At 46.5% G+C, this 141,985-nt stretch overlaps 6 protein-coding genes across 6 annotated transcripts in view; 4 read left to right on the plus strand and 2 right to left on the minus strand.

Moving 5' to 3' along the window:
* The first annotated feature begins 11,817 nt into the window (after positions 1-11,817).
* EDA (ectodysplasin A) lies at positions 11,818-65,376 on the plus strand. Its single transcript, XM_060270586.2, has 9 exons — positions 11,818-11,973; positions 12,140-12,817; positions 42,235-42,340; positions 55,984-56,010; positions 58,276-58,437; positions 59,950-59,984; positions 60,796-60,847; positions 61,547-61,677; positions 64,044-65,376. Exons 1-9 carry the CDS (start codon positions 11,818-11,820, stop codon positions 64,293-64,295), a joined length of 1,599 nt encoding a protein of 532 aa, XP_060126569.2. The 3' UTR covers positions 64,296-65,376.
* Positions 65,377-66,525: 1,149 nt separating this feature from the next.
* LOC118084262 (transforming growth factor beta activator LRRC32-like) lies at positions 66,526-73,778 on the minus strand. Its single transcript, XM_088664703.1, has 2 exons — positions 73,648-73,778; positions 66,526-71,816 (listed from the first exon to the last, which is right to left on the minus strand). The coding sequence occupies exons 1-2, from the start codon at positions 73,750-73,752 to the stop codon at positions 69,912-69,914; spliced, it is 2,010 nt and encodes a 669-aa protein (XP_088520829.1). The 5' UTR covers positions 73,753-73,778; the 3' UTR covers positions 66,526-69,911.
* Positions 73,779-75,733: 1,955 nt separating this feature from the next.
* Positions 75,734-78,834, plus strand: LOC118084260 (protein Wnt-11b-like). Its single transcript, XM_035113637.2, has 5 exons — positions 75,734-75,804; positions 76,519-76,748; positions 77,518-77,795; positions 77,979-78,271; positions 78,607-78,834. The coding sequence occupies exons 1-5, from the start codon at positions 75,734-75,736 to the stop codon at positions 78,779-78,781; spliced, it is 1,047 nt and encodes a 348-aa protein (XP_034969528.2). The 3' UTR covers positions 78,782-78,834.
* Positions 78,835-82,175: 3,341 nt separating this feature from the next.
* Positions 82,176-90,354, plus strand: IGBP1 (immunoglobulin binding protein 1). The gene is made up of 6 exons (XM_035114041.3): positions 82,176-82,631; positions 83,718-84,038; positions 84,540-84,735; positions 85,833-85,912; positions 88,967-89,079; positions 89,855-90,354. The coding sequence occupies exons 1-6, from the start codon at positions 82,432-82,434 to the stop codon at positions 90,007-90,009; spliced, it is 1,065 nt and encodes a 354-aa protein (XP_034969932.1). The 5' UTR covers positions 82,176-82,431; the 3' UTR covers positions 90,010-90,354.
* A 12,907-nt stretch (positions 90,355-103,261) lies between these two features.
* ARR3 (arrestin 3) lies at positions 103,262-116,475 on the plus strand. The gene is made up of 14 exons (XM_035112206.2): positions 103,262-103,278; positions 104,446-104,476; positions 105,073-105,133; positions 105,498-105,542; positions 106,395-106,594; positions 109,505-109,564; positions 109,880-109,947; positions 110,998-111,133; positions 112,444-112,528; positions 112,658-112,730; positions 113,660-113,797; positions 114,749-114,832; positions 116,082-116,105; positions 116,415-116,475. Exons 1-14 carry the CDS (start codon positions 103,262-103,264, stop codon positions 116,473-116,475), a joined length of 1,083 nt encoding a protein of 360 aa, XP_034968097.2.
* Positions 116,476-128,065: 11,590 nt separating this feature from the next.
* Positions 128,066-141,985, minus strand: part of LOC118084258 (G2/mitotic-specific cyclin-B3) — a 30,545-nt gene continuing 16,625 nt past the window's right edge. The window contains exons 2-13 of the mRNA XM_060270305.2: positions 141,084-141,318; positions 140,847-140,949; positions 140,043-140,126; positions 139,571-139,641; positions 138,147-138,255; positions 134,769-134,861; positions 134,309-134,401; positions 133,390-133,527; positions 132,793-132,948; positions 129,295-129,444; positions 128,962-129,092; positions 128,066-128,395 (exon numbers count right to left, since the gene is read on the minus strand). Coding sequence (XP_060126288.2) covers positions 128,326-128,395; positions 128,962-129,092; positions 129,295-129,444; positions 132,793-132,948; positions 133,390-133,527; positions 134,309-134,401; positions 134,769-134,861; positions 138,147-138,255; positions 139,571-139,641; positions 140,043-140,126; positions 140,847-140,949; positions 141,084-141,318 — 1,433 coding nt within the window. The 3' untranslated portion in view covers positions 128,066-128,325. The remainder of the gene's footprint in view (positions 128,396-128,961; positions 129,093-129,294; positions 129,445-132,792; positions 132,949-133,389; positions 133,528-134,308; positions 134,402-134,768; positions 134,862-138,146; positions 138,256-139,570; positions 139,642-140,042; positions 140,127-140,846; positions 140,950-141,083; positions 141,319-141,985) is intronic.

Consider the following 141,985-nt stretch of genomic DNA (forward strand, 5'->3'; position numbering starts at 1 on the left):
AGCCTCCTTTCCAGTAAAGCTTTTTTTCAACCCCCCCTAATCAAGGAAAAGTGATGACATTATATTGCACTGACTCACCCTGGCAAGGAAGAGCTTGGGAAGGGAATCTTGTTTGCTTTCACAATACGTTAGCGCCACAGAACTGATTTGATTAAAGCCGAAATGTCAAGTTTGTGTCCATGAATAAAAGCAATGAGATCCAAGAGGGTTGTTTTCTTTTGCAAAACGTTCCCAGAGCATTCCTGCCTGGGGCCTGCTTCAGAAGAGTGGCATGCTGGATGGGACCAACTTGAGCCATTTGTCCTTGAAACTGTCATATGGCTTGGAGGCACACATTGCAAAAAACACTGATGAGCCCTGATCCTATCAGAAAGGGCAAATGGTTATCTACAATGAGACTTCCATGATGGCACTTTAAAATTTTCTTTCAGTTTCACTGAAACCTCCTTTTGAATAGTGGTTGGATGACCAGCTGTCAGGGATTCTTTACCTGTGTTCCTGCATTGATCCTTGGGGTCATTTCCAACCCTACAGTTCTATTATTCATTCCCCAAGCTTTCACCAGGAGGATGGATATACCGTATCTAATCTGATACTTTTGAGAACAACTGCTATGGGGTTTTGTAATGTTTTAGCAGTTTATAAATATTCCAAATAACCGATTTCGAAACCGGAACTTGCTTCCAAGGAATGTGCCTTGGATCCTGCAATCGACTTGCAAGCCTAGGCACAGTTCCTTGGAAGGTAGTTGCAGATAAATAAACAGGAACTGCCTGGTAAATCAGGGTTTGTGGTGTCAGCCAGATTCAGCTTTAAGTAAATGATATTGTATTCTCATTCATTCATCCTTTTTCCTTCAGGCTGTTTTTCCTTCTCACTCTTTCACATTTGACCACTGCCAGGGCCTATCTTAGGGGCCCCTGCTGATTTCCAGCTGTGCTGGTCCACTTACAGAGGCTGGCAAGACTGAGCATTTGCTAGTGCTCCAGATCAATCAAAGGGGCCCTGCTCTGTTGTCCTCACAGTACTAGCATCTCCACATCACATAGATCATGTGATATGCAGAATCTTCACTTTGCACCCAGCTGCTTCATACTGTGGTTCTGTTCTGCCTTGGTCAGGCTGCACCTGGAGCTCTGCATCCAGGATACAATAGGACCTTAATAGACTGAAGAATTGGGCCAAAACTAGCCAGAGGAATTTCAATAGGGTCAAATGTCAGTTCTGCATAGGCAGGAACAAATTAGATGCACAACTCTGGGGTGGGGGATACCTGGCTTGACAGCAGGACATGTGAAAACGGATCTAGGAGGTCTTAGTAGACCACAAGTTTATCATGAGTCAACAGTGTGATGCAGCAGCAAAAACAGCTGATGCAATTCTAGGCTCCATCAAGAGAAGTGGAATGTCCAGCTAAGGGAAAGTCATAGTATCACTCTTATTCTGCATTGGTCAGACCACACCGGGACAGGGAATCCAGCGTCCAGTTCTGGGCACCTCAATTGAAGGAGGATATTGACAAGCTGGAAAGTGGGCAGAGGAGAAAAATCAGGATGGTGAAGGATCTGGAAACCAAGCCTTGTGTGAAACAGTTGAGGAAGTTGGTGATGCTCAGCCTGAAGATGAGGAGACTGAGAGGTGACATGACATGAGAGTAATCTTCAAATATCTAAAGGACTGTCACATGGAAGATAGAACAAAGTTGTATTTTGCTGCTCCAGCAGGGACAATCCAAACCAATGGATTCAAATGACAAGGAATGAGATGCCAACTGAACATTAGGAAGAATTTTCTGATATGGTAGTAAGACCTGTTCAACCGTGCAATGGGCTCTATCTGTAGTGGTGGACTCACCTTCGTTTTTAGGTGGTCATCTGTCAGGGATTCTTTAGCTGTGATTCCTGCACTGCAGGGGTTTGGACTAGATGACCCTTGGGGATCCCTTCCAACTCTACAGTTCTATGATCACAGGCTTGGAAGGGATCCAGGCATATCAACCAAACTGAGGCCCTCAAACTCATCACAATATTCTTAAACTGAGCCAGAAGAGACATAACTCAACCAGACCATTGCCCAGGTCAGGGGTCTGCAACCTGCGGCTTGGGAGCCGCATGTGGCTCTTTTACACCTTTGCTGCGGCTCCGGAGCAGATACGAGGGGAGGAGGTGTCCGAGCCATGCGCCGCCTGAGCCATGCGGCGGCGCCCGCCACGCCTGCCAGACACTCGCGCGGTGCCCACCGCCACCGGAGCACACAGCTGCGGTGGCGCGCTGTGCGCCTGCGCCCCACACGGTGCCCGCCGGAGTCCACAACTCCGCTGTGCGCGTGCGCTGTGCAAAAAGGACGCAAGGTGACGTTAGCAGCCCGGGGAGCGTGGTCGGCCCCCTCCCTGCATCAGCCCCTCCCCGCCGCATTTCTGCAGCCAATAGGCTCACGGGGGGCGGGGGCGGAGTTATTTATTTTTTTAAACGGGCGCGCTTCTTCCCGCCCAGCAGCAGAAAAGGCTTGCGGGCTCGGAGCGCGTGTTTGCTGCTGCTGCTCCTGCCTGCGGCCTGCCTGTGGCCTCCTGCCGGCCTGGTCAGGAGATTGAGGTAGATGTATTAATCAATGGGTTGATTCAATATGAGGAAATTTTATAAGTTCACTTGATGGGAGCAACACACATGAAACCATACAGGTGTCCTAATAAGGGAGTCAGAGTTTTGCCCATTCCCAGTAATCAAGGCAGCCCAAACTCATAAGGCAGTGGTTGCTGGTGCCCATTCCCAGTCATAGCTGCCAAGTTTTCCCTTTTCTCACGAGGAAGCCTATTCAGCATAAGGGAATTTCCCTTAAAAAAGGGGAGAAGTTGGCAGCTATGTTCCCAGTAATCAAGGCAGCCCAAACTCAAAGTTATTTTTATAATGACGAGGATGACATTGGGCCCTCATTATTAATTATTATTTACATCAGGCACTGATTATGATTTATGGTACACTGGGGCCCTGATTAATTTTCTATGGCATTTTGGGGCATTGATTATTGGGCATAGCAAATTTTGCTATGGGGCCCTCTGATTTCTAATTACGTCCCTGTTTTGTGGCTCCCAGTTTATTTATTTTTCTTCGGAAACGGGTCCAAGTGGCTCTTTTTGTCTTAAAGGTTGCAGACCCCTGGCCCAGGTAATAAACCTCATGCTTGAAAGGCCAGTGGAAGAAAGATGGGTTTTCAGGGCCTTCCAAAAAGCCTTTATCACTGGAAGACTGGCATAGGTCCAATGGAGAAGAATGTGGTATTTATTCATTATCCACAGTGAGATCTGAAAATGAAATGATATGTTTACTGCCTGTAGGGTATTGCTTTTTGAAACCACACTGGTGCTCTTTAAAGGTGAAGGAAGCCCTCTGCCACATGGTAGTGACATCTCAAAGTCCTGAGTGGTTCATGGCCCTCAACCTGAATTAGCTCCTGAATTGGAGGATTGCTCTTTTTGCAGGGGGTTGAACTAGATGACCCTTGAGGTCCCTTCTAACCCTACAATTCTGTGATTCTATTGTTATTTCACAGCACAAATACATTATCTGAGGGGCCCTGTTTAATGCTCCCTCACCAGTATAGGTAAAGTGCACAAGGGCACATATCATTTGTTGTGGCAATGTAAATTGATTTAAGGTTTCGGGGATTAAATTTTGTCAGAAATGACAAACATTACTAAAGAACCCTTTTTGTTGCCCAAGATTAAAGTTACTGAATATTTTTGATGATACCAGTAAATATATATGATGAAAAGAACTGGTCTTATATAATCCTGGCGACTCAAATAGTTATTGCAACAATATGGAAAACAGCTCAAAATGTTACACTGGATGGTATCACTCACTCTGGAACAGAGCTATAATGGAGGAAATTTGCACATATTTTGAGATTTCAAAAAGGACTAGAACCTCCAGATGTTTTTAATATGATTTGGTATTCCCTTATTACAACGGAACCATCATTTTCAAGACAAACCTAATCACAATCCTGGCAAATCTGGAACTAAATTTGATAGATAATGCTGATGTTCTTTACTCAGACTTTGTTATTTTAACCCCTGTGCAACTGTACTCATTCTATGTGTCTCTTTCATAGGTTTTTCATCTTTTGATTTTCATCTGTTGTTAGAACTGTTTCCTCTGTTTTACATACAGTACCTTGTAAAATGAATTTAAAACAACAACAAAAACTTTACAAAAACAAATCTACAAGGGCATAACGAAGGACTGTGGGATCCCCAGGAGATGCCTTTGATGATGTCCCTTTATAGCTTTACAGAGGGCAGTAAATTCCAAACAATTCCACAAGACATTTGGCAATATTTCATTGGTCCTCAGACAGGTGCTGCTTTCTTTTCAATTGCTGTTTTATTGTAAAGGTAAAATAAGAGGGGTTTTTTATGTTTTAAAAGCAGAAGTGGGGGACATACTTAAAATAAATAAAGGCTGGGTTCCTAGACTTGTGAATATTTATGGTACCATAAGAACAGAGGGAGAGGCCTGCAGCAACAGGATCAGACCAAAGGCCTTTTTAAGAACAATGGCCCATCTAGTCCAGCATCCTTGAGATCAGTAGCAGGAAACTAACAGAACACCTGCATTTACTCAGCCCCAGATTCCAGGATACCTCTCCCAGCAGTTTCATGCACGTGTTGAAAAGATTGGGAGACCAATAAAACCGTGCAGTAACAGCCAAACGAATTGGCTGTCCATACACAACAAATTCCTGCACTGCAGAGGTTTGGACCAGTTGACCTTTGGCAGTCCCTTCCAACTCCACAGGTCTATGATTCTACTTTTCACAGCCTGGACACTGTATTGCTGTTGATGCAACCTAGAACCACATTTGTCTTTTTAGCGTTGCTGATTCATGTTTTGCTCGCAATCTAGTAACCCCCCTAGAATCTTCTTTTTAAACAAAAAACAAAAAAACAACCACATACCACTGGCTCAATTACTAGTTTTCTGTGAGGTGCTCTCAAATGCATACTTCCCCATAGCATTTTGCATGCTTTTTTGGGGGGGGGGCGGAATTGGCAGGCCTTGTTAGGAAGGGTTTGCAGAGTTTGACTTTTCATAGAGGAGTGATTTAATTCTGAACTGACTTTTTATTATTTTTTTATTTGCCCAAAAGCAAGGGTTAGAAAGCCTGTGGGTTTCCATTGCAACATCTGGGCTATTTATGTAACTGGGGGCTTGGGGCGCAGAAGCAGCTACCAGACAGGATGCCTCCAGGCTGCCTAACCCCAGGAACATGTGTCAATACAAGTCACAGGTGGGGCAAGTCAAAACAGGTGTACGAGACTGAGTAAGGGCAGGGTGTGAGCAAAGGAGGGGCAAGCAGAATGGGATCTATTGGAAGCATTTTATTCTACTCCTGTGCTCTTAAAAAAAAAGGAGGCAATGACACTAGATCTAGAAGGTTCTGAGCTGATTCAAAAATTAAAAGGGAAGGTGGATGCATGGAATAGCTGAATGCTAAATAGCTTGCAATCCTATACATATTTACCCACAGACTCAAATCAAATCAAATCAAAGTTTATTGCTTTAGCCATATAGCCATAGCACATATAAAAGATCAAACAGGCAACTGTCACACAACAACATAGAATACAACAAATACAACTATAACATTAAATATAAAATCCAGGTGAGTGCGACTGGTAAGGTAAAAGACAAAGCAAGGCGTGTCGACTGTGAGTATAACAGGGGTTTACATAGGACTAGGGCTGGGCAAGTTAGGTGGCCCTGAGTTTCAGGGCCTGTAAAATGTAGATGGCCACATCTCGTGAAACCAAGGGGTTGGCGTCCACCAATAGGTACTTCATGCGATTGATGTCCCGTGTGATGGTCGTCGGGATTAAAGAGAGAAGCCTGGATCTAACTGAGGCATATAAAGGACAGTAAAAAAAAAAAGTGTATATGGTCCTCAATCTTTCTCTCATTGCATGGGCAGAGTCTATGGTTTAATGGTGTGTTGGAAAAAACACCATGTGGGGATTACGTGGAATCGAGCTAGTGTGAAGGTCCTTCTTAACGTGGGGTTTGTCAATTCGCTCAGATAGTGGGCCAGGGATCTAACTGCCTTCACGTGGGGAAGCCACGTGGAGAGTTTGGCCGCTTTAGATTGTGCTAGATCGAAAGCTTCATCCCTAGCTAGGATCCAACTGCGGATTTTTTCACAAAATTTCTTGAGTCCTCTCATCATGTTGTTAAGTCCCCACTTTGTTAGCGAGAGGACTGCCATGTCATCGGCATACAGTAAGATGGGAATTTTTGCTTGTTGCAAAGACGGGGCAGGTTGATTAAGGGCTTTTATAGCTGTTTTTATAACATTTATGTAGAAATTAAAGAGGAAGGGTGCCAGAAGGCAGCCTTGTTTGACGCCCCTGGCAAGGGGAAAGGGACGGGAGAGAGCTCCCTGGGGGCCAAATTTCACTCTGGCAGATATATCCGAGTGGATTTCTATTAACAGCCTTAGGAGCCTTTTGTTGATGTTGGTTGCACTGAGCTTCTGCCAGAGTCTAGATCTATTGATGGAGTCAAAGGCAGAGGACAGATCGACAAAGGCTACATATATCTTGGAGTTGAACTTGATTTGATATTTGTCAATCAGAGATTGAAGGCCTAGGCAGTGGCCTGAGGTGTTATGGCCTTTCCGAAAACCCGCTTGTTTTGGGTGGAATAGACTAATTTCATCAGCCCAGTTGGTCAACTTCTCAAGGAGAAGTCTAGTATAGATCTTATAGGTTATATCCAATAGGCTTATGGGTCTGTAATTGGAAGGGTCTTGGGGATCTCCTTTTTTATAGATTGGAATGATTATACTCTGCTTCCAGTTTGCCGGTAACATGAGGGATGAGTTTATTGCAGTAAAAATAGGGGCCAATGTGGTTGCCCACCAATCTTGGTTAGTTAGAAAGACTTCGGGGGACATCATGTCTTCCCTGGGTGATTTACCACCCTTTAACAGGCCAACCAGCTGGCTACATTTCTCTGGGGAGACCAGGTCCCACGATGGAAGGGCGGAACTGCTGTCTACCAGGAGGGATGTAGGAGTGTTAGAAAGAGAATCGGAATATAGGTTGGATGAGACTTACCAAATGAGACTTACCAAGTGGCTAGTAGCCATTGAAGCCTTTCCTCCTCCATTAATTTGTTGAATCTTCATTCAAGTTAGTGGCCATCACTGCCTTCTGCAGCAGCAATTTCCATAGCTGTACTATGCACTATGGGGGAACAAGTGAATCACAAGAACTGGTATTAATAAAAAAAGACATATAATCTATCATATAAATTTTTTTAAAAAAAATCTTGAAGCAAGAAAAAAACACCACAATTGTTTCCCACCTTGTTTTGCTATTTATTAACTTTTTCATTTACACTTCCTACTTTTAAAACAAAATAAGAGCACTTTCCCTTCCTGCAGTTTCCAGCAATTGGTATTAAGCAGCATTGCTGCCTTGCAAAACCACATGCAACATAAATGTTAAAACATCTGAACAAACATGCTAATAAGCAACCAAAGATTTAAAACAGGGCCACAAAAAGATGAAGTGAAGAAGGAATAAAGAAGGCTAGAGGAATAAATAAGTCCCCATGTAAAAACCAGAAGAGAAGCGTGAAGGGTGGTTCTTAGGGAACAGAATTCCACAACTGCGGAGCCATTCCTTGAAAGGCCCTGTTCCCCCCCAGCCTGATTGGCCTCAGTGGTGGGCCAGAGAACAGATTTTCCAGGGGCCTATACAGGTTTACAGGGTTGTCGGTAGTCCCAATCCAAGTGTCAATAACAACACATTAAGTTGAGCCCAGACAAGAACAGATAACCAGTTTAACTGATGCAGAGCCAGTGTGGTATATATCAAAGCACCTACCACAGCCCACTGCATTCAGGCAGCTGAATGTTGCAGCAGCTGAAATTTCTGGTCTGCCTTTAAAGGCAACCTGATATAGACGGACATAGTATTGATAGAATCATATAGTATTGATAGAATCATGGATGTGTAGTACAGGAAGGATCATCTAGTCCAGCCCCTTGCAATGTAAGAATCGCAGCTCAAGAATCCTTGACAGATGACCATTTGACCTCTACTTTAAAACCTCCAGTGAAGAAGAGCCCACCACCTTCCAAGGGGGGCTGTTCCACAGTCAAACAGCTCTTACCAACAGAAAGTTCTTCCTAATGCTTCATTGGAATCTCCTTGTCATTTGAATCCATTGGTTTGCATTCTCCCCTTCCAGGAGAGAACAAGCTCGCTCCATCTTCCATGCGACACCCCTTTAGATATTTGAAGATGGCTATCCTATCACCTCTCAGTCTCCTCCTTTCCAGGCTAAACATACCCTGAACATGATAGTAAATGAGTGCAGGTCTGCTTTCTCCCTTTTGGGTTGCAGTTGGGAAAGCTGTCACAGCTACTAAATTCATGATAATGTTAATCACAGGTGGACCCCCCCCCCAAGGGTGGATCTGATGTGTTAGGTTGCAAATCTCTATGTAAGTTAAGAGTTCTGGCCAAACAACAGGTCTTCACCCTAATACATTTTAGAACACCTTTAGGGTGTCTCTTTAAGGCTTCCATTTCTTTAAGACCTCCCTGAGTATAGCAGAAAACGAGAGGAAGACCTGTGTGTACTGGTGACAACTCAGCCCAAGGACCCAGATGACCTCTCTCAGCAGATTCATGCAGACATTGAAAAGCATGGGAGGCCAATGGAACTCCAAGGCAACTGCCAAACATATTGGTTGTCCATACATCAAAATTCCTGCATTTCAGGTGGTTGGACTAGATGGCCCTTGGTGTTCTCTTCCAACCCTACAAATCTATGAAACCTTTGGCTGCAGGTGCCCAGTGTAATTCCAATGAAGACCTTGTTTGGGTTGGTGTTGGCACCAGTCTGATTCAGGGGTCTCTGCAGAACAGATCTCAATTTCCAGGATATATAACATTCCCTGCATTTTTGAAGGTGGGGGGAGGTTTAGGTGTGTGGGTTATTTGTTAAATGATCCAGATTTTCTTCAAGTGGTTGGGAAGGTGATGGACTTTCATTTACTGGAGCTTTTAAGCAGAGGTTGGGTCTCCATCCACCAGGGATTCTTTAGCCACAATTCCTGCATTGCAGGGGATAGAACTAGATGACTATTTGGGTCCCTTCCAACACCACAATTATTTGGTTCTATTCTTCTGCAGTATTCTTCCTTTCCACCTACAGCTGTTTGCCTCAGTGCAGCACTTTCTTGTCAAAGCCTTTCCACTTTGATTATGCGACATCCTTAGCCTGGAACCAGGCAGAAGGGCCTTCCCCAAAAGGCCCAAGTCTGAGCTCCTCCAGATTAGAAATCTAAGCACTGGTGGCCAGCAAGAAACAGAACTAGCCAAGCTGTCGGGACAAGCCAGCAATTGGCAGTGGATGAATTGTGACAATCTCCATCAGAGATGCCTTCAAAGAACATAGAGAGACTATCTTAAACTGATTTTCTTGTTGAAGAAGCCAGCAGCGTCCCGCTCAGAGATGCAAGAGAATGCAAGAAGTGGAATCATGTGGCAAGCAGGCGGCTGGAATTTCAGGCGTATGACTCAACAGGTGTTGACGTGGAGTTTCTTGGCTTCGGAGAAGGACAGAGCTGCAATCCCTCAAATGTGGGAGTTGGCAAGCCCAGCTGTGGCAGGTGCCAAATTGCATTTTAATTAGGTGCTGAAAGTCGGCTGAGTAATTGTAATATTTACGAAACCTTCTTCCCTCGAGTTTTTTTTTTTTTTGCTTCAAAACCCTGTACCGAATTTGACTCTGGGATTATGTTGGAGGTGAATCCTCTCATTCTCCTACCACGTGCATGGATGTGCATTTGAATGAGTGATCAGATTTTTTTGTTATCTGGATCATGACAGTCTTAGTGCTCTTCTGAGGCTACACTACTATCAAAGAAAAGAGAGAGAGGGAAAAGGAAAATTCCATACTAGTAATCATTAGGAAAGGGATTGAAAATAAAGTATCATAAAGCCACTATATAAACATATGGTGTGACTGTGTTTGGAATTCTGTGGACAATACTGGTCCTGTGGTATGTCGGGAGGTAGAAACTGCCTCCCACGTTTTATTACGCTGCCGTTTCTACAGTGACATATGCCGGGTTTTCATTTCCCCTGTTATGCAAAATTTTACAAATGAATCCGAATCCCAATGCCTAAAACTCCTTGTAGAAGATAAGATCCCTGAGATTACAATAAATTTTGTGCGACTGCCATAAAACTCAGGGAACAAGCGGTGTCACCACAAGGATTAAGGCCCCCAACGGCAATTTTAGGCTATATTTTAGTGACCCAGTTTTAATTTACATATTCTAAATGCTGTAATATATACACGTGTACCATCCCTGTTGTGTAAATTTTAATGCTATATCATTGAGTTTTATGATTTTTGATTCTGTATGTGAGCTGGTCTGTGACCGTAAATAAAATTGAAATAAAATTGACAGTACTGGTCATCTCACCTCAAAAAGCACATTATAGGGTTGGAAATGATTCAGAAAAGGGCAGCTACAATGATCCAGGGGGTAGAATAGCTCCCCTATGAATAAAGGCTGCAGCATTTGGGACTTTTTAGTTTGGAGAAAAAGCAAGTAATAGATGATATGATAGAAGTGTGGCATAGAGAAGGCAGAGACAGAATCCGCCAATCTCATAACAGAAGAACTTATGGGCATCCCATGAAGTTGTATGTTGGGAGATTCTGGGCACAAACTTCATGCAGTGCAAAGTTAACCTATGGAACTCCCTACCACAGGAGGCAGTGATGGCCACCAACTTAGATGACTTTAACAGAGGATGAGAAAAGTTCGTGGAAGAGGAGAAAGCTATCAATGGCTGCTCCCCACAATTGCTATTGTTACAAAAGTCCGTGGTGTTCTAGGGTCTGTGATCCTTTGGAGAATTGAGACACAGTGGTGGGGTGACTGTTGTCGGTGTAAGAAATATATTGTATTCACCTATTTACACCTTCAATCTGCAGGGAGGGAGTCCAGATCTTACCATATGGTCGTTCAGGAGGGGTTTGTCCCCCCACAGCAATGAAGCTATGGAGCCCAAGGCATCTCTCCTAGTCAGTTCTACAGTCAAGCTGCCCAAAGTTTGATCCCAGTCTCTCTTCCTCCTTCTCTTTCCCAGAACCCTTTGCTTCCAGACCCCCTTTTCCTGTCACCTCAAAGACAGTTACCCTGGCAACCTTCCAAACCCCTATCTCTGTTCACACCTCAGGGCAAGGGAGTAAGGACAATTCTCCAGCATTGCTAATGGCCCTCAAAGGCCCTCTATTGTTTCTTAATGGCCCTAGCTTGGCCAAGTCATTTTGCATAGGCTAGCCCAGGAATTCCTCTGCTGTTTGCATTTCTTCCTCCACATCCCAAATCATCAAAATCCTACCATTTATTATTTTAAACCCAAATTTATAACGCTATGTTTTGCCTACATGGTCAGATGCAACAATGCTCTGAATCCCAATTGCTGGAAACTGCACAAGGAGGAGAAAGTCCTCACGTGCTCGAATTGTACTTGCTGGTTTTCCATAAAGGGCACTGGGAGGACAAGGATGCTGGGCTAGCCGGTCCCCTTTGGCCTGATCCAGCAGGCTCTACTTATGTTCCTAAGCCGGAAAAACGGGAGAGGCTGCACCTCCCCGCTCTTATTCTGCCCGAGGAGATGATTCTATTCTGCTCTCCCATTGTTGGAAGAGTTCGTCTGTCTCACTCTGAAGAGGGCATCGGATCAGAGGAGTCGACTTGCCCCTTAACGTAAAGGAGGAGGGGATGAGCCCCAAGGAGGCGCTGCCGTCTCTCAAAAGGCGCCTGGTTTCACCCCAGCACCGCAACTTCCCCGCACGCCAGGCAGCGAGAGGTGCGGGAGCGAAGGGGGTCGCGGGCCCCCGCATGATGCTGGCGCAGGCAAACTCCGGCTCGGGGGCGGTCTGGCGGCAGCCCTCCAACCGCTGAGGGGGCGGCCCTTGAGGCTGAGCAGCCGCCTCGTAAGGAGGTTTCACTAAGGCTCAGTACGCGAAGGCAGCTGCAGGCAAGGGCTGGAGGAGTCCTCTCGCCTGGAAACCCGGAGCGCCGCTGCTGCCAGCCCGTGTAGGCAGCAGTAGGCAGGGCCATCTGGCTGCAGCGCCCCCAGCAGACTGCCCGCTCAGAAGGCTCCGGCGAAGGGGAGCCCAGCGGGAGCTGCGGCCCCTGGGCCCCTCACAAAGCGGCCCCTCGGGTCCCCCTCCGGCGCAGAGGAGGTTCCACCCACAGGCTCCGCCCCCGCCCCCGCCTCCGGAGCCCGGACGCCCCGAGCGGCCGTCGAGGGAGGCGGAGACAGCCGCGCTCAGCCCCGGCCGGCCGCTCAGCCAGGCACCCAGCCACGGAGGAGCAGGAGGGCCGCAGCCGGAATGGGCAGGCCGCAGTAGCGCCCCCAGGGGCCGGCGCCATGGGCTCGGAGCCGCAAGCCGGAGGAGGAGGAGGCCGAGGTGGCGTCGGGAGCGGCTGCGGCTCCTGCGGCGGGGCCCGGAGGGGCGTGGGGCGGGCGCTGTCGGGCTTCTTCGCGCTCTCGCTGGCGCTGCACCTCCTCACGCTCGGCTGCTATCTTGAGCTGCGCTCCGAGCTTCGCCGCCGGGAGGCGGAGGCCGCCTGGCCGCCAAGACAGAGCAGTGCAGCGCGGACCGCAGACTACGAGGACGGGGCGGCGGCGGGGGCTGCGGGCGAGGTCTCCGGTCCCGGCCGGCCCAAGCAGCGCTTCGCCCAAGAGTCCGGCAGGCAGCGGCAGCAGCAGCAGGTGGGTCCGGCGGTTGGTTGGTGGGGCGCAGGTGGCGCTGGAGGGGCTGCACGAGGCCCCTGCGGCGCTCTCTCGCCCGCTGCACAGGGGCTGCCGGACTCCAGCTCCCAGCGTCCCTGGTCTCTCGCCGCCACGGCGGGGACTGACGGGAGTTGGAGTCCGAGGGCGGGAGGGTCGCAGGTCCAGAGCTCAAGAGGGATGGGGAAGTGGGAGGCCCCTGGTTGGCCCCAACAACCCTCAGGGGGATCGTGGTTTGGCAGCCCGCCTTGTGGTGGCGGCGATGGCGGGGCGGCGGCTTCCTAGAGCAGGCAGTGACTTTTGTGGAGTTGCAGGGAGCCCCTCAGGATCATCTAGTCTAGCACCCTTGCAATGCAGGACTCACAACTAAAAGATCCCGGACGGACGCTGTCCGATCTCTGTTTAAAAGCCTCCAGTGAAGGAGGAGACAATGCCACCTTCTCCCAAGGAGAGCGCTCCTTTACTGAGTTTTGCACATAAGCAAGTGCGAGTCTGTGATTCATTGCGTTGAGATTACAAGAAAGGAAATTCCTACTAAACACTACTTTCTGACAAAGGAGCCAACTCCTAGGGGCCAGGGTCAATGTGCTCCCCCCCATAAAATATTTGAGGGATCTAGAACTCTCCCCCCAAGCTGTAGGGCATGGTCGTTCAAATGATGTGATTGATTATGTGGGACTGGGCTTACCTGTCCCCCATATTTTATTCAAATTGGCACCCCTGCCATCTGATGATAACAGCCATCAATAATGGAACAGAGGCTCCCTCTGAAGAAGATGGCAGACTCTTTTGCTGGAGGTTTTTAAGGAGAGGTCAGATGGTCATAGGACATAGGTCATGGATGCTTCAGTTGAGATTCCTGCAATGTAGGGGATTGGACTAGATGACCCTTTTGGTCACTTCCAACTCTACAGTTCTATGGTTCTACAAGTAATTGTGAAACCCATGTGAATGAACTATTATGGTGTTGGTGGTGGTGTGGTATTCTCTCCACACCACCCCCAATAATTATACCAATATGAGACAATGCAATTTTTGGTTTCCAGTTGCAAAACACCACCAACTTCCAGGCTTTGCTAATTAATTGTGTGCTTGGCAAAGACTGGCCATAAAATAGATGCCTATTTTCAGCTTTTGAGCAGGATCCTGCTCTGTATGCCCAAATGAACTGACTGGGTCATTTTCTTTCTTCTGTACTCCATGAACTTTTCATTGTTGTTCTTTAACAAATGCCTTAAGTCTGCCCAAATGTGATCAGTAACTTTGGGTTCCAGGTAAAGACCAAATGAATAATTATGGGCAGCTGCTGTTCTTTCAGGCTGTTGCTCTGATTACTTCTGATCTGGAGAAGTTGTTGCATTTCAAGACAAGCAGCCCCATCTAACACTTATTTTTAAAAGGATTATTGTTCTTGTGCTGGAATCCTGCTTGTGGATTTCCCATTGAGGCATCTGTTTGGACACTGTGAAAACAGGATGCTGGACCGGATGGGTCCCCTTTGGCCTCATCCAGGAGGGCTCTGCTAATGCTTTTATGGAAACTTCAGGCTCACAGGCTGTCTATTTAGATCCCTAGGTTCTTATGGGCATTTTTGCCACTGTGAGAACAGGATGCTGGACTAGATGGGCCACTGGCCTGATCAAACAGCCAGATTCTTCTAATGTTCTTATATTAACTATCTAATCTCTCCCGCCCCCTGCCCCCCATTTAAAGTAACATGTTTCAGCCTAGATCTGAAGGGGGCTCCTTTGTTTGTTGTAATAAAACAAATCAAGCTGTAGGTATGATTTGATCCTTAAAAAGAGCTACCCATCTTTTTAAAAATGGGTGAACGAATTTACCACTATGGTCAGCAGAGTTGTATGCAGTCATTTGGCGGTATCTTCAACCTTTTCAAAACCAGGACCCACTTTTAGTCCAAACATGCATTTGGGGATCAATTTCTGGACCTTGTTTTTACTCTATGTCTGCAAGGTGGTAGGGCTCCTGTTGCAAACCACCTTGCATCAGGCCATAAACTGCTAATGTCTCCTAACCTCCCAGCTGAAGACTGATGCTTTGTAACAAACATTTTCAACCTTTTGAGTTCATGGCTCCCTTGACCAACTGCATTCTTTCTGCGGCTCCCCTGTGGGGCTCAGAAGCCCAGTTATGTCACCCCTTGCCTGCAGAGCTGGCAGTCTCTCACCCTTTTTCGAATACCCTCCCTTGTGGAGTGTTCCCTCAGCCTCCTCTCCTCTTCCCCTCTCCTTGTGAGTCCTCAGAGCAGCCACTGCTGCCGCCCCTGATCTCTGACCTGCCCCAAAGAGAGGTCTCCTGGTGACCCCCAGGGGCCTGGGAAGAGGATGCCTCCAGCCTTAGCAGCCCAACAGAGACTGGCCAAAGGTGAACATGATGCCTGCACCTCACCTTGGGTGCCACCGGGCCTGCATGGCATAAGGTCTCCCCTTGCCTGTAGAGCGGGCAGCCCCATACCCTTTAAAACACCCTCCCTTGTGGAGCATTCCCTCAGTATCCTCTCCTCTCTCATTGGGAGTCCTCTGGGCAGCAGCACCCCCCAAAAAAGATGTGCATCCTCATGTCACCCCATAGGGGCCTGGAAAGAGGATGCCCCCAGACTTAGCTGCCTGACAGAGACTGGCCAAAGGTGAACCTCACATACATGGTGGAAGGACTCACCTTCAGTGCAGGGCACTCAGCTCTGAGGCAGGCATTGCACACAGCCAGCACAAGAAAAGCCAGTGCGCTGCTTGCTTGCCTGCCTGCCCGGCCTCCCACTTGTCCGCCCATTCCCAACAGCCAGGTCTGACAGACTGGTTGGCTGGGCTCCCTCACCCACTTGCTTGCTTACTCCGAGGCAGCCTCAACTCCTGGCAGCCAGCACTCCCAGAGGCACCATTCACCTGTGGAGCTTATAGCCAGGGCTGCTGCAGCAAACAGCCACACAAGCCTTTGGGAGGCAGAGGTGCAAGAGGGCATCAGAGGAGGGAGGGGAGAAAAGAGGGACAGAGGCCAATATTGCCCGCGGCACCCCTGACCATCATTCAAGGAACCCCAGGGTGCTATGACACACTGGTTGAAAACCACTGCTCTGAAATATCAAGAAGCTGTGTTTTTTAATGGCATGATTTATTTGTTGCATTTATATCCTCACTTTTTTTCCAAGGGGCTCAAAGTAGCAAACATGGTTCTCCACCATCTCATTTAATCTCCACAACAACTTTGTGAGGTAGGTTATGTTGAGTCAGTGACTGGGCACCCCAAGGTTACTCCCAGTGAGCTTCATGGTTATGTGCAGATCTGAACTCTAGTCTTTTCCCAGGTTCTTGTCCAACACTCTAACCACCATGCCACACTAGCTCTAACCCAGTGGTTCCCAACTTTTTTTGACCATGCCCCACGTAAGCATCACTAAAATCCTGGTGTCTCCCCCCCCCCTGTGACATATAATTCTTATTATTCAAAAAATGAACTGCTATTCACGTGGAGGAAGCCTTAATGGTCATTCACCTTGCCCCACTTAAAAATCAAATTGCCCCCCTGTGGGGTGTTTTGGGAACCACAGTTCTTTCCCCTTGTTCATAATTTGACGTAAGCACAGCAATTTCTATAGAAGCTGAAATGACAAGGAGTCTCATGGCAAGGCTGACTGGCCCTTGACAAATTGTCTTGGGCCTGGCCTGATCCATGAAATACCAGTAAGTTTGCATTCTGCATATCATTCTGCAAGTAGACAATGGATATATAAGCACTGCTTTATTTTGGAAACTGAAGCTCCCTGTGTCTGTGTTCCCCTGGCTCCAACTCATAATCCATTATCTTACTTTATTTTATTTATTTGCATTTACATGCCACCTTTTTTCTCTAAGGAGTTCAAGGTAGTAAGCATTATTCTCCCCTCCCCATCCAGTCTTCAAAACAACCCTGTGAGGTAGGTTAGGCTCAACTATGAAGGCTACTAGGTAAGCTTGGGGGTAGTCACTGCCTCTCAGCCTAACCTACCTCACAGCCAGTGTTTGAAATTCGCCAAGCGCATTTTGCACCTGGCTTTCAACCATTTGTGACCACCTGGGTGCCAGGATAGCGCCTGACATCTTCACCCTCTGGGAATCATTGGATCTTGACTGTTTTCACACACTAATACCCCATCCTGTAGAACACTTATCAGTTATATTTCATCTGCACAATCAGAATGAATTTCTGGAACCAAACGGCTTTTTCTGTGCAGCCTGAACAGGAGCAGTCACCATTAAGAAAAAGAGTCTGGAATAGGCCATAGTATATATGTGGACTATCCCTGGTTCAAGAGACTTTTCTTGTTTAAGTTTTCAAAGCTCTTCACCTAGCTCTTCTGAACTAGCCAGATATTTAAATGAGAATCACAGTCATTATTTGAAAAATAAGACCTTAGAGCTGTCATGCCGTCAAATGGCAACTAGACATTCTGTTTGGGGGACTGAAACCTTGGTTTAACGGGCCATTTGGTGTCTAGCTTCTATATCTGAGTTTCTAACACCTCTCACCACATGGTTGTTAAGGTGATCAAATGAGGAGGAAGAGAGGACCCTGGATGCCACCTTGAGTTCTTTGTAGAGGAAAACATAGGATAGAAATGCAAATAAATAAATAAATAAACGCCAAGCAAATTTCAAGCTAATAAGAGCTTGTGGGTTTATCATGCAGGGATATAATGTTCTTAAGCACCTTCATAAGCAAAAGGATAAAACCCATCCAATTTGCCACTTAAGAGCTTCCCCTGGTGCTTTCCTCTGTTTGCTTATAGTATATGGACCATTGCCAAGTTTTGTAAGAAATACCCACAGGCTAAGTTGCATATATCATGTCTATTAAAACTGACAGTAAATCTGTAAACAGTTCTTCCAGAGCACCTCTTGCATCTTTTCAGAGAGCAGAGCGCCCTGCGCATCTTTTCAGAATTAGTACACTACCTATTTGTAAAAAGCTCTAAGCAGTTTATGCAAAGCATACATTAAAATAATCAATTAAAAAAGAAGTTAAAAGGAAGTAGTCCTAAAAAAATCAAAATGTGAATAAAACCAGCAGTTTAAAATATACATTATTTTAAAAATTATATCAACATGCATGTCTGCTTTACATAACTGGGTGTGTCAGGAGTGGCTCAGGACTTCATGTCTGCCATGGCAACCATGGGTCTGTCCCAAATAATTTCTGACCCGGTCCATGCTGCAGGGCACAGTCTGGATTTGGTTTTCTGTCCTGGATTGGCTGATGGTGATCTTAAGAGTGGAGGAACTTTCTATAGTTCCATCGTCATGGTCAGATCACTACCTGGTGGGCTGTAGACTAACTGGAACTCAGAACCTCTGCAGTGGTTGGGGACCAACCACGATGGAGTTTCCTACGTATTTCCTTGGCAGGCATTTTTTTTTTTTTGAAGTAGGGTTGCCATATTTTGACAATCAAAAAAAGAGGACACATTTGCCTTATGACCATGTGCTCTGGCACACACCACAGCGCCCTGTTGTGCCAGAAGCAGTTTAGTCATGCTGGCCACATGACCTGGAAAGCTGTCTGTGGACACACACCGGCTCCCTTGGCCTAAAGTGAGATCAGCGCCGCACCCCTTGGTTGCCTTTACCTTTACCTTTTACTGGGGAATTAGCTCTCAACATTAATAATCCCTGCCAGGCCAACCAGCCTGCAAAACAAGCACCGCCTCAGTGCAGTGGTTAAGAATCACTAATATACCGGTCGCCCACTCAGTTCAGTGGCAACCATTAATATGTTAAGTCTGCCTGTAAAAAAATAATGTGCAGGCAGGTTTTAATCAGTTCCCAGAAATAGAAGAAGCATTACAAACAAATTACATGACAAATATTTTTAAAGCCGAATGCTCATTAAGGGGGATGTGCACATTAAATGCACCTTAAAATTGTAAACATTTTGCTCATAAAACTCAGCTCAACCATTATTCCAATGTGATCGAGACCTCTTACCCCTCTGGCTAGCAGGTAGCAAAAGAAATACATAAGTGTGTGCTTGTGGGGTGAGGGGTAGGGGGCTGGCAAACAGAAGAGAAGGGCAGAGGGGGCAGCAGCCACAAGCTGACATTGGTGGGACACAGTTTCCGATCCCTATGTTTACAGGCGGTTGTCAAGTTGCAAATGCAGGTGGGGGGGAAGCAGGGGCGTGCCTACCACTAAGCCACTGCGCAAGGAGAGAGGCACTTGAGGCGAACAGAGCCAAGGAGACCCGGAGCCACTGCAGGAGAGGGCGAGTGGTGGACTTGTCTCACATGCCACATTTAGCTGGGTTAGGCGGGGTGGGGGGAGAGAAGAAGTGATGGGTTTTTAAAAGAAAGGAAAGCAAAATTTGGCAAGAGTCTGATTAAAACAAACGCACATTTGCACTGAGGCCTAGAGCCTCTTCTGAAACGCACCACCTCCGTCCCCCCTCACTGCACGGCGGCAGGCATTTGGGGCCTTAACTTTCCGCCTATTTGCACACACCATGCTCTCCTCAGGCCCCCCCGCTGTCACCCAGCCGCCTTCCATTCTCGCCCCGCCCTGCCCCCCCCCATATGACAAATAAACATTAGACAGTTTTAACCAACAATAGCCAACCTACATTTTAAATCCTCTTCGGCCGATTTGAAAGGTATAGCTTTGGTTTGGTACACACACCCTGCCACACACTCCAAATATGCTGGGCTTTCCTGCCGACTTTCGACTGGGGTTACATCTAAGCCTCCCCACCTTAGTCTTCCAGCCAACCACCACACCATTTAAAAAGCGAGACTATTTGGGGAAAGGAAGCAGCGTGGGGAAATCACTGATTAAACGTTCACGATCCGATCAATGTTTAACTGCAGGGGTGCTTTTCGTGACCGTGTGCCGCATTAGGTGCAGCGAGGTTAGTATAAGACTTCCTCACTTCAGTTCTGCAGGAAAAGCCCAATTTCCTGAGCACACCCATGGGAAAGTGGGGGCATGCGGCGGTGGCACCCTCCCCTCCCTTCTTCTTTTCTTTTCCTTCAATAAAGGTAGTTCCACCCATGCCCAGAGCAGGCGTCTTTCCCAGCAAGCAAGGCCTTGGATGTCTCACCCCATCCCACCATGCTTGCTTGCTTGCTCTCTGTCGTTGTTGCTGCTGCTGCTTGCAAGCCACTGCCTCGGCTGCCAGAGTTCCCCCTGCAACTTCAGCACCTGCCTATGATAAAGCTGCAGAGCTCTCCAAAGCAGCAGAAGCACCGCCACTGGACGCTGCACGCCCCTTCTTCGTCCCAGAGCAGCTGCTGTCAGCGGCCTCATGGAGAGCATAGAACAGATGTTCTTGGGCAGCAGGAAAAAAATCTGGGCATTTTGCATTATTTTAAAAATCCACCTGGGCAGAAATTTTAAACCTTGAAAAAAGGACGTATCCGGGGAAAATCTGGACATATGCTGACCCTATTTCAAGCTCTGGTAGACCTTTGGGATGGAGAAATGACCTGGGTGGCAACCAGGCCCATGGTTCTCTAGGGACCTGGTGATCATGCAGTATGTGAGATGGGGACTAGAGTGATTTTGGCGGGAACTCTGAATGAGTCCCAACAAACACAGGCGATTTGAAGGTCTATTTTGTATGGCGTTGTGGCAGCAAAGAGATCTTTTTCTCTGCCATCAGCGAGGAGCCATCCACTAAAACTGTTTTGGATGGTCAGGGGTATTTTATACTCTGTCCCACAGGAGAAGAATTTAGACTTGGCTCTGTTCTGACTTGGATGCTGGAGTAGATATGCATGTAACCTTGGCCCCTGCTTGTCCAGTGTTAATAGATACGTTTCGATTGTGGATGTGGGCAGGATCCTGGAAGTGTGAGAGCAAACACATCTGTGTCAGCACCTTGCCTTTCCTGGCTCATCAAAAGCGGGTGAGGGGAGTGGTCACAGCCTCCTTACAACTAGGCAAGGTTGCAGTGTTCCTAAAGGAGGCAGCTATAAGACCTCTATTGAAAAAGCCCTCCCTGAATCACACTGCATTGTATAAATATTGACCAGTCTCCAATATTCCACTTCTGGGCAACTTACTGGAGCATATCATCTCGGCTCCGGGGGTTTCTGGAGGAGATGGATTATCTAGATCCATTTCAATTGGGTTCAGACCTGGTTGTGGGACAGAGATGGCTTTGGTCATTGTGAGAACTGGACATGGGAGGTGTCCCTGTTGCTTCTTCTGGAGCTCTTGGTAACTTTCAATAACAACCATGGTATCCTGCTGGGCCACCTTTCTGGGATGGGACTTGGAAGCACTGTAAATTGTATGAAATCATCATCATCATCATCTGGCTTGGTGGCAAATCACAGCCAGTCAGGCCTCTGTTGACAGTATCAGTCTACAACATTCCAGGCAAAGTGGAAGGGAATAATTCCCGGCTTCATAGGCTCCAGTAGCTGGACCGCTGCATCCAAGCTCTCCTGATCCAGGTGTGGTTGCCACTGTCTTGCCAGCCACCACAGGTGAAAAGCACTCATCCAGTGATGGGACAGGAGGAGTATATAACATAAGATGTGCCTGCTGGATCAGGCCAATGGACCGTCTACATCAGGCATCCCCAAACTGCAGCTCTCCAGATGTTTTGGCCTACAACTCCCATGATCCCTAGCTAACAGGACTAGTGGTCAGGGATGATGGGAATTGTAGTCCAAAACATCTGGAGGGCCGAAGTTTGGGGGTGGCTGGTCTACATCATCCTGTTCTCACAGTGGCCAACCAGATGCCTCAGATGGAAACCCACAGGCAGGATTTGAGCAAAAGAGCAGCACTTTCCCCTACTGGGTTCTCTGCAACTGGTATTCAGAAGCACTGCTACCTCCAACTGTAAAAGCTGGTAGCAATGGATAGCCCTCCATGAATTTGTCTTATTTCTCTTTTAAAGCCATCTTGGTTGGCTGCCATCACTGCCTCCTTTGATTGTGAGTTCCATAGTTCTTAGAATCATAGAAGAGTTGGAGTGGCCCTGAGGGTTGTCTAGTCCAACCCTCTGCAATGCAGAAATCTCTACTAGATCATATGTGGCAGGTGGCCATCCAACCTATACTTAAAAACCTTCAAGGAGGGAGAGTCATCTTCCGAATTTGTTCCACAGTTCTTAACATCAGAAAGCTCTTCCTGACGTTTAGTCAGAATCTCCTTTCTTGTAACTGGAAGCCATTGTTTCAGGTCCTACCTTCTGGAGCAGGAGAAAACAAGCTTGCTCCATCTTCGATTTGAAAGATTTTTAGGTATAATATCTCCTCTCACAGTCCCCTTTATCCAGGCTAAGCATTCCCAAATCCCTCCACTGTTGCTCCTAAGGTTTGAAAAAGAAGAATATGTAATATGGTCATAGGCAGGCATAAAGTAAAAGCACCTACATACATCATAAGTAAAAAGGTAAAGGGACCCCTGACCGTTAGGTCTAGTCATGGACGACTCTGGGGTTGCGGCGCTCATCTCGCTTTACTGGCCGAGGGAGCCTGTGTACAGCTTCTGGATCATGTGGCCAGCATGACTAAGCCGCTTCTGGTGAACCAGAGCAGCGCATGGAAACGCCGTTTAACTTCCCACTGGAGCAGCACCTATTTATCTACATGCACTTTGATGTGCTTTCGAACTGCTAGGTTGGGAGGAGCAGGGACCCAGCAACGGGAGCTCACCCATTGCAGGGATTCAAACCGCTAACCTTCTGATCGGCAAGCCCTATGGTTTAGACCACAGCACCACCTGCGTCCCTATACATATATGAGTAGAGCATGCTAAATAGGCAATAGGGCAACTATAGAAGTAAAGGGTACACATACTCATTCTCTCAGTTACGACAGATCAGCATAAGATAAAAACAGGCTTTGTTTCCTTTATCATTTTGGTTACCCTAGTCTCCACACATCATAAAGACGATGTTGAACAACAACGGGCCCAGGACAGAACCCTGCAACACCCTACTTGGGACTTTTTTCCAGGATGAGGAATCATTAGTAAGCATGCTTTGGGTTTGGTCAGTTAACCAGTTACAAATCCACCTAACAGTTACCAGCTTCTCTGCAAGAATGTCATGGGGAACTTTGTCAAAAGCTGTACTGAAATCAAGATACACTGTGTCCACAGCCTTGCCTGAAGTCTCTGGAGTTTCTAGTCCTTGTCAAAATATCAAATTACCGTATATGTAATTTTCTCCACTAGAGTTTATTTCAGAGTGAGTGGTACCAAGCTGACCAAGCATCCAGCGTAAGGTTTTGCATTTTTTTCCATTGAGTTGCAATGACTACTGGTACTTGTGCTCTCAAGATCAAATATACAACCAATTCGTTTGACATAAAACACATTCAGTAGCATTACTTTTGGACAAGAAACAAGGGTTTCTTTAGTATTATTTATCATTTCTGTCAAAATTAAATCTCCTCCAAATCTTACACCTACTTACATTCCCACCATAAATGATAATCACAGGGAATAAAGGTAAAGGTAAAGGGACCCCTGACCATTAGGTCTAGTCGTGACCGACTCTGGGGGTGCGGCACTCATCTTGCTCTATTGGCCGAGGGAGCCAGCGTACAGCTTCTAGGTCATGTGGCCAGCATGACTAAGCCGCTTCTGGCGAACCAGAGCAGCACACGGAAACGCCGTTTACCTTCCTGCCAGAGCGGAACTATTTATCTACTTGCACTTTGACGTGCTTTCGAACTGCTAGGTTGGCAGGAGCTGGGACCGAGCAATGGGAGCTCACCCCGTAGCGGGAATTCGAACCACCGATCGCCAAGCCCTAAGCTCTATGGTTTATTCGTAGTTTATTAATTATGGAAAATGTGCTTGAGATTTCCAAAACTTTCTAAGAATTGGATGATCTAGACCTGGGCTACGGTCCCTCTGCATCAGTTTTCCCTGGACCTTTGCTTTGACAGCCCCTCGAGACATAACCCAAAGGACACAATAGTGACCTGCCTTGCAAGATTGGTGCAGTCCTAGTTTGTGTGCAAAATGCAACACAATTCTTCCAACAGAAAGTGCTGTAGAGGTGACACATACTGAGTTACTAAACATAAAAGTTATTCTGATTTTTGGCAAACTCTCCTGCCTTTGGGCTTCATGGATCTAATCCAGGAGATGAATTATGGAATCAACAGTGTCTCCAACTCAAGGGGCTTTGCTGAGAGCTTGCCAGCTATTACTATTTCCAAGGAGAGTCTAAACTATTCTTTCAGAAAAAAATATCTGAGCTAAACCTGTCAAACACCAGTGCATGTTTTTCCATAACAAGTGACTCAAGGAGCCTTGTCTCAGCCCCATTACAAAAGAGTATTTATCTGGTGCCGATGGCAACTTGCTCGAAACTAACATAATGCTCATACAGGCATAGGATTGTAGGGTTTGTTGGAAAGGACCCACAAGGTTCATCTAGTCCAACCCCCTGCAATGCAGGAATCACAGCCAAAGATTCACTGACAGGTAGTCATCCAACCTATGTTTAAAAACTTCCAATGAATCATAGAAGTGTAGGGCTAGAAGGGGCCTCAAGGGCCACTCTGTCATGCAGGAATTGCAAACCAAACTTTTAGCGAGGAACATTTGTGCAGGACTTGACAGAATAGGATCCTCTCCCCATTCAGTAGATCTGGGTCACATCTCAATTCTAGGGTCTTGCTGCCTCTGTCCTGTGGTCCATTCAGGTTATGGGAAGGAGATGGGCTTGGCAACCCCGATGGATGACCTAACACCACAAACTAGATGGAGGGGAAAGTGTGTTTCTGATGATTATGATGAACCTCTTTCTGTATTCCTTCATTATATTACTAATTGGCTGTCATGAGCCAGAGTCAAGAGTAGGTCAGTAATAAAATACCCGGTGTCATTGAAGTTAACTCTTTAATACAAATAAATAAGTGCAGGCCTAGTGATCGCAGCACCTCTTCCCAGTAGGTCTTGCCCCGATGAGGCAGTTGTGAGGACTAAAGGTCCCAACCTTCTCACGATGTTTAAGGCTCGTCCCCCAGCAACCCAAGGCTTTGTCTTCTTGCCTCTGTTGCTCCACTCTCTTCATTTCTCTGCGTGTTCTGGGAGAACAGCAGGGAGGGGAGCAGGTTGCAGCAGGAGGGAGAGACTCCCTTCTTCAGCAGCCTGCCTCATCTCTGGCTCCTGGCTCCCTTTCTCTCCTTCCTCTGCCTCTAGACTGCTCTCTGCCACAGCCTCTTCCTGCTCACTAAACTCTGTTACCTCTTCAGGTTCCGACACCTTCTCCTCCCAGTCTACCCCCTCTTTTCCCTCTCAGCCTCCCACCAGGTCAGAGGGCACCATACACCACTGATTAGAGGATTGCATGCTAATTCTATCCAGGAGCCCATCCTTACAGTTGCCTGCTGTAGTCCCATCTGCTTACTCCAGCAACTGTCTCCTGTACAATATAATTCCCACCTTCTTCCCTTGCAGCAAGACGGCTCCTTGCTCCTCTCTGGTCCAGCTTGTGCTTTTAAAGGGGCCAGTGTACCTGCCAGATCGCCTTATACCATATAGGCCCACTCAACCGCTTCAGCCAGCAGCAACGACACTGTTACAGATGCCACATAATACCCATTCCGCATTTGTAAGGACTCAGTCATTTAGTGTGGCAGCATCCGCACTTTGGAGCTTCCTGCCTTTGACATCAAGCAGGGAGCCTTCATTCTATTCTTTTTGGTGCCTGCTAAAAACATGATTCTATGAAAAATCATTACCTGTGAGTCCTGCATTGCAATGGGTTGGGCTAGATGAACCTCTGGGGGTCTCTTCCAGCCCTACAATTCTATGAATGTTCTGGAGAACTGAACGCTACTTGCCAGCCACACCTATCAGCCTTTGCAATCTGGCTGCTTGCATCAACCGAGAGGCGAAACCTCAGCTGTAATTTGAAGCAGCGTTCCAATGGGGCTCATTATGAGTGGCAGGCACGGTGCAAAGTTTGCTGAGCTCAGGCCCTTTTGAGGTTTAGGCTGCAAAAAACTCCAGTGAAACCACAAGAAAGGCCGAGGGTGCATAATTGAGCAGGTGGAACAAATTTGTTAAATCTGTTATTATGGGGGGGGGGGAGACAGCAACTTGCTTTCAAGCAGTAAATCAATCCGTGGCTCGTTGTTCCTTCAGTTGCAGGAGGACTGCAAGGAGTCTAAAAATATCAACAAATGGCAAGCAAAAATCCCTAAAGAACTGCTTCAAATTAGCGCCCCAAGGTTGCCAGGGCTGGTGACGCGGCACAGTTCAAAGCGTATTGAGACATCTCTCACGACACAGATGTTTATGGTGAGAGTCGATGTGCAGAATTAGCTTGGGCTTCAGATAAATGAAATGTAACTGTAGCTCATGGGCCCAGCCAGGAGTCATAGGTCTCATTTATATTGTATCTGCACCAGAAATTGATAACGTGTTCTGTAACTGTTTCATTACCATAAGCGCTTAGTTAAACTATGGAACTTTCTCCTGCCAGGAGGCAGTGATGGCCACAAACCTAGATGGCTTTAAAAGAGGACCGGACAAATTTATGGAGGGCTAGGCCAGGCACCCCCAAACTTCGGCCCTCCAGATGTTTTGGACTACAATTCCCATCATCCCTGACCACTGGTCCTGTTAACTAGGGATCATGGGAGTTGTAGGCCAAAACATCTGGAGGGCCGCAGTTTGGGGATGCCTGGGCTAGGCTATTGATGGCTATTAGCCATGGTGGCTTTGCTCCTCCTTCATGGTCAGAAGCAGCAATGCTTCTGTATACCACTTGCTGGAAACTGCAGGAGGAGAGAGTTGCTCTTGTCCTTGAATGCTGCTTGTGGGTTTTCCCTAATAGGCATCTGGTCAGTCACTGTGAGAAGAGGATACTGGATTGCATGGTTCCCCATACCTAATCCTGCAGGCTGTTCTTATGATCTTATGAAATACTTGCTATCCTGCTAGAAGAATGCCCTGCGTTATGTTAGTGACCACTGTACAATTTCTGTTCTCATCCTGAAGCAAAGTTCTTAACCCGAGGTACTATTTCTGGGTTAGCAGAGTCTGTAACCTGAAGCGTCTGTAACCTGAAGCGTCTGTAACCCGAGGTACCACTGTAAATAATAAAGTAATCATTATCATCATCATTATCATCATCATCAAGATCAAGATCAAGACGTTTAGCAACAACAGGCCCAGGACAGAACCTTAAAGCACCCCACTTGCCGTCCTTTTTTTCCAGGATGATAAGGAACCAGCTTCTCATGGGAACTTTTATCAAAAGCCTTACTGAAATCAAGATACACTATGTCCACAGCATTCTCCTGATCACCAACGCTATCAAAACAGGGAAACATGTCTGGCATGACTTACTTTTGGGAAACCCATGCTGTGTCTTATTAATCACACCATCCTTTTCTAAGAGCTCACAGACCAACTGCTTAATTACCTGTTCTAGGGCCTTTTCTGAAATCAATGTCAACCTCACCAGTCGGCAGTTACCTGGGTCTTCTTTCCCCCTCTTTCTGAAGATGGAGGCAACATTTTCCTGCCTCCAGTCTGCAGGGACGTCATCTATTCTCCGTGAATTATCAAAAATTACAGACAGAGGCTCTGATATTATATCCGCAAACTCCTTTAGTACCCTTGGGTGCAACTCATCAGGGCCTGGAGATTTGAATTCATTTAGGTCAGGGTTCCCCAAACTAAGGCCCGGGGGCCGGATGCGGCCCAATCACCTTCTAAATCCGGCCCGTGGATGGTCCGGGAATCAGCATGTTTTTACATGAGTAGAATGTGTTCTTTTATTTAAAATGCATCTCTGGGTTATTTGTGGAGCCTGCCTGGTGTTTTTACATGAGTAGAATGTGTCCTTTTATTTAAAATGCATCTCTGGGTTATTTGTGGGGCATAAGAATTCATTCATTATTTTTTTCAATATATAGTCCGGCCCCCCACAAGGTCTGGACTGGCCCCCTGCTGAAAAAGTTTGCTGACCCCTGATTTAGGTGTTTCCTTATCACCTCTTTCCCTATCTTTGGCTACAGCTCCCTCCTTACATCATTTATTCTTTTATCACTAGGTTGGGTACTGCTTTCCTTTTGGGTGAAAACAGAAGCAAAGTAGGGGTTGAGCAGTTCCACCTTCTCTGTGTCATCCAATAGCATTTCTCTTTCTTCTCCATGCACAGGAGGAGCTGTTACTTGCTTGTTCTTCCTCTTGCCTTGAACGTTGCCAAATAACCTCTCTTGTAAGAAGCCTGAGCTCATTCTGAGCTTTAGCCCGCCTAATATTCACCCTACAACTTTTGGCTCCTTGTGTATACTCCTTTGTGATTTCCACTTTCTTACATTTCTTATACATGCCCTTCTTAAATCTCAGCTCATCTTTAAGCTCTTTATGCAGCTATACTGGTTTCTTTAGATGCCTCCCACTTTTCTTGTTGAAATTGCCTGCATTTGGGCATTCAGTATTTCAGCTTTAAGAAACTACCATCCATCTTGAACTCTCCTTCACTGGCACTTTTTAAACAGGGGTAGGAATGTACGTATGTCATGCATTCTTAAGCTGTGATATCTGCATTGCAAGGGGTTGGACTAGATGATCCTTGGTGCCCCTTCCAGCACTACAATCCTATGATTCTATTCTATGAGGTGTTTACAACGGCTATAGAGTGTGAAACGTTGGGCTTCTTTTCTGGAAGGGGGAATAAAATGTATTTTGGACATCTCATCTTAGCTGGGTTACTTGAGCATCCCAGAGGCAAAATATTAGAAGCTGTTGCTTAAATGAATTCCATTCACATCAACTTGTTCTTTGGCTGTGAAGTTGCTTTTCTTTTTGGTTTGCTGTTTTTCATCTCTGAATCTTTTTCTTCTTCTTCATTCCTCTAATCCCTTAAATTGTTTATCTAAGATTTTTCTCAGATTTGCAAATACCATCCTCTTTAGTAAGCGGTACAAGGAATGGCTAATGTAGATAATATCATGTTTCTGGCTTCACGGTCTTCCTATGATGGAAAGCCTAGAAACTAAAAAATAAAAGTTGTGGAGCCTGCTCCGGTCTCATGTTTGCTAGAATCCCTGGGAGGAGCGGAATGAGGTTGTTGTGGACTGCAGATTCTGTTTGCTCTGTCCAACAGGCCACTTCAATCCTCATTAGGAAAGGAATTGAAAATAAAGCTGCCAGTATCATAATGCCCCATTATACAAATCTATGGTACAACTGCACTTGAAATATACTGTGGGCAGTTCTGATCGCCTCAGCTCCAAAAGCATATTGGGAAAGGTTCAGAAAAAGACACCCACCTTTCTCACCTTTTCTCAAAACTAAAAAGTCCTGTACGATGCAACCACAGGGGCGTTGTTCCATTGAAAAACACCCCTATGAAGAAAGGTTGCACCCTATAGGACTTTTTAGTTTTGAGAAAAGGTGAGAAAGAGGCAATGTGATATATTAGCAGGGAGAAAGTGGATAGAGGAAAGTTTTTCTCCCTCTCTTGAAAGATAATCAGGGGTGCTGCAGACAATACTGGCCTCTTTCCCTCTTTCCTTCCTTCTCTCCCTCCTTTGCCTCCCAAAGACTTGTGCAGCTGTTTGCCTCAGGTTCACCTTTGACCATCTTCATCAGGCTGCTAAGTCTGGGGGCATCCTTTTTCCAGGCCCCTGCAAGGCGACATGAGGCACCTCTCTTTGGGGTGGGGTGGGTTGCTGCCCAGAGCACTCCGAATGAGAGAGGAGGCGATGCTGAGGGGGACACTCCAGAAGGGAGGGTAAAGTAGTACCTTGTTTTGAGACCGGGATCCGTTCCAGAGCCCCAAACGCTTGGCAAAAGTGACACTCGACAAAGTGCCGTTCTGCGCACACACACGGAGTGGTTTGTGCTTCTGCACATGCGCGATTTAACACTTCTGCGCATGTGCGAGCGGCAAACCCAGAAGTAACCTGTTTGGTACTTCCGGGTTTGCTGCGGATGTTCACCGAAATGGACGCTCCATGGTGCGGACGTTTGCGGAGGTATTACTGTATTTGAAAAGGGGTGGGGGCTGCCCACTCTCCAGATATGCTGTGACATAACTGGGCTTCTGAGCCCCACAGGGGAACCATAGAAAGAATGTAGTTGGACAAGGGAGCTATGGACTCAAAAAAGTTGAAAACCTCTGGTTTAGACAAATCCACTGAGAAAGAGGATTATCAATGGCTTCTAGCCACAATGGTTATGCTCTACCCAGAAAATGCTCATTGATGGTTCCTCAGCATCCTGGAAAAAAGAAACAAGTGGAGTACTGTCCTGCGCCTGCCATTGTTCAACATAATTATAAACAACTTGGATGTAGAAATTGAGGAGATGCTCATCAAATTTGCAGATAACCCCAAACTAAGAGGGGTAGCTAATGCCTCAGAAAACAGAATAGGGATTCAATATGACTTTAACAAATTGGAGAACTGGGTCCCAACTAACAAAATGAATTTCAATAGGGACAAATGTCAGGTTCTACACTTAGTCAGGAAAAGCCAGCTGCACAAAGATAAGTTGGGGGACACCTGACTTGCCAGTAGTACATGATAAAAAGGATCTGGGTTCTTAGTAGACCACAAACTTAACATGAGGCAACAGTGTGATGCAGCAGAAAACGTGAATGCTATTCTAGGCTGCATCAGAAGTAATAGGCTGCATCAAGGGAAGTAAAAGTCCCGCTCTATTCTGGAGTCCTGTGTCCAGTTTTGGACGCTAAAGTTTAAGAATGGTGTTGACAAGCTGAAGTGTATACAGAAGAGGGCAACCAAGATGATCAAGGGTCTGAAAATCAATCCTTATGAGGAACAGTTGAGGGTTAGCCTGGGAAAGAGGAATCTGGGAGGAGATATGATACCCATATTCAAATGTGTAAAGGGCTTTCACATGCAAGATGGAGCAGCTTTTTTTCTCTCTCTTGCTCCGGATTTTAGGACCCAAACCAATGGCTTAAAGTTACAAGAAAAAATATCCCGACTAAACATCAGAAAGAATTTTCTGATTTGTTATGAGCTGCTCAACAGTGGAACGGACTCTCCACCATTGGAGGTTTTTAAGCTGAGGTTGGAAAGCCATCTGTCATAGATGCTTTAGCTGTGATTCCTGCGTTGCAGGGGGTTGACTAGATGGCCCTCTGTCTCCCTTCCAATTCTACGATTCTATGATTCTACCCCCACAGTCTGAGGCAGCATTGCTTCTGCATGCCTGTGGCTGGAAGGCACCAGAGGGTAAAGTTCTCTTGTGCTGGGATCCTGCTCGCAAGCTTCCCATTGGGGCAGGACACGGGGACTAGATGGGCCATTGGCCTGATGTAGTAGGGCTCTTCTGATGTGCTTATGGAATCTCCAAGTCCAGCAGCAGCCTATTTCATTTCCTAGTCTCTTAGGGTTATTTGGCCACTGTGTGAACAGGATGCTGGACTTGATGAAATATTGGCCTCATCCAGCCGGGTCCTTCTTACTTTCTTATGTTCTCTGTCTTGGTTTGTTAAGAGAAAAAGCTCCTGCAAGCAACCAGAGAATCACTCCTCAGATAAGCTGCTCCACATCTTTATTTTGGGTTTTCTTGGGCCATAGGATTTCAAAAGGGAATTGTTTTATAGCCCCACAACTGAACTCAATTGCGGAGTCAGAGACCTTTAATGGGATTTTCCTTTTATCACTAGCAAAGTTTTTACGGGAAATTAATTTTTCTCCAGCGACTTATTATGCAGAGTTGCTCTTTAATGCAGACAGCTGTCACCCAGCTGTGAGCCATCTGGAGTGCAGAGTGAGGAAACATCTGGATGCTTTAAGTCTGTTCGATGCTGTAGTGCTTAACTGACTCATACTCCGTGTCTTATGGCACAAAAGCTTGTCCAACACTCTGCTTGCTGGTCTGACACGAAGGAAGTAGAGCTTTTAACATAGAATCATGGAATTGTAGAGTTGGAACAATCTCCCAAGGGCCATCTAATCTAATCACCTGCTAGGCAGGAATCACAGTCACAGAATCACAGATTTACCATTCAATTATAGACCTGGAAGGTCTATAATGGGTCATCCAGTCCAACCCCCTGCAATGCCAGAGCTCAGTGGACTAGCTTTAGGGAAGGAACGTTAATGGCAGCTTGCAAAGTGAGGAGTGGGGACCCTCCCCTTGCATCAGTTGAAGAGAACTGAAGCTTAATTGAGTTCTCCATATGTAGTTGATTGAAACTGGGGTCTGTGTTTGGGTTTCAGTTACAGAGTTTTCCAGGTCCAACTTGGATGGCATTAGAAAAGGAGGTTAGATACATTCATGGTCAATAAGGCTATCCATGACTGCTTCTCATGCTTATCACAGAATCATAGAATCTTAGAGTTGGAAAGGGACAGCAAGGGTCATCTACACCAGGGGTGGCCAACTCCGAAGTGACTGCAATCTACTCACAGAGTTAAAAACTGGCAGTGATCTACCCCCCCCTTTTGGGTTTCAGGTCAAAGTTTTTGGGCTTTTTTTAGGAACCAAAGCCCTGTTTTTTGGATTTCAGGCAAAAACGTTGTTGAGCTCTTTTTTAGGGAGAAGGAAAGCCCCATTTTGGGGGAGTGCAGGAGAAAATGTTGAGCTTTTTTTAGGCGAGCCAAAGTTGTTGAGCTTCTATGGGAGGATCTACCAGTGATCTACCACAGACGTCCAGTGATCTACCGGTAGATCATGATCTACCTGTTGGACGTGCCTGATCTACACCAACTACCTGCAATGCAGGACTCACAGCTGAGGAGTGGCCATTGAACCTCTGCTTTAAAACCTCTAATGAAGGAGAATCCATTATATTCTACCAGAGACAATACTCTGAATATCAGATGCTGGCAATTGCAGACAGGGAAAGTCAATGTGGCTCTCAGCTCTTGCTTGGGGGCTTCCCTTTGTGACACCAAGCTGGGCACTATAAGAACAGGATGCTGAACTTAGGCACGCCTCTGGTCTGCTGCAACTTGCTTGTTTATTACATTTTTAAAAACATTTTTTTCATTCAAGGAACTCAGAAGTGGTGGATATGGTTCTCCAACTCCCCCTATTATCCTCACAAAACACTAAGATGGATTTGGTGGGGGGAATTGATTGCCCCATGGTCACTAACCACTACACACTGGTTTGTTTCCTCCCTTCTCATTTAAACACTGCTTTCAGTTTTCCCACAATAGTCTGGTTCATCTCTGTGAAAACAGAATGCTGGACTAGATTGACCATTGTTGGCCTAAACCAGTGATGGCGAACCTATGACACGCGTGTCAGACGTGACACACAGAGCCCTCACTGCTGGCACGCACCCCATCGGCCCATTCGTGTTGTTGTTGTTGTTGGTTTTTTAACCCTTTCTGTGCTGTTTTTTCTGGCGCTTTGGCAGACAATTGGGTGTAACAGCGTTTTGTTTTTTAACCCGTTCTGTGCTGGGTTTTTTGGCACTTTGGCAGACTATGTCGGTGCTGCGTGTTAGTTCCAGCGAAGGTATTATTCGTCATTTATTTCTGTTCTCTTCCCCCCCCCAAAGCGCAGCAGCTTTGGGGCACCCCCCCAAAAGCAAAGCAACTTTTGCACCCCCCAAAAAAACCCTCCAAAACTTTGGTCAGCAGCTCCCCCCAAAAAGCTCAACAACTCTGGGCACTTTGTGATAAATAAGGGGTTTTTTTGTTTGGTTTGGTTAAATAATTAGTTTTCGGTTTATTAAATACAGTTATATATTACAATTATACATTTTTGTTATTTAAACTATAAATATTGCGAAATTATGGTTGTTTTTTTTCTTGAAGTGACACACAACCCGAGTTATGCTCGGTTTTTTGGCAAATTTTGACACACCAAGCTCAAAAGGTTGCCCATCACTGGCCTAAACCAACAGACAGGTTCTTCCTATGGAACCTCCAAGGTCCAGAAGCAGTTTTAGATCTGGGAGCTGCTGGGGGACCCTGAGGGCAACCAGACCTTTTCAAATGGGGCCTTGAGTCAATCATTGGTCCCCACTCATAAGCCTTGTTTTTGCTGTTCCAGACACTAGCAGGCTGAGACTCCGTGCCACAACAGGGTGAATTCGATGAGAGATCTGAAGCAAGTTCAGACTTGGCATTTGGGACTGGATCTGGATTGCAGCCCTTAGATTTGCTGGAAAGAGTATTAGACGTAGCCGCGGGCAAATGGGCTTAACAAACAACACTCCTGTATCCCGAGCGAAGAGCTCAACTAAACATTGAGGTTCACGCATTTAATATCATAAGAAGAGTCCTCTTGGATCAGGCCAATGACCCACCTAGTCCAGCAGCATCATCTCTCAGTGGCCTAAGAATTGTGACAGACTGCCCCTGCACTTGCAGGTTTCATACAAACACAGGAAGACCCTGGTTGCTGGATCAGGCTAATGGTTCATCCAGTTCAGCATCCTGTTCTCTCAGTGGACAACCAGAGGTCCGTCATGGGGAACCCACAAGCAGGACCTGAGCATGAGCAGCACTCTCCTGTGGTTTCCAGCAATGGGGATTCAGAAACATTGCTGCCTCTGGCCATGGAAGCAAAGCGGACCTATCATGGCTAGAAGTCATTTATAGCCCTGTCCTCTTCCATGAATTTGTCTAATCCTCTTCTAAAGCCGTCTTGGTTTGTGGCCATTACTGCCTCTTGTGGGAATGAGTTCCACAGATTTACTTAGAAGGACTTCCTTTCATCTGCCCTGAAAATATCAACATTCAGCTTCATTGAAATGTCCACAAGTTCTGGTGTTATCTCTTCCCTTTTTCCATCCACTTTAAAGGGTGGGCTAAGTCTAACAAGTTTATAAAATTATGCATCGTATGGAGAAAGTTGATGGAGAAAAGTTCAGTTGGCCACTGTGAGAACAGGATGCTGGGCTAGATGGGACATTGGTCTGATGCAACAGGCTCTTTGTATATTCTTACATTCCATGTTAGCAAGTTATTATCTTCAGGTCTCAAAAACTTTTGCTTGTTAGGCTAACAGAAAAGAATGGTGATTTTTTTAAAAAAAAAGTAACAGGACTATGTGTGCTCTGGTCCATGGGGTCACAAAGAGTCAGACGCGACTAAACAACAACAACAGGACTATTGAGTCAAGAATGTCATTGGCCACCAGCCTGCCCAGCCAGCCTGCCTTTGGGGTAGGCTGGCTGGTTGGAGAAGCAAGTGGAGAATGAGAAGGACTCCCCAGTTAGAGCTTGGATCAAATGGAGCTTGAAACGTTGATCCTAAGTAGGCATGCCAATTTCTGTAGGAAGGAATCCCCAAGGTTCATGAAGCCCAACATCCTGCAATGCAGGAATCACAGCCTAAGAATTCCTGACAGGTGGCCATCCAACCTCTGTTTAAAAACCTCCAATGAATAGTATAATCATAGAGTTGGAGGTGACCCAAAGGGTTATCTACTCCCAACTCACTGCAGACGGTTTGGACTGGAGGCCCAGTCTAGTGGGGGAGGGGTGCTTGGTGGGAGTAATGTTCTACTGAGCTGACATCAGGGCTGGCTTGGGATCAGTTTGCTAGCCTTTTGCTTCCTAGGTTAGTATGGCTCTTCCTCCTTAATGCTCATATTGTTTGCATTGTTCCTGGAAACCAGGCTGGATGAGGAACGTTTGAGGAAGTTGGGGATATTCAGCCTGGAGAAGAGGAGATGATCAAGAGGGGATATGAGAGCCAACTTCAAATATATGAAGGGCTGTGATTCTATGATTCTATGAATTATTAAAGTTGAAGTAGCTTTGTGGTTGAGCCCCCCCCCCCCCCCGGTGTTCCTGAGTTGTTGGCATTTGTCTGTCTCCAGAGACAATGGAGTGCACTGCTGGGGGTAAAGCCAAACTGCTGCAGAGTGTGCATGCAAAATTAAGACCTCTCTGTGAAAACCTTCCTTCTGGCAATGAAACAGGGGGGTTTGGCAGCCGCCATATATTTCATCTGCATCTGAAAGCAGTCGCTGATATAGATCAACAGAGCCCTGTTTTCTGCCAAGGCACAGGAAGTGTTATCTGTGTCAAGGAAGTTTACCCACTGAGATCGGTAAAGGAAAAAAAGAGTGGGATAGATAACAAGTTCTTTTAAAAAAAGATTAATTGAATGAATCACTGGGTTTGTTGAGCACCCTGCCTAAGAGAAAAGGTGAGCAGGAGGCAACATGATAGAGTTCACAAAATGATCCATGGCCTGGAGAAGAATGAGAGAGAACAATTCCCCCCCCTCAATAACACTAGAATTCATGGACATCCCATGAAGATGAATGTTGGAAGATTCAGGACAGACAAAAGCAAGGACTTCTTGACCCAGTGCATATTTAAAATGTGGAACTCCTTCCCTCAGGAGGCAGTGATGGCCACCAACTTGGATGGTTTTAAAAGAGGATTTGACAAATTCATGGAGGAGAGGGCTGTTGATGGCTACTAGCCACAATGGCTATGCTCTGCCTCCACTGTCAGAGGCAGTAGTGCTTTTGAATAGAATTTTCTGGAAACCATAGGAGGGGAGAGTGCTCTTCTCCTTGGGTCCTACTCACTGGTTTCCCTTTGGGGCATGTGGTTGGCCACTTTGAGAACAGGATACTAGAGCAGATAGGCCATTGTTTTGTGTTCTTGAGAGATCTTAAAGAATTGACATGTGACTGGACATCTCCAGAAGGTTCTGCCTGAGGTCTGGGCAGACAAGAGTCCCATATCTGTAAGTGTGCAGAGGACCACTTGGACAATAAAAGTAAGCACATCAAAAAAAAAAAAAACCATCCTGTCACTCTCCTGTCAGGTTTATCCTGGTGACCAGAAAGTGAACTTCTAAAAATGTCAGAAGAGCCATTCCAGATCCAGCAAAGGGCCAACCTACACCAGTCTCCTCTTCCCATAGTGGCCAACCAGTTGCCCCAACAGGAACCCCTGCTAGCAGGATCTGAACACAAGATCCCTCTCCCCTCCTCTGGTTTCCAGCAACTGGCATTCAGAAGCATTGCATCTTCTGACTGTTGAGGCAGAACATACCCATTGTGGCTAGTAGCCATCAATAGCTCTCTCCTTTATAAAAAAAAATTCCTTCAGTAGCACCTTAAAGACCAACTAAGTTTTTATTTTGGTATGAGCTTTCGTGTGCATGTACACTTCTTCAGATACACTTGAAACAGAAGAGTCAGACCCTTATAAGTGTATCTCAGTAGCATGCACACGAAAGCTCATACCAAAATAAAAACTTAGTTGGTCTTTAAGGTGCTACTGAAGGAATTTTTTTATTTTGCTTCGACTCAGACCAACACGGCTCCCTACCTGTAACTAGAACTCTCTCCTTTTTGAATCTGATCCTGTTTTAAACCCATCCAAGTTGGTGGCCTTTGCGTCCCTCCGAATTCTACGATTCTATTATTCATTAGAGGTTTTTAAACAGCTTAGGTGGCCACCTATCAGGGATGCTTTTGCTGCAATTCCTGCATTGCAGGGGGTTAGACTAGATGGCCCTTGGGGGTCACTTCCAACTCTACAGTTCTATGATTCTATGTCTTAATCTCTGTGTTTGGCACAGCTGTACCCTGCACTGAAGGCAGCAGCCTGAACAAACAAGCTACTCCTAGATGAGCCCCGTTCATGTTCAGGCAAACGCCATTCTTCCCTCCTCTGTTTTTACAACACATATTATAATATATATTTGGAGCAGTGATGTGATCTGGCAGCATAAATTCAGTTGATGCCTTAATTACCACCTCTGAAGGATGTAATCTGCGTTTTTTAATGCGCTACAAGGAACGGCTGTGTTTGGGAAGAAAAGGTGTTGTTAAGTCGGTTGTTGTCAACAGCCTCAGGAGTGATTTGGCTAACCGCCGCACCACGGGCAGAAGCTTAATGGACACAATCCACTGCCCTTGGGCATGTTTATGTTGCCTCCTGTTGGATGGTGGCAAAGCCCCCCCCTCCCCCCGGTCCAATGTAGTGGGAAATGAATTGATATTATACATGGATAGATAGCTTCAGAAGGCAGTAAAAAGAAAGCATTAAAACTATGTTCGAGGGCGGTCAATATTGTAAAAAAGAGAAAGCCTAGAACAGCTTTAGCAATCAGTCCTGCCAGGCAAAGAGCTCATAAATGAACTCTGATTCCCACTGCTGTTAAGGGCGGAGCTCCCTGCCTGGTGATATGGATACCTGGCATCAAGCCCGTGCAAAGTTTGTCTGAGTCCTGGAGCGAGCTGCCCCTCCCACCCCCTGCACGGGCCTGCCTGGCATCTAAAGAAAGATGTATGTGTACATGTGTGCTTGATTTTTTACAAAGGTTCCTCTTCAACCACATGAATTCTAGGCTGCAACAACAGAAGTCGAGTGTCTCATCAAGGGAAGTCATAATATCGCTCTATTCTACCTTGGTTAGGCTCCACTTGGGAGTCCTGGTCCAGTTCTGGGGACTCCAGTATAAGAAGGATATTGACAAGCTGGAAGGTGGGCAGAGGAAGACAAGAGGATGGATCTGGAAACCAAGGCCTTGTGAACAATGGTTGAGGGTGTTGTTGTTGCTAACATTTGTATTCCGCCCTTTATCTGTAGATCTCAGGGTGGTTCACAACATACAATTACAATATAAAAATCCCACTAAAAATAGGAACAACAAAACCAATAATCCCCGTTCCCATGATACATTTAAAAGGGCATTGTATGTCAATCAGCTAAAGGCCTGGTTGAAGAGGAACCTGGCGCTTAAAGATGTATAACGAAGGCGCCAGCCAAACCTCCCCAGGGAGAGCATTTCACAAACAGGGAGCCACTGCAGAAAAGGCCCACTTTCACGTTACCTCTTGTGAAGGAGGCACACAAAGGAGGGCCTCAGAGGATGATCTCGGTGTGCTGCTCAGCTAAGAAAACAAAGTCCAGAGTTTGGCCTGTGACATGCTTTTGAGCCTGTGACATGTTGGGACAGCCCCATGGGCGTCTTGCCAGCCACGAAGTCCTGAGCCACCCCAGAGCCAGTCAACTTGGCATGGATGCTGAAGTGCCCCAGAACCAGAAGTCTGGAAGTCCTCAACACTGCCTTTGGGACCAGCTCTCAGTTAAGGCAGGGAGACTTCTGGGCAGCAAGTTGGGCAGTAAAGCACCCCTAATTCCAATCGCCCAATGCCAGGAACACACATTCTAGATCCACCCCCACCCCCCATGGGACAGAGAGCCTGAAGAGAGAGGGAATTTCTACAGCAATTCTCCTCCCCGACCCTCGTCTGCCCTGATGCTACACTGAGTGCCCAGGTGAGCACAACTGGGTGAGACCGACTTCACCCTGCTCACCTACCCAGGCCTCAGTGACAGGCCTCCTCCACAATGAAATCAAGGATGAGGGAGGTCTTACTCCGAGCCAACCTGGCATTCAGCAACAGCAGCCTGAGAGGTGCTCTGAGAGGGCCCCAAGAGGACTGGAATTTTATGTTTAGGGGAAGGACCAGCATCTGCACTGCATGCAGAAGGTCCCAGGTTCAATCCCTGCTAGCAGCATCTCCTGGTAGGGCTGGGATAGAGAACCTTGCTTGAAACCCTGGAGAGGAGCTGCTGCCAGTCATTGTAAACACTCAGTTAGATGGGCCTATGGTCTTGACTTGGGACCAGGCAGCCTTCTGTGTTCCTAATAGCTTTATACCAGGCACCCCCAAACTTCGGCCCTCCAGATGTTTTGGACTACAATCCCCATCATCCCTGACCACTGGTCCTGTTAGCTAGGGATCATGGGAGTTGTAGGCCAAAACATCTGGAGGGCCGCAGTTTGGGGATGCCTGCTTTATACCTTGTGCTGCAGTTTTGTTTTGTTTGTTATGGGGGTGGGTTAAAAAAATCTGCCAGGTGTTTTATTCCATAAGAGTTCTCCATGGAGCTGATCTGCGTTTGGGTAACCTCAGGCTATGTTTTCCAAAGAGTCCCTGTTTTGTTTGTCCACCATCTCATAATATTAACAGATCAGGTGTTCCATAGAGGACTGTTGCTTGTCACTGCAGGTCTGTTCCTTTTGTTCTTTTCTGGTAACAAAGACTTGACTTGCTTGCTAGTAGGTGTGAGTCAGCCTTTATGTTACTCCCCTCCGCACCCTGAATTGAAAAAGTCCCTAAAATTTGCTAGTTGCTGGACATCTGGGACTCTGGTTGGCTACTGTGAGAAGAGGTTATGGGACTGGCTGGACCAATGGCCTCATCCAGGAGGCTGTTCTAATGTTATTCTGCTCTTGTACTCAGATACTGCTTGAGTGTTTCCCACTGGGGCATCTCGCTGCAGAGCAGATGCCACAATTTCAGGGGCAGGGAGGTTTGCTACTGAGGGGCTCCCCTGGGGTGCATCAACTGTACCCCACCTTGTGTCTCCTGGGAAGAGATCTAGGTTCTCTTCTTGCAAATCTTCCAAGAGTCCAGTGAAAGTGTTGCCCCTGGCAACTTCTTCATTCCACTGGGATGGTGGAGTTGTGATTGCTGCCCATTGCAAACAGCTACCACACCACTTACTCGTCAACGTTTTCTGGGTTTAATTGCTTCCTTGTGCATGATTCCTACCCTGTCCTCTGCCACAATAATAATGCTGCAACAACCATCCAATCTGTTCCCTGTTATGTAAAGTGAAAGACAAATTCTGGATCATGGTGACCTTGAAAGCCGCTATTCTTTTGTTACTTATTACAGCATAAGGTTGCACATTACCATTGAACTTCTGATTCAAAATGTTTTTAAAAAATACATTCTACCCCGTAAACCTGGCTTATATGTATTTTTGTGGGAAGTTAGCTTAATCATAGTTACTATTGACCAAGTTTTCTCAATCCATTCAGATACAGTAGGAAATACACTTCTTTTTCAATTTTTTAGCTATTATAATTATAATCTCTTCAGCAGTTTTGAGGATAAACACTGTTTCTTGGTCATTCTCTGGAATAACATATTTTAGATAACAAAGCAGAAATATTTTAGGTTACATGGGTATACAATATCCTAACATATTAGAGGTGTTAGCCTGAACAGATTTCTAGAATATTGACTTTCTTTTAGAGACAAGCTATTTCTCCACCTGTAAAGTCCCTTGGGTATTGCAACTCAAGGCAGGTGTAGGATGAGAAGTAAAATCTGGGGTGTAGTGACCTCCCTTAGGGGATCCCACATTCCTCGGCATTGAGGTATCCTCGCCTTTTTGAAACTTTATACCGGCCTCAGCACCTGGGTAATGAGTTTACAGCCTACAATGTGCTAAATTGTAATCTGTGCTGTTGCAAAGAATGTGTCTGCCAAAGAATCCAGAGTGCTCTGATATATATATGATTATGGGATGCTCATCAGATTTGCAGGTGTCATCAAATTCATGGAGGAGAGGGGTGTCAAGGGCTAGTAGCCACAACAGCTATGCTCTGCCTCCACAGTCTGAGGCAGCAATGCTTCTCGGTGCCAGGTACTGGAAAATGCACAAGGGGAGAGGGCTCTTGTGCTCAAATCCTGCTTGCTGGCTTCCTATAGGCATCTGGTTGTGAGACCAGGGACTAGACTACATGGGGCAACTTTGGCCTGATTCAGCAGGGTCATGTTCTTAAAAGAGCATAAGCAACATCCAGAGGCCCACAGGTTCCCTACATTCTCTGACAATGCAGAATACCCTCAAGCCTGTCTTTGGATGGACACATCCATCTTTTGTATTTTGATTAGCAAACTAGTTAAAGATGTTATAATTTTTGTATTTTGTATTTTGATTAGCAAACTAGTTAAAGATGTATTAATTTCAATATGGGTAAATATCAGGTTCTCCACTTAGGCAGGAATAACCAGACACACACATATAGGATTGAGGGTGCCTGGCTTGACAATGTGAAAAGGATCTTGGGGGGGGGGGTCTTAGGAAACACCAAGCTTAATGTGAGCCAACAGTGTGATGCAGCAGCAAAAATGCTATTATGTAATTCTAGACTGAATCAGCAGAAATTGAGTGTCCAGATAAAGGGAAATGATAGTATTGCTCTATTTAGCCTTGGACAGAGTCTATCCGGCACCCCAGTTTATGGTGGATATTGATAAGCTGGAAGGTGGGCAGAGGAGGGTGACCAAGAGCCTGGAACGGGAGAGAGAGATGGCCACCAACTAGATAGCTTTAGAAGAGGATTAGACATATACACCAAGAAGAAGGCTATTTAGGGCTGCTACAACAATGACTATGCCTCCACAGTGAGGCAGCCAAAATTCTGAATACCACTTGCTAGAAAGAGCTGGAGGGGAGAATACTTTTGTGCTTGAATCCTGCTTATGGATTTCCCTTGGAGCATCAGAACTACCCCTGTGAGGACAGGTTACAGGACCTGTTGGCCCATTGGCCTCATCCAGCATGTCTCTTCTTACATTCATATAAAGATGGCCATACGCAGTGTTAACTGTGTGGTATTGTCCCTTTTGCCAGCTGCTTTTTTATGTGTGTTTCAGCCCCAAAGGTGGAACTTATGACCCCTTGTTTTCCAGGTGGCATTGCTGAAGTTCTTCTCTCCAGAAGAAAGGCCTTTTTTCGGGGAAGGAAGCCGCCGTGTCCGGAGGAATAAGCGGAGCAAGAACAGCGAAGGATCAGAGGGTGAGAGAGAATCTTTACCTTTTCTGTTCTAATGTTGCATTTCAACACACTTCATAGCCAGCAGTCAGGCATTGCAGGGGGTTGGGTTCCCTCACAACTCTATGATTCTTCTGAGCTACTATACAAAGAAATAGGAGCCGCGGCTCTTCTCTCTTTTGCTATACAGGGAGATGCCCTATGATCATGTGCTCCATCCCACCTGCCTTTGACCCAGCCAAACACCTCTCTCTGAAAGCTGCTTCTCAGGGAAGGACGCAGGAGCCCTTAGGGCACAGTTTCTCAGGGATTGTTGCCTTTCAGAATTCACAGCATTCATCTTATTGTGGGCTTCAGCTTAAACTCTTAAGAGTTATCAGGACACATAAAAGAAGATCCTTCTTCACACAGTGCATTGTTAAACTATGGAACTCACTCCCACAGGAAGCTACCGGTATGATGGCCACCAATTAGATGGCTTTCAGGTGGCGGTCTCTCCTTTGTTGGAGGTTCTGGCAAGAAACTCATGACAGCTCTGTGAGATCCTCCCAGATTCCACCAAGCAAGGTGGAGAGCTTCTAAGCTCTTTCCACGCCTGGAGAACCCTTTGCAAAAAGAGCTCCTAAGCTTTCTGCGCGCTTAATTTGTGCTATTTCAACTGGCTGTCCATCAAACATGTAAAGTTGAAATCATGCAAACTAAAAGGCGCTCAAGTTGCAAGCAACCTGCAGCTCATAGTTCATAGGCAGGGTAAAGCATGCTTAACGGGATCCTTCTTTTCGGCTTGCGTTAAAGGCTGCACCACAACTATCTATCGCGCACGGTTCTGCCTTCCCCTGCAGGCGTTGAGGTGGGAATCCAAACAGAGCTGTGTCTGTTACGCAGCTGACAGATATTGCCACAGTTCTAACATATGCAGACTCATGTGTTTCAACAAAATACCCAGAGGGCTCTTGGCTAGAATTAAGAGTTTATTTTTATATACCACAGCACTCTTTTTTTTAAAAAAAACCCAACAACAACTCAATGCCACGCTATTAAAATTCAACAATCCAAGCTGCAGTTCAACAGCTGTGTTTCTGTTCCATTTTCTAGCTCTTAATGCAGAACACTCAAGAACATAAGAATAGTCTGCCGTATCAGGCCAGTGGCTCATCTAGTCCAGCAACCTGTTCTCACAGTAGCCAGCCAGATTCCCGTTGTGGGAAACCAGCAAGCAGAATTCAAGCCCAGTAGCACTTTCTCTGCTCCTGTGGTTTCCATAAGAACATAGCTAGTAGCACTCTCCTCAATGAATTTGTCTAATCCTCTTTTCAAGCCATCCAATTTAGTGCCATCACTTCCTCCTGCAGGAGGATGTTCCATAGTTTAACTAAAGAAGTCCTTCATTTTTATCTGCCCTGAATCTCCCAACATTCAGTTTCATTGGATGTCCACAAGTTCTAGTGTTACGAGAGAGGGGGAAGCTAGATGGATATGGGAAGATCTCTCCCTGCAGATATATTCTAAGAAGGGAAAGCAATCTGCATCAAAAGGGACAGATTTAGCGTCTTCCCCAGACTACCCTTATCTGTGTCTGGTCAAGCCTTCTGACGAAGTGATGTTCCAGATGTTATCAGAACGTGCTTCACATGGTAAAGCACCATGAGATTTCCAATAAAGGGCAATAACTAACCTGGTGTCCACTAGTAACACTGAGACTAGATTTCTATTTGTGATGGAGGGGTTGGCATCATTCTCTAAAGAGAGAAGAGCCAAAAAAGGGCAGAATTAGTACTGTTATAGGCACCACATAGCCCATCCCACATTTGTTTAGTGTGCCAGCACCTATACACTTTGGAACTCCCTGCCTATTGACATCAGGCAGGTACATTCACTGTTTTCTTTTTGGTGCCTGCTAAAAACATTCTTGTTTACACAAGCCTGTCCAGATGTTTATGAAGTTGGGGTGTATTCTAATCTTGTTTTTAGCAGGGAAAGAGAAATGCTATTGGGTGACAGAGAAGGTGGAAATGTTCTGCCCCCCTACTTTGCCTTTGTGTTCACCCAAACGAAAGCAGTGCCCAACCAGGTGATAACGGAGTAAATGATGTAAGGAGAAACAACAGTGACCTTACTGTGAGTGTCTGCTATAGAGGGAGTGGATGGGCCATTGACCTGATCCATCGGGCTCTACTTAGGTTTTCACATTCTTTGTCCAGAGGCTATCCCAGAGTGTTTCATAGGTGCGGTTTTGAAATTTGTTAAAGACAGTGCTGTTTCAAAGGGCTAAGCCCTTTCAAAGTTTCAAAGGGCTAATCTTGATTCAAAAGGGGTGCCCAGTCATCTCCAGACATAGATGGTAATCTGCGCCAAGGGACTGAGCCAAGCAGAGCAACAATTCTCTGCAAGATACCGTGGAAGAATGAACACGTAATTAAGGAAGAAAATATGTGACATTAATTCGACATTGCAGGGAAAACAGATTTATAGGAAGGGAAGATTTTTCTTCACGTCTCAGACTTTAAAAAAAAGACTTCTGGCTACTTCTAGCATAGTTGAACACTGGCTGGGATGACTAATCCTTCTGTCAGCAGGTTTTTTGCTTCATATTTTGTTTGTGGCTCACAGGTGAAGAGAGAGAGCTGGAGAAATAAACCTCTATCCTTGCAAGCTGCAACCTGCTGCAAAAGGGCAGGAGATTTTCAGTATTTGCAGTTGTGCTGAGAGTCAGTAGAGCAATGCCTGGTGCTGGAACTGAGGTGCAGGAATGGTTCCCTGGGACAATCCCAGTAGGGTTGGCAGCATGGCCAGTGGACAGTATCATAATGCTATTATACAAATCTATGGTGTGACTGCATTTGGAATATACCGTCGTCCGTACTGTTCACTGAACCTCAAAAGGGAGACTGTAGAGTTGGAAAAGAAAAGGGCAGATCAAATGAGCAGGGGGGTGGAATGATTCCCCCATGAAGAAAGTTTGCAGCATTTGGGAATTTTTAGTTAAGAAAAGAGGATCGGACAAATTCATGAAGGAGGAGAGAGATATTGATGGCTACTAACCACTATGACTGCTTTGCCTTAAAGGCCAGAGGCAACAATGCTTCTGAATACCAGTTGCTGGAAACCACAGGAGGGGTTAGGGCTGTTGTGCTCAATCCTGCTTGCTGGCTTCTCACAGGCATCTGACTGGCTACTGTGAGAATAGGATGCTATATTAGATGGGCCATTAACCCAATCCAGCAGATTCTTCTTATCTTCTTATAGGAGTTGTCGTTCAGCAATGTCCAGAGTTCCCCACACTGACCTCAGACACTTCCATCTTTTGCGTTTTGATTAGCAAACTGGTTTCAATAGTAAATATCAGGTTCTCCACTTAGGCAGAAATAACCAGATGCACACATATAGGATGGGAGACACCTGGCTTGACAACATCTGAAGGCCCTGATCCACTAGGCGCTGAGGTGGATTGCACCCTGCGCCTTGCAGAGTCAGGCCCAGGCTGCCACTGGGGCCAGCACTAGCGGCAGCAACAAGCAGGTCTAGCTCTCCCATTGCCACCCTACCACCGCACTTACCTGACCTGGAGGTTCTGGATCATGAGCTCTACCAGTCAAAACAGGAGCCTCAGTAATCACCCTCTCCTGCTGGAAACAAACCAGGACTGCTCCAAGAAAATACACATAGCAGAAAGGAGTGCTAGGCCCTGGTGGGCCATCCCCTTACCCACTTGTGATTGGCCAAATGGGTAGCCAGCCAATCAGGATTTTTTAAAAATGACACACACACACACACACACCTCACTTCCCTCTGTGGCGCCTTAGCCTCAAACTGTGGCCTCCCATTTGTGCAATTTTCACCTGTGCCGCCCCCTCCGGAATACCTTGGGTTCTTCCAGGGGCCATATGGCCCTCGGTTGGGAAACACTGGGATAGACTACCCTAGAGTTCCTTCCAACTCAACAATTCTATGAATCTATAGTCTTCATTCACACCACTCCTTATTCACTGCAGGGTCTTGTGAACTTGTGTTATTTCCTGAGCAAATCTAAGAAGCGCTTGATCTGCAGAATATGAAAACATAAGGACAAGAGCATAAGCTGGACCAGGCCAATAGTCCATGTAGTCCAGCATCCTGTCCTCACCAAATGCCCCAAAAGGAAACCTGAAAGCAGGATCCAAGCACAGCAACAACTCTCTCCTCTTGTGGTTTCCAGCAACTGCGGTTCAGAAGCATTGCATGCAATGGGTTTTTCATCTTCTAAGAACACTGACACATATCTCCTGGTCTATATTCCTCTGTGCCACTCCTTTGTGATCCTCAAGACTGTGAAGTTTTTTCATATTTTACTGGTGGATGAATGAAGATCAGCTTCGTGTTCAGCCTTCTGATTTTGCAGCTCCTTTTTCCGTTATGAGCCTGATCTTGATGTCTTAACTCCCCAGCCCTGAGCTCAAGCGGTTGCAATTGCACAATTGCCTTCCTCCTGCCAAGACACTTTTGCTGACAAGTTTGGGCTGAATTGGACAAGTATTTGAGTAATTTTGTAATTAGTTGCATGTCTGAGGTTTTCCTAACCTTTTTTATTTTTTAAGTTGACATTTCTTCATTTTTTTGGAGAACCGATGAGGTTGTCTGAGTCGATATGCATTAAAGGATGAGGCTGACTCTTTTCAACAAATCTCAGCTGCTTGTCCAAAATTTGGGCCTTCTGCTGTCCTGCTTGCACCTTGTACAGGCTTATTTTTAAAAAATTCATTTCATAAAAACTTTACACCTCTTAATTGTAAAACAACCTCATGGTAGTTTACAAAAAAAAAATCCAGGAAAGGAGTTACAAAACTTTAAAATATACAAAAGTTAAAATATTAAAACAGATCAAAACTCACATCAATTTTCAAAGCATCTGGGCAGGCTTAACGAAACAAGAATGTTTTTCGTAGGCACCAAAAAGGGAACAGCGAAGGCACCTACTTGATATCAGTAGGTAGGGAATGCCAATGCGTAAGTGCTGCAACACTAAATGATTTGAGTTCTTGCAAATTTGGAACAGGGATTTTGTGGCACCTGTAACAGTGCTTCTTCCGCTGATTGAAATGGTTGTGTGGGTATTTATCCATTAGGTCCAATCGTGACCGACTTTGGGGTTGCGGCGCTCATCTCGCTCTATTGGCTGAGGGAGCCGGCGTACAGCTTCCAGGTCATGTGGCCAACATGACTAAGCCGCTTCTGGCGAACCAGAGCAGCACACGGAAACGCCATTTACCTTCCCACCAGAGCGGTACCTATTTATCTACTTGCACTTTGACGTGCTTTCGAACTGCTAGGTTGGCAGGAGCAGGGACCAAGCAACCAGGGAGCTCAACCCGTCGCAGGGATTCGAACTTCCGACCTTCTGATTGGCAAGCCCTGGGCTCTGTGGTTTATCCCACAGCGCCACCTGTGTCCGTGGGTATTTATAGGGTAAGGCAAAATCTCACAGGTAAACAGGTCCCAGCCTGGAGAGCACCACCTGTTTGGTGCCACAGCTTGGCTTTTTACTGAAACTGTTTGTGCAAATCTTGGGGGAGAGTTTATCTTCTAAAATTCATTTTCATTATTGTTATTCATAGAATTGTAGAGTTGGAAGGGACCCCCAGGGTTCATGTAGTCCAGCGGCATACAACGCAGGAATAGCAGCGGAAGAATCCCAGTTAACACTAAGCTAGATGGACCCCGAATAAAGAGTGGGTTGAATTCTACATAAAGCAACTTCCCATCTTCCTTGTGGCTCTTCCCACTGAATTCTATAGCCTCTCCTTATTGTGAGTGGCGCAGTAAGACAAAATATGCTCAGAGTTTGACCCTGAGTTTGCTTCTTTAGTTCATTTATGTGCCCCCACCCTGCCCCATATATATAGTTACATGTCTCCTTGATCTCCGAGCTGTGAGAGACTCCAGGGGTTCCAGCAATTGCCCAGGTTGAGTTTCGTTGGGGCGAAGGTCAGAGACAGTGGTGTCTTTAAGATATGTGGTTTTATCTGCACATATAGGCAACCTGACCATATATCGAAAGGGCTCACACTTCCTTCTCCAGTAAACATGATCCCACACCCAACACCAGTGTTGCAGCTACCACAGTTTCCCAAGTGATAGGAGACACAGGGCCGGGGTTCCCAGGCTTACCCGGGTTTGGTTTATTTGTAAGTAAGGTCAGTGGAGACTTCAGGACACTGTATACGTTTTTATTTACACATATATCCAAGGTGATCATAGGATGGCAGGGCCAAAAGACTGCAAAGGTATTATTCTCTCCATCTTGCATTATCAGCTGTTTCCCCCCCTCTCCTCTCCGCCCTGGGAATGTTTCCAAGAGAGACGAGGCCTTCATGAGCTGGAGGCTACAGTTAATTCTCTGAAGTATGAGAAGAGGTTTGACTTATGTCTTCTGTGCCACAGGTTCTCTTATTACACAACACACACAAAAGAAAACCTATCTGTGGGACACACATTATCAGCTGTCTCGTTCTGCTGCTCCTGAATTAGAATTGTAGAGAGTTGGAAGGGGCTCCAAGGGTCATCTACATCCTACATTGGAGGTTTTTGAGCAGCGGTTGGATGGCCATCTGTAGGAGATTCTTTACTTCTGATTCCTGCATGGGGGTGGGGCTAGATGGCCCTTGGGGTGCCTCCAGACCTTACAGTTCTATGATTCTATGACTTCCTGGAACCAGAGGAGTCTCTTCTCAGTTTTTTTGTCTGTTAGGGAGTTGAGGAAAAAAAGCTGGCCTTACCCCACTCTAAAGGGAGTGTGATCATAATGCTTGGCCACCTTCCTAAGGAAACCCAGGCAAATGATTTTAACATTGCAACGAATTTGCTCCCAGCTAAGAAGGGTGCCAATTCTTACAATAAAGTCATAGAATGAAGGGAAAGGGGGCAGAATCTGAGTTTGGAATTAGAAACTTAAATTTTTCTTCTTTTTTTAATTGCTCTGATCATATAACGAACTTGGTTCTTGGTGAGGGTGTGGCCCATTGAAGAACATAAGAGTCTGGTTGCTGGATTAGGCCAGTGGCTCATCTAGTCCAGAAACCTGTTGTCATAATGACTGACTAGATGCTCTCATAGGAAAACCTCAAGCAGGATTTGAACACAAAAGCAGCCTTCTCCCCTCCTGGGGATTTCAGCAACTGGTATTCTGGAGCATTGGCTCGCAGCTAATAATCATTCATAACCCTCTCCTCCTCCAAGAATATGTGCACGCCCCATTTAAAGCCATCCCAAGTGGATGACCATCACTGACTCCTAAGGGAATGAGTTCCACAGTTTAACCCTGCAGTGCGTGAAGAAGGACTTTCTTTTCTCTGTCCTGAATCTGCCTCTCCTTCCATTTGTTCCCCTTTTCTGTTAAGGGCTTTAAAATAATATCCCAGGACATTAATGTAGCCCGTGAAATATGATTTCATTATTTGGGATGCTATGAAATTGGCTTCCAATGGGTAGTGGGCCTTCCTTTGGAAAGTATTCAATTTCATCAAACTCTGGCAGGATTTTTCTGCTCTGCTCTCTCTCATCATGGTGCATTCCTGATTGTAGGTCACCTAGAATCTATTCACCTCTTCACAATCCCCCCTCAAAGGCTCACTCTGTAATTCTTAGTTTCTAGTTCTATGAAGCATTGTGGGGAGTTGGACTGGGTGACCCTTGGGGGTCCTCCAATTCTATGATTCTGTGTAGGATGGTGCAGGGTTCCCTTTGCATTGATCTTGAAACCCTTCATCAAGTAACTGGTGGGATGCTCACATGTAGCTAGCAGCACCCTTTGAAATGGGCCCCTGCTTGGGCTGACTAAGTCAGTTGCTCCTCTATTACAGGTTGAAGTGCCCCAGTCTGGAAGGAGATTTAAGTGGGATTCCTGCATTTCAGGGGGTTGGGCTGGATGGCCTTTGGGGAGCTCTTCTAACTCTACAATTCTGTGATTCTTTAGCTATGGTTCCTACATTGCAGGGGGTTGGACTAGATGACTTATGTTCCACAATTCCACAATTCTATGGATTTCCACACGCTCTCGCGGGCATCCGAGGTTGTCACAGGCATGCTCCCTGCATCTTCTGGGGTGTAAAAAATGTGTTTGTGGGAAGAATCTCCTGCCCCGTCCAAGAGTTTCCCTCAACCGCACTTGGCACAGATGCACATCTTGTAATAGACGTTTCTCTCCCCCCCCCCATATGGTTCTCATTCTTCCTCAGCTTGCCTTTGAAGCGAATTGGCTCCGTCCGTTTCAGATGCATTTGCCTCACAGTTATTTCTACTTTCCTTCTGTTTATAATTCTTGCGGTGTGATGTGATCTATGCACATAAACACACACATATATAATTTCATAACACTGACAGGCTGAACGGACAGGTTTGCAGCACTCTGTTTCCATGTCGGGTTATTGGGTTGGGGAAATCCCTGCCGTCTTCGAGTTCATAAGAACATCCGGAGAACACCCTACACAGGATCAGGCCCAAAGTCGAACCTGTTTGGACCAATTCATGGTGATGGGCATCCAATGAAGCTGAATGTTGGAGGAGTCAGCGATGGCCACCAACTTCAATGGCTTTAAAAGACGACTGGACAAATTCATATAGGAGGAGAGGACTATTGATAGCTATTAGCCATGAAGACTGTGCTCTTGTCTCCAGTGCTTCTGAATCACATTTGCTGGAAATCACAGGAGGGGAAGAGTTGTTCTTGTGCTTGAATCCTGCTTGCAGGTTTCCTGTAATGGGCATCTGGTTGGCCACTGTGAGAACAGGATGCTAGACTAGATAGGTGCCCATTCGCATGGACATTGACTGTGAAAACAGAAACTTTATGCCAGGGGCAGTCTAGCTCAATGCCAGGACTGGTTCAGCTGCATGTCAGCACCGAGACTCAAGAGACAAGCAGTAAAGTTGATTCTTCATTCAAGGAAACAGAATACAAACAGAGAAACATACGGCGAGACTGGCCCATGTAAAGCAGTTGCCAGAACTGACAATCCGGTCCTCCCTCTTTCCTCTAAAGTCTCCTCCACGTCCAACTGTTTTCCCTGCAGTCTTAAATTCCACCAGGGAGCGCCCTCCCCAGCAACCTCATTGTTCTGCTATATGTAAAGGTCCTTAGCTACAACAGCAGTGTTTGAAATTTGCCAGGCGCATTTTGCACCAAGTGAAGATGCCTGTGTGCTAGGATGGCACCTGACCGTCTCCACCATCTGGAGATGCATGCCTGGGAATCCTTGGGTTTGACTGTTTTCACACACTAGCAACACATACTCATAGCTGCCAAGTTTTCCCTTTTCTCGCGAGGAAGCCTATTCAGCATAATGGAAAATCCCTTAAAAAAAGGGATAACTTGGCAGCTATGCATACTGTAGAAGTATATCCTTTATATTTTACCTGCGCAGTCCGAATGAATTTCAAGAACCAAAAAGTCGTATTGAAAAATATGATTTTTGAGCCGTCTGGCTCTAGAATGGCAACAAGGCATTCTGTTTTTGGTGACTGTAACCCTGGTTAAAGGAGCCATTTGACACCTAGCTTATATATCTGAGTTTCTAGCACTGAACAAGTGGTTTGGGGAGTTGAATACAATAGAACCAGTAGGCTCATATGAATCTGTTGCAACCTCAACTCCCACCTCCCCTTTAGCTGCCAGTTCTACAACTGTAGTGTTTTCTTCCTCTCTCTCATGCAAGCCTGTTGCTTGTTCAACATCCAACCATTCTGCCCCGACTTCATCCTCTGACCTGTCTTCTGTGTCCCACCACCACTCTGAGCCCTCTTCTTCTGAGACTTCCCTAAGGAATTCTCCAGCTGGAGCCTCCCACCATTCCTTATGGTCCTGCCAATTCTTGATACTCCTTTCACCAGATGGTGGGGCACACAACTGGAGAGTGCATTTGTCCTCAGTGGGATTTACATTTGGAGCATCTTATCGGCCAGTGTGAGAACTAGACATGCCCCCTTTTGCTTGATCCAGCAGTTCTTCTTCTTACGTTCTTATGCAATCAGGTGGTATAATTGGAGGCTGATACAAATTGCTGAAATGTTGCCTGGAGGAGCCTGAAGAAGGGAAGACAGAGAGGAGATATATTATCCACCTTCAAATATATGAAGGACTATCACAGAGAAGATGGAACAAACAAGCTTGTTTTCTACTGTTCTGGAGGGTTTGGACTTAAAGCAATGGATTCAAATGGCAAGAACTAAACATTAGGAAGAACCTCCTGATAGTAAGAGCCGTTTATCAGTGGAATGGACTCCCTCAGAAGGTTTGTGGGCTCTCCTTCCTTGGAGGTTTTTAAACAGGTCAGATGGCTGTCTGTCAGGCATTCTTGAGTGTGATTCCTGCATGGCAAGTGATTAGACCAGGGGGCCCTGTTAATCCCTTCAAACCCTGCAATTCTGTGATTCCTGTATTGCATGGGATTGGGCTAGATGACCCTTGGGGTCTCTTCAAGCAATGCAATTCTATGTTTCTATAATATCTTGCCCAATGGATCGTCACAGTGGATTTTCCTTATGCATGGCCATCCAGACCTACCAGTGCCAGCTTGTTCATGTGAATGAGGGGTCCACCAGAAGAGAAACTCCTTTCTATGTGGGACACATCCCCCTGTTGACATGAGGACCTGCATTGGGAATTCACTGACCATGATATTGGTGTTGGGGTGGGTGAGCAGGGTACCTTAAAGAACTCTTGCACCCAAATTTGACTGCTTTTATTCTTGTGGACTCAGCCCTACCATCAATTTCCTATGAGGCTGAACATCTTTGGCCATGCCACAGCAAAACATGTGAGAGGAAATAGCCTGTGGGTCTTTGAAGAGGGGTGCCCTTCCTTCACTAGTTAGGAAAACAAAGCTTGTGGACCAAAAAAGGGGGTTGTGGTTTTTGTGGTTTTGTCCCCCAGAATCTCCATCTGAAAGGTTTTTGCTGAGTGCTAGACCAGAAAACAGCAGTGAAAGATAAAGGGCTGATATCTGTGTCTTAATGTGGCCTTTGAAATATGAGGAAGTGCCTAAAAGCAGAATATTGTACAGCTGGCTGAATTACATACATACATACATACATACATACATACATACATACATACATACATACATTTCTATGCCATATTTCCACTGTTCAAACCATGCTCAAGGCAACTTACAAAATGAAAAAATACATATGTTGCTGCCATCCATCTGTTTCAGGAGACAATGGAGTGTGGCTCCAGCGGTGAAGTCAAATCGCTGTGTTAGCAGTACCCAAGTAACCTCCCTGGGGCACAAGCCTGGGCAGTGTGTATGGAGGTCCCAAGCTGTCCTTCTGGCTGCACTGATGTGGTCCAAAGGAAAGCAGAAGAATATGTCTGCCACCAACTCGGCTGCAGGAGTTGCCTGAAGGAGGCTAACAAGGCAACACCCAACTGCCTTAGGGACTCCACACTGGATTTGTGTAGGGTTTACTCCTTAGCATTTTATTCCTCCAAAGAAGGCAGCAAAGATTTAGGATTGGAGTTTTCCTTCTCCTAGATGGGCTCCCTTCCCAGGTTGACGAGCCCCATCTGGCCCTCACTTCCCTTTACAGCACATGCAGAAGCACCCTTCTTGACCTTTGGACCTCATTGGTCTCATCCGCTCAATCCTCCAGAGCCTGTCTTCACACACAGGGGAAATCCCTAACTTAGTGAGGGTTTGAGACCCATCGGCTACCCTCACCTGGTTTAGCTAGCCAGTTGGAGCTGTTTCCCAGTGTGTGGCCACTGTCATATGCTGATAGCTTCTAGGAGCCACAGGTGAGAGCTGAGTGCAGGGTGGAGCCCCAAGGTGGACAAACTATCCCAGAAGGAGCATGTCGTGTCCTCCACCAGTGGTATGACCCCTCCCTAACACACCATAGCAAAAGTAGTCATAAACAATAAATAGAACATTTAAAAATACACAACAAACTGTACAATGTCTACATGAATCACAAGATCTAAAATAATGATACAAAAAGAAAGAAAGAAACCAGCAACAAGCCCCCCTGCTGCCGCCCAAAACAGAACCTTCTAAACAACACCCCAGCCCAAGATTCTGTTTAGCAGCCTCAGCTTTTGTAGCTGGAGTGAGTCAAAGCTCCATCCTCCCTGGCCAGGTGGAAAAGGCCTGCAAAAAAGGGAGTGGGTCTCCCAGGACTCATAGCCAATATGGTCTTGGGGAACTGCCAGTTCTGTGGAATCATATGATTGTAAAGGGACACCGAGGGTCATCTACTCCGACCCTTTGCAATGCAGGAATCCCAACTAAAAAATAAAGCCCTGGCAGATGGCCATCCAACCTCTGCTGAAAACCTTCAAGGAAGGAGAGTCCACCACATTCTGAGGGAATTTTCACTGTCAAAACGGCTCTTATCACCAGAAAGTCCTTCCTAACGTTTAGCAGGAATCTGCTTTCATAGAATCATAGAGTTTTAATGAACCCCAGTGGTCATCTAGTCCAATCTAAATGAGAAGCAATATGCCAGGTTTTTGCCCAGCGGCTTATTTACAATAGGAAGAGCTTCTCCCCCCGGCGTCGGGTGTCTGGAAAGATCGGAAAACTATCCTTCTCATTTTGCAAAGGAGGTCAGAGGGGCTCCTTTAATGCCAGGTAATTAAAGCCACCTTTCCCTGGAAGGCGATGTCAAACCGTTTCACAAGACGCTTCACTAAAAGCTTCATTTACTAGAATGACTTTTGGCAAAGAGGAAACCAGAGCTGGCTCTTAACTGATGGGGGTGGGGAGAGATGGGGATGGTGCCCCCTTTCTCTTTCACACAACAGAAGGCATCAGCCACCCTCAGAGGTCTTTTTTTGCCTTGAAAACCCGGAACCTTCCTGAGTGTGATCCTTAAAAGATGATACACAAAGTATGACCACAGGATAGATAGATAGATGTCTGCATGCATGCACCAAAATCTCATCATTCATACCTACTTGGGCTGGAGAAGAGACTGAGAGGTGACGTGACAGCAATCTTCAAATACCTGAAGGGCTGTCACAGGGACAATGTTGCAACAGTAGTTGAAAATTAAGAGATGAAAAGCAAAACTATAGAACTGGGTCCAGTTGCACGTGGGTGAAAATAACAAAGTGCAAGTTAGGAATATCAGTGTTGCCTGATTATTCCAGATTTGCCAGGCTGGTGAGGAGGCTTATCTTCAAAACTATGCTTCCACTGGGTACATAATAAAGTAATGCCAAATCCTATAAAAAGCATCTTGAGGTTCTCTAGCCCTTGTCGAAATCTCAAGTTATGTGTCATTTTCTCAATTCTAGGTCTGTTCCAGAGTGAGTGGTACCAAGTGCCCAGTGTAAGATTTGGGGCTGTCTTCCATTGAGTTCCAATGAGCTGCTAAGATGATTTATAAGACCAGTTCTTTTGACAGTACATCTACATTGGTATCATCAAAAGGAATTACAGTAGTCACATTAATAGCATTCTAGGATTCATTACCGGTTTTTAAGGCAGGGTTTGATGGCCATCTGTCAGGGACTTTTCGGCTGTGATTCCCGCATTGTAGGGATTGGACTTGATGACCTTTGGGGATCCCTTCCAACTCCAGCATTCTGTCATTCTGTCTCCCCATGGTTCCTTTAGGTGGGCATTGATGTCAGTAGATGTGACACGTAATTTCAAGTTACTAAAATATCTCTCCTTGTTCTTTTGCAGGTGCAAGCCCAACGAAAAAGAAAAAAGGTAAACAGAAATTCAGACCTCTTCTGTCCCGTGTCAATGCTTTGGGCCAGTCATGGCCTCTCAGGCTAACCTACCTTACAGGGTTGTTGTAGGGATTAAATGAGGACTAGGAGCTAGGAGACCAGGGTCTGAATCCCCAACTCAGCTTTGAAGCTCCATGGGTGACCTTAATGCAATAAATAGATGCAGAAAGACAGCGATCATAGCCTATGATTGATCCAGCAGGAAGAAAAAGCTGCTAAAATCCTAGAATTGGAGGCTTGGAAGGAACCCCCAAGGGTCACAATGCAGGAATCAGAGCTGTTGATTCCTGGTGGATGTGTTTAGCTCCTTTGCAGGCTGAAACCCCTCTGCCTTGACCTTAACCCTAACTACAGCTGCCTCTAAGCTTTACCCTCCATGCTCACCTGACCCCAGGAAACCTGGAGAGAAATAAGCAGGGCAAAACTGGGCCCCCTCTCCCTTGAGGTCAAGCCCAGAGGCATAGAAAGGTCTTGGCCAAGCCACTGCTTCCACCTTCTCTCCCTCTCCCTCTCCCTCTCCCAGAAGAGGTAGGCTAGTGAGCAGAACATCCTGACAGACTAGCATGGCTTGAGGTAAAAATGACTTCACAGGCCAAGTTGTATCTCCTGGTGGGGCAAGATTGGCCCTCACACTGGATTTTCCCATGCCAAATGAAGAATTGTAGGAACACAAATGTTGAAACCTTTCAAACTCATGCTAGGCCCAACCAAGAGCTCTGTTGCTATTTCCGCCTCTCTTCAAAGGGTTTTTTAAAAAACAACAACAAAGGCCTCCGTGGTATTCTTGTGGAGAAGCTGGTAAATTGTAGGCTGGACGAAGTAACTGTTAGGTGGATTTGTAGCTGGTTGGCTAATGGAACCCAAAGAGGGCTCACTAATGGTTCCCCATCATCCTGGGGGAAAAGGGCAAGTGGGGTGCCGCAGGATTCTGTCCCGGGCCAGTTGTTGTTATTCAACATCTTTATAAATAACTTGGATGAAAGTATTTAGGAGATGCTCACCCAATTTGCAGGTGACACCAAACTGGAAGAGCTAGCTAATGCCACAGTAGAGCTTAACAGATGGGACAACTGGGCCCAAACCAACAAAATGAATTTCAGTAGGGACAAATGTCAGGTTGTACACTTAGGCAGGAATAACCAGCTGCTCAAATATAAGATAGGGGACATCTGGTTTGCCAGTTGTACATATGAAAAGGATCTAGAGGTCTTTGTGGACCACAAGCTTATCATGAGTCAACAGTGTGATGCAGCAGCAAAAAAAAAAACCTAATGTTATTCTCGGCTGCATCAGCAGAAGTGTAGTGTCCAGATCAAAGACCCAAAGCAATGGATTCCAGTTACAGGAAATGAGATTATGACTATAAACATTAGGAAGAACTTCCTGACAGTAAGAGCTGTTCAGCAGTAGAATAAACTCCCACAAGAGGTAGTGGACTCTCCTTCATTGGAGGTTTTGAAGCAGAAGTTGGATGACCATCTGTCATGTATGATCTAGATGCGACTCCTGCATTGCAAGGGGTTGGACTAGATGACCCTCAGGGTCTTTCCAACTCTACAATTCTATGATTCTAAGATTCAAAGATTTTAAGAGCTGTGTGGAAAAATTTAGAGGTAGCTGATCATACTGCTTACTGCAATAAACTGATGGATATTGCCCTGCTGGATAAACTTAACTATGGTAATAAGCTGAGAGTCTTCAGAGGCCAAAGAAAACAGACGATTTTGTACCTTTTTTCTCAGTCTTCATCTTATTTGTAAGCAAGGAGGAACATAGCAAAAGAATCTGCTTGGCCCACAAATGAATATGGCTGAAACAGTGGCGCAGGGCATTTGAATTCTTGAATTCCTTTCCCTTAGCAAGATAGTGTCCATGTTTTGTAACGGTGCCTTGTTCAACCATTATGTCTAAGCTGTAAATAGTTCCAATCACTACATTCCATGCATTCATGTACTTGTGGTTTATTTATTTTGGTTTTATTTTATGTCTATTTTTATTCGGCAGTGCTCTATAATTGTATGTGGACTATGTATATTGTCATTAGATGCTGCTTGATTACATAGTGTTTTGCAAAATCTCATATAACTTTTTTAAAAAAAAAATGGAAACAAAGAAAAAAAAACCTGTGTTGACCAGAATCTGCGGCAGGGGAGAGTAGTGGCCAATCAGTTCCAGTTTGTGTGTTGGAAGAAAAGTAGGTGCCCTGTTCAGAAGCGAAAATTAACACACACTATTTCCGCAGGCAAAAAACATGGCCCCCCAGGACCGCCTGGCCCACATGGGCCTCCTGGCCCCCCCGGAATCCCTGGGATCCCTGGGATTCCTGGCACCGCCGTGATGGGACCTCCCGGCCCTCCAGGACCTCCTGGCCCCCAAGGCCCCCCTGGCCTGCAAGGCCCCACTGGTAAGTGCTGTTTCAGCAAAGGGCAATGTAAGAGCAAAACAGGCCTGTGGAGCCAGGGCAGGAATGACCCCATCCTTCCATACATCAGCTGATACCACAAATGGGAGGAGATGGCCTCACAGGCAAAACTGGACCTTCTGGTGGGTCGATATTGGGCATTTGGGCAAAGGGGAAATGCTAGTCATGGTGGTTCAAATGCTGAAGGTGTGTGTGTGTTACATGGTGTGTGCATTTCATAGCATTGTAGAACTGGGACCACCAAGGGTCAGCTGTCCAATCCAACCCCCAGCAATGCAGGAATCACAGCTCAAGAATTCCTGGCAAATGGCCACCTAAATTCTGTAGAAAAACCTCCAATGAGTCATTGAAGACTTTGAAGGGGAGCCCCGGGGACTGCATTTCATCTGACCCATCTCCTGCAATTATTAAGTTTGCTGATGACACCACCATAATGGGTCTAATTACAGGTGGAGACGAATCTGCGTACAGGGGGGAGGTTCAAAAGGTACTCATGTGGTGCTCACAGAACAATCTGCACCTAAACATTGGCAAGACAAAGGAGATGGTGTTGGACTTTCGGAGGAAGAGAGGGGAGGAAGGGAGGGGGGGTGGGCTGTGTGGAGAGAGTCTCTTCCTTTATATACTTGGGAGTCCATCTTAGTGAAGACCTAACTTGGAAGGTCAATACAGCCCAGGTGGTTAGGAAGGCCCAACAGAGACTTAATTTCCTTAGGGTCTTGCAGAAGAACAAGGTTGGACAGCAACTGATGATTTCCTTCTATCGGTCCACGATAGAAAGTGTTCTCGCATACTGCATTACGGTGTGGTATGCTGCTTTGACAGCCATAGATAGAGAGTCCCTGCGGAGGGTGGTGAATGGGCTGTCCCCTGAGTCCGCTAGATATTATCGCGGGAGACCGTAAGCCGCACCAACGGGTTAAAGAACAGTTTTTACCCACAGGCCATAAGGCTGCTGAATGGAAGACAGCAACATTGCAGCTGACGTTCGGGGTTGGTGGTCGTGCAACAGCATCTAGGACTGAGAGATTGGGGATGGGTGTTTGGGGCTTATTTAATCTCACTGTAAACAAGCGGTACAGTGACAATAAAGTATTTCTATTCTATTTCTATTTTCTATTTCTATCCCTGGTAATATAATTAATATATAATATAATATAATATAATATAATATAATATAATATAATATAATATAATATAATATAATATAATATAATATAATATACAGTGGTACCTCTGGTTAAGAACTTGATTCATTCCGGAGGTCCGTTCTTAACCTGAAACCGTTCTTAACCTGAGGTACCACTTTAGCTAATGGGCCTCCTGCTGCTGCCGCCGTGCCACCACCACACAATTTCTGTTCTCATCCTGAAGTAAAGTTCTTAACCTGAGGTACTATTTCTGGGTTAGCAGAGTCTGTAACCTGAAGTGTTTGTAACCCGAAGCACCACTGTAATATAATAATTTGATATTAATACACATTCTGTTTTGCAGGTGCCGTGGATAAAGCAGGACCTAGAGATATACAGGTGAGATATCTATCCTGAGGGAAGGACGACAATGAATCCTCATCCAGAAAAACTCTCTCACTTCTTAACATGAAAGCTAGCCTTTACTGAACAAAAAAGCCCTTCTTAGTTAAGCACAGGAGGCAATGATGGCCATCAACCTTGATAGCTGTAAAAGAGGATCAGACAAATTAGCAGAGGGGAGAGAGTTATTGATGGACACTAGCCATGATGGCTGTGTTCTCTCTCCACAGTTGGAGGTAGCAGTACTTCTGAATGCTAGTTATTGAAAACCACAGGAGGGGAGGGGGCTTTTATGCTTGAATTCTGTTTGCTGATTTCCTTTAGGCCACCTTGTTGGCCACTATGAGAACAGGATGCTGGACTAGGTGGGCTGGGAGCCTGATCCAGCTAGGCTCATCCAATTCTCCTATGGAACTTCCAAGTCCAGAGGCAGTCTATCTTAATTCCTAGGCTCTTAAGGGTATTTGGCTGCTGCAAGAACAGCATACTGGACTAGGTAGGGCCCCACTGGTCTGAACCAGCAGCCTCTCCTGAAGGGTACAAGCACACAGACTCTTCCTATAACTAAAAATTGTTGAAGAGCAACTATGGTGATATTCTTTGCCTATCTGAATCCCAAAGAACCTTTCCCTTGGTCATCCAGAACATCTAATATAATCCTAGAATTGCAGAGATGGAAGGGACCCAAAGAGTCATATAGTCCAACCTTCTCAAGTGCAGGAATCACAAGTAATGCAGGGATTTTTGGCACAGCAGCTTTATGTGTGCCTAGCAGAGTAATTTCAAGTGGTTTTCTTTTAATTTACAGCCAGCTGTTGTTCACCTTCAAGGGCAGGGATCAGCAATTCAAGTCAAGAATGGTAAGAATCCTGAGGAACTCGACTTTGGAAACTGCACCCCTTCTTCCTTCTATGGTTCCATATCTTCTAACAAGGTGGGTGTGGGGAGAAAAGGCCCATCCCACGTGGCCATAGAATCCTAGTATTGTAGAGTTGGAAGGGATCCCAGGGGTCATCTAGTCTCACCCCCTGCAAGGCAGGCATCGCAGCTGGAAAATCCCTTAACGTCATGTGAATTATGGAATCGTAGGGTTGGAAGGAACCACCAAGGGTCATCCTGTCCAACCCACTGCAAACGTAGGTATCCCAGCTAGAGAATCTCTGGACAGGTCGTTAACCACCCTCTGCTTAAAAGCCCCAATGAATCAGAATTGTAGAGTTAGACGGGACCCACAGGGTCATCTAGTCAACTCTCGGCAAGTTCAGGAGTCACACTCAAGAAAACTTGACAGATGACCATCCAACCTATTTAAAAGCCTCCAGCGAAGCATAGAATTGTGATGTTGGAAGGGGCCCCGAGGGTCTTCCAGTCCGACCCCCTGCATTGCATCTAAAGAATTCCTAACAGGTGGCCATCTGACCCCTGGTTAAAAGCCCCTTCCTTCAAAGCCCCCATCCGCTTGCCTGCCAAGCGGCTGTTGCCTGTGTTCACGTTGCTCTGGTGTTTTGTCTCTCCTCATCCCAACGGGTACTGAGTGACTGCCATTTTCTCATACTGAGATCTTTCAGGGGGAGTCCTCAACGACTGGTCCCGCCTCGCCCTGAACCCCCGTGTCTTCAAGCTGCATGCCCGTAGCGGGGAGCTGGAGGTGCTGGTGGACGGCACCTACTTCGTCTATAGTCAGGTAGAAGTGAGTACGGTCTGAGTATGGTACCTCTGAAATGCAAACCGCCTGGGTCATCCGGGGCGGGGGGCGGCTTTCGAGCAAGCAGAATGTGTCTTTCTTACTTACTTTTTAAATCTATTTCTATTCTACCTTTCCTCCAGGGATGTCAAGGTGGCATGCATATATTTCCCCATTTTATCCTCACAACAACCCTGCAAAGGTAGGTCGGGCTGAGAGTGACTGGCACCCAAGGTCGTACCCAGTGAACTTAATAGGCAAGTGGGGGATGTGAACCCTTGTCTCTCCTGGGTCCTAGTGCACTTTACTCATGCAGCCAAAGGAGCTCACTCAGTGGTGACGGGGCCAGTCGCAGCCTTACCTACCCCTCTCAGGGTTGTTGTGGGGAATTAAATGAAGAATACACCATGTGCGCCACTTTGATCTCCTTAGAGAAAAAGATGGGATATAAATTTGATAGATAAATAAATGTTAACATCCTTTTTAAAAAAAATTAAAAAAATAATACTTTGTTGGCTTGTTAACAAAAAAAAGGTGCAAACGTAACAAAAATAATTAAAACAAGAATGGAACATTTTAAAGCATCACAGCCTGGAAGGACAGAAGTATCCAGCACAGCTCTGAAGGGATAGTAAAGTATCACTCATGCAAAGATCCAATTTACAAGTAATAAAGCTTTCTAAAACATAAACAGTATTCTCCATCTCTAAGTTCCATCACTAGTACGAATAAAGGCTCAATGTAGTCTTGGACGAACCAGACATTTCCATAGACACTACGCCGTATGTTAGCTGTTGTTTCCTCATTACAGGGGGTGAATTAGATGACCCTTGAGCATACAGTTCTTTTAATGGTCATTCAAGCTCTGCCCTTTAGATGCTTTTAGATTATGATATACTTTTCAAAATGGTTTTTGGCCAATTAACCAAATCATTTTCCTCCCAGTCTGGGACATTTTGCTTCCATGCTGCTATCCCGCTGGGAAAGGCGTTCTGTTCCTATTCCCAAATAGGGTGGCAGAGAGGGAACACTGTGACAGAAGAAGGTGCTTTGTTTTCAATCCAGATGCTTGCGTACAAAGACAGGTGTCATAGCATTGTAGGGTTGGAAGGAACCCCCAGAAGACATTTAGTCCAACCCCTTGCAGTGCAGGAATCACCAATGGCAATCCAACCTTTGTTTAAAAACCTCCCATGAGGGAGAGTCCAGCACCTTCCAAGGTCATTTATTCCACTCTCGAACAGCTCTTACCCCCAGAAAGTTCTTCATAAGGTTTTGTCATTTGACTCCATTGGTTTGGGTCTTCTCCTCTGGAACAGCAGGAAAAAAGCTGGCTTCACCTTCCAGGGGACAGCACATCAGATGTTGGAAGACTGCTATCAGGCATTACCCTCCAACATCTGCTAGGTTCTGTCTGTCATGTTCTTGCATCCTTCCTAGAGTTTTAAAATACAGGTAGTTGCTTCCCTTCTGCAAGCGGAAGTCAGATCAGTCCCTCTTGATTTTTCTGAAAGGGGAGAGGTAGTGATGCTTGCTGAAGCATTTTTTTAAAAAATGGCTGACTTTCTAAACGTTTTCGTGCTTTATCGAAACGGTGCAAGACTCCCAGCTATTCTTGCTCCTCTTGGCACGATGTAGGGCAATACAAAGGAAATGATCAAGAGGGTGGAGCAACTCCCTTGTGAGGAAAAGTTGCAGTGTTTGCGGCTTATTAGTTTGGAGAAACGGTGAGTAAGAGGCAACCATTATAGGAATTTATAAATGATGCCTGACATGAAGAAAGTGCAGGGAGAAATACTTTCCTCCCTCTCTCGGAACACTGGAAACTCATGGACATCCAATGAATCTGAATGTTGGAAGGTTTAGAACAGGTTTTTAAAAGTACTTTTTGGCACAGTTTAAGCTGTGACATTCACACGCACAGGAGGCAGTTGAAGGCCACCAACTTGGCTTTAAGAGGATTAGGCAAATTAATGGAAGAGTGGAGGACTCTTGATGCCTATAAGCCACAATTGCTGGGCTATGCTGTTGCAGTGCTTCTGAACACCAGTTGCTGGAAACCACAGAAGGGGGAGAGTATTGCTCTTGTGCTCTTGCCCTGCATCCCACAAGGAACTGTTCAGCCTCTATGAAAACATAATATTGGGCTAGATGAGCCATGGGCCTGATTCAGCAGACTTTTCTTATGTTCTTATGAAATACTCTAGGGCTCCTCATTTGTTTGAACAAGGAATGTGCTGATTGAAGGTCACTTTGGCATTTCAGTTGCCCTTAGAAACAGAGGTAGAATTGTAGAGTTGGAAGGCACACCAAGGGTCATCTAGCCTGGCCCCCTTGCCTTCTTAAAATAATGCCCTTTCCCCCCTGTCTAGGTATATTATATCAACTTCACGGACTTCGCCAGCTACGAGGTGGTGGTGGACGAGAGGCCCTTCCTGCAGTGTACGCGGAGCCTCGAGACGGGCAAGACCAACTTCAACACCTGCTACACAGCCGGGGTTTGCCTCCTGAAAGCCCGGCAGAAAATCGCCGTGAAGATGGTCCACGCAGACATCTCCATCAACATGAGCAAGCACACAACCTTCTTTGGGGCCATACGGCTGGGAGATGCTCCAGCATCCTAGAGGGGACTTGGACAGGGAGAACGGACAAGAGATATTTATTCACAGGAAGGAAGGGCATAAAAAGGGGGTCCCCTCTGGGTTTTGCATTAGGGAAAAGGAGATCCCCTAGCATACACCAGGGGAAACTGAGGCTGAGGCGGGATCATATCAATCAGTTCTCTTTGGCAAGCAAACATTGGATCATAGAATGAGACTCCTGGATATAGGGGCATGTGATCCATGGCTCGTCTGTGCCAATTGTTGTGGAATATTCGGGCGCCCTGTGCCCAGTAACCTGCCCCTAAGTTAGTTCACTGCCCCCCCCCTGAGTTGAGTTTAAGAGGAAATGCAGACCTTTGCAGGCTAAGCAGGCAGACTTGTGTCAGCATCACCAACCCTAAGCTGAGGGAACAAACAGAGAAGCCAGTACTTCAATAGGAGGTTGTTGAACCCCTTTTCATGTTCAGATGTGGTCAGATATTGATCAGGCTTCAATTGGTAAGGATCCCACAAAAAAATTGGTTCTTGAGGACATTGCACATGGGTTTGATGCTTACCTTTTACCCAATTTGTGGGGAAATATTTTTAATTCTAACTCTGGTTCTTAAAAGATGTCGCTCACTCAATCCACCAATATCAAGGACCTCCACCACCCCAGCAAGTGACATTATGCCTCCAGATGTGGAGGTGCAACATAACCACAGTTGTTAGTAGCTGTTGATAGCCCTCTCCTGCTCTACAAATTTGTCCAATCCTCTTGTAATGCCATCAAAGTTGTTGGCCATCACTGCCTCCTGCAGGAGGGAATTCCATAGATTAACTGAAAAATTGTTCCTCCCCTGCAAACTCCTTGGGTTTTGACCATGCTGGTAGGGTGGTGGTTCAGCTCCGCACTGCAGCTTAGGGTGGCCAAAAGGGTCCACAGGCACAGGGCAAACAGCCAGGTGGGATTGGTGGGGGCCTGAAGCTGCTCTCTGGGTCAGCACAATGTTCTCAACTATATGGTCTGTATATAGAATATACATAATGTACATAGACAGGGATGTAAGTTTACATGATTTGTTGATATTTTCCATTGCAAATAAAACTTTTTCCAACCTGATTTTGGATGCTGTGTTTGGAATGGTCAGGGCTTCAGTCGGAGTGTGGGGAAATTGTAGAAACGTAGAGTTGGAAAGTATCTCATCCAGCCCACTACAATGCGGGAACCATTAGATTGTAGCAGTGGAAGCAACAGGTGACCATCCAATCTCGGTTTAAAAACCTCCATCCTAAGGTTTAGTCTCCTTTGTTGTCACTTGAAGCCATTGGTTTATCTTCCATGTCACAGCCCTTTAGATGTTTGAACTCCTGGCAAGTCAAGAACCGCAGTTCAATAATCTTTGACAGGTGGCCATCCATCATCTGTTGACAAACCTCCAGTGAGTCAAGGATCAGAATTGTAGGGTTGGATGTAACCCCCCCAAATTCATTTAGTCTAACCCCCCCCCCCCTGCGATGCAGGAATCCCAGCTAGAGAATCTGCCCATCACTTGTATGGAGTTAATGCTTCTATAATCCTAAAACCTTGAAACAGAAGGCAGACCAGTGGGATCCATGCTGTCTTGCTTTCACTGATCCCACAGAGAAATAGAGTTGAAAGGGCCCATCCCCAAGATTCATATAGTCCAACACCCTGCAATGCAGGAACCACAGCTGAAGAATCCCTGACAGATGGCTATCTGAACTATCTTTAAAAGCAGTTTTGAATCCATTGGCTTGGAGCCCACCCTCCGGAGCTGCGGTGTAGATATCCTCCTTTCCAAGCATGACATAAACCTGTATCCCTTCCATGCACCACCATAGTGTAAGACTCTTAATCTATGGTACGATTTGCAAATTTGTCTGTGGCGACAGAATTTTCCTCGCAGGCTTTCTGGGTCTCATCAGTCCATCTTCACACCATTATTTCCATTCCTCTTCATGAAATGAGTTTCAGAAAGCACCAGACCCTTCATGACAACTCCTACAAATAATTTTATCCTTAAATGCCTGGTGGAAGAAGCCTTTTTCAAGGTAAAACTTTTCAGACAGCTCATCAGAACTGGATTTGGAAGGGAGCCCCAAGGAACACTTAGTCTGCAATGCAGAAATTGCAACAAAAGCCATCCCTTTATTGTTATTATTATTATTTATTTTCTATACTGCTTTATTATTTTAAGCAAAATAATCTCATAGTGGTTTGAAAGCTACATTCAAACATCCAATAAAATATTGCAAAATAAAACATCACAGAAAAAGATAAAATATACATTCAAAACTAAGAGGAAAATATAATCTTAGGTTAAAGGTTTCAAAATAGGACATAACACAGGAAGGTCAAGTATAGAATGCACATTTAACACAGCAAAATTAACAAAATAATCAAACATTTCAAAATAAAACCTTTCTAAAGGGGGTCAAATGTACAATATGTATTTAGAAGCATAATTAGCAGGAGAATATTGTCTTACCGGTAGACATGGAACATATCTGCTGTTGTTGCTTCAGCTGCCAATTACAATTATTATTGTTGTTGTTTAGTCGTTTAGTCGTGTCCGACTCTTCGTGACCCCATGGACCATAGCACGCCAGGCACTCCTGTCTTGCACTGCCTCCCGCAGTTTGGTCAAACTCATGTTCGTAGCTTCGAGAACACTGTCCAACCATCTTGTCCTCTGACGTCCCCTTCTCCTAGTGCCCTCAATCTTTCCCAACATCAGGGTCTTTTCCAAGGATTCTTCTCTTCTCATGAGGTGGCCAAAGTATTGGAGCCTCAGCTTCACGATCTGTCCTTCCAGGGAGCACTCAGGGCTGATTTCCTTAAGAATGGATAGGTTTGATCTTCTTGCAGTCCACGGGACTCTCAACAGTCTCCTCCAGCACCATAATTCAAAAGCATCAATTCTTCGGCGATCAGCCTTCTTTATGGTCCAGCTCTCACTTCCATACATCACTACTGGGAAAATTATTATTAGATTTATTTATTATCTTGCCTTTCCCCCCGACTGGGACTCAAGGTGGCAGAGAGAAAATGGCACAGTTAAAATACAGAAAACTAAAAACACCTAAAAGATAATAAAAAGTAATTCAACTCAGAAGGGGTGCAGCTTCCACCACACCACAACCTTCAGCTCTAGAAGAACATCTTTGGACTTCTGCAGCCAGATCTTCCACCAGTGGCTATCTGCATTCTAGGATGGCACAACTGTTGACTGCATTTGTATCCCAGCTTTTCCCTCCCAAGAATCCTTTGTTCTCTCCCTCCTCACTGAGAGCCAGGGTGGTGTAACGGTTAAAGAGTGTTGGACCAAATTTGACCTTGAAGAGACCAGGGTTTGAATCCCCACTCAGCCATAAAGCTCACCAGCTGACCTTTGGGATCAGTCACTGACTCTGCCTAATCTACTTGACAGGGTTGTTGTGTGGATTAAATGAGAAGTAGGGCCTTGGGATGCTGGGGTTCAAGTCCTTGCTCAGCCATGAAACTTACTGGGAGACTGGGGGTCAGTTAATGCATCTCAACCTAACCTTCCTCACAGCATGTAAGCCAGCTTGAGCTCCTTTTAATATTATGCTGAGAGGCAGTGACTGGCCCTCAAGGACCTCAGGGGGCTTGGATCATTTAGATGGGAGCCCACTGTATGTTCTTGAGGTCGGGAGGCGGTTGGGACTGGCCCAGACCATCCCATTGGACCACCCACAGTTTTGTTAGCCAAAGGCTACCAGTGTGGCTCCAGAGAGGAAACAATGGTTTGCTCAATCTGGGTGGGCTGGGGGATGTCAAAGGCCTAAAGAGCACGAGAAGAGCCTTGCTTGATCATGTCAATGGCCCATCCGAGTCCAGCATCCTGTTCTCACAGGGACCAAATGTCCCAGAGAGACTAGGCCGCCGAGACCACATAACACCGGTCTTGAAAGATCTACATTGGCTCCCAGTACATTTCCGAGCACAGTTCAAAGTGTTGGTGCTGACCTTTAAAGCCCTAAATGGCCTCGGTCCAGTATACCTGAAGGAGCGTCTCCACCCCCATCGTTCTGCCCGGACACTGAGGTCCAGTGCCAAGGGCCTGGTTCCCTCATTGCGAGAAGCCAAGTTGCAGGGAACCAGGCAGAGGGCCTTCTTGGTAGTGGCGCCCGCCCTGTGGTATGCCCTCCCATCAGATGTCAAAGAGAAAAACAGCTACCAGATTTTTAGAAGACATCTGAAGGCAGCCCTGTTTAGGGAGGCTTTTAATGTTTAATATATTATTTTATTTCATTTTCTGTTGAAAGCCGCCCAGAGTGGCTGGGGAAACCCAGCCAGATGGGTGGGGTATAAATAATATATTATTGTTGTTGTTGTTGTTGTTATTATTATTAAATGGGAAACCCGCAAGCAGGCCCTGAGCACAAGAGCACACACCACCTGCAGTTTCCAGAAACTGGTATTCAGAAGCATGAATACCTTCAACTGTGGAGGCAGAACACAGCCATCATGGTTAGTAGCCATCAAAAACGGTGTCCTCCTCCATGAATGTGTCCAATCCTGTTTAAAAGCCGTCCAAGTTGGTGGCTCTCACTACCTCCTATGGGAGGGATTTCCCTAGATTTGATAAGAAGTGCTTTATTTTACCTGCCTTCGATCTTCCTACAGTTAGCTCCTCCCAGGGAGTAAGTGTACATTTCTTTACTTGCCTCAAAACAGAATAAAATGGGGGCGGCGGCGTGACTTGGGCCAAGGCCTGACTGGGTGGCCACCTGGCCTCCTCCCTTGCTGCTGCTGCTACCTTGGGTCCAGGGGTGGGCAAAGATGGGATGCCAAGTCCAGGAAGAACCGCCCCTCCCCACCCCTGCCTTGAAATCCTTTCTAAACAGGGCTCCATTGGACTTCCCTGAGCATTGTTCCCTTTCCCCCTTCTTTACTGGAGCACCCAGGATTCTGCTTCTCTTTGCAGTGCAGGAAACACCCTCTGAGAACCTGCACTACAACTTCCTCTCTAGTTCCTATCTAGAAGCTACATAAACAATGCTATAAATAGAGGCATCCAGCAGCCTTTCCCTGGAGCTGCGGGAGTAGAGGAAAGATTTGGGATCCCCACCGCCATGTGTGTGTTTGTGTTCATTCTCACCATGCCAACAACAGAACTGCAAACTCGGGGATGTTTGCAGAAGGCTATTGCTGGTGGATAATGCATAAAATAAAGAGTTGTAAGGAACCCACAAGAGTCATTTTCAGTCTAATCCCCTGTAATGCAGGAGTTGCAGATAAGGAGAGGGAGGAGATTGTCCCAATGTACAGCACTTTACACTTACTGGTACCTGCCTCAATTCAGATTGGCCTTTTCCCTCCTTTTATTCCCCCTTATCAGAAACCTTCTCTACCTCACAGCTCATTTCCTCTCACCCAGGTATTTTACAGCTGAAATGTATCACCCTTGGCTACTTTGAAATTATGGCCTATGAGTATATCTGATATCATGTAAATGTTTTCAGAAGCATGAAGTATTTTTAATTGTTTTGCTGCTTGCAAAGAGGTAAAGTTGGCTGTGTAATAAACAGCAACTGCTCACTCCAGAGGGAAAAGCAGAGGCAGAAATCCTACAGGCCATTTACAAGGGCAGGATGGATATTTAAAGATTATAAAATTGTAGAGTTGGCTTCCTTGCTTGGAGATGGAGCAGGCTCCACTTTGTTTCTTAGGGAGCCCAGACAGAGTGGCATGCAGGTCTTAGCCCTTTTCAGGAACCAGCCCACACTGGTGCAGAGGAGGACCACAATGCAAACTAAAAATGCAGTTACAGCCAGATAGACCTTGTGCGCATTGCGAGGGCAAAGCTGCCCAGCCTGTTCACCACTGATTTGAGTTGTGAAGCTTTCATCCCCATTGCGGTAATAACACAGCGTCTCGCCCAAGTCCAGCACAGAAGTGCCCAGGATTTGCAGCCACTTTCGCTCACAACAGCTGAAGGGGTTTCCGGCCACAGACAAAGCCCGGAGGCTTCTTCTTAGCCGCTTTGCTGCAGCTTCTTCTATGCTCTCCAGCTGGTTTCCTTGGATGTCCAGCTTCTCCAGCGGGGAGCAAAGCAAGCTGGGAGGGATGGCGCTCAGGTCATTCCCTGACATGTCCAGCATGCTCAGGGACACCAGGCAAGGGAAATCCAGGCTGGTGGTCTTCATTCGGTTCCCTCTTAAAGAGAGCTCCTGCAAAGATGCTTCCAGACCCTCCAAAGCATAACTGGGCAGGACCAGGCCCTGGTTCTCTGACAGATCCAGGGAGGCCAAGGGCGTTTGGTGGAACAGGCATCTGTGCACCAGCCCAAGGTTGTTCCCACGTAAGCTGAGGTGCCTGAGCTGTGGAAGGCAGTGGAAAGTAGTGCAGTCCTCTGTTTTGACATGGAGACACTCTCCCTTGGAGGAGTTCCATGCTCGACAGAGCTGGATGCGGTTGAGGCCAAGGTCCATCACCTCCAGGTCAGGAAACAGGTCGAAAAAATGTGGGGGCAAGTGGTGGATGGAGTTCCCTTGGAGGTCCAGCATGCGTACAGACAGTGAGGTTTGTTTTTGCCATGCCCTGCCGGCAATGGGTCCTGGTGAACTGTGATTCGTGGGCAGCTCCACAGCAATGTCAGTAAGGCAATTCCTTGCCAGGCTTAGAGTCCGGAGGGAAGCCAAGCCACGAAGAAGCGCAACTGGGAAGGATCCCAGGCGGTTGCTGCTGAGATTCAGGTCCATCAGTTTTGCAAACCTCCGAGAGACATTCTGAGGTGTGACGTTCTGGCTCTCATTAGCCCCTGTGGTGATGGCGTTGTGGGAGAGGTTGAGGTACCGAAGCCGGTTCCTTCTGGGGAGCAGCGGGAGGGCATTCAGCCGGTTGTGGCTCAGGTCCAAGGCATGGAGGCGGCAGGGGGCCTCTTCTCCTGCCCCATCGAAGGACTCCAGTGCATTGTAGCTAAGGTTCAGGACCCGCAGCTGGGCTAGGCCGAAGCCTGTGATGCAGCGGAGGGAATTCATGGACAAGTCGAGGACCTCCAGGGCGCTGAGCTGGGACAAGGCCCCTTCCTCGATCTCAACAAGGGAGTTGCGCCTCAAGTGAAGTTCCCTCAGCTGGGGCACCCCCTGAAAGATGCCGTTTGCCAGACAGGTCAAGTGGTTCCCTGACAGGTCTAGCCACTCCAGAGCTGGGAGGTGGTGGAGGTATGAGGCCACCATCTGGTTGGCTAAGCCGTTGGCTGAGACATCAAGGGCTGCCAAGCTCACCAGTGACAGGAAGGCGTTTCCATTGGAGACATGGTCTCGGTGGAGTTGGTTCCCAGCCAGAATCAGGGAACGAAGGCGGTTGAGGTGCCCCAGGGCTCCCCCAGACAGTGAGTGCAGGCGGTTGTATGACAGGTCCAGCTGCTCCAGCTGTTCCAGAGCAGATGTGTCGTGGTCTGTCAGGTTTGAGATGGCATTGTGGGAGAGGTCAATCTGCTTGATTTCATAGCTGAGTCCTTGTGGAAATGTGGTCAAGCCTCTGCCTCTGCAAGAGACAGAAATCCAGGTCTGGAGAGAGAAGGAGGAAGTCAGACAAACATGATAGCATAAGAATAGCCCTGCTGGATCAGGCCAGTGGTCCATCTAGTCCAGCATCCTGTTCTCACAGTGGTCAAATACCTCTGGATCTGGAAGTTCTATAAGAGCAACATCCTGTACTTACAAGGGCCAATCAGATGTCCCAAAGGCAAACCAGTAAGCAGAACCCAAGCACAAGAGCTCTCTCACTCACTCTTTCATTTCATTTCATTTTTATGCCCCTTTTCCACCCCCCAAAAAATCAAACTCAAAGTGACTTATAACGAAGCTAACAGGAAAGTGCTTCAAAATCAAACAGTGCAAAGAGCATTTTCATAATAACATAGCAAAACCACACAATAACAAATACAATAACACATAAAAAGCAACATTTCAGTCTTCTCCCTTCCTCTGGTTTCCAGCAACTGGTGTTCAGAAGCTTTGATGCCTCTGATTGTAGAAGCAGGGCATAACCATCAGGGCTTGTAGACATTGTTATAAGAATTCTTAGGTCTCGAATATAGAATAAATGTTCATAAATGCACACGGTAAACACACATACATAAGTGTTTAGTACAGGAAGAGCAATCCTGAAGCCATTTGGACTCTCCCAAAGGGACCTCAAATATTTCCCTGCAGTACAGGAGAGCAATAGTACAGGAAATAGTACAGGAGAGCAATCCTGAAGCCATTTGGACTCTCCCAAAGGGACCTCAAATATTTCCCTGCAGTAGGAGGATGGGATAAACTTTCCAATTGTCTTTTCACTTGCAAATCCCATTAACAAAACTGCCTGGAATCTAGGGGGCTTACCCCCCTTCCTGCAAATCCAGTCTGGCAAGTTTCTTTTAAGCTGAGCAAACTGTCAATAGGTGTAAATTTGTAAATAAGAGATTCAGGAACTAATATAGTTACCATTTCAAAGGAATGGCTCTGCTACTAGGACAATGTAATTCCCACAGCAGATAAATATTTGAGGTCCCTTTGGGAGAGTCAAAATGGCTTCTTTTAATCAAATTCATAGTTATATTACAAAAGAACATAAAAACACAAACTCTGAGACCTTTAACACAATTTATAAATTTATTAAACACAATGGGTGGGGGAAGATTAGTTTCTAAATTGTATTGCATGTTGCTTAATTTAACTTACGGATTTATGGAACCCCATAAAAAGATACGGGAGCGGGATATCAGCACAAAAATTATTTCCTGAGGATTGGAATAAAATTTGGGAATTGCCAAAAATCTGTTTCCAGTTTTCTTAGGGAAAGCTCAGTGAAATTGATTCACAGATGGCATCATACCCCTTAGTAAATGTAAAAAATAATGGTTGTTTTTTTAAAAAAATCTTTATTGAGTTTCATTATATTACAGTAATCTATACATTTTCAAAAAATGTTTTCTTCCATATCAGCTAATTGTCAGATGGGTTGCAATAAACTCAGTACATATTATCATTGATGGCAAAATCTAATTTGGTACAATATTTTGGGGATCTAATTTTGACAGAGGTGAAACAAACTTAGTTGGTCTCTAAGGTGCTACTGGAAGGATTTTTTATTTTTACCTTGAGAGGGCTGTGTGTCCAATAGGTTAGAGCAAGCCTAGGAAACACATGGCTACAAATCCCATCAGTCTTGACCATTGGCCATGCTGGCTGGAGTCCAAGGACATCTGGAGGGCCATAGATGTCCCCAGCCCTGGATTAGAACTTCTTGACAGATGACCACCCAACCTCTGTATAAAAAACTCCAATGAGTGGTTGGACTGGTTGACTGTCTCCTCCCAACTCTACAATTCTGTGATTCTAGGTGCCTTACCTTCCAGCAGGGCAGAAATTTGGGGGTCTCCTTTTGGCGAGGCCATGCTCTCAGAAAAACAGGCAGCAGCACCCAGAACAGGAGGTGTCCCTGGAGGAAGCCCATTGCAGCCTCTAAAAGCCACCCTGCAGTGCCTCTTCCCACTGTCCCAAAGGAGGTTTGGTGTATAAATAGACCTGGGAGTCTGCAGGGAGATGATAAGAGTTGTGCCTTTCTCAGGACCACAGAAGCCACAGACTAGGCACTGGGTGGTGGCTTAATGGGGGTGGGGAAGAGTCCAGAAGGGAAAGCAAAACCAAGGAGGAACCTCAGAGGACCTGGGAGAGCCTCTTAGCCCCAAAGGGAAATCAGCTATTTGAGGGAAGGAAGCCCAAGGGATTTCTCAGGTAATCCCCCAGCTGGAAAACCCACTGGCCTCCAGGGTGGATTTTGCATCACTGGTAGAGCACCTAGAAGCACACGGAGCGATGGGAGCTCCTACTGATCCCAAAATCCAGCTTTTCTCTACATGTTGAGGCTCAGATGATTCCCTCAGGGCTGAATGTCCATCTGTGAAAATCATAGGATTTTATGGTTGGAAGAAAGTTCAGAGGGCACCTAGCACAACCCCCTGCAATGCAGGAACCACAGCTAAACTGTCCCTGACTGATGACCCACCAACCTCCGTTGAAACCCCCCCCATCAGAATTGTAGGGTTGGGATGTTACCCATGTCACCTAAGGCTATATGCGGCTCTGCTATATTTCATCCTTCCTTTAACTTAATGGACCAGATCCTGACTGTTTTAGGGCCAGGGAGAAGAACCAGAGCCCATTTTGATGCATTTCAATAGCTATTTGTTTAAAAAGGTCCCTGGAATGTGTAAATATCCAGTGTAGTCTTACAACTTTCCAATCTTTGCATGCTGAAGGCACAATGGAAGAACCAGGGAAGGTGATAAACGTCCTGTGCGAGTGTCTAGAGGCAGTTGGGTGGTGGTGGTGGCAGTCAACAGATTGAATCCTGACAATACATAAGTACTGTGTCTGGGGACAGGGGGCAGATTCCCTGTTTCTGAATGGGGTCCCTGAAGGACCAGGTGTGATACCTGGGGGTCATTTTGGACTCACAGCTGTCCATGGAGGTGCTGGCCAATTCTGCGCCCAGGGCAGCTGTCTACCAGCTCTATCTGGTACGCAAGCTGAGACCCTACCTGCCCGCAGACTGTCTCACCAAAGTGGTGCTCTAGTTATCTCCCGCTTGGACTACTGCAATGTGCTCTACCTTTGAAGGTGACCTGTAAACTACAACTAACCCGAAATGCAGCTGCCAGATTGGTTACTGGGAGTGGCTGCTGGGACCATATAACACTGGTCCTAAGGGATCACTGACTCTTAGTACCTTTCCAAGCACAATTCAAAGTGTTGGTGCTGACCTTTAAAGCCCTAAATGGCCTCAGCCCAGTATACCTGAAGGAGCCTTTCTAACCCCATGGCTCAGTCCAGACACTGAGGTCCTTCTCTGAGGGTCTGCTGGCGGTTCCCTCACTGCAAGAAGTGAAGTTACAGGGAACCAGGCAGAGGGCCTTCTCGGTAGTTGCAATCCATACACACTGCTCCGGCTTGCTCCCTAGAGAGCAGTTTGACTTCACCCCTGGAGGTGCATTCCATTGTCTCTCCAGACAGATGGACACCAACAACCTTAGGCTCCCTGAAAAAAAAAGAGTGGAGAATAAATGCAAATACAAATACATAATACATAATCTCTACATTTCTAGGATCTTCACTCTCCAAGAGGGTGCCCCCACCCCGTTCCACTCCCCTCCCAGGTCACTTCAATCCACACCCCGCCTGGGCTGCGTTCCATTCCTTCCTACACTTTTCCCGGGAGCGCCACGCTCGCGGGAGGAAGCGGAGGCGCACCCCCTCTAGTGGGCCAAGGAGGAAATGCAGTAGCGACCCCAAAGTGGCCCGACGGCAAAAGTTGCCTACGGCAAGGCGGGCGACCCTCCCAGTCGCCACCTGGGCCTGGTGACCGCCCATTGCCTCGGGCAGCAGCCCTTTTAAGAGGCCTCTGCGCTCTTCCCCGGCCTCTCTTTCCGCCAGCCATGCGTTGCTCCTGGATGTGGCTTGCCCTGCTGCTTCGTAGCCTTGACCTCTGCGCCGCCATCCAGTGGCTGTGAGTCCCGTTGGGTGGGTGGGTGGGTTGGGGTGAGGGGGGTCCTGGCAGGGATGAGTCTCCTCTGTCCCCAAGCCCAGCGGGGGAGGAAGGAATGTCCCACCAGCCCGCTCTGCAGGGTTCAGGGAAGCCCCGACGACGACGCCAGCTCCCAGGGATTTCCCTCCACACTAGCCTGTCTTGCAAGTACAGCCCAGGACCCAATGGGTCATCCAGTCCAAACCCTCCTCCCCCCGCCCCAACCGCCCGCCCGCAATGCGAGAATCACAGCTGAAATCGCCCTGGCAGATGGCCGTCCAACCTCTGCTTCGGAACCTCCGAGGAAGGAGAGAGTCCGCTGCACTCCAAGGCTATAGAAGCGCAGAATTGCAGAGATGGAAGGGACTAGCTGAATCCAGCACAAGGCAGCAACCAGAGCTAAAGAATCCCTGGCAGATGGCACAGCCCCTCCAATGCCAGCCGGCCTTGCAGGATCAACACAAAGCCTCTCTGATGCCTCCTTTATGCCCCCCACCTAGTCTCTAAAGGCAGCAGCGCCATCTGCAGGGAGCTTCCCTTGCCACCCCACCCCCTGGGACTGGGGAGGTTCCCTGACTCCACCCACAGATGGGCAGAGTGTCCACTTGTGGGTCCATTGCGGGCAGTGGAAACCAGGTGTCTTCTGCAGGTGTCATGACATCTCTCATTCTTCTCCCTCCCCCCCCCCTGCTTCAGGAGCCTGGCGGCCAATGGGACGCAAGTGGCCTGGGATAACCCCCAGGACTGCCGCCTTCTAGCATCAGCCGCCTTCGCCCGGCTTTGCCGGAGGCACCTGGAGGCGATGCCCAGCCTGGTGGAAGCGGCACGCCAGACCAAGGCTGTCTGCCAACAGACCTTTGCCAACTCCCGGTGGAACTGCTCGTCGGTTGAGGGGGCGCCGCACTTGGCCCCAGACCTACAGAGGGGTAAGGATCACCCTTTGTTCCTTCTTCCTCAGGGGTGTCCCTTTCTCTGAGGAAAGCCCCCCTAGCTGGATCCAGCCTCCTTTGCCCAGGTTGGAATATGGGCCACTTAGGCAGTCCCCCCTCCCCAGTTAGAATCATAGAATTGGTTGGAAGGGACCCCAGGGGTCATCTAGTAACTAGTTCAACCCCCTTCAAGGTTCCATAAGAGCCCTACTGGATCAGGTCAAGGGCCACCTAGTCCCACATTCTGTTCTCATAGTGACCGATCTGATGCCCATTATAGGAAGCCTACAACCAGGATCTGAGCACAAGTGAAATTCTTCCCCTCCAGAAACGGGGCTTCAGAAGCATTTCTGTGGTGACAGAACATAGCCATTGTGGCTAGGTGCCTTGATAGCCCGCTTCTCCCTGAATTTGACCAATCCTCTTTTAGAGCCATCCAGTCATTACTGCTTCCTGCAGGAGTAAGTTCCGTAGTTTTAACTAATATGTCCTTCCTTTTATCTGTCCTGAATCATCCACCACTTCAGCTTCACTGGAGGTCCACAAGTTTGAGAGAGGGAGGAAAACTTTCCTCTGTCCACTTCCTCCATGCCATGCCTGATTTTTAAAACTTCTACTACATCTCCTCTTTGAAAGTCATCAGAGTTGGTAGCCAACTCTGCCTCCTAGCAATTTAATTAAGATAATAAATAATGCTTGCCTCTTTCCACTTTCTCCATGCTGTGCATCACTTTATAAAACAAATTTCATGGACTCTTTCTTGCAGGCACCAGGGAGTCCGCCTTCGTTTATGCCCTGGCATCTTCCGCCGCCAGCCACTCCATTGCCCGGGGCTGTGCTTCTGGTCAGGTCCCTTTCTGCTCCTGTGGCTCCACTCCCGCTGAGGCACCCCACCCCAGCTTTCAGTGGGGTGGCTGTGGGGACAATCTCCCCTTCGGACTCCAGCTGGGCTCTGCCTTTGTTGACGGCCCCATGAAGTTCAGCAAGGCGGGGACGCAGATCTCTAGGGTCCTAAACCTCCATAACAATGCAGTGGGCCGGCAGGTGAGTAGGGTCATTCCTGCACTGCAGGGGGTTGGGCTAGATGACCCCCCGGGTCCCTGATTTTATTATCTGGTACTGTACTGGAGAATCCAGGCGAGAGAATTGTGGGTACAGGAGGTTCAATTCTCCCCACTCGGGTGCCTGACAGTCCTTCTGTTATCTTTCCTCCTTCTCCCCTCCCAGGTCCTGTCAGACTCCCTGGAGACTAAGTGCAAGTGCCACGGGGTGTCTGGATCTTGCAGTGTCAAGACCTGCTGGAAAGGCTTGCGGGATTTAGCCGCCATTGGCTCAGAGCTCAAATCCAAGTACCTGGAGGCCACGCAAGTGATGCCTTGGCTTGTGGGCAGCAGAAGGCAGCTGGCACCCAGAGGAGGCAGGGTCCGGCCCCTGAAGGCAGATGAACTGGCCTACCTTGTACATTCCCCCACTTATTGTCTGAAGAACCCCAAGCTGGGCTCCTTGGGGACTCAGGATAGGTGAGTAAATCCTTGCATGATACGTACAGAAGCCTTGATTCCCGAACCCAGAACCTCTTATCATCCCACTGCCAGTGCAGGGGGGCTGGATCCTTCCAACTCCCTGATTCTTTGATTTTGCTTTGTTTTTGTTGGGCTGTTGGCCAAATCTGACAGGGCTTTTCTCATGATCTTATGGACCAATGGGCCCAGAGGCAGTCTGCCTTGGATTCCTAGGCTCTTAGGGGTGTTTGGCTACTGTGAAAAGAGAATGCTGGACAGGATTAGTCCCCTTTGGCCTGATCCGGCAGCCAGACTCTCATCTCATATTCTTATGTTCTCTCGTCCCCCAACAGGCCTTGCAACAAGACTTCAGCAGGCAGTGGCGGGTGCCCCCTCCTCTGCTGTGGCCGCGGCTACAATACTTATGCAGAGAGGGTGGAGGAGAAGTGCCACTGCAAGTACCATTGGTGCTGCTACGTGACTTGCAAGAAGTGCCAGCAGGTGGTTGAAAAACACGTCTGCAAGTGACCAGAGGCTGGGCCCCTGAGTTAAGCTATACCCCTTTCCAACGAAAGGGTTCATCTTCAGAGAGATAAACAGATATATTTTATATATATAATTATATATATATAATCATATATATATATATATATATATATATATATATATTAAAAATAGTAATTTAATTTTTATTTTATTTTTCAAATCACAGCTAACTTTTTATAAACTACAGTATTTCATTTACTTTTTTCAGCAATAGCATCTAATTTTATTCCTTCCCATAATGTTTTTTAAAAAATTCATTTTCATCTTTCAGCTGTTTAACACGGTGGCCTAGAGATATATCTTATTACAGCATATGACATGTGACAATTACATAAAAATAAAAGTAGAACTCGGATAAATGTTTCTGATTATATTATCAAAGTTGTGTCAAAGTATATATACCAAAATAATTACAGTCGTTACAGAATGATATCTAGTTTTAAGAATGTTGTGGCTCATCACTCTTTTAAGTAATGAAGTATCAGCATTTATCAAACAATGAGATTTTGCTAAGGTTCAAAACAGAACAATTGACTTTAGGTCGAGCTTGTGACCCCTAATATGACAGCTTTGATGCTCCAAAAATATTTTCACTATGTGTTCATCTTGTCTTGCGTGCTCACAATATTAACAATAAAAGCTTGACCAATCTTCTGTCCGTTTAAGCTTGTTTCAAAATCTTTATTTGCTCTTGAAGAGTAATGCAGGAGAACTCCAGATGAACAAATATCTAGCCATTTATTATCATTTTTAACAACCCAAAAGTGCAGTAGCAAGCAGGTAAAGCTAAAGGGGCCCCTGACCATCAGGTCCAGTCGTGTCCGACTCTGGGGTTGCGGCGCTCATCTCGCTCTATAAGCCGAGGGAGCCAGCGTTTGTCCACAGACAGCTTCTGGGTCATGTGGCCAGCATGACAAAGCTGCTTCTGGCGAACCAGAGCAGCGCACGGAAACGCCGTTTACCTTCCCGCCAGAGTGGTCCCTATTTATCTACTTGCACTTTGATGTGCTTTCGAACTGCTAGGTGGGCAGGAGCTGGGACCGAGCAACGGGAGCTCACCCCGTTGCAGGGATTCGAACCGCTGACCTTCTGATCAGCAAGCCCTAGACTCTGTGGTTTAACCCACAGCGCCACCTAGCAAACAATAAATAATAATTTTTAAAAATTTTTTAAAGGGCCTTTATCACCACTGTTATCAGCCCTCTTTGCATTGCAGAGGGTTGGACTAGATGGCCCTTGGAGTCCCTTCCCACCCTACAATGCGATTTTTCAGACTGCTTTTCAACAGAGGTCGGCTGTCAGTCAGTCAGGGATTCCTTTTGCTGCTATTCCTGCATTTCAGGGGGAGGGTTGAACTAGGACTAGGTGACCATTGGGGTCCCTTCTAACTCTACAATTCTCTAAATTTGGGCAGTCAAGAGAAGGTTCTTGATCAGATCCAATTCATTTATCATCTGCAAGCTTCATACAAACAATTAGCCGAAGCAGACTGGATTTGCTGAGGCAAACATCTCACCAGACTGACCTTCTCTCTTGTCAATCAGGTTACTGGTTTAGGAGATTTCGCTGGTGCGAATGTATCTTTCAATCAGCAAACTGATATTTTTTTTTTAAAAAAAGGCTTAGAGCTTTTCCACATCTTTCAGAATTCCAGAACTGTAGAGTTGGAAGGGACCCCCAGGGGTCATCAAGTCCAACTCCCTTTGATTAGTGGGGTAGATGAAGGTGCAAGAGGATCCTCATGAACTGGCAGAAGGCACAGTTGGCACCTGGAAACAATGCATCATTTTAAGGAAGAATGCATTTTAACTTCTGCTGTTTTCTCCAAGTTTTATATGTTAAGTTTTGGCCAGTTTTAATATCTTTTTCTTTAAAAACGAAAACAAAAAAAAAAACACACAACACTTTTCAAGGGATATAAAATTGGCTGTACTGTATTTGTTTTAGATTTGGGGGTATATTAATGCCTAAATACCATGTGGGCAGATTGACCTCAAATTCCCACTTGGCCATGGAGCCTACTGGGTGAACTTTGGCCGGTTGCTGCCTCTCAACATGTCCTACATCACAGGGTTGCCGTGGGAGTTACAGTATATTCCTGCATATAAGACTACTTTTTAACCCAGGAAAATCTTCTCAAAAGTCAGGGGTCGTCTTATATGCCGGGTCGTATTTCTTATACAGTGAGTATATCCCAAACTCTATATTTTAACTGGAAAAGTTGGGGGTCGTCTTATACGCCCAGTCGTCTTATATGCTGGAATATACGGTACAGGTAAATGAGATTATGGTGGGGATGCAGATGCAGCCAAGAACACCGGCAACTTAATGTATTCATTTCTATCATTCTAGACTCCTAAAATCCATTAAAATATAAGAATAATAACAAATGATTAATACCCATAACAACAGCAACAATGAATAATAAAAATGAACAACAACACTGTGAACAAGCACAGTGATTAATACCGTAATAATGTCCATCATTATTGTTATGGAAAAATTAATGAAATATCACTTTTAACAGTAAAACCTGAGCTGAAAAAGAACAGAAAGCAATACAGGAGTCATGCTTAACCCCTAGCCAACCTCAAGACTCCTCCACTCTCATAGCAGGAAATTTCTTCCTGAGCCTCCCCTCTGTGAAACTGGTTTAACAAGTATTGATAACTGTCCAAGCAGACTTGTCAAAGGAGCAGATATCTGCATGAATGAAACAGGTCATTGATAACGGATTATGGAGTCAAGGTATTCCCCATTTCAAAAAGATCTCTCAGACAGACCAAGAAGGGCAATTATCATGTATTGTTGGGCATTTTGATTGGCAGACTTGCAAATATGTTGGAGAAACATGAACACTGAGCGTGATCGGATTTACATGGACAACCCTTTTTGCGATGCATCTGTGGCGTTTTTGGAGATGGTCTTTCTGTGATAGAGGAAGGTATCACCCAAGGGTTAAAAAAATGTAACATGCTTTTGTTCTGGATTCCCTCACCTCCTTGCAAGGGCTGCAGGAGGGGGGAAATGTATCTGTCGCAACAGGTCGGTAAAGATCAACCGCTGGCCTTGCTTTCTTTTGTCGTCTCATTGTGTTATCATCTCCTTGATGGGGGCGGGGCAGTAAAAGCCGAACCCCTATAACATCGTCATCAATAATAATGATAAGTAATGTAATGATGATGAACCGGGAGCGGAACAAGTGCCAGGAGCCCGCCCCACATTTCTCTCCCTGCCGGGCGTGGGGAACCCGCCTATCAGCTGACACAACAGCCCTGCAAGGTTGTCCCTACCTTCTCCCACCCCGCCATTGGCTCCTCCGCTTGCTGAGGGGAAGGCGGGGCCCTCAAAGCGAGGAGGCGGGGCCGCTCCGGGGGGCGGGGAAATAGCCCCAAACAAAGATGGCGCCGACTGTCATTTCTGCTGCCCTCGTTCAACATGGCGCTGCTGCCTTCAGCGGTACGATGTCGCCGCTTCCGCCCGAAGCCTCTCTTCCTCCTTCCGCCCGTGGAACCCGTGGGCGTCACGGCGCCGACTCTGCAGGCCCTCGTTAAAGATGGCGGCACCTCCTTCAGCTGCAAGACGGTACCACTTCCGTCCGCTCCTTTCCCTCCACATCCGCCTCCCCCAAGATGGCGGCGAGCACAACGACGGAGGAGCCGCTTCGACTGTCGGAGCTGCTGGAGTCCGGTTGGCAACTGCTGGAGGAGGTGGAGGATGGCAGCGCCGCGGAACCTTCGTCGGGGGCGCCCGCTGTGCAGCGGAAGGTGCAGCGCGGGATCGGTCTTCTGGAACGCGCCGCCCGCGCCGTCGCCGAGCTCCAGCTCTTCAGGTGCCGTAGAGCATGTGCAGAGGGCTCCACATGTACACGCCATTGGGGGGGGGACTGTCCATGGCTCACAGTTTACCTCGGGATGGCAGTGCCTGCCTGATGACCTTTAGAAATAGGCAGTGCTGCAGTCCAGTCTTAAGCTTGAGGTTCCAGAGGCACTCTGCATCTGCCCAGAGGCACCTTTAGCTCCTCGCCGCCACAAGCTTTTGCTTGGGCTGGATCGCACCCATTCACAATAGAAGAGGGAGGAGGTGCCCACCCCCACCATGCATTCCCTGCTCAGATCCTGACACTTCACAGGCAGTTTTTCCCACTTAGTAGAATTTTAAATTCCCACTGGACCAAATTCCCAAGTTATGGAATAAAAGCAGTTTGATTTGGTTCTTCTATTGCTTTTCCCTGTTTTTAAGACCTTCTCATAGCTCAGCAAATAAGCCATCAGACTCTTAGCGTTGGGCAAAAGATTCCTGCGTTGCCATGGGTTGAACAAGATGACCCTCGTGGTCCCTTCCAACTCTATAATTCTAAGAAGAGCCCGACTGCTGGATCAGGCCAATTGCCCATCTAGTCCTGCATCTTGTTCTCACGGTGGCCCACAGGGGCAAAAGTAGGCTTTATTTTGCCCAGGTCAAAGACCCAGTTTGGCACCCCCACACGCATTTGTGTACACACACACACGTTGGGAGCCTCAATGGCGCCCCTCTGTAGGCTTCACCGAGGGGGGAAAACCCAGCTAGCTAAGCCATTGTGACTAGTAGCCATTCATAGCCCTCTCCTCTTCCATGAACGTGTCCTCTTTTAAAGCCATCTAGATAGGTGGCCATCACTGCCCCCTGTGGTAGGAAACTCCACGAATTAGCTATGTGGGGTGTGAAGAAGGACTTTGAAAAAAAAATTGTCCATGCATTCTAGTGTTATGAAAGAGGGTGGGAAACTGGTGGTGTACTCCCTTCCATTGGAGGTTTTTTCTGCAGAGCTTGGCCAGATTCTCTAGCTCTAATTCCAGCATTGCAGTGGGGCTGGACTAGATGACCCTTGGGGTATCCCTTCCAACTCTATGATTTTTACTCTGCTCTATCCTTTCAGCCACAATGAAGAGCTGGAGGAGATCTCCTCAGCTGACCTGAAGTTCATGCTGGTCCCTGCTCTGTTGGCAGCCCTCATCTTGAAGCAGGTCAACCCCAGCAAGCGCCTGGAGCATGTGCAGAGGGCCCGTGCTGGCTTCATGGACTTCCTGAAGGTCTGCAAAGACTATGGAATTGGACACTTCAAACTCCCACGGGAGGTGGAGGTGGAGAGTGGGGATGAAAGTGGGTCCTCTGGTAGCTCCTTCAACACCGTTCTGGGGTCTGATCAGCAGGCGGCTATCCTTGCCATGGCGTCCAACAGGCAGGCGAAGATCGAAAGGTGAGTGCGGAGGCCTTCCTGGATAATGGGTGGCAAATGTCAATTTCAAGTCAATTTGATTTTAAATATATTCAGTTACTGTGATATCTTTTTGGTAATATTTAAATTCTGGTATGTTTCAGAATAAACAATAATTAAATTAAGCAAACAAATAAAACAATAATTTCATAAGAAAAACCATAATTATAAAATAATGCAGTGGTTGAATACCTAAACTTAAGATAGCAGTTTAGAAAACAGGCTCAAAGCAGCTGTTTTGTAAAACAGGGAAAGCAAAGTGCTCAAATTTTCAAAGCCTTATCCCTTGAATCCTGGAAGACACCTCAGGGATCATCCGGTCCAGCCCCCAGCAAAGCAGGAATCCTTGACAAATGCCTATCCAACCTATCTTTAAAAACCTCCAATGAAGGAGTTGTTGTTATTACTGTTAGTATTCATAGAGTTAGAAGGGACCCCTGAGAGTCATCTAGGCCAACCCCTCCATGTCCTTTCCCCAAACAGATATAAGCAGAAGAAGGAGCTTGAGAACCAGCTGGCCACCCTGAAGCCCTTCATCGACGGTGGCCAGGCAGAGGAGGAGCAGATCCGGGAGTTCTACTTGCTCCAGATCAAGAAGTGGATTAGCACAAGCCTGGAGGAAATCGAGAGCATTGATCAGGAAACTGCCATCCTCATTCGGCGGGATGCCATGAAGCAGGTGGAGTGGTCGGACTGGGGAGGGGCACGGCCTCTCTGCCTTTGTGGGGTCTGAAAGCACTTCAGGCATTGCAGCGGGTTGGACTAGATGACCCTTGGGGGTCTGTTCCTGCTCTTCAGTTATATGGTTCTACAAGGGGGAGATAGCATCTGAGTGGTCCCCTGTGGTGGTGGTGGTGGTGGTGGTAGCAGTGTGACCCCTTACATGTGAAAAACAGGGGAGCCCTCTGTTAGAATACCACTCCCCACCCCACCCCACAGAGGTGCCACGGAGGCCCTGGAGCAGCCTGGGCTCCCCATATCCTTTGAGTACACCCATGAAGACATAAGAAGAGCCCTGCTGGATCAGGCCAATGGCCCATCTAGTCCAGCCTCCTCTTCTCACAGGGGCCAACTAGGTGCCCCAAAGGGAACCTATGCAGACAGTCTCAGAGCACAAGAGTAGCACTGCAGCCTCTTAGCCATCGACAGCCCTCTACTCCATGAATTTTCCTAATCCTTTTCTTAAGGTTGGTGGCCATTGCTGCCTCCTATGGAAACGAGTTCCACAGTTTAACTTTGTGCTGAATACCAGTTGTTGGAAGCTGCAGGAGGGGAGAGTGCTGTTATGCTTGTGTCCTGTTTGCGGGTTTCCCTTTGGCACCTGGTTGGCTGGGTGAGATGGCCAGCTCCTCTTACAGGGCCCTATGTACAGAACAGCCCCCTCTTCCAGATCCGGCCCGGGGCAGGGCAGGGTAGGTAGTTGAGTGTTGCAGCTTTGGTAAATTGTATATAGGAACATAGGAAACTGCGTTATACTGAGTCAGACCCTTGCCCTATTCAGCTCAGTACTGCCAACACTGGCTGGCAGCAATGGCTCCCAGCCCTACCTGCAGATGGTGATGGGATTGAACCCAGGACCTTTCGCTTGCAAGGCAAATACTCCACCACTGACTTATGGTCCTTCTCCACTTGGGAGAATCTGAGGGGACCTGTGGGCAGCAGAATCTGTCACCTGACACTGGGTGGGTGTCATGGGGTGGGGCTCTTCAGTTGGCTGTGGAGGGTGGCATGTGTCTTTTAGATTGTGTGCTGAAATATGTTTTTTATCCTCTCCAGGGTACAGCAAGGCAGCCTCCACGCCCACTTGGGCCTCCGATGAAGCCCTTCATCCTGACCCGGGATGCTGCCCAGGCAAAGTATGGGTGCTCTGCTCTTTTCGGGGGGGGGGCATTCGGGGGGGCTGGCTCCTTCCAGGTGTGTGATGCTGGTTGCGATTCCTGCACTGCAGGGGGTTGGACTACATGACACTTGGCCCCCCCCCCTACGATTCTATGATTCTGCAGAGGTGGGGAACCTATGAGGATGGTCCGCTCTCAGAGGCTGATGGACCCAATGGGTTTCCAGATGGCTCTGGGGGATTTTCCAGCTAACCTCTAGGTTAGATTGATGCAATGCATTCTACATAGGGCTGCCTCTGAAGACAGTTCAGAAACTTCAGCTGGTGCAGAACTTGGTGGCAAGATGCTCACCGGGGCAAGATGGTTTGAGCATAATGCACCAATCCTGGCCTGACTGCACTGGCTGCCCATTAACTTCTGGGCCGAATTCAAAGTGCTGGTTTTGACCTATAAAGCTTTAAATGCCTTGGGACCACAATACTTCAAGGACCACCTCTCCCCCTAGGAACCTACTTGCACCCTCCAATCACCATCTGAGGCCCTTCTTTGTGTGCCTCCTCCACAAGAGGTCCAGAGGGTGGCAACATGAAAACAGGCCTTTTCTACAGTGGTTCCTCATTTGTGGAGGTTCGCCTGGTGTCTTCATTATACAACTTTAAGTGCTAGGCAAAAACTTTCCTCTTCAACAGGCCTTTGGCTGAGTGACATCCAATCAGGGGCGTAGCAAGAGGGGGGGATAGGGGTGGGGCGCCCCGGGCTCCACTCTGGGGAGGCAGCGCCCTCTCCCCACCTCCACCAACGCCCCGCTATGCAATGGAGCCACCGGCAAACATCCCCAGCGCTGCGCGGGGATGAAACCGCGAGCGGAGGATCCTGGCGGCAGCATCCCCGCTCAGCGCTGAAGTCTGCCGGCCGCTCCGCCGTGCAGCACGCATGCGCAGAGCCACCGTGCATGGCACATGCATCGTGCGCGGCGTGGGGTGACACCCAGTCCACGGGTGCACACCCACGGTGCCGCCCTGGGCCACGGAAAGTCTTCGTCCGCCACTGCATCCAATGCCCTTTTAAATTTGTTGTGGTGGAGGGATTGATTTGCTTTTGTTATTGTTTTAATCATGTATTTTGTGTTTGTTTATATTGTAATTTTATGTATGTTTGTGTTGTGAACCGCTCTGCACTCTACAGATGAAGGGTGGTATACAAATTTTAATAATGATAAACATAATAATAAACAGCTGATTCTGTGTATAATGGTGGCAATAACAATAACAACCACAGTCTTCCTTCACTTAATATTTTTAAGTGAAACTTGGATGACCGCCTTTCATGTATTCTTGAACTGTGATTCATGCACCAACTCTTCCCCCCCTTTTTATTAAATGTTTTTTAAATTTTCTTTTTATATCATTACATACCTCTCATATCCATAACATTTATATTACATTCCCTCTTCCCTCCCCTCCTGGGCTTCCCCCAACTTCCACTTCTGATTTGTTTTTCCCTTATTACACACACGGGCCGGATTTAGAAGGTGATTGGGCCACATCCGGCCCCCGGGCCTTAGTTTGGGAACCCCTGAGATAGACCAAGAGCTCTGGGTGCTATTATTTCTTTATCTTCTACATATTTTTTGTTAGTAAAGGTGTGAGTGTTTATTTAAATCCTGCCATCAAGTCAACAGTCTTCCTTTGTTTCTGCAAATATAAAGGTAAAGGGTAAAGGGACCCCTGACCATTAGGTCCAGTCGTGACCGACTCTGGGGTTGCGCGCTCATCTCGCATTATTGGCCGAGGGAGCCGGCGTATAGCTTCCAGGTCATGTGGCCAGCATGACAAAGCCGCTTCTGGCGATCCAGAGCAGCACACGGAAACGCCGTTTACCTTCCCGCTGTAGCAGTACCTATTTATCTACTTGCATTTTGATGTGCTTTCGAACTGCTAGGTTGGCAGGAGCTGGGACCAAGCAACGGGAGCTCACCCCGTCACAGGGATTCGAACCGCCGACCTTCTGGTCAGCAAGCCCTAGGCTCAGTGGTTTAACCACAGTGCCACCTGGGTCCCTATTCTGCAAATATACAGTACTATAAATGGTTCCCATTCTCTTTCAAAGTCACTGTTGTCTTTTTCCAAAGTCTGTCCGTCAAATTTGCCAATTCTGCATAGTTCCCCAGTTTTTCTTGCCGTTGCTTTTTAGTTGGCATTTCTCCAGTCTTCCAATTTTGTGCCATCAAAATTCTCGCCGCTGTAGTAGCATACATGAATAGCGTCCTCTTCTCTTTCGGTAGATCTTGGCCTAAAATACCTAGCAAGAAAGCTTCTGGTTGTTTTGCAAATGTTATTTTCAACATTTTCTTCAATTCATTATATATCATTTCCCAGTACATTTTTACCTTTTTGCCATCCCACCACATATGATAAAACATGCCTTCTGCCTCACATCTCCAACACTCTTTTCATTTTTATACATTTTTGCCCATTTAACGGGTGATATATACCATCTATACATCATTTTCATATAATTCTCTCTGAATAATATACAATCTGTGAATTCCAAATTTACTTTCCACAGTTTTATCCAATCTTCAAGTTGTATATTGCGACCTATGTCTTGTGCCCATTTAATCATTACCGATTTTATTTCTTTGTCTTTAGTTTCCCATTCCAAAAGGCTATTATATGCCTTTTTAATAGTTTCAAATTTTCTTCTCTATTACTTCCTTTTGGAATTTGGAAACCGAATATAAAAAGCCTTTCTTATTGTCCTCTTTGAAAATATCCTTTAGCTGTCTATGGTGCAACCAACTTTGGAGATGCTCTTTTATTTCTTCATATTCTTTCATTGACTCTCAGGGACCACCTTCCAACTCTACCGTTCTATGATTCTGTAAGTGACAGATATGTATCCAGGAATACCCTGTAGCTCTACACTTGTCCCTTCAGAGGTAGGGCAGCCCCATCCTAGACCTGTCTCCCGAACATGGGAACCCCTCAGCCATCTTGCTACGACTAGAGCACAGCTCTGCTCCACCACTGTGCTGAATGATTAAATGATACAAATGTTCTTTCCTTATAGCGTGTTTGGTGCTGGCTACCCAAGCCTGGCGACGATGACAGTGGATGACTGGTATGAGCAGCATCGAAAGAAAGGGAGCCTTCCTGATCAGGGAATACCACAAGCGGCCTCAGGTATTTATTTGGGGCAGGGGTGTGGGGGGAGGATGCCTGTTGTAATGGTGAGAGACTAGGGCCCGGGAGAGACAGGGTTCAAATCCCCACTTGGCTGTGAAGCTCCCTGGGTGTGACCGTGGGGACCAGTCACTGCCTCTCAGTATCACCTACCTCGCAGGGTTGTTGTGGGGATGAAATGCAGATGGAGAGAGAACTGTGTATGCCACCTTGAGACTCTGGAAGAACAGAGGTGGGACAAAAGTTGTGTCTGAACAGCATGGACTGGAAATCCCCCACTCTGAATAGCTTTGTTTTATTTGTTTATTGATTGGTTTTATTTGATAAAAATACAAGATAAAAGCATGTATAAATAGAACAGAAACAACAAAACAATGCCCCCTTCCCACAAACACATTTAAAAGGCTGAAGAATATTAATTAGCCAAAGCCCTGATTAATGTCTCCCCCACAATGTCTCCCCGCTGCCTTCCGGCAGCAGCAGATAACAATAGGCTGAGGATTTAGAATAGTAGAATTGGAAGGAACTCCATGGGGTCCTCTAGTCCAACCCCCTGCGATGCAGGAAAGAATCCCTGCACACCCATCCTCTGTTTAAAATCCTGCAGTGTAAGAGAACTGTTGTGGTTGTTCATGGAATCACAGAACTGTTGGGTTGAAAAGAACCCAGAAAGGTAATCTAGCCCAACACCCTGCAATGCAGGAAGCATAGTACATTCAGAGTTTTCCTCCCTACTGTTCTCTCAGTCTGGCTTTTCCCTTTTTCGGTCCTGCAGCAGCTCCGGAAAAGCAGCAGGAAGAAGAAGAGAAGAAAGCGGAGGAGAAGGAGAAGGATGGTGATGATGATGAAGCTTTGCGCAAAGCCCGGGAGTGGGATGAATGGAAGGAACTTCACCCCAGGGGCTACGGCAACCGCAAGAACATGGGCTGACCGAGTGCCTCTTCGAAAGGAGGAGCCCTCCACAAGAAGCGCCCTCCACAAGAACCAGAGGATTGAGCCCCCCACCCTGGGGACCCCTCTCTCTCTAGAGGAGAAGGTTTTCAAAAAGAGACTGGTTTTTTTGTTTTGTTTGGGGGCTTGTGTCAGGTTCCCCTGGCCAGGAATCTGGAAGTAGTGAAAGCATCTTCCCCCAGACGGACAATCCCTATGGAGAAGTTGGTTATCCCTGTTTCCTAAAGGAATCCTCAGCAAGCTGAGTGGATAAGCCTTGTGGGGTTAACTCGCAGTTGCTGTAACTTATTCTTTCTTTATTTAAATAAAGTAACATGAAACGCCTTCCTCAGTTTATCACTTAAGGGAAAAAACAGTTTTCTTGAAGTGAATCAAACAAGCAGATACAATAAAAATAAGAGAAAGGCAAAAGAGCAGAACGGAATACATAGGAGAGACTTAATTGCAGGAGGTTGGAGTAGATGGCTTTTGGGGATACCTACCAATTGATTCTGTAACCACTTAAAGAGTGTTGAAGTGCACACAGTTCTCTTGCCTGGTTGCTGGAAGGAAGATTCAGATTAATTGCTCCCGATCTCCATGAGACCTCATTGAGCTTTGGGCATACAGCTGTTGTTTAGTCAGAAAGCTCCAGCCCTCTGGTGTTTGATAAGAACATGAGAATATTAGAAGAACCTGCAGGATTAGGTGAGTTTAAGCTTAAGGAGCTACTGGGTGAGATCCCATGGTCAGAAATACTCAAAGAGAAGGGAGTCCAAGATGGATAAAAGTTTCCTAAAGGTGAAATACTGAAGGCCCAAAGGCAGACGATTCCAACAACAAAGAAAAGTGGGAGGCATCTAAGGAAACTGATGTAGCTGCATAAGGAGATTACAGATGCACTGAGATTTAGGAAGGGCATATATAAGAAATGGAAGAATGGGGAACTCATGAAGAGTAGTCAAGAATAGTTTCGGGGAGAAAGTCAGGCAGGGCAAAGCTCAGGATGAGCTTAGGCTTGCAAGAGAGGTTAAAAAATAATAAAAGTTTACGGTATTTGGCTATGTTTGAAACAAGAGGAGGAACAAGCAAGTGTGGAGAAGGTGGAGAAATGCTACTGGATGACAGAGAAGGTGGAATTGTTCGACCCCTACTTTGCCTCTGCCTTTCTCCAAAAGGAAAGCAAAGCCCAACCTGGTGATAACAGAATAAATAATGTAAGGAGGGAGCAGCAGTCCAAGATGGGGAAAGAGGTGGTAAGGGAACACTTAACCACTTTAAATGTATTCAAATCTCCAAGGCCTGGTGAGTTAGGGGTACTAAAGGAGCTTGCAGATGTAATCGCAGAACCTGTCTATAACCTTTGAGAATTCTTGGAGAACAGGTGAGGTCCCTGCAGACTGGAGGCGGGCAAATGTCCCCTTCAAAAAGGGGGGTGGGGAGAAGAGGACCCAAGTAACTACAGACTGGTGAGCTTGACATTGATACCAGAAAAAGGTCCTAGAACAGATAATTAAAACAATCAGTCTGAAAAGGATGCTGTGATTCCTAAGACCCAGCATGGGTTTCTCAGAAACAAGTCATGCCAGATGAATCTCGTTTCTTGTTTTGATAAGAGATACAAGTTTGGTATATTGGGAATGTTGTGGATGTAGTGCATTTTGATTTCAGTAAGACTTTTGACAAAGTCCCCCAAGATATTCTTGCAGAGAAGGCGGTAACGTGGGCTAGATGAGATAGCTTTTAGGTGGATTTGTAGCTGGTTGACTGACTGAAGCCAAAGAGTGCTCACTAATGGTTCCTCATCACCTGGAAGAAAGGGACAAGTCGGGTGCCACCACAGGGATCTGTCCTGGGCCTGTAGTAGTTCATTCTTTATAAATGACTTGGATGAAGGAATTGAAGGATGCTCATCCACTTGTGCAGACACAGGAACCCTCTCCCCTGCTGCAGTTTCCAGCAACTGGTATTCAGAGGCTTTGCTGCTTCTGACTGTGGGGGCAGAGCATAACCCCCCCCCTGGATTTGTCCAATCCTCATTTAAAAACCATCCAAATTGGTGGTCATACCTGCCTCCTTTTCGGTAGGTTGGTTGGCATCTGTCTGTCTTGAGAGACAATGGAAAAGTGCACCTTTGAGGGTGAAGTCAAACTGTAGGAAGCTTTCTTGTCATCTGGGTAGCCCAGAACCTCCATTCGACTGTCCAGGCTGGTGCCCCAGGCTTAGATGCTGCTAATGCAGCATCTGGAAGGCACAAACCATTGTCTTTTGAGACAGGTGGATGCAAATAGCTTTTCTTTCCTCCCTGCCACTTATTGACAGCATCTTCAAGGGAGGAAGCTCTTCCAACTGAGGTATGTCCAAATTTCAGTGATTTGCTTTGATTGATTTTATTTTATGAATCCCAAAGCAGCTTTGCAACCAACAATTAATGGGAACATAACAGATAGGGTTGCCAGACTCAATAGTGGACATGACTTCTGTACCTTTAATTGCCCTGCTCTCTTTTGAGTCTGGAAACCTTAGAGAGAAACCAGCAGACCCTTTGTTTAATTTCCAAGCAAAGGGTCTGCTGGTTTCTCTTCAAGGTTTCCAGATTCAAAAGAGAGCAGGGCAATTAAAGGCACAGAAGTCCTGTCCACTATTGAGTCTGGCAACCTTAATAACAGAACAGGCTTCCTCAAGCTCGGCCCTCCAGATGTTTTTGGCCTACAACTCCCATGATCCCTAGCTAACAGGACCAGTGGTCAGGGATGATGGGAATTGTAGTCTCAAAACATCTGGAGGGCCAAGTTTGAGGAAGCCTGCAACAGAACATGACAAGTACAGCATCAATCATATAATCAACAAATCATGAATAAAATAATTCCTATCTATAAAACACTATTAATAGTCCTAGGCTGCCAAAACAAGAACACCTCCCCTCTGGGCTGCGCTGATGTAGTCCAAAGAAAAGCCGAGCTATATGTTTGGCACCAGCTTGGCTGCACAAGTTGCCGGAAGGAGGCATACAAGGCGCTATCCAGCCAGTTTAGGGACTCCACTCTAGCCTTGTGTAGGGTTTATTCCTTACCCTTTTCTTCACCTGAAGATACCCCACAAGGCAGTGAAGGTTTAGGATTAGCGCTTTCCTTCTCCTAGATGGGCTTCCTTCCCAGATTGACGAGTGGTGCACAAAGATCAGCTGTGGAAATAAGCTGGTGTTGGGAAATCCTTATGTAAGGGCTGGATGGGGCGAGGCATTTGCAGCCGGCCTGCCCAGGAGATAATTCGAGCTGCATTAGGAAGACTGCAGTCAACAAAGTTCAATTAATTACAGATGAGCAGTGACCACCATCTGTTACCACAGGAGATTGGAAGGGCAGCCAGGTTGGGACCTGCCCAAACGGACTCCACATTAAAGCCAAAGTAAATCAACAAAAATCACCCCCTACCTGTCGAAATGAAAAGAATATGATTCATTATCTGGAAAGTCTTTTTTTAAAAAATCCAAATGTTTTAAACTAACAATAGGCTTCAAATCATAGAATCGTAGAGCTGGAAGGGATTGTTATCAGTGCTGAGCTAGACAGTACTGTCAACAGACTTGGTATAAGGCAGCTTCCTATGTACCTGTGCACAATTTACCAAAGCTGCAACATCTCACTATTTACCCCGCCCTGGCTTCTCCCACCCAGTGGAGGGGGCAGTTCTGTACACAGGGCCCTGTAAGAAGAACTTGCCTGTGGCCCATCTATCCCAGCATCCTCTTCTCACAGTGGCCAACCAGATGCCCCAAAGACAAGTCCTGCAAACAGCAGGAGATATGAAAAGGATCCAGGGCTCTAAGAAGACCACAAGCTTACACTGAGGCAACAGTGTGATGAAGCAGCGAATAAAGCGAATAAAGCTAATGCTATTCTACACTGCATCCAAATCAAGTGTCCAGATTGAAGGATAGAATAGTACCACTATTATTCTGCCTTGGTCAAGCCCCACCTGGAGTATGACTGAGATGATGAAGGGTCTGGAAACCAAAAGACATTGTTTAGGCCAGGGAGTCTGTGATGTTCAGCTTTGAGAAGAGGAAACCAAGAAGTGGCATGAGAGCCATCTTCAAATTCCTGAAGGGCTGTTATAGAGAAGACGGAGCCAGCTTGTTTTCTGCTGCTCCAGTGGGGGAGGACCCAAACCAATGGATTGAAATGATAAGAAATAGGATTCCAGCTAAACATTAGGAAGAACTTTTTAATGGAAGCACACCCATTAGACAACGGAGAGGGCGCCCTCAGAAAGTGGTGGACTCCTTTGTTGCAGGGTTTAAAGCAGAAGTTGAATAGCCATTTGTAAGGGATACTTTAGTTGTGGTTTCTGCATTGCAGGAATTGGACTAGATGACCCTTGAGATCCTTCCAATTCTACAATTCTATGATTTCTTATAGAGGAAGACTTTATAACTGCTGGTGGCTCATTTTTACAACCACCACTCATTTCTCTTCCGAGAAATCTTAGCACCTATGGCTCTCCTTACCTTTCATTTCATCCATAGCTTCTGTCTAATCGCTCTAATCAAAGCTCTTTCTTTAGCTGGCTGCAGTTGTCATTAATACAACTATATTCCTTTAGTCAGAAAAGGCTTTCAGAGCAGTTCGCAGAAAACTGAACAACAAACTCTCTATTTAAGTAAAGGCTGGTTGGAGTGAGTGTGTTTCTTGAAACAAGCAAGTTCGTTGCATCCCTTAACCTTGACAGAAATAGCTGCGGCTAATCTGCCGACCTTAAGCTGCTCTGGAGTGAACAATTATGGGATCAGGAGTCCTACCACTGGGCAACGTGCTCAAGGGCCCAGCAGTTCAGCTTACGGAGTTCTGCACATCAATGATGGGCTCACACTGAGAGGGCTGGCCAAGGAAACTCTCTGAATAATGGTGGATTAGGAAGAGAGGCCACTCCTGTGTCCCACACTGACCAAGTCCGTCCTCCAGAGATCTCCATGTTTCCCCAAAACAGCATTGTAATTCACTGTGCATCACGTTGCAGGGGGTTGGATTTGATGACCCTAGGGTGTGCCTTCCAACTCTGCAGTTCTATGATTCTATATGTTCTTCATATTTCTGCTGGACTGCTAGTAATTGGGAAGCAAGGAAAACAGTTGTGTTAACTCCCCATTCATTCATTCATTCATTCATTCATTCATTCATTCATTCGGCTGAGGAACTGCAGGGCAACAGAAAAGGTGCTGAATGTGATAGATACACAAAGCAATGTCTGTTTACATTTCTACCTTCCGCATTTATAAGAACTCGATCATTAATGTGGCAGTACCTACACCTCGGAATTCATTGCCTATTGATATGGACTCATGCTGAAAACACTCTTGTTTAGATGACCCTACCCAGATCCTACTTATATTTACTTCTAAATCAACCCTGCTGAATTCATTGGTGCTTCCTCCCAAGTAAGTGTCATAGGACTGCAGCCTAATAGCCTGATCCTCTTTATGTCTACTCAGAAGTAAATCCAATTGAGCTTAATGGGACATACCCAGTGCCGGATTTATATATATATTTTTAATAAATACTTTATTTCAAATTCTTAAAATTTACATAATACAAAAAACCCACAAAAAACACAAAAAGAAACTGAGAAACCAAAGAAAAAACCAAATAATCTATAAACAATATATATGAACCAGAACTCAAATTCAAACATAGACCAAACCAAACATACAGAAATCATAATAGCCAAACATAATAATAAAAAATAACATGTATATATATATATATGTACCTACATGCATATATATACTAACTCAAAAAGCTAACTGATTCCCACATAACTCGCACATTAAACATCAAGCATAATGCAGAAAAAAAGAAAAAAAAACCAAAAAAACACAAAGGATGATACAAAAAACGGAAAATCAGAAAAATGCAGAGTACCTAATGTAGATACATATGGAAACAAGAATAAGGAGTAAACACACAAAAACAAAAACAAAAAAAGAAAATAAAATAAAGCAAAACAAAGGAAAACCAAAAAAAGGACAAAACAAAAAAACAAAAAAAAAACTTCCAGTTGTCTGCGTACTGATACCTTGTATTGTAGTCTTTTCTTTACTTGTTTTACTCCAACTTTCGCCCCCGGTCACTTCCGGGTAGATTTACCTACTTTTACCTGAAATATATTGTCTATTTGTACAGATTTTAGTTTAAGCAAATCACCAACTCCGATTTTAAACCTTCCTTTGTTAAATATTCCTCTAATAATTTCCATTCCCTTTGGATTTTTTGATTTGGGGTGTTTCTTATGTAGGCTGTCATCTTTGCTAAATTCATATACTCTATTAATTTATTTTGCCAATCCCATAATGTCGGTGTCTCTTCCCCTTTCCATCTCTGTGCTATAAGAGTCCTTGCCGCTACCACCGCGTACAATAAGATGTTCTTCCTGTCACTGGGTATGCCCTCGGGTATCATGCTTAACAAGAACAGCTTTGGGGTCTTTCCAAATGTGCATTTTAGCATCCTCTTTAGCTTCTCATAAATCATATTCCAGAACCCTTGAATTTTTTTGCACTGCCACCAGCAGTGCATGTACGATCCTGCTTGCACATGGCACTTCCAGCACTTATTTGAGCCTTTTTTATAAATCTTTACTAATTTTTCTGGCGTTAGGTGCCACCTATATACCATCTTCAAGATATTTTCCTTTATCGCTGTGCAGGCTGTAAATCTTATACTTTCTATCCATAATTTCTCCCACTGTGTACAATCACTAACTCTGCCGAAATCCTGTGCCCACTTTACCATAACAACTTTGACTATCTCATCCTTTAGATTCCACTCCAACAGGAATTTATATAATGCTGCCAAATGTTTTTCCCCACCTTCAATTAACATCTCTTGTAATTTTGATCTTTTTTCTTGGAAGCCAATTCCCTTATGTTTCATAAACAGACTTTGAATTTGATTGTACTGCAGCCAGCTTGCACAGTGATTCTTAATTTCCTCATATGATTTCAGGATATATTGGTTGTCTATCACTTTTATCAGGTCTTGGTATGTTAACCATCTTTCTTTATTTCCCCCCCCCCCCAGGGCCGTCATCTCGAGGGGTGATGCCCACCACGGTGTCTTCGGTTCTAATAATTTCCTATACTCCAAAGCAATGTCCGTTTACATTTCTACCTTCTGCATTTATAAGAACTCGATCATTAATGTGGCAGTACCTACACCTCGGAATTCATTGCCTATTGATATGGACTCATGCTGAAAACACTCTTGTTTAGATGACCCTACCCAGATCCTACTTATATTTACTTCTAAATCAACCCTGCTGAATTCATTGGTGCTTCCTCCCAAGTAAGTGTCATAGGACTGCAGCCTAATAGCCTGATCCTCTTTATGTCTACTCAGAAGTAAATCCAATTGAGCTTAATGGGACATACCCAGTGCCGGATTTATGTATAAGCTAAACAAGCTATAGCTTAGGGCCCTACTCTTTTGCTTGCCCCCCAACAAATTTTTAAAAAGTATTTCACTATTAATATACTTCTTCTTAATTGTATTTCAGTTCAACAATTACTTTGATAAAATACATATTTGTTATGTGCAAATCGCTTTAGATACCTATTAGGTTCATAAATTACTATATAGAATATATTCAACAAGAAAAAACAACAGGGACAATTTGTTGTTGACAAAGGACAGCTGGACATATAAAGGGCCCCATTACCTTCAGTAGCTTAGGGCCTCATCAAACCTAAATCTGGCCCTGGACTAAGTATGTTGGCACAAGGCTTCAGCCAAAGTCTTATTATTGTGGTGATTATTGTGTGATTCTGCATGAGAAATCCCTTATTTTAAGAAAATGCATCTTTACATGGAAAACATTGCAGTCATTTTGTCTTCTCCCACCAGATGCTACATTCCATATGATTTTAGTGCATTTTTGTTGTTGTTACTTTCTTGTTTGTATGCACACACAAAAATTCATCCCTTGTTAACATTTATACATTTGAGATAAAAATAAAATAAACAGAATGAATAAATAAATAAATAGATACCACTCCTGCATTTGTTTATTCCATTTCTACCCTGCCTTTTTTCTTCAAGGAGCTCGGAGTGGCATAAATATTATCTCCACATTTCATCAAGTACGCAACGTAGGTTGGGCTGAGAGACAGTGACTAGCCTCCAAGGTCACCCAAGTGAGCTTCACAGTTGTGTGGGGATTCAAACCCTGATATCTTGCACATCCTCGACTGACACTCTAACTGCAGAATTACACTTGCTGATAGATCCTACTTGCCATCTTGGTCCACCTAACTCAAGGTACAAATGCAGAAATTCTTCAAGAAGACAAGCCAGGGTGAAGGATAGACACACACACACACCCCACACATACCCAGAAGATGGAGATGCCTGGGATCAGTTTCATAATGGGTGGAAGTAGGCTGACCCCAATGGCACACTGCACATTGATGCTCAGCTCTGCTGTGGCCTCAGAGATAAAACTGCTCCCGCAGAGGCAGGAGAGACACAAAACACAGAGATAAGAGACTTGGCAGGATATATTCTCAGCAGAGTGGGATGGTAGAGCAGATACTTTTCAAGGTACGGTACCATTTTCCACTCTTCCCTCATTTAAAAAACATTTGCAAAACGTGAAGGCATCTGAGCAGCTTACGATGCATGAATAGAAATACACTTTCCCATAAATGTTTTCAATATGTGTTTTTATGGTTTACTGCTTGTTGTTTGATGCCCTTTGGGAGGAAGAGCAGGATAGCATAACAGAATGGTGGAATCAATGGATTGGCAGGGATCCCAAGGATCATTCTTGTCCAATCCCTGCAGTGCAGGAATCACAGCTTAGGAGTCCCTGACAAGTGGCCATCCAACCTGTCTCCTTAAGACAGGGGTTGTCCACCTGGTCCCTACTGCCCACTAGTGGGCGTTTCAGGATTCTAGGTGGCCGGGAGGGGGTTCTACAGCACAAGCTGAATCCTCCTCCCATCGAGCGCTGGTGGGCAGTAAGAAAATTTTACCATCAAGAAAGATGCATTAGTGGGCAGAAGGTATAAAAAGGTTGACTACCCCTCACTTAAAATCTCCAATGAAGGAGAGTCCACCACCTTCTGAGGGAATCTGTTCTACTCTTTAAACACTCTTGCCATCAGAAATTGGGAGATTGCAGAATGCACAAAAAAGTATATATTTCCTACAAAAGAGACACAAAACTTTTGATTCCTGAGTATGCTAAAGCTATCCAATATTATAAGCGCTGGGGAAGGCAGCTGTCTTTTTTATAATTAAAAAACCAGTTTTTTATGGGCATTTTCTTTCTACACATTGCTTTCCTCCTTCTTCATATTCTTGCTTGGAGATCCACATCTGCTGGAAGGTCCCCAAAGAAGCCAAAATGGAGCCACCAATCCAGGAACTAAACCTAATGTTTTGTCAGAATCTCCTTGTAATTTGAATTCTCCTCTCTGGAGTAGAAGAAAACAAGCTTCTGTGTCGCAGGGGGGGAAATCCGGGCAGGAAATTCCTGTGGTTAAGCACATTGCCCAACGCACCTAGACATTTGGGGACATTCCTGCTGGAGTGGGCTCAACATGGGTCATAGTTTTTAGGATGCCCCCAATCTGCCACCTCAAATCTCTCCAAACACATGCTGTTGGTGTTGCCAGGTACTGCACTCGCTTTCCTTCCTTTTACTATGACTGGGGAGATCTGGGGCAGCCCCAGTTGGAGGCAGCAATGTTTCTGAATTCCAGTTGCTGGAAACCATAGAAGGGGAGGGTGCTCTTTCCTTTGAATCCCGTTTCCCACAAGGGGCATCTGGTTAGCCACTTTGAGAACAAGATGATAGACTGAATGGGCCATTGGCCTGATCCCGCAAGGCTCTTCTTATATTCTTAATGAAAAAGAACATTTAATCCACTAGAAAAAGTTTCTGCATTGAGTTTCTCAAAACCACAGCAATTTGGAAATCCACACAGAACTCTTTTGAAAAATATATATAGAACAGAAAGAACCATTATAACTTATTGTTGCTGGCATCCACCTGTCTCAGGAGACAAAGGAGGAATGCACCTTTGGGAGTGAAGTCAAACTGTTGGAAGGTTACAGCCTTATGTGGCTGTAGAGGCCAATAGGGGAGAGACATGTTTTGTTGCATCTGGGGCAGATGAAGGTGTCCGGTTTCACTGTTAGAGATTCATCATGATGTTTCTTCCCTCTGCACTCCTCCCAGCGGTATTTCCTCCTTTGGTCAGTGCTGTGGATACAATACCCAGCTGTCTGTCCCCAGCACCTGTGGTTGTCCACAAGGAATTCCCACATGGCAGAGTTGATGTTGCCAGCCTTCGTGTCACATTTGCAGACGATCTTTGTAGCACAGAGTTACTCTGCCAAGAGGCCTAATACCTGAAGCCAGCTCTCCATAGAGCATGTCCTTGGGGATCCTGCCATCTTCCATTCTGTGGACATGACCAAGCCATTGTAGATGTCACTGAGACAGGAGTGCGAACATGCTGGGAATGTTACATCAATTTCGGGCAACCATAATTTAGAAATATTTATCATTCCCATCAATATTAAATCCCCCACATCTTGCACCAGCGTATGTCTCCACCATAAATTAGAATATTCACCAAGTTTATTGCATCCTCTCTGGCAATTAAGTGATATAGAAGAGAACATTTTGGACATTTTCAAAGAAGGACGATGCCATCTGTATAGTAAGAACACCCACACCGGTGGCTTGATCTCAGGTACTGTTGTGCCTGACTAATCTTGGTGCTTGAGCCTGCTTTCTCAATCCCTGTAATCGTCTTCCCAAAGAAAACGTATTTATAGCCCATTCTGTTACTCAACCAGAGTCCCCTTTACTAATAGTCTAATAGGATTCTGTCCTCAAAAATAAGCACACACTTTACACCCCCAATGAATGGAGGAGGGACCACAATGGGGCTATAAAAAGCCCCAGTGCAATAGTCAGAAGCCTTCCAGGATTGGTGCAAAGAGGTGTGTGGACCTCAAGAGACTCTCCTGATTTCAGGTAAGGCATCTTGGATGGACCTTTTTCTTCTTCTTCTTCTTTACTGCAGTGACCAGCAGAGCTCAGAGGAATTTAGCAGGTGTCTCTCTCTGAGTACCAAAATCTAAACTAGATAAATATATCTGGCACCAGAAAATTATTATTTTTCAAAGTTTGATAGTTTCATTTTATAATGTCTATTTAACAGAGAATAATTGTAACTATAGATGACAAATAAAAGATTAAAAGGTAAAAGTTGAGAAAGGTAAAGGACCCCTGGATGGTTAAGTCCAGTTAAAGTCGACCATGGGGTGAGGCGCTCATCTCGCTTTTCAGCTGGTGTATAGGCACCAGAAGGTGATTGATTGATTCCTTGACTGATAGATAAATAGATGATATAGATAGATGATAGACAGATAGATAGATGATAGATGATTCATAGCTAGACCAGCCAACTAAAAGGCAGACTGATAGACAAACAGGCGATAGATAGACTGATAAGTTGACAGATAGATACATAGATTGTTAGGCATGTCTGTTTGTCTATACATATCTAACAGACAGGAGAGAGAGGGAGGGAGGGAGGGAGGGAGAGAGAGAGAGAGAGAGAGAGAGAGAGGTGATAGACTGACAGATAGATGATTGATTGGCAGACCGATAGATAGACAGACAGACAGACAGACAGACAGACAGACAGACAGACAGGCAAGCAAGCAAACACTAATGAAAGTTTCCTTGTGAAAAGAAAAGTTCATTTGCATCTCCAAGTCACTGACATATGTACTTTGGTCTATTTTGCAGTTAGAATTTTTTTTATAAAATCATTATTACTTTAGAATTTTAGGGTTGATAGTATCCAAGCCCTTTGTGAGAGGGTAGGACTGCCTTCTATAAAATAATGCTCACTATACAATCAATAACCGCACTGTAAGCTATTCGTTTTTTCAGAGTTCGAGATTTCAGCACAGACTACGTTGAAATGGTCAATGGCAATACACAGCTGCTTTGCCGGTGTTGAGGGATGTCTTTGTTGTAGCTGCATAAATGGGCCCCTCATTGTGACACCTGCTACCGGTAGTTGGCTCCCAGCTTGCTAGGATCGACCTGCTTAAGGAGCTGGGCTCATCCCTGTTAATCTTGCAGAACTCCACTGATTAAAGATAGATACTTATGCTTTAATTCCCAGGTTAAAGTTGGGCAACTCAAATACAGACACAACAGTCCATGTGAAAAGGATCTCAGGGTCTTAGCAGACTACAAACAGCATGAGCCAACTATGTGATGTAACCGTGCTAATGCAGTTCAAGGCTACATCAGCAGAACATTCTACACTTTGGGAGGAATAACCAAATGCACAGCCATAGAATAAGGGGCACCTCTTAGCAAGAGATGAGAAAAGGATCTAGAGGTCTGAGTAGGCCACAAGCTTAGCTTGAGGCAACAGTGTAGTGCAGCAGCAAAAAAAGCTAATGCCATTCTAGGCAGCATCAAAAAAAGTTGAGTGCCCAGATCAAGGGAAGTCATAGTCCTGCTCTCTTTCTCCTTGGTCAGACCTCAATTGAAGTCCTGTGTCCAGTTTTGGGCACCACAATTTAAGAAGGATTTTGGCCAGCTAGAGGGTGTGCAAAGGAGTGTGACCAAGATGATCAAGGGTCTGGAAACCAAACCTTGTGAGGAACGGTGGAGGGAATTGAGTATGTTCGGCCTGGAGAAGAGAAGATGGAGCCTTCAATATCTGAAGGGCTGTCACATGGAAGATGGAGCAAGCTTGTTTCCTTTTGGTCCAGAGGGGAGGACCCAAAGCAATTGCTTCGAAGGACAAGAAAAGTGATTCCGGCTAAAACTTAGGAAGAACTTTCTGGTGGTAAGAAATGTTCAACAGTGGAATGAACAACCTCTGAAGGTGGCAGACTTTTCTTCACTGGAGATTTTAAAGCAGAGGTTGGACGGCTATCTCTAAGGGATTATTGAGCTGTGATTCCTGCATTGCAGGGGGTTGAACTAGATGACCCTTGGGGTCCCTTCCAACTCTACATTTCTATGATTCCTTAACGTAGGACTCTGCGGACAGGGAAGCAGGATGCAAGTGGAGGAGGCAAATCCTTTTTTTTGTCTTGTGGCACTAAAAAGGCTAAGGGCAATCCTTCCTTTGCCATACAGCTAACTTAGCCTTTCGATTTCTTCCACAGTTCTGCTTCTGCTGCTTCTGCTACACTAATTGGATATGGCTGATGGGTCAAAGTAAGTCAACTTTTGCCTGCTAGATGTGAAAAGACCAAGCTCATTTGGGCTCATTTTCACCCCATCAGACTCACCTTGGACCCAGTAGGATGGTGGAGGGGGTGCCCCAACTTGGATCTCACCTATGTTTAGCTTTTCGCCCAGGAGAAGATCCCAGGCTCAGTCCCTACCGGCATTTCCAGGGGGGGCTCGGAGAGACTACCCCCCTGAAGCCCTGAATTGCTCCTGCCAGTCAATGTAGACAACACTAAGGCACATGTAGCGATGGGTCTGACTCACAGAAAGAAGGCAGCTTCCGGTGTTGCTCTTTCAGTCAGGCCTTTTACACTGAGCCATGAGGACTGGAATCTTATGTCATTTTGAAGGAGAGGACTGTCGCTCAGTGGGAAAAAGAATTCCCAGGCAGGCCTAAGAAAATCCTTGGCCTGAAACTTTGGAGAGCCATTGCTGCCGGTCAGTGCAGACAATATTGAACCAGGTGGAGCAATAGTCTGACTCACTATGTCAGCTTCCCAGGGGGACTTGCATGCAGAAGGCCCGAGGTTCAATCCCTGATGGCATCTCCAGGGAGGATTAGGAGAGGACCCTGTCTGAAACCCTGGAGAGGAGCTGCCGATCAGTGTAGACAATAGTGAGCTAGATGGACCAATGGTCTGTTTCAGTGTAAGGCAGCTTCCTATGTCCTTTTTCTAAATAAAGAAAAACCATTAATTAATTTATGCTATTCATCTTGAGCAAACATTTCTCAAGAAATCCCATGCAAACATACACATGCCTACACGCTCAGAGTATGTATTTCGGCAATCTCCAAACAAATGCACCCTATTGCACTCACACACATTTTTCTGGCCACAGAACCTCAGGGTTGCAAGGACTCCAGAGGGCCATCTAGTCCAACCTCTGTTTGCTAGGTTTCATTTAAAATCAGGCAGACAAAAATGGTGTTGCAGCGGGTTGAGCTAGATGACCCCTTCCAACTCTTTACTTCTAGGACTTCTAGAACCGTTGTTCTACCAAGGAAGTTGGTCTTCTGCTGTCTCCTTTCTGCTCATTAGCTTTAGCCTAAATATCTTGATTAGATAAATATATGCAGCACAGTACTTAATGGAATACTATATTTCAAAAAATGGTTTGAGTTTATTCCCTTCCCTATACTTTTGTTGGCAGAGTGTACAAGAAGACCTGCCCCAATGGAAAGGTAAGATCACCGTGTAAATATATATTATTTTATTCTTGCATTGCAGGGGGTTGGACTAGGTGACCGTTGGGTCTCTTCCGACCAGGGGTGCCAACTTGAATAAAATATTGTGGGGGGCCCAGGCGAGCCCCACCCCACCCCGTATAATCGATCACATGACACAGTGCCCACACACCATTTGAATGGGAATGCTCATCAACTTTGCAGGAGCCTGGCCCTCTCAAATATTTTATAGTGGGGGCTAAGGCCCCCATGGCCCCTAGGAGTTGGCTCCTATGCTTCCAACTCTCTGATTCTGAAATTGATGTGCCATAAACAAATATTTGCGCTTTGGAAGTCTTGGTAGGAGCCCTCTTGGTAGCATCACCACCCTCAGATCCTGGGGGGGGGGCTTCTCTGTGTGGCCCCTGAGTCCCACCCCCAAGGAGTACATCAGGCATCTTCATTGCACAGCTTCTGGAGGATGCTAAAGACACACTTCTTTGCCCTTGAGGTGTATGTTTTTAGGACCTGCCTTATTTTGATGGCTGTAAGATGCCATAAGACTAAATTTGCTAGCAGATCAAACACTTTCCTCCCTCCTCCTGCCCATCTAGCTATCCATCTACCTGGGGAAACGAGATTTTGTGGACCATGTGGAATCTGTGGAACCTGTCGGTGAGTGGTTTTCTTTCTATCCCCTTGAGTCATCTGGATTTCAGCTGGAAAGATGGTGGCTGATGACATTGCCTGTTTACCTGATGACTTGGGGGAGGGCATTAAGCTCCACTTGAGTACCCATCTGTCAGGGCTTTTAAAAGCTGTGATTCCTGCATTGCAGGCATGTACATGGCCCTTGGTTCCCTTCCCAATCTACAATTCTATTGCTTGTAGATCATAGAATTCTTGCCTTGTACAAGGTTGGGGTACAAGCCCCTGGGGTCCCCTTCAACTCTACAATTCTATGATTCTACAATCTACCACCTCCATAATGGCTCTCTTCCTCCTTCTTGATCCGATTCTCTTTTACATGTATTTGCAGATGGGATTGTCTTGGTTGACCCAGAGTACCTGAAAGACCGGAAAGGTAATTTTCTCATTGTCTTGTTTTTCCAATTTTATAGGCTTGGGATGGATACAACAATTTTGTAACAGTTTTCATTGCAAACACATGAATATTTGGGAGAGACTTTATCCCAGAAATCACTGGCTTAGTTCAAGGCAACTCTGCTCAGCCATGAAACCACCTCTTCCTCCATCCCACCCTTATTGCCTCTGGTGCTATTTAGAAGCTTAGAGTGGGCAAAATGATACAAATATCAGGCTTGCTGTCTGCTGCTCTAGTAGGGAGGACCCAAATCAATAGCTTCAAGTGTCAGGAAAGGAGATTCCAACTCAACATCAGGAAAAGCTTTCTGACAGTAAGAGCCATGTGACAGTGGAACAGACTCCCCTGTATGGTGGTGGGCTCTCCCTTCATTGCAGGTTTTAAACTGAGGTTGGATTCCCTTTGGGTGCCAGAGATTCTTGTAGCTCTGATTCCTGCATTGCAGGAGGTTGGACTAGATGACTCCCGGGGTCCCTTCCAACTCTACAATTCTGTACTTCTTCCTCTGTTAGATTGGATGGTTAATCTTCAAACGAAAACATACACACACATAGCACATTAGACCTGCTCCTGTACATAGCTGTCAAGTTCTCCCTTTTTTTAAAGGGAAATTCCCTTATGCTGAATAGGCTTCCTCATGAGAAAAGGTAAAACTTGACAGCTATGCTCCTGTACGAGTCCTGTTCTAGATTTAATTTACAATCTGAATTCAGAAACTTTCTCCAAACTAACCATCATCTTCTCCCCCCCAACTGCTCCCCCCTCAACTCCCATCTCCCCATGTCTTCCTTCTCTTTTCCTCTCCCCATCCTGCTGCCCCCTCCCCCACAGTGTATGTGACACTGACCTGTGCATTCCGCTATGGCCGCGACGACCTGGACGTTATTGGGCTCACCTTCCGGAAGGACATCTATGTCCTCACTGCCCAGATGTTCCCTCCTGTGCCTGACCAGGTCCCCAAGACGCTCACTCCTTTGCAGGAAAAGCTGATGAAAAAGCTGGGGGAACATGCTTACCCTTTCACCTTTGAGGTACTCAGTTCAGATGATGCATCTTCCTCTTCCCCATGCAAGACCCCCCCATCTTTCCCCATCAAGGGAGTCATTGTTTTTATATCCTAAAAACATGATTATATGTATACATAAAAACTTAAGAAGAGCATTGCTGGGTCAGGCCAAAAGGGGCCCACCTGGTCTAGCAACCTGTTCTCAAAGTGGCCTCTTTTGGGAAACCAGCACTGCCTCTTAGGCTAACAAACCTCTCCTCACAGGGTTGTTGTGAGAAGGGCGGAGAGCCATATATGCCAACATGGGTTCCTTGGGAGGAAAGGTGAATGTGGGAAGAGCCCTGCTGGGTCAGGTCAAGGGCCCACCTAGATTCCAGCCTCCTCTTCTCACAGTGGCCAACCAGATGCCCCAAAGAGTAACTCACAAGCAGGCCCTGAGCACAAGAGCCCTCTCCCCTCCTAGGGTTTCCAGCAACTGGCATTCAGAAGCATTGCTACCTCCAACTGTGGTGGCAGAGCATAGCCATCGTAGCTAATTGCCATCAATAGCCCTCCATGAATTTGTCCAATCCAGGTTGGTGGCCATCGCTGTCACCTGCAGGAGGAAATTCCTTGCTTTAATCTGTCCTGAAACTTCCAACATTCAGCTTCATTGGGTGTCCACTGGGTGTCTAGGGAGAATAACTTTTCTCCACCCACTTTCTCCATGCCATGTACCATTTTATAAATTTAATTTCTCAGATGAAAACAGGCAAAGCTGCAGGCCCCGATGCCGTCCCGTCTGAACTAATCAAAGCCAAGCCAGACTGGTGGGACCCGATTCTAACGGAACTATTCACTGTGGTGGATAGTACTGTAATTATGCCTGACTCATGGCAGAAATCCATAATTATTCCAATCTTCAAAAAGGGGAACAAAAAGCTGCCGCCTAACTATCAACCAATAAGTCTACTATGAAATATTGGGAAATTGTATGCAAAACATGTATTATCCAAACTAACCACGTGGCTTGACGTGAATATCATCATAGGTCCAGGCAGGGTTTAGGCCCGTGAAATCCATCTTGCGTAACTGTATAGTGTTAGCCCATCTAGCCACCAGGTACACATGGTACCAGAAAGAAGGCCTATACGTGGCCTTTTTAGATCTTAAGGCTGCTTTTGATTCAGTCGATAGGATAGGGGGCTGTTATGGTCCAAACTGGAGTCATTAGGCCTAGATCCTAGGTTACTTTTCCTGATTAAAAAGCTTTACTCAAATAACACCAGTCGTGCAAGAATAATCCCAGGGGACGAGGTGTCAGACCCTGTTGCTATAAATCGAGGCATGAAACAGGGCTGTGTACTCGCTCCCTCTCTCTTTAACCTCTTCTTAAATGACCTTGCCCCATTATTAAAACTGGTGGATGCTCACAGCCCAAAACTAAATGCATCAAAATTTCCCATCCTCCTATATATAGATGACATGATCCTGCTCTCACGGACAATAATTGACTTAAAGCATCTGTTAAATTCCTGTATTGACTATCTGTCCAGAATGAAAATGAGCATGAACTTCAAGAAAAGCAAATTAATGGTTTTCAGGAATTCTCGTAAGAGCTTTAGTTGGGTTTTGGGTGGGAAACGCATCCAGCAGGTATCCGAGTTCAACTATCTGCGGATCACTTTCCATCACAGGCTCTGGTGGTCCTTGCACTGCGCAGCGGCAGTAAATGCCAGTAAGCTGTCTATGCAGGCCATAATGCACTTCTTTGTAACAAGAGGTAACCAACACATCTCTTCTGCCCCTAAGGTTTTTAATGCCAAAGTTAGAGCTCAAGTGCTCTATGGAATTCCAATCTGGATGTCAGGGTTTACCCAGTCAGTGGAGCAAGTGCAGACAGCCTTTCTATTTAAGATTTCCGCTGTCCCACGCTGTGTACCTTATGCAACCTTATGTCCTGAAGGAAGCCAACATAAGCTAGGGACCGTTGCCTGGACAGGTTTTCTCTTATGCTGGCTAAACATTTGCTTTTCAGCAGACAAAGACACTTTACTTAGTGAAGTTCTGTCAGACTCCTTCCCTTCCCCAGGACTACAACTGTTTTGTACAAAGATACGCCAACTTGGGCTTTCAGAGGATCTCCTAGGTGCCGTGGCTTTTCCATTTGCCAAAGCCATGTTAAAAACTAGGTTATGGGACATAGAGCGTCAGGAACTAATTTCAGCTGCGGAAAAAACATGCTCCCTTTTTTATTTTCGACTCTCTTGGGCTGGAATTTAACCCCAATTATTTACAATTTTTGTTTAACCCACAAGAAAGAAGGGATTTTTCACTGGCTAGGTTCAATTCTAATCCCCCTAACCTCCTCTGGGGTAGGTTCGTGGGGATGGCAGAAGGAGATAGGATCTGCCCACCTGGTGGAAACTCTAGCTCACATGGTCCTCAAATGTAAAATGCATCATGATCTCCACCAACCCACAGAGGTGAAATAGATTGCTGCCCCTCTTCCCTTTGGCAAGTGACTGTACTGATGATATGGCGACAAGATTGTCCTGGCCTGTTTACTTTGAATGTTTGTAAGTGATGCCAATAAAGGTTTTTATACTGATACTGATACATTTTATAAACATCAATCATGTCCCCTCTTACTTGCCTTTTCTCCAAACTGAAAGGTCCCAAACACTGCCACCTTTCCTCATAGGGGAGTCACTCCACCCCTTTGATCAGCTGAGTTACCCTCTTTTGTACCCTTTCCAACTCTACAACCTCCTTTTTGAGGAGAGGCAACCAGGGTTGTACACAGTATATTCCAAATGTGGAATATTCCAAATGTGGACTGTAATCCTTGTACTGCCCAACAAGTCATTTGGGACAAGCAGTTCCAGAAAATAACGGCTTTTTAGAAAAGCGTAGACATTAAAAGGGAATAAAATATTATTTATTTTCTCTCTAGATGGCAACCAACCTCCCTTGTTCTGTCACCCTCCAGCCAGGACCAGATGATGCTGGAAAGGTGAGTTGTGTCCAAAAGCATCCAAGAAACCTGGAAAGCAAATGGAAATTAAAGCATATCTTTATTTAGCTGTGATACCTGCACTTCAGGGGGTTGGACTAGATAACCCTCAAGGATCCCTTCCAACTGTACGAACCTATGGTTCTATGAACCCTTTTCTATGAACCCCAATGGGATGGCTTTCTGTCCTCAAAACCATGAGCCTTTAAAGGCACTTCAGGACTTAGTTGTGTTTGTATCAAGAATTGCAAATAGTAGTCCAGAGGCATGACCCACCCTTAACACCTAACCAACTTTCTTCTGCATTTTCCTCAGTCTTGTGGGGTCGACTTTGAGGTCAAAGGATTCTGTGCTGAAAACCTGGAGGAGAAAATTCACAAGAGGTAACCCCAGCATAAGTTTGAACAGTTATTCATTTATTCAAAGCATTTTTAGTTTGCTCTTCAGCTGAAAATAAATGATGCAAAGAACAGAATGATTGGCTGGAGGGCCATTTAGCTGGGGTACCTGCATTGCAGGGGTTGGATCAGAGGACCCTCGGTGTCCCTTCCAACACTGCAGTTCTATGATTCTAGGAAAAGGCTCTGAGATCCACTTATGTAAAATCAACAAGGAAAATAAGACAGTTTGCAATCTATTATTATAATCTATTACTATTATTATTCATTGCATTTATATCCCAACTTTTTCTCCAAGGAGCTCAAGGTTGCATCCATAGTTCTCCTCCCTGCCCTGTCCCCTCCCCCATTTTTTGCTCACAACAACCCTATGAGGTAGATGAAGCTGAAAGACAGTGGCTGACTCCCAGATCCTTATCTGACACACTAGCCACAGGACCGTCTTGAGCAGATCGTGCGCCCTGGTGCTGAGGGGCGGAGATCGCTCCGCCGCCCGCCCCGCCCTCGCAGGGCGCAATTGGTTTCCGTGCGGCTTCGCCGCGCGGCGCCCTCCTTGCCAGGCCGGCGCCCAGCTTACCAGCCCCGCGCCATGGTGCACTGCGCCACCGGGGGTCTGCGAAGAGCCGGCCCTGACTAGCCACTCCACCATGATGATTCTCTAGCAATATAGATTATATATATTTATTTGTTTTATACATTACTCATATGTTAGGAACCTTTGCTGGAAGCCACAGGAAAGGAGAATTGCTCTTGTGCTTGGATCCTGTTTGGAGGCTTCCCACCGGGGCATCTGGTCAACCCCTTTTGGCCTGATCTTTGGCCTCTTCTTAATTTTCTACTGAACTTGGAGAGAGGATTTATGGAATTGATGAAAGCACCTGCCTCCCACTGGCTTCTTCTTGGAAGAGCTGAATGCAGTTTCTGCATTGCAGAGAGTTGGCTTACCGGTAGATGGCGCTTGGAGTCTCTTCCAGCTCTGCAGTTTTATGGAGGACTTAAATGCCTCTCTCGATAACACACGTCTTCTCTGTGCAGAAATTCGGTGAGGCTGGTGATTCGGAAGGTCCAGTTTGCACCTGCCCAGACAGGCCCAGCCCCAAAGTCGGAGACGACCAGGCAGTTCATGATGTCAGATAAGCCTTTGCACCTGGAGGCCTCTCTAGATAAGGAGGTGGGTGTTGCGTGTTGGCCTTTTAAGGCATTCTCTCCCCTCCAGCAAGTGTCTCTGCTCCAGAGGGCCTCTGGCTTGCCCCACGCTTAGTGAGACATTATTGACCCTTAAAGTGAGCCAACAATGTGGAGCAGCAGCAAAAACAAACCAAAACCTAATGCAGTTCTAAGCTGCATCAACAGAGGTCTAGACCAGGCATCCCCAAACTTCGGCCCTCCAGATGTTTTGGACTACAATTCCCATCTTCCCCAACCACTGGTCCTGTTAGCTAGGGATCATGGGAGTTGTAGGCCAAAACACCTGGAGGGCCACAGTTTGGGGATGCCTAGTCTAGACCAAGGGAAGTCATATAGTACCTTCAACTTCTACAAGTCCATTGCTTAACCACACCTTGATTTGCAGTCAGTTCATCTGGCCAAACTTGTGGCCTTTCTGATCAATTTTGCCATTAAAAAAAATTATTTCATCAAATTTATACACCTCTGGGGTGTTTTTTTTAAAAACAACAACAACACCCTTTAGAGCAGTTCATGAAAAAGATAAAACAATGGATTTTGATCAGTAAAACAACTCTGTAAAACATTCAGAAGATAAAACCAGCAATTAAATAAAAACAGATTAAAGCAGACACCAACATTCTAAACATGTGCATGGGCTTGCTTAAGCAAAACGGTTTTTAGCAGGTGCTGAAAAGAGTACAGTGAAGGTGCCTGCATGATGTCAATAGGCAGGGAGTTCCAGAGTTAAAGTGCTGCCACACTAAAAGACCAATGTCTTACAAATGAAGAACAGGGATTAGGTGGCACCTCTAACGGTGCCAATTATGCAGAAAGCAGGCACCCCCAACCTTCGACCCTCCACATGTTTTGGACTACAATTCCCATAATCCCTGACAACTGGTTCTGTTAGTTAGGGATCATGGGAATTGTAGGCCAAAACATCTGGAGGGCCGCAGGTTGGGGATGCCTGAAGTAAAGTGATATTGCAGGTAAACTGATTCCATGCTATTAAGGGCTTTGCACATTAATAGCAACACCTTGAACTTGGCCCCATAGCAAACGAGCAGCCAGTGCAGATCTCTGAGAACAGGGGTTATATTCTGACAAGCCCTTGCTCTCATAAGCAATTGTATTGCTGCATTCCGCAATGACTTTAGCTTCCAGATCAGTGCAGTAACCCAGTCATCGCAAGATGTAGTATGCGAAATGGCGCAAAAGATGGTTCCGGAAATAGTTGTGAGTCCAGGAGAAGTTTGGGATTTCCTTCCCTTCTTTTTCTCCTTCTTCAGCAACAATCCCCTGCCATTTCAGGTTTATTACCACGGAGATCCAATTGGCGTTAATGTCAACATCAACAACACCACCAACAAGATTGTGAAGAAGATCAAAATAACAGGTAAGGAAACCTATAGGACCCTGCTTTGCAGGGGGTTGGACTAGATGACCATTGGGGTCACCTTCCAACTCTACAATTCTATGATTCTATGTTATCACCTCAATAATTTCTCTCTCTCTCACTGTTTAGTTGAGCAAGTCACAGATGTGGTTCTATATTCGCTGGACAAATACACCAAGGCTGTCTGTACAGAGGAGTTCATGTAAGCACACAGATATCTAACCAGACCACTGTGTCTTTGCACAGATGTCTTCAACTTGTTCAAGGTCTTGGATCTTCGTGAGAAAAATCTGGATCAGTGTCAGTTCCCCCCCCCCAAAAAAAGAATTAATGATGAGGTACAGAGGCAGGCAGTCTCTTCTGCCCTGGGACCATTTTCATATCCATTGTGAAAATGCTAACTTTTATCAGAAATGTCTGAGGAGTTCAACTTTTCCTGTGTTTAATTTGTGTAGTTACACATGGACATGAGTCTAACACTTCACTCCACATAATTACGTTCCTGTAGATGAGCCTACCTTGCAAGAGGGTTGTACTAGAGCTGTGTGCAAAATGAGCTCTTGAAATTCTCCACCCTGATTATTATTTTTGCTTGATAGAAAAATTCTTCTACTTCTTCTTGGGGATGGGTCTCATTGTTCAGAATGTGGGATGGAAGGACACGCCAATTTGAATTTTCCCCAACTCTCATTTCCCCCCAATCTGAAATCTGACTTTCTGTATTTAAATACAGTGGTACCTCAGTTAAGAACAAACTCCGCAAAACCGGAAGTAGTGTCCTGGTTTGCGAACTTTACCTCAGTCTAAGAATGGAATCTGAATGGTGGAAAAGCACCGGCGGCGGGAGGCCTCATTAGGGAAAGCGCACCTCGGTTTAAGAACGGATTCGGTTTAAGAACATACTTCTGGAATAGATAAGTTCGTAAACTGAGGTACTACTGTAATAATAAAAAAATCCTTAGGTGTGATTCCTCCATTCCTACATTTTCAGGGGTTGGACTAGATGACCCTTAGGGATCCTTTCCAACTCTACAGTTCTATGATTCCATGATTCTAAGATTCTTGAGGTGTGTGGTTTTAAATTGAGGCAAGGTGGGCTTCTTAATCACCTCCATTGCTGTCCTTCTGCAGGGAGAACGTGGCTGCCAACTCCACCTTCTCCAAAAAATACAGCATCACCCCCAGCTTGAGCAACAACCGGGAGAAGAGGGGTCTGGCCCTGGATGGGAAGCTCAAGCATGAGGACACTAACCTGGCCTCCACCACTGTGTAAGTCCTGTAATACCCTCAGGAGCATACTGGAGGCCGGAGATGGGCAGGGAACAGAGAGATTTCTTCTGTGTGTTGCCCATTCTCTGCAGTGTGAGGTTGTCACCAACCTTTTGAGGCCCAGAGAAACACTTGTGTGGTGGTTAGAGTGCCTGACAAGGGCCTGGGAGAGTACCAGAGTTCAAATCCTCACTTGGCCATGCAGCTCACTTAGGCATCCTTAGGGAGGGCAGTCACTGCCTCTGAGCCCAGCTTACCTCACAGGGTTGTTGTAGGGGGAATTAAATGAAATTGGGGAGAACTATGGTTTCCACCTTGAGTTCCTTAGAGAAAAAGGCGGAATAGAAATTCAACAGATAAATAAATAAATACAAAATATTGGTCAACAAATGCTTCTTCCAAGCCACATTTCAGCACACAGAGGGGCAGGGCCATGAGAGCTCCTTGAAAGGCCTCTGCAGATGCACCCGTGGGCGCCACATTGATAAACCATGCTCTTGATGACCACCAACCTGGACGGCTTCAAAAGAGGCGTGTACTAATTCATGGGAAAATGGTATCTGAAGAAGTGTGCATGCACACGAAAGCACATACCAATGACAAACTTCGTTGGTCTCTAAGGTGCTACTGGAAGGAATTTTTAAAAAAAATTTGTTTCATGGGAAAAGGGCTACTGTGATGTTACTAGCCACAATAGCTATGTTCTACCTCTATCACTGGAGGAATAATTTTTTTCTGGATTCAAGTTGCAGGAAGCCACAGGAGGGGAGAGTTGCTCTTGTGCTCGGATCCTGCTTGTGGGTTTCCCATAGTGGGCATCTGTTCCCCACTGTGAGAAGACAGTGCTGGATTAGATGGGCCAGTGGCTTGATCCTCCAGTCTCTTCTTATGTTCTGATGTTCTTGCCTATGAGGACTTCTGTTTGAATGTCTCCTGTTTTCTCTCCCTTAGTCTGAGACCTGGGATGGACAAGGAGGTTCTTGGGATCCTGGTTTCCTACACAGTGAAAGTCAACCTGATGGTATCCAGAGGAGGGTGAGGATGTTTTCTATGGGCAGGGAACTATCATTTCTGGGTTATGTTGCCTTGTTATTCTGTCCTGCTCAGTCTTGGCCTAGCCTGGTCAGGGTGAATTTGTTTTGGAAATTATTTTATTTCCTCCCTCCCTTTGGGAAGGTTGCATTTCTGAAGAGATATGAGGATGCACCCTATAAAGGACACATTTTATTGGCTCAACCCTGTAAGGAAAGGCTGCAGCATAGGTACCACTACAGCGGGAAGGTAAGCGGCGTTTCCATGTGCTGCTCTGGTTCGCCAGAAGCGGCTTTGTCATGCTGGCCACATGACCTGGAAGCTGTACGCAGGCTCCCTCAGCCAATAACACCGCAACCCCAGAGTCGGTCATGACTGGGCCTAATGGTCAGGGGTCCCTTTACCTTTAGTTTATAGATAATGTGAGTGAGAGGCAATATGATGTAAGTTTATAGAAATATGGCTGGCATGGAGGAGGCAGAGAGAGAAAAGTTTTTGTCCTTCTCTCAAAGCACCAGAACTCGTGACATCCGGTGAAGCCAAATGCTGCAAGATTCAGGGCAGACTAAATAAAGTTCTTCTTAGTTAAACTCCCACAGGAGGCAGTGCTGGCCACCAACTTGGATGGCTTTAAAAGAGGATTAGAGTGACCAAGTCATGGCAGAAGAAAAGGGCTATTGATGGCTACTGGTCATAATGGCTATGCTCTTCCTCAACAGCTGGAAACAGCAATGCAGTGGCGGATTTGGGGGTCTCAAATTTCAGCAGTGCCCTGTGCAACACCAAAATTCAGTACCCCTCCCCTTTTCACACTCCATTATAAATAATAGGTGCGGGACCCCTGAGGCTGTGCCCAGTGCAACCTAACCAGTCACACTCCCTTAAACCTGCCTCTGCAGCAATGCTTCTGAATGTGAGTTGCTGGAAATCACAGGAGGGAAGAAGGCCCTTGTGTTCAGATCCTGTTTGCCGGTTGCTCATTTGGGCATCCGGTTGACCACTGTGAGAAGAGGATGCTCTTCTGTGTCTCTTGAAGTCTACATAGGTCCAAATGATAGATCCAGGCTCTGTCTTTGGTCTGTGAGTTGACATGAAGCACTAAGCGATGGAAAACTGGAAGCCTAAGGGGCTCCCAACTGACCATCTGAATTGGCCTGGGTGTCCTCACGCTGGGACGGGAGGGATAGCCTTCCCAAGAAATGTTTCCACCTTTGTGCAGCCCTCCACCTTGAATCTCCTCTTCTCTTTGCAGCATCCTGGGAGATCTCACATCAAGGTAAGCCCCAATTTACTGACCATCACCATCACCTCATCTGTGTGTCACTTTCCCACACTGCACTCACCTATCATACCAAACAAACAAACAATCAATCAATCAATCAACAATATTTATAACGATTCGAGGGAGGGAAACGTATTATGAACAATTAGAAATAATCACAGTGTGAACAAATAGCTGTGATTCCTGCACTGCCAGGCATTGCGCTGAATGTCCGTGGAGGCCCCTAGAATTCTCCGATTTTAAGCTTCTGTTTGCTCTCTGAGGCATCTCCCATTCAGTCCTCTGACCTCATCTCTTTTTCAGCGATGTTGGTGTGGAGATGCCTGTTGTCCTGATGCATCCCAAACCTGAAGATGGTGAGTAAAAGGCTTTTTGCAGGAGATATAAACACCATCCCCACAGCTTGGCGTTCTCTAAGAGTCCTTCGGGATGGAAGCACTAAGGACCTATTCCCTGACCTTCCTCCTTCTCCCTAGAACTCTCTTAGACAGGCTGTGTACACACGACCACCTTGAAACACAGCTGGGTTGTCCTTTTTCTTAATGCAGGTGGCTTTGTGGATGGCTAATGTTGCATGTGTACAATTGGGGTCCCTTCCAACTCTATAGTTCTATGATTCTATGATTCCCAGCCCAGTGGTGGGAGCACACTGGTTGCTGAGTAAATGGAAGTGTGTACACAGCCACACATTTTGCACCCATTTCTATTTCAGGTTCTTTAGGAACAATAATAATAATTATCAATGTGACTAATCAGTATACACACCTTTTTTTTATTTTGCCTCCCTCTGATGTGTGAATCGTCAACAGCTACACCAAGGTAAGGAAAAATTAAACATTCCAGGGAGTATGTGTTCAAGAGATACGAAATATCCACGAGTTCTCATATATGTGTGTCTGGAGTTCTTGACTACAGCTAAATGTATTTTGTCTGTGATTTCTGCATTGCAGTGTGTTGGAATAGATGATCCTTGGGTTGGGGAGGCCTTCCAATGCCATTACAGTGGCGCCTCGCTAGACAAAATTAATTCGTTCCAGGACTCAATTTGTCCTACGAAAATTTTGTGTAGCAAGGCACTGTTTCCCATAGGAACGCATTAAAAGTCAATTAATGCGTTCCTATGGGCTCCGGGGGCCTGGCGGCGGCAGCGGTACTTGCTCTCTTGGCTCGGGGAAGGCAGGCAGGCGCTTGTTCTCTTGCCTGCCTGCCTTCCCCGAGCCAAGACAGGTGTGTGCCACCGCCTTGCCCAACAGAGCTGGCATTTGACAGGGCTTCCGAACCCCCGTCAGATGCGGGCTATGTTGGGTGTGTGTGTGTGTGGGGGGAGAGGAACGAAGGAAGAGAAAGCAGCCCTTTCTCTTCCTTCCTTCTCCCCCTGCCACCGGCAGCTTTTCCCCCACCCCGCCCGACACAGCGCGGATCGGAGGAGAAGCCTCCTCCGATCTGCGCTGTGTCAGACGGGGTGAGGGGAAAGTGGGGCTTTTCGCCGGCTGCCTTCCCCAAGCCAAGGGAAAGGCAGCCAGCGAAAACGTCCCTGCACCGGCGCACTTTGGCTCCGGATGACGGGGCCGAAGCACGCCGATGTGGGGGTGTTTTGCCTGCTGCCTTCCCCTTGGCTTGGCCGCCCCCCGCAAAAGCAGGCTTGCTAGCCGCCGTTCCAACAGTGCCTAGCAAGCCCGCCCAGATGAGGGGGGGCTGCTCCCGCCCCCCCCTCACATCAGCAGGCTTGCTAGCTGCTGTTCCAACGGCGCCTAGCAAACCCGTGTCGGGTGGTGGTGGTGGGGAAGCGCAGGATTCTCTGCTTTCCCCCACCACACACTGCCTGGGAATCTGACGAGGCTGGAGAAGCCTCATCCCATCCCCGCCTTGTTGGGCGGTGGGGGGGGGGGGAAGTGGAGGATCCGAAAAGCCCCCACTGCGGACTGGCTTGGTGGTGGTGGGGAAGAATCCACTTCTCCCCCCCCCTTCTTCCAGCGGAACACAAAGGGGAACGAGCTGCAGCGCAGGAAGAAGGCAAAGGAAGATCAGCTGAGAGGTGGTGACAGCTGTCAGCGCCTCTCAGCTGATCTTCCTTTGCCTTCTTCCTGTGCTGCAACCCGTTCCCCTTTCGCTAGAGGAATGCCCTGTAGGTTTTGTGATCGGAGGTTTTTATGGCCATGCTTCGCAAGACGAAGCGGCGGCCATAAAAAACCTCGTCTTGCGAGGCAACCTCCGATCGCAAAACCTATTCGTATAGCGGAAAATTCGTCTAACAGGGCATTCGTCTAGCGAGGCACCATTGTATTCTATGATTTTACCACTGGTGTGAATAGTTGCTGTCCTCCTTCTGTATGCATTGAACCTCACCTGACTGCGCAATCTGCATTTCACTGCCACTGGACTCTGAAGATACCCCAAGACACTTTCTTAGGCTTTGCATGTGGAGGATCTGAAAACTGACGGTTTGCTTTTTCCTTCTTTCCCCTCCCTCCTCTTCCACCCTGCAAACGGCTCATCCTGGATATCTGCACTTATGTGCTCTGCTCTTCCAAGGAGGTAACTAGCTACTCTTATTTACTTCTTTGTGGGGTCACTTAAAAGTAGATCCACCTGAAATGTCACCTCTTTCCCTAAAGACCCTCTTGGGTGCTGAGATTGGCAGAGGGGGCCTTCTTGATAGTTCCCTCCTCCATCAGAGGAGAAGTGGGGGAGTGGCCTGGCAGGTGGAGGGCCTTCTCTGTGGCATCCCCTAAGCGAAAAACTCCCTCCCTACAGAGGTGCATCTGGCACCTTCATTGCACAGCTTCTGGAGGATGGTAGAGATGCACCTCTTTGCCCTAGCTCAGGCATCCCCAAACTGCGTCCCTCCAGATGATTTGGCCTACAACTCCCATGATCCCTAGCTAATAGGGATGATGGGAATTGTAGTCCAAAACATCTGGAGGGCCAAAGTTTGGGGATGCCTGCCCTAGCTCTTGACACTCAAGCTGCATATTTTTAGGACACTCCTTATATTGTTATTGGAAGGTGGTTAAAAACTCTTTTCAACGATGTGTTTTGATTTTAGGATCTTACGGTAAAGGATGGGCAATAAAATAAAATAAAAATATTAATATCTATCATTATTATCAATATTAATTAATATTTTAACAATACAATACAGTGGAACCTCGGTTTACGAATTTTCGGTTTACAAACGCCGCGGACCCATCTGGAACGGATTCATTCACTTTCCATTACTTTCAATGGGAAAGTTCGCTTCAGTTTATGAACGCTTCAGTTTATGAACAGACTCCCGGAACCAATTACACCCATGCTTTGGGTTAAGTACGCTTCAGGTTGAGTACTCCGCGGACCTGTCTGGAACGGATTAATCCACTTTCCATTACTTTCGATGGGAAAGTTCAGTTCAGTTTATGAACCCTTCAGTTTTAAGTACTCCACGGACCGTCTGGACAGATTAATCCACTTTCCATTACTTTCAATGGGAAAGTTCGCTTCAGTTTATGAACAGACTGCCAGGACCAATTGTGTTCATAAACTGAGGTACCACCGTATTATTTATATTACTAAATACAATAATATATTAATAATAATATTTAATAAAGTAATATAAACTAATAATAAAAACAACAAAAGGATCCGGGAAGCTGACAGAGAGAGCCTCTTGGGAACATTAGATGGGGGCTGAGGACCATAGGTGGAATAACAGATCACCACAATTGCAGGGGGGATGACTAGATGGCCCTTGGGGTACCTTCCAAGCTACAGTTCTATGTCCTCAAAGGCAATTGGGGTGGGGAGAGACACGGGCACCAACCTCTGCTCCCACTGGAAGCTTCACCTTTTTCTGGAGGCAGCAATGCTTCTGCATCTCAGTTGCTGGAAACCATGGGGTTTGGGATTTGGGATGTGCTCAGAGCCTACTTGCTGGTGTTCCACCAAAGAGGCATATCTGGCTGGCTTCTTTGAGAACAGGTTGACTGGACTAAGATGAGTCCCTGGCCTGATTCAGGGGCTCTTCCTACATTGTTTCATTCTCTCATTTCTTCCAGCGAGGAAGATATTGTGATCGAGGAATTTGCTCGCCAAAAGCTCAAAGGGGAGAAGGATGACGAGGAAGAGAAGGAAGAAGAAGACAAAGAGAGCTAAGGGCATGACCCACCAGACCACTGCAGAAACCTTAGGCAGCCTTCCCATGTGTCTTCCCCACCTATCCCCACAGAAAAATGTTTTCTCTCTAGAGTACGTATTGCATTTGTGATGTGGTAGTTTTTGCTGAGCTTGCTGCTCTCACCTTTCAAAACAAAACCCCCAAACTGCTGTGGCACCGAGTCCTCAGTCTTGCTGCTCATCCACACTTTTGCTTGACCTGCATTTTGATCATGTCGCGTACTGAAGTCCTTCTTCATGCAGGGAATAGTTAACCTGTGAAAGTCTCTTCCACAGAGGGCAGTGATAGCCACTAACTTGGATGGCTTCGAAAGAGGATTGAACAAATTCATGGAGGAGAATATGGCTGTTGATAGGTACTAGCCATGATGGCTATGCTCTGCCTCCGCAGCTGGAGGCAGATATGGTTCTGAATACCAGTTGCCAGAAGCCACAGGGCTCTTGTGCGTGGATCCTGCTTGCTGCTTTCCCATTGGGGAATCTGGTTGGCCGCTGTGTGGACAGGATACTGGGCTAGGTGGGTCACTGGCCTGGTCTTGCAGGCTCTTCTGATGTTCTTATGATTATATCACGTACCAATTTAATCTCTCAGATCCAAGAGCTTTTTTCATCATTCTGGGCCTTACAAACCCCCAAGCTGACCTGCCGAACCAGATCTTCTGCAGACAAGCTGAGGAGAGGCTTTGCTTAATTCAGCGACGAGTGGGTTTTTGCAAGGCCCAGAACGACCAGAAAAGCTCTCTGACCCAGAATTAACTTTTACACCGTTAAAGGATTCCTACATTGCATGGCTTTGGACTAGATGACTCCTGGAGGTCCCTTTTAGCTCTACAATTCTCTGAGCCTATGATTCTACAATCGGAATGTGGGTCAAGTGAAAGTGTGGCCAAGCCCTCAGACTGCCCATAAAGGATGGAGGTTCCGGGTTTACCCATTGCAACTATTTGCTCTGTTTTTTAAAAAACAATCAAGCAGTGTATAAATTTTATGAAATTAAACACATAAATAAATAAGTTATGTGTGTGGGCATATTTCTTTGTTGTCTAGAGAGCAGGACTGAAACACGTGAGTTGAGATTGCAGTGCCAGATTTTTGAGTAAGTCAATCCTTCACAAATCACAACCACAAAAACATTCATCACTTTATCCTGGTACCTACACATTTTTTTTTAGGAAACAAATTCTAAAGCACATGTAAAGGTATCAAGACATTGGAGCCTCCCCCTGACCCTAGTTTTCTGAAAGAAAAGTTCTTTTCAGAATTTAGAATTCATAGAATCATAGAAACTGTAGAGTTGGAAGGGACCCCAGGGATCATCCAGTCCAATCCCCTGCAATGGAGAAATCAGAGTGAAAAAAATATCTGACCTGGGGCCATCCAACCTCTGCTTAAAAACCTGCAACGAAAAGAAGTCCATAACCTCCTGAGGTCATAGAATCAAAGGACTGTGGGGTTGGAAGTGAGCTCTAAGAATAATCTAGTCAGTGTCCTGCAATTCATGGCTTTAACCAGCCTCTTTTGTTTCAGTCCACAATGGAGTTTTTTCTCTACTATAGCAATAGTTCAGGAACTTTTACCGTTTTGTAACTAAGCAACATTTTAACTGCCTGTGCAACTTTTTTTCTGACTGCTGTATGGAAAAGCACCTGAATCTGACCCTTGGCAAAGTAAACCATTTTATGACTTAACAAATGTGTGGTCTCTTGTCTGCTAGGGTAGTGGAAAAGGCTGGAAAGAGGTTTTAAAAGGGGACATCCTGTATTCCCATGTTTTTCCATGCTGCATGTTTTATAATGTTAGATCTCTGCTGGGGTTCTCTCACCAAAGGGTGTTTGCTCCAAACGTGGGTCTTTGCTTCCAGGATTCCAACAGAATCTTCCAAATGCTGCCCCTCAGCTTATATTAATAATAATAATAATAATACCATGCCCATCTGGTTGTGTTTCCTCAACCATTCTGGGCAGCTTACAGCATATCTAAATACATAATAAAAATAATAATAAAAGCATCAAGCATTAAAAACCTCCTGATACAGGACTGCCTTCAGATGTAATTCTTTATCTCCTTGACATTTGAAGGGAGCGCGTTACACAGCGAGGGCGCCACTACTGAGAAGGCCCTATGCCTGGTTTCCTGTGATTTTGCTTCTCACAGTGGGTGAACCAGCAGGAGACCCTCAGAGGAGGACCTCAGTGTCTGAGCTGAACGATGGAGGTGGAGAGGCTCCTGCCAGTATACTGGGCCGAGGCCATTTAGGGCTTTAAAGGTCAGCACCAACACCCAGGCTCTGGGGGGCAGGGTTGCAAATACTTCCTTGCTCTCCACGGCAACAGCTGGACTCTCTGGGTAGAGAAAGGCCTTCAGCACATTGGGAGCAGTCACCTAAGGATTGCAAAAGCTCTCAAATGTCCACTAGATGGCACCAGTCACCAGTTCTGCAGAGGAGCTGGGTAACCTGCAGAAGCATGGTACTGTATTTCCTTAGACTACTACGTTACAACAAACAAAGATGGTGATCCAGGCAGGCTTGCTGGCTTTTTTTGCCCCTGGAAAGTAACAGGAAACATTGGTGGAGAGTCTTAGTCCACTTTTCAGCGGGAAGGAGGCATTCTCAAAAGCATAAGGGAATAAAGTGCTACAAGCCTAGTGTTGTAAGTTTGTGTGTGCCAAACCTCTTTAATCCCTGGGTCCATCAAGTGCTAAAATTTAATCATACCAGATCAGCTTCCTGGCCAGTGGTTTTCAGCCAGTGTGCCATGGCATCATGGGGTACCTTGAATGATAGTCAGGGTTGCCACAGGCAACTCTGCTCTCTGTCCCTCTTTCCTTCCCTTTCCTTCCCTTCCTCCTCTGATGCCCTCATGTCTCTGCCTCCAAAAGGCTTGCACAGCTGTTTTGTTGCAGCAGCCCTGGCTACAAGCTCCCCAGGAGAATGGTACCCCTGGGGCTGGCCAGGGTTGCTTCCCAGGTCCCTGTGAGGAGGCAACTCTCTTTGGGGCAGGGGGCGCAGCTCGGAGACCAGGGGTGCCAGGCTCTTGTCTGGGTGGTGTTTGGCGTGCAAACCTCTGCACGCTTTCCCACTGTCGACAGATGTCCTTCAGTTCCGTGGAGGACACGTGCTCCTCAACTTCCGCCTCTTCCTCTTCCAAAGGGGTCTGGGTCTCCTCCTGCGCAGCCTCTGCTTGCAGTTCGACCAGCTTCTGGGTGCTCAGCTCCTGGTCTTGGTCGTGCTCCTCCAGCAGCTCGCAAACGTCCACCGCTGTGACCTCAAGGCCAATGTCCCTCCCCAATGAAACAATGTCCTCCAGCACTGTTGTCTCTGGTGCAGGCGCAGAAGCAGCAGTGTCTCTTTTTGCCACACAGTCTGGCCACAGCTTGCGCCAAGCAGAGTTCAGGACTCTCTGGCTGACCCCGTCCCAGGCCGTGACGATCATCCTCACGCAGCTGGCGATGTCGAAGTAGTTCTTCCAGAAATCGTGCAGGGTGAGGTTGGTGGTATCGGTCACCTCGAAGCAGCGCCTGAAAAGCTCCTTGGTGTAGAGCGTTGGTGATGACCTGCTGATCCATTGGCTGCAGAAGTGGGGTGGTGTTAGGCGGCAGGAACATGATCTTGATGAAGCGGAAGTCTGGCAGCAAGTCGTCTTCAAGGCCTGGAGGATGAGCAGGAGCATTGTCCATCAGACAGCACGGCCTTCAGTGGCAGGTCCTTGTCCAGCAGGTACTGCTTGACAGCAGGGCCAAAAACCAGATTGACCCACTCCACAAAGAGTACGCGTGTGACCCAAGCCTTACTGTTGGATCGCCACAGCACTCTCAGCTTGCCTTTGTCGATCTTGTGTTTCTTGAAGGCCTGTGGGTTCTCTGACTGGTACACCAGCATGGGCTTGATCTTCAGGTCACCGCTGGCACAGAAGAGGAGGGTCAGACGGTCCTTCATGGGCTTGTGGCCAGGCAGCTTGGCCTCCTCTTGAGTGAGGAAGGTCCTTTTGGGCACCCTCTTCCAAAACAGCCCGGTCTCGTCACAGTTGAAGACCTGCTGTGGAAGGTAGCCCTGTTCAGCCACGACCTGAAGGAACTCCGGAGCAAACTTCTCAGCTGCAGGAGCATCCGAACTGGCCGCCTCTCCATGCCTGACCACGCTGTGAACTCCGGATCTGGTTTTGAACCTTTCAAACCAGCCTCTGCTCGCCTTGAAGACTTCTGGTTCTGCGTCTGAGGATCCTGCCTTTTGCTGGATGAGGTCTGTGTGCAAGGCCTTGGCCTTCTCGCAAATGACAGCCTCAGTCACTGTGTCCCCTGCACGCTGCTTCTCCTGCATCCAGATGAGAAGCAACTTCTCGACCTCCTCAAGAACAGCTGGCCGGTTGGGCATGATCCTGGTGACTCCCTTGGCTGCATCCATCGCAAGAATCTTCTCCCTGGTCTTCAGGATGGTCCCGATGGTGGATAGATTCCTCCCGTACTCCCTGGCGAGGTCTGTCACCAGCATGCCATCATCATACTTTCTGAAGATCTCCTTCTTCACCTCTATGGTGATCTTTTCCTTGGTCCTCTTCTCGGCCGCTGCTTGTTTGGGACCCATGTTCCTACAGTGGGAAAAAAGAAGACAGTTTTAAAAACTTAAAGAAAGACACTGAAAACCTTAGAAAAAATTTTTATGAAAAAATTAAGAAAAGTGCAAAGAAACTCACCTCAATGCAAGATGTTGGGCACCTTTCAAAAATCTTCAATCTTCCACTGCACGTGGAGAAGTCACCCTAGTCAGTCTGAACCTAAGAAAAATGGGAAGGAATAGGAAATCTTAGAAGGCAGTCTTAAAGGAACACCTTTTTCATGCTAAAAAAAAAAATCAACCCCACCCAAGCAGTTTTTAAGAAGTGCAAAGAAACTTAACTGACTGTAGATGAACACCTTTCAAAAATATTCAAACTGAATGTGGAGAAGTCACCCAAGTCAGTCTGAACCTGAGGAAAAAGGGAAGGAATAGAAAACATTTGAAGGCAATCTGAGAAAAGCACATTTTTTACAAAAAAAACCCCCTAGGCAACCAAAGCAGACCTAAAAAGGCAGTTTTTTGGCACCAAACCCCCATGCAACCAAGCAGAGCTAAAAAGGCACTAAAAACATTAAAAAGTTTTTTAAAGAAAGTTTATAAAAAGTTTTTTAAAGAAAGTTTTTAAAAAGTTTTAAAAAGTTTTAAAAAGTTATGAAAAGTTATGTAAAGTTGAAATAAACTTACCTTAAGTGCTGAAAAGCTGGAGACCTTGTACTGCACACTGTAGAAATCCTCCAAAAAGTTTTTCTCCTCTCTCTCTCTCTCCTTGAAGTCAATCCTGGAACTGCCCTCGAGAAGTGAGCCCAGGGTGCATTGGGGAGGCTTTCTAAAGCCCCAGATACAATGCCCCCTGGGTATTGGGCCGTTTTTCCGTTAAAAAAAAAAACGGGGGGAAAAGGCGGGAAAACCCAGGAAAAAAATAAGGGACAAAATTCGTCCAGCAAGTTGCGGCCAGGAGAAAAACCATTCGTTAAGCGAGGCAACCTCCGCTCGAAAAAACCTTTCGTTAAGCGGAAATTTAGTTAAGCAGGGCATTCGTAAAGCAAGGCACCACTGTAACTACATATATCCTAAGGACACTGGTCACCAGATGTGGCTGGACTCACGGGCATTCAGTGAAGCTGGGTGTTGGAAGATTTAGGATACCTTTAAAAATCCATTCTTAGTTAAAACTCTGGAACTCGCTCCCACAGGGGGCAGCGATGGCCACCAACTTGGGTGGTTCATAAGAGGACTGGAGGAGGAGAGTGCTATCAATGGCTTCAAGCCAGAATGGCCATGCTCTGCCCCCGCAGTCAGAAGCAGTGGTGCTTCCAAGTTTCCAGAAACTTCAGGTAGGGAGAAAGTGCTCTTGTGCACAAATCCTGCTTTACAGGTTTCCCAGTGAGAACAGGATGCTGGACTAGATGAGCCAATGGCCTGATCTAGCAGACTCTACTTATGTTCCTATGACCACAACAGCAACAAAACAGGTCTCTCCCATATTGGTTTCTACAGCCATAGCAGGTGCTGTTAAATTTGACTTCACCCCTAAAGGCAAACTCCATTTCTCCCAAAACAGATGGATGCCAACAGGTCAGGGATTATGGGAGGTCTATGTGCAGCACCACATGCTGCCCACTCCTGTCATGGAAGAAGTACTCCAGAAACCGTTTGCTTGCTTCCTTTAGATATTGCCCAGACCAATTCTCTGTATATGACAGCTCCCCCCTCCACACTTTTGGGACCCTTCGTAGATAACCTTAGAGGCAGACCATCGCTTGGTACTGTCTTACCCAGGCATCCCCAAACTTCGGCCCTCCAGATGTTTTGGACTACAATCCCCATCTTCCCTGACCACTGGTCCTGTTAGCTAGGGATCATGGGAGTTGTAGGCCAAAACACCTGGAGGGCCACAGTTTGGGGGTGCCTGGTCTTACCTATGAGCAAGAGCTTTACCTGTTGGATAGCTGCTTGCAATGAAAGAAAATAGTACTGCTGACACAGGAATACAGAGAGCTGTCTCCAGACAGCCACTGGCTATGGGGCATTTTCTGCATGTGGAGGGTTCTGTGGCAGGGAGAAGTGCCATTATACTGACATTGCCGCTTTGGGAAGAAGGTTTTGCTGTGGCTTGGAAATAGCTGGGTAATGCTAGTATCCCACACTTCTGAAGCAGGGCAAAAGCAACTTGAATTTCAGCCCATCGATTCAGACACCATGGACTACAAACTCGAAAATGGGTCTGATCTGCAGGTTTTTGGGGGTGCCTTTTTACCCTGCACAGTGTGCTGTTGGCCTCCACCCCACAAAGAACATGGAAAGGTTGGGAAAGGCTGGTGCTGCCCTCACCCCCACCCCTGGGCTGCTGACATTGGGAAAGGAAGGCACTGGAACAGCATCAGCAATTGACTGCCTAGCAACCTTTTTCAGCCGGGGGCTGGTCCACTGTCCCTCAGACCATGTGGTGGGCCGGACTATATTTTGAAAATAAAAATAAAAATGAACGAATTCCTATGCCCCACAAATAACCCAGAGATGCATTTTAAATAAAAGGACACATTCTATTCATGTAAAAACACGCTGATTCCCAGACCGTCCACGGGCCAGATTTAGAAGGCGATTGGGCCGCATCTGGCCCCCGGGCCTTAGATTGCTTACCCCTGGCCTAGCCTGTACTTAGATACCTGTAGTCAAGGAGAGACCAGCCTGCTTCCAAATAATTGGCTCCTTTGCTAAATTGTCCCAGGCCTCAAAACACTGCAGATGTTGAGAGCATGGCTATTGAGGCCGAAGGGAACTGCAGTTCCACAGCAGCTAGAAGACAGCAAGATCCCCAGTCAATAGTTTCTCTGCAATCCCACCAGGCTATGCAGGTGATCAGGGACATGCTGCCCTGAGTGGACAGGTGAGGCCAGGCCCCATCAGTTGCAGGGAGAAGCAGGACAGGCCACAGGCTCTTTTCTTGTTGATGGAGCTGCACAGCAGCCCAGAAGGAAGACAGGCAAAATAGCAGGAAGTGTCTTGTGCTGAGAGGCTCATCGGGGGACCTGTAGCCCTTTAGACTCCCCACTCTCATCAGGTCCAAGCAGCCTGGCCAGAAGGGAAGGGAGGATGAGAGCTCCCCAAAATATATTTTCCAGCACCTGGTCCCATTCAACTGAAGGGACACACTGCATGCATGTCCCCTCTCCCCAAATATGGGACCACCCATTGGTCTCTGCTGAGGAAAGGGGTGCCACAAGCCCACAGAAGGCTGCTAACAAGGTGCAGTTGAATATACTTTATTAACTTTGTCTTTATAAAACCATCTAACAAAAGTAATGTGTTTTATTTTCCCCCACTACCCACCACACATTTTTAAAATATATTTTTCATATTGCTAAACAACAACAACAATTTATGTTACAAAGAGAGAGGAGGGGTTCTCTAGGGATAATGGTACATGTCTATCTACAGTCAAGCAGCATTGCAGCACCTTAGCACAATATCTTCCAAGGCACTTCATTGGGTCCTGCCAAGGAAGAGCTAGCTCTGCAAGGCTTCCTCCAGCTTCAGCATGTCCATGGGGGGTATCTTGGCTACCTCAAAGAAGACCCTGTAAGGTAGATAGATAGATAAGTAGAACACTGTTAGGAGGCCCCACCTCACAGCAGCAGTTTCAACACTCAAAACGTGAAGTTCGAGCTTTAGAATTTGGAAGGAACTTTACCTTCCAAGCCTTTTTTTTACAGCCACATTTTTGAGTATGTTACTGAGCCAGCTCCAGTATTTCACAGCTTAGCTCCTGGCTATTTGAAAGACTGTATTCCCTTCTATGAACCTGTCTGGGCTTTGAGATATTCGGAGGGGGCCCTTCTCTCCATCCCACCACCCTCCCAGGGACGCTTGGTGGGGGTGTGGGAGAGGGCCTTCTTGGTGGTGGCTGCTTCCAGACACCTTAGGGAGTTATTATCTCCTGTCCTGAATGTGTAGTACGAATGTTAAGCCCAAAAGAAAATGGAGAATTCGCAGAGCATGATATGCTGGCAAGCGAAGCGAGAAACTAGTTTTATCAAACAAGAATGTATGACTGTGGTGTTGCCAGCACTGAGAGTAGCCAAGTAAGGATTCTGCTTAAGCACATTATTTTGCAGCTCAAGGGGGAGTAAGAAAAAGCTCTACCGGTGGGAGTACTTGCTGCGCACAGATTTGAGTTTTTCATCGTGCCTGTAGGTCAGCATGAAGTTAAGTTTCTTCACCAGAGGATAAAGCTCTTGAGCTTTGTAGCCACTGCAATGTTCTAGTATGGGATCCTGTTGGGAGAGAGTGAGTATACCCTGATATGCCTGAGGATTCACACAACCGGAGGCTCCCCTAGCAGCTTTGTGACTTGGTTCTGGCTGCTCCACCCAAAGGGAGCCCTGCTTCGAGGGCCTCAGCCTCTCTGCCAGGTTCAGGAGCCACCAGCTGCAAGGCCCTGCCCTCCCTGCCACTGCTCCAAGGCCACCCACTCACCCAGCCCCCAAGCTTCTTCATCTTGAGCGCCAAAAGGAGGCAGGCGGAAGCCAGCTGAGAGGCGATTTCCTGTGCAAAGTCATAATCCTGCAGGGTGAGCTCACAGATGAAGCGAGCCAGCGTCAGTGTCTCCATGTTGATGTGTGCATACTGCAGAAATGGAGAACGAGAAGGAGGAAGCCATTGTGAGAAGAGGCCTGACACAGAGTCAGAAGGGACTGTCAAATGTGCCTTTGGTAGCTGTCACTGTTATGAGACATGGAAGAGGAAACTGCCTTATGCCAAGTTGGATCCTCAGTCAATCTAACTGATTACTGCTTACACTGTACTGCTTACACTTACCCTACTTGATGCTAGTGGGGATTGAACCTGGGGACTTCTGCATGCAAAGCAGACGCTCCACTACTGAGCTATGGCCTCTATAGCCTAGATTCACAGCAACCTGTGGGGCTTAGCCAACCCTTCATGTGCCCCCAACTAGGAGGCTGCCTGAGCTGGATCTCTCCAGCCTGTGCGCCCAAGGAACAAGACCTGCCAGCTCTAGCAGCCATAGAATCCCAATTCCTTTCCCTCCCAGATTCTAGCACCCTGATCCAAGACAGAAAGAAACAGCCCAAGACAAAACTAAGGCCATTATTATTATTATTAGTTAAACTTGTCACCTTATTTTTACTTTGTAAGAAAAGTAACTCAAAGTGACTCACCGGTACCTTAAAACCAGCGTGAAGCCAACAAAACCTAAAACCCACAATTATTTTTCAAAAGGAGGGACTAAAACATCCCACCCATGGAAGGAGGGGTGATTCACCAAAGGGGGGCTCAGAAGGCAGCATGGCAGACGCCACGGCAGCGGGCAGCTCCTGAAGCCAGCCAGAACCTACAACACTACCTGGCTGGCTCCTGGAACTGCCGCTGCCAGCACTGATACCAGAGAGGAACCGGGGGCGCCCAGAGCAAACCTCCGCCCCCCCCCAGTGACCTTGACCGAGCCAGGACCAAGGGCACCCGGCCACCCAGGACCTCAGAGCCAGCATGGAAACAGGAGGGGAAGGAGAGAAAGGAGCCCAGGCCCCATTGCTTCTGCCTCCACCGACACCAGAGGAAATCTGGGGGCGCCACAGCCTCCCTTCCCCCCCCCCAAACAACCCAGCGGAGCTCCGAGGCCGGAGGGACCCAGAGCCAAAGCGACAACCGGGGGGGGGGGGGGAGGAAGGGAGAGAGGAGCCCCGACCTTGCTACCACCACCACCGCTGCCAGCGAAGAAAGAAGAGGAGAGCGCCGGGAAGGCAAGGGAGGCTGCGAAGGAACACGCAGCCAAACCCAGGCCCGACTGAAGCCTACCTCCCAACCCCCCTTTTTTCTCCCCCCCCTTTTCCCACCCCCTCAATTTTTATTTAAAAAATATCTTTATCTTTATTTCTACCTCAAACCCTTCCTTTAAAAATAAAAATGGTGGTGCCCAGAAGAGAGGTCTGATCGATTGCAGGCCGCTCCCTGGGATCGCCACTCCAACCCAGACAATTTGCCCCTCTCTAATTTATTTTCCCCTATTTTCTGCATTTGGTTTTTTATTTTTAATCTCATTTTCTATTTTTCACCCTCATTTCTATTTTTTGGGGAAAAGGGGGGGTACAGAATTGTGTTTTTTTAAAGTCCCTTTTAGTATCTTAGTTAGTCTGTTTTTGTGGGGGGAGCCTTACTTCCCTCCATCGTCCCACTACTATTACCATCCTCTCTAAAAATAAAAATAAAATAAATATATTCCCCCCCTCCACACCAGTGCTATTGCTACTGGTGCCCTTCCCCCTCCCTTTCCTTTCCTTCTTCCTACCTCCCCCCCCCCGGTCTCTTTCTCTCTCCCCTTCCAACCTCCTCTTTAAAGAGAACACATACATACACTCACACGGACACACACACACATATTGTATTATATTTGTCCCTCTCAAAAGGGCTCTATAGATATTTTTATTTCTACATTATTTTATACTTTTAGCATTTGATATACAAATACTAATGCCAGGCATCACAACCTCGACATCTTCAGATCCCTCATCTCCTTCCCCTCCCTTCTTTGGTTTAGTCTGCTTTTTTTGGTCCCTCTTTCCTTCCTACATACACATACCTTCCCACACACTTTCACACTTAGCAATCCCCCCTCCGCAGTGTTATCTCATACCATAACTAGAATCACCGCTGCAACCAAGTATTTTCATCTTTCTTTGTCACTTCCCCCCCTTTTCCTTCCTTCCTTTTCCTTCTCTTTCCCTCTTTTTCTCTCTCTCCTTTTTATTTTACCCTAACTTCCATTCCTCCCCTCCTCTGCTCTTCCCCCTTTCCTCTCCTTTTTCATCTTTAACCTCTATATTGCTTTGTCTGGCTCTGTTTCTGAACACACCCTTGCCAACCTTAAATTCTTAATTCTTTTCTACGAACCCATAACCCCACCCTCCACTGGACCCCAATACCCCCTTGGTGCTTATGAGGGCACAGGCATGTACACACAGGTGCACCCACGAATAACCCCCCCACACCCTTCCTCTGGCCCCACCCCATCAATCTCTCACACCACTGCCTACCAACCTCTTTACGTGAACTGTCTTGACTGTTGGCTTACCCGTCTGTCTGTCTGCTCGTTTGCACCCTCCCACCCTGGCAACACCGCTGAGGAGACTATGGGAACCCCAGAGAAGCCCTCAAAGCACAGCCCAGACAGAACACTAATGGCCGCCTAATCCAGATGCTCCGTAAAAGCCACCAGTCAACAACACCTGCTCAGCAACACCCAGGAACTACCACCACCTTAACTCCTAACCACAACACGCCCTTCTCCAAGAGGACACCAAGCAGGTCTCAAACCAAAAACATCAGTGAGACTGTGATGACACCAACCAGGGAGATGGCAAACAGCACTGAGAACACAACAAACCCCCCCAGATGACAATGACCCAGCAACAAAACGAGAACTAAAGGAAGTGAAAATGAGACTAACAGAACTACTGAAAGCATTCAGTGACCTAACCTACAAAGTGGAAACTCTAGAAAACAAGAACCAAATATAAAGAAAGAATAATAGAGAAGTACTAGGAGGAAAACACACGTGTGAATAATACATTGACTGAACTGGAAAGCTACCTGGAAATAATAGAAACTGAAAATACAGTCATGAAAATCAAACAGGTGGACCTTGAAGACCATAATAGACGCTGCAACACCCGCTTCCGCAACTTTCCTGAAAAAGTGGAGGAGAAAAGCCCAGCAGACCTAACAGTCGCTGTTATGAGCCTCATAGAGGAAGCTGCCTTACGAGCCAGACCATCAGTCTATCTAGCTCAGTACTACCTGCACAGACTGGCAGCAGCTCTCCTAGGCTTCAGGCAGGCAATAGGAGATGCCACTGGGGATTGAATCTGGGATCTTCTGATGATGGCCTAGCTGAAAAGAAAAGGCCCAGGTAACGTTTCACAAACACAGGGGCCAAACCCTAGTGTTGCTACTGACCTTGGCATATTGCCGGAGGAAGCTGTAAGCGATGGGGATGTTAATGTCATACTTGAGCACCTTCAACATTATCTTTTCAGCGGAGAGGAATCTCTTCTCGCTGAATGCATAGTCACAGATGTACAGAATCTCATCTATACGGGGTGGGTCGCGGTCCTGCAGGGAAAGAGGAAGGATTGGATGGGGAAAGGGTGGTTCCTGCTACATCCTTTAAACAATCATTAAAAAACAACTAAACATTGATAGAACTACACACACACACTCAAAAAAATATATTAAAACTCTACAAAACAAACAACACAGTGCCAGTCCTTTCCTTAAAAGCAGTCAGTACCCCAAAGCTTGTTGGAACAAGAAGGTCTTCACCTGCCCATGGAAGGACAGCAAGGAAGGAGCCAGTCTGGCTTCTCTAGGGAGAGAGTTTCCAAGTTGTCTGAGAGGAGCCACCACCAAGAAGGCCCCCTCCCGCATCCCCAATATGGGCTAGCTGATGTTTCCAAGCACTTTTCAAAGGCAGCCCAACAGTGGGCGTGCTACAGTAGTTCAGAAGGGAGGTGACTAAGGCATGCATCATGATGGCTTGCTGCTTGGGCTAACCTCAAACTTTGAGGCAATGAAGATGGCTGTGGAGCCAATGAGCTGCAGTTTGTTTCGCCTGGGGGTTGTTTTCGCCAAAAAGTGGTCCAACAGCTTGACTGCCAAGTAAAGTGTCTCATGAAGGAGCTCAAAGTTCGCCTGAAGAGGGAGGCAAAACAAGCCAGGTTACACATTGCCCAAAAACTTCCAAGCCCTAAGTCCTAAAGGATAGAAACTTGAGGGCTGTGTTATCTTTAAAGGCAAGCTGGTCCTGCCAGGATGTTTAAAGGCAAAAAGCAAAAGCAGGCAGCTGGTCTATACCCAGCATGGCTCTTGGGCAGAAAGGGGTTTCTTTCAGTTTGGGCCCCCTGTATGCAGCAGCAGCAGCTCCGCCCCTGAGCTGCTACCCCCTGTATAGTATTTCCCACCAGGGACAGGATTTGAACTCGCTCCCACCTTCTGCTTCACATTGCAGTGCTCCAATCCAATGACCAAGAACTTCAGGGTCAACGGACAGTGTTGCAGGAAGAGCGCCAGAGGATGGGACTAGTTCCCACCCTACACGGCAGCTGTGGGCAATTCCCTCCATGGAAAATGAATCACTGAGTCCCAAACAGACCTTTTCCTATTTCCTTCATTGCTAACAGTCCACCTACAGCTTTCTTCCTTGCCCAACTAGGCTCAATCACAAGCAGGGGGACATGAATTGTGTTGCTTGGATGGGTGGATGCCACCTACATAGGCAGCATTGCAGGGGGTTGGACTAATAATAATAATTTATTATTTATACCCCGCCCATCTGGCTGAGTTTCCCCAGCCACTCTGGGTGGCTCCCAATCGAGTGTTAAAAACAATACAGCATTAAATATTAAAAACTTCCCTAAACTATGACTAGAGGGCTCTTGGAGAACTCTTCCAACTCTACCATTCTGACACCCACCTGTACTTTCACCATCCAGTCCACCAAGATGGCCCGCATTTTTTTGTTGATGTCAGGCTGATAATTCATGTAGTCTTGGAGCAAGAATCTCTTCTGCAAAGGAGGGAATAGGTGAGAAGGAGCTGTGCCAGCAAGGTGCCCCTGCCCACCCCCAGCAGCCACCCAAAACTTCCATGGGGAAGAGGACTACCGAAGAACAGTCCTTGTTCTAGGACCAAGCAAAATGTCAAAGCAATTGGCACATGGGTGGTGCCAGAATTTGCACCAACTATGGCTTCTTTTTGGATCCGCAGAAACTAGAATTACTCAGAGGCACACTGCCTTTGATGGTATAACTCCCAATATTGGCAGCTTCAACTCATGCACATCCTGGCCAGCTTCCTTTGCTCCAGGGGGCTGAGCTGTGGAGTAAGAAAACCACACCCACCACTCCAAGGCCCAGCGCTCATTCCCACACTACCTCACGCTCCCGCATGTAGATAAAGATGTCCATGGCATATTCACAGTTGGCATAAAAGTCGTCCAGCTGGTCATTGTTGTCGACTGGTACCACCTGCACAAGTATGAGTGTATAAATATACCGTAGATACACTAGCTGGCCCGGCCACACGTTGCTGTGGGTCATCCCTGTGATTCCCCCCACCCTGTCCCATCCATGACGTATCCCACCCCCCCTGCCTCCAACCCCCTGGCTCATCCCTGTGTTTCGGTAGGACACTGTTGTGTCCAAATTTCAGGACGATTGGTCAAGCAGTTATGGAGAAAAGTGGAGCCCACACTTTCACCACTTTTACATTTAGATAGATAGATAGATAGATAGATAGATAGATAGATAGAAAGACGCATTCCAGGCCTCAAACTGCTTTATTTTCCACTGACAGGAAATAAAACCAGCTTTAGAGATCTTAGTTCAGCTCTGCCCTTTGGATGTACACAGAAGCTCTACTCCTGAACTACAGCCCAGCACCAGTCTTCCTCCCTAAGTGCTCATAGTGTGGGGTTGGCGGGCTTCTAATTGTAGTAGCTTGCAGCTGGGCCTGTAGACATGGGCTTAAATGCAGGGAGAACTGCACAGAGGTGTGGGGTGTACATAGAGCCGCAAGGCCCATCACATGACCTTTGTTATGTGACAAGCTTCTGAGCAGATGCCTAAAGCCATCCAGCAGACAGAAAAGGATAGCAGCTCAGGGCAGAGCATCTGCCTGGCATGCATAAGGTCCCAGGTTCAGTGTCTAATGGCATCTCAGAATAGGGCTGTGAATGTCCCCTGCCTGAAACCCACAAAAGCTGCTGCCAGTCAGTGTAGAAAATACTAAGCTGAATGGACCAATGGTTTGACTTATTATAAGGCAACTTCCTGTGTTCTGATGTAGATCCATCAATGTCTGCAAGCCATGAAAGCTGCAGAGAAATGGACTTCCTGGTTTCCGCAAAATGGCAATTGGACTGAGAATCTGACGGCCCCGTCAGATTCGGCTTCGTAGAGCGAGGGGAAGAGCGTGAGGGTGACACATCTCCCCAAAAACCTCCAAGAGGAGCATTGGGGTGCCTTGGGGTCCTGCAGTCTCACGGATGGTGCCGCAGATTGTCTGTTCTCTGCCTCTGTCCCGAAAGGAACGGAGAGTTGGGGGAGGGGGAAGCCAAAGAAGCCAGTGGGCTAGGCACTAGCGCAGCTGTATGGAATGCAAAGCCACTGAATCCACCCACAAGTGGTCACCATTCCAGACATCGAGCCGATTGGAAGGTGAAGAAAAATTGATTAATTTGGACAATCTGGCAAAAAACTGGGAGTGAAAAAAGGAAGTCCACTCCCATTACTGGTGCTATAGGCACAAAATATATGCAAATGAAGTGTGGATGAAACTCATTTTGGAAGATAAGATAACTAATGAATTATTAGAACTAAAAGAATACACATTGCTTTTGCTTACATCAATCTCAAGACTTTTAAAAAAGAACTTGAACCTAATCTGAAACTGAACTGTCTCTCTGGAAACTATTTTAGAAGAGGACAAGATCATTTACTCTGATCATGGAATAGAGAGACAGAAAGGGCAAGGGGGTGTCAGACTCCTTGAAGCATCAGAGAAGCATCAGAGAGCCCCAACACCACAATGTTAAACTGATTACTGTCCAAACTGGAGAAGAACTGCATTGTTACCACAGGGAAGAACACTACAAATCTCCTCTCAGGAAGAAAGACTGGACTTATCTTCTGAACCTACACTATCTTCGGTAAAGAAGTCTCTGAGGCCTCAGAGTGTTGAAGACATCTAACCTAACAGAATAATAATTGTGGATTTATTTAATTAAAAGGTAAAAGCTGGATAAAAATTAAGAAAATAAAAAGGACTATAATATTCATTGCAAATACTGGCCTGTTTTTTTTTTAAATTAATCAGTTTTATGTATATTGGTATTTTGAAATGAATGGATGTTAAGAAGGAGATATACAATTGTTAAATCTGCTTAAAATTATTTTTGTGACTAAAGTCAAAAGGGGGGAGGGAGAAGGCCGAATGTACTGGGCTATTTTATTGAATCTAGTTAAATGACCTTGACAAAGTACTGATAAGGTTAAAAGAAAACTCTCTCTGGTGGGAAAGAATTTTTTGTTTTGGAATTTATTCTCAAAAAGGAAGCTGGGATAAGGGGGGGGGAACTCACCCCCCCATCTTGAACCAGAAATGGCAGAAGCAAAAATTTCAATGCTGAAACTAAACAGCATAGTTGACTTGCTTTTAGAATTTAAGAATTTAGACAGCTTCTCAAGTTTGGGGAATACTAAACTACTGTCAGAGGCTGTGGGACAACTTAGAGAGGTGAATGCACAAACTATTAAGGTTGGAAAGGCTGGGGTGCGAGGTTTGAAGAAAATACAAGGGAAAGTAAGGTTGGTCTATAACAAAAATGATACCTTGTGTGAATTGATTTGGGAGGCCTATGATAAAAATGATACCCTGTGTGAATTGTTTGGGAGGCCTATGATAAAAATGATACCCTGTGTGAATTGATTTGGGAAGTTTTGACGGTGATGGAGATGAAGCAGGAAAGCTCAGTAAAGCGTATGAGAGGCTACCATATGTGGTAGCAATGTAAAATTATTAAGAAAGCCTGGGATGTGATACATAAGGATTTGAAGAAAATGTTGAAAATGACTTAAAATTGAAGCTATGATTCTGGAAGCTACAGGACTTAATGGATTTACCACACAAAAAACTTTGTTCCTGCATCTGAGAACGGATGCCAGGCCAAGATCAGCCCATCCCTATAGAAGGAAGAAGCCACCGCCAAAGAAGATGAAGGAGATTGGCAAATCTCTGGACACACCAGTTTCTTTTTTTCCTTTTAAGAAAGGGAGCTAAGGAATGTGTCACTGTGGCCAAATCTGACTTCTCCAGGATTGGGTGCAGCTGGTGCACTAGTGCAAATGCACTCCTGTCCACCTGAGCAGCCATGCTCAGGGCTGAGTCCTGCAGCACACCCAAAGTGCAAGCCTGCATCTTCAGGGGGAGTGTGACCCCATCCAGGACAAGCTGAACCCCTATTCCCTGTTCTGCCTTCTGACTGACCAAGAGCACCTCTGTCCTGTCTGGATTGAGTTTTAGGTTCCTGTTCTCAGTGGCCAACCAGTTGCCCTAAAGCGAAACCCTCAGGCAGGACCAAAGCACAAGAGCAACACTTCCCTCCTGCAATTTCCAGAAGCTGGTATTAAGAAGTCTTGCTGCCTCCAGCCATGGAAGCAGAGCACAGCCATTGTGGCTAGTAGCCATTGATCAAAACACACCTTCATTGTCTCAGAGCAAGTGGGAGTCATTTCCCACGCCATTTTACCCACCGATGTTAGGGAGTGGTCTACCTCCTCTTCTTTGTCCTTAGTCGCACCCTTCTTAGCAAAGTGGTCAGAGTTTAGTTGTTTTTCCTCAAAGGAAGCTTTGCTTGGAGGCCTGAAAGGGGACAGAGGCATAGTTCAGAGCTGTAATGGGACATTAGGACTGCTTGGCTGGGGTGGGATATCTCACCCCAAGGACCTCTGTTTGCCACGAGGGACAGGCATGACTCCCAGCATTAAAAGAGCAGACCTAAGGCCTCCCAAGCATCACCAAGAGTGCATGTTAAATGACAACACTTTCTCCAACCGCAAACTGCCTCCCTGGTTTCTATACCTTCATAAGGAGACTCAGTTTCAGTCAGTTTTATCGCCAGCTACAGTGAGTTAGAATCATTCTAAAAATAAAAGAAACAAGCCACCCAAGCACTACCAGATCTGTATCAAGAGGCCAGTGCTCACGATTCAAAGAATGGCTTTTTGCTAGGGTGGCTCCCAAGTGGTATTTGCTGGGACTTGCTTCATTCAGGATTAATGGAAATTACACAATAAATGATTGCTTTAGTGCCAGGGGGGGAGAACAGAATGGCAGCTATGACAAAGTCCCTTTTAGAAAGAGTTTAACTTCCTGTCAGCATTTCCCAGAGCTTTTTAACTGCTGCCTTTTTGGTCTTCAGGCAGCAAAATGTTGCCTAGGTATTTCTGGAACATAGGAAGCTTCCTCACAATGAATCAGACCATTGGCTCACCTAGCTCAGTACTGTAAATACTGGCTGGCAGCAATGGCTCTCCAGGGATTCAGGAGGGAGTTTCTCCCCAGACCTACCTGGAGATGCTATATGGGATTGCACCTGGGGCCTTCTGCATGGGTAGCGAGTGCTCTAACCCAGGCATCCCCAAACTTCGGCCCTCTAGATGTTTTGGACTACAATTCCCATCATCCCTGACCACTGGTCCTCTTAGCTAGGAATCATGGGAGTTGTAGGCCAAAACATCTGGAGGGCCGCAGTTTGGGGATGCCTGCTCTAACCACTGAGCCCTTCCTTACCTGGATAGGACAATGATTCCAACTGAGAAAATAGAGAGAATGTGGGGGTGGGAATTGAAACCCCAAAATTTGTAGGCATCTGTGATGGAACAGGGAGGAAACCTGCTATACATTCTACAGTAAACATAGACCAGCCTAGCAGCGGCAGAGAGAAGCACATGCAGCCATCAATGCGACCCATTCTCCTTGTTAGAGACAGGCAAAAAGCCACTGACACGCGAGAGGCTGGTGCCAGTGTTTGGTAGGACACCTGGCTAGGTGCCACCAGCTCCAAACCACCTAGTAGGGTTTTTTTTTTTGTACTTTCATGACACAGGGGTACATCCCAGAAGTGGTGGGAGGGGAGATGGGGGCACCCTAACCCAATATGTGCGCAACCTCTCACCTTTTCAGGATGTGTCCCGAGGCTTTCTTGGCCACCTCCTTCTTCTGTTGCTTCTGTAACGGCTTGTGGGCCTGCAAGGGAGAGGCAGAGAGGCTGTTACCTGCACACATCCACTTTGATGGAGGCTGCAACCTCCTGGTTTTAGAAAGGCTGCTCCACAGATAATTCTCTCTTAGCCCTGGACAACTATATTCCTGTGTATAAGACTACTTTTTAACCCAGGAAAATCTTCTCAAAAGTCGGGGGTCGTCTTATACGCCAGGTTGTATTTCTTATACGTCGTGTATATCCCAAATTCTATATTTTAACTGGAAAAGTTGGGTGTCGTCTTATACGCCAGAATATACGGTATCCATTCTTCCCAGACACGTTAAGAGAGGAGGGGAGGCAGGCAGGTTGCTAATGGCACCATCACAACACAGGCAGTGGAGTCACCCCAACCCTACCCCCAGGAAGAAGAGCACATACTTACATTGGTCATATCCCCAAATGCAGAACGATTTGGGCAAGCGTCACAGGGGGAAGGTGGGATTTGCTTTGCCAGAAAGCTCAGCTCCTAAGGTAAAGAGAGGTTAGCCAAAACAGGCCTGCATTCAACAAGGGCCCTCACCTGAACTCCCTCAAACCACCCCTTCCCGTAAACCCAAAGCCTTGTCCTTGCAGACACAGAGACCAGGCAGGCAGGGCTGTGCAGCTCTCTGAAACAGAGCTAAGGGTATCAGTAGAAGGGCACATTCCTGTGTTCTTAAGCAGATGCCCCCATGAAGTCCACAAGCCAGGCTTTAAGCCAAGAGCTTCCCCCTGCTGTCCACCAGTGATACACTGCCTCTGAACATGGAAGTTCTACCTATCCTTCATAACTCACAGCTGTAGATCTATACCACTCCATGAACTTGCTTGATATTTTGTTAGACCTCTGAGGTTTCCCCTCTCAACAAAAGGATAGCCAGCAGAATGAGAATGGTTAGTGTCAGATTGAGACCAGGGTCCAGATCCTGCCTCTCAGGCTACCCTACCCTACAGGGTTGTTGTGGGGATTAAATGAGGAAGGAGAGAACCATGGACGCCACCTTGCACTCCCTGGAGAAAAATAATGAGACAAAGATGCAATTTTAAAAAACCCCAGAAGGGAGGGCAGCAGCAGCAGCAGCCACAGACAGACATCACTTGCCCTCAAGCAAGAGGTTGGGGTGGTAGAATGTTCAGTACAGGCAGAACACCTCAGCATGGGGTGTGGGGAGAGTGGATGAAGAGGCCTCCCTCCTCCCAAACTCACCTGCTCCGCTTGGGCATTATCCGCAGCTGCTGCTCCGTCCACTTGGGACGGCATGCGCGGGCGAGGCATCTTTCCAAGCAAGCAGAAGCCAACCTCTCCAAACCTGGGGATGCGGAAAAATGGAGGTTGAAATGCTAACATATTGGAGGGCAACACCCAGCGGAGAGCCCAGCAAGCCTAGTTTTGCCCCACGGGCGCAAGGACGAGGAACACAGGCTGAGCGACTGCTTGGCTTACGGGGCAGGGGAGTCCCGAGAGGAAAGACCTGGCAATAGCTGGGCACCCTGAAACAATGCGTGGTCAAGAAGGATGCTGAAGAGTTCAAGGGGGTTTGCCCGCAGAGCAGCAAGGGCAAGGCGTGCCTTGGGTGTCCAGAGGCAGCGGCGGTGGACGCGGACTTCTATCCTACTCCCAGGGCGGAAGCTGGACCGGGAGCCTTGCCCCCGCAGGAATCCAGCGGGGAAAGGCTTACCTCCCGAGGGGCCGGGGCGGGGACCCAGACTAGACCAGACCAGACCAGACCATCTAGTTACGTACCTGCTTTCGCTTTTTTTGCTGCTGGTGCGTCGCTTCTTCCACTGCAGAAAGTGCGCTTTTAAGCACGCGAATGGGTGAATGGCGGCCTCCGATTGGCCCCCGCAGCAGCCAATCCGAGAGCCGAAAATGCCTGCGGACGTTATCCAGAGTGGGCGGGGCGCACAGGATTATTATTATTATTGTTGTTGTTGTTGTTTAGTCGTTTAGTCGTGTCCGACTCTTTGTGACCCCATGTTTGTAGCTTCAAGAGCACTGTCCAGCCATCTGGATTATTTTAGAATTTTTAAAAAATCCAGCTCTGGCAACAAATAGGAATGAGCGGAGCTTCAATGGAAACAGGGCAGGCGTGAGCTCCGCTTTCTTCCTCACTCCCTGATTGGCTGGAGGGAAGTCGAGAGCAAATTCGCCTTAAAGGGATAGCGGCGCGGAATTTGACGAACAGCGAGTTTGCTCAGAGTAAGCGGTACATACATACGGTATACAAACAAGCGAACACACACACCTCAACACATTTATTCATAAAGGGCATAAAAAGCAGGCAATATATAATTTGAATACAAAGGAATCCTAAGAAGTATTATGACTGTATGACTAAAGGGAAA

Source organism: Zootoca vivipara, chromosome Z2, assembly GCF_965207765.1.
Source record: "Zootoca vivipara chromosome Z2, rZooViv2.hap1.1, whole genome shotgun sequence".
Taxonomy (NCBI): Eukaryota; Metazoa; Chordata; class Lepidosauria; order Squamata; family Lacertidae; genus Zootoca; species Zootoca vivipara.

Excerpts from the sequence above, each read along its gene's own strand:
- EDA (XM_060270586.2), top strand. The coding sequence starts at position 11,818 with ATGAGCCCCAAGGAGGCGCTGCCGTCTCTCAAAAGGCGCCTGGTTTCA. Across the intron at positions 60,848-61,546 it reads AGCAATTCAAGTCAAGAATG|ATCTTTCAGGGGGAGTCCTC; the intron begins GTAAGAATCCTG and ends TCTCATACTGAG. Across the intron at positions 61,678-64,043 it reads TCGTCTATAGTCAGGTAGAA|GTATATTATATCAACTTCAC; the intron begins GTGAGTACGGTC and ends CCCCCTGTCTAG.
- ARR3 (XM_035112206.2), top strand. Across the intron at positions 104,477-105,072 it reads AGACCTGCCCCAATGGAAAG|CTATCCATCTACCTGGGGAA; the intron begins GTAAGATCACCG and ends CTGCCCATCTAG. Across the intron at positions 114,833-116,081 it reads CTGATGGTATCCAGAGGAGG|CATCCTGGGAGATCTCACAT; the intron begins GTGAGGATGTTT and ends TTCTCTTTGCAG.
- LOC118084260 (XM_035113637.2), top strand. The coding sequence starts at position 75,734 with ATGCGTTGCTCCTGGATGTGGCTTGCCCTGCTGCTTCGTAGCCTTGAC. Across the intron at positions 76,749-77,517 it reads GGCCCCAGACCTACAGAGGG|GCACCAGGGAGTCCGCCTTC; the intron begins GTAAGGATCACC and ends TCTTTCTTGCAG. Across the intron at positions 78,272-78,606 it reads TCCTTGGGGACTCAGGATAG|GCCTTGCAACAAGACTTCAG; the intron begins GTGAGTAAATCC and ends GTCCCCCAACAG.
- LOC118084262 (XM_088664703.1), bottom strand. The coding sequence starts at position 73,752 with ATGGGCTTCCTCCAGGGACACCTCCTGTTCTGGGTGCTGCTGCCTGTT. Across the intron at positions 71,817-73,647 it reads AATTTCTGCCCTGCTGGAAG|ACCTGGATTTCTGTCTCTTG; the intron begins GTAAGGCACCTA and ends TTCTCTCTCCAG.
- IGBP1 (XM_035114041.3), top strand. The coding sequence starts at position 82,432 with ATGGCGGCGAGCACAACGACGGAGGAGCCGCTTCGACTGTCGGAGCTG. Across the intron at positions 82,632-83,717 it reads GCCGAGCTCCAGCTCTTCAG|CCACAATGAAGAGCTGGAGG; the intron begins GTGCCGTAGAGC and ends CTATCCTTTCAG. Across the intron at positions 84,039-84,539 it reads AGGCAGGCGAAGATCGAAAG|ATATAAGCAGAAGAAGGAGC; the intron begins GTGAGTGCGGAG and ends TTCCCCAAACAG.